The 129688-nt window shown below is 34.0% G+C and overlaps 7 protein-coding genes, 2 long non-coding RNA genes and 1 other non-coding gene across 20 annotated transcripts; 5 read left to right on the top strand and 5 right to left on the bottom strand.

The window, feature by feature from the left end:
* Positions 1–5480: 5480 nt before the first annotated feature.
* On the bottom strand, positions 5481–9471 carry LOC114177459 (zinc finger CCCH domain-containing protein 17). 2 transcript variants are annotated; one of them, XM_028062804.1, is made up of 3 exons: positions 9102–9471; positions 7780–7890; positions 5481–7651 (listed from the first exon to the last, which is right to left on the bottom strand). In XM_028062804.1, the coding sequence occupies exons 1-3, from the start codon at positions 9225–9227 to the stop codon at positions 5759–5761; spliced, it is 2130 nt and encodes a 709-aa protein (XP_027918605.1). In that variant the 5' UTR covers positions 9228–9471; the 3' UTR covers positions 5481–5758. The 2 variants fall into 2 exon arrangements, with proteins under 2 accessions (XP_027918605.1, XP_027918606.1); XM_028062805.1 differs by lacking the exon at positions 9102–9471 and adding an exon at positions 7976–9057.
* A 17569-nt stretch (positions 9472–27040) lies between these two features.
* Positions 27041–42374, bottom strand: LOC114176850. Its single transcript, XR_003603067.1, has 8 exons — positions 41660–42374; positions 35840–35948; positions 35649–35749; positions 28961–29044; positions 28740–28839; positions 28100–28263; positions 27506–28016; positions 27041–27307 (listed from the first exon to the last, which is right to left on the bottom strand). It is a non-coding gene; the product is annotated as an uncharacterized LOC114176850 (long non-coding RNA).
* Positions 31247–31884, top strand: LOC114176849. Its single transcript, XR_003603066.1, has 3 exons — positions 31247–31357; positions 31494–31589; positions 31862–31884. It is a non-coding gene; the product is annotated as an uncharacterized LOC114176849 (long non-coding RNA).
* Positions 36422–36513, top strand: LOC114180005. The gene has a single exon (XR_003603583.1). It is a non-coding gene; the product is annotated as a small nucleolar RNA snoR113 (small nucleolar RNA).
* A 9290-nt stretch (positions 42375–51664) lies between the features above and the next one.
* Positions 51665–52114, bottom strand: LOC114175089. The gene is made up of 2 exons (XM_028059848.1): positions 51793–52114; positions 51665–51750 (listed from the first exon to the last, which is right to left on the bottom strand). Exons 1-2 carry the CDS (start codon positions 52112–52114, stop codon positions 51665–51667), a joined length of 408 nt encoding a protein of 135 aa, XP_027915649.1.
* A 6140-nt stretch (positions 52115–58254) lies between these two features.
* Positions 58255–63664, top strand: LOC114175257 (pentatricopeptide repeat-containing protein At2g01390). 7 transcript variants are annotated; one of them, XM_028060029.1, is made up of 6 exons: positions 58255–58581; positions 58969–59093; positions 60135–60177; positions 60333–60477; positions 60978–61750; positions 62270–63664. In XM_028060029.1, exons 4-6 carry the CDS (start codon positions 60461–60463, stop codon positions 63274–63276), a joined length of 1797 nt encoding a protein of 598 aa, XP_027915830.1. In that variant the 5' UTR covers positions 58255–58581; positions 58969–59093; positions 60135–60177; positions 60333–60460; the 3' UTR covers positions 63277–63664. The 7 variants fall into 7 exon arrangements, with proteins under 7 accessions (XP_027915830.1, XP_027915832.1, XP_027915834.1 ...); XM_028060033.1 differs by having other exon boundaries at positions 58256–58581; positions 60333–60419; XM_028060034.1 differs by having other exon boundaries at positions 58256–58581; positions 60333–60419; positions 60973–61750.
* A 360-nt stretch (positions 63665–64024) lies between these two features.
* Positions 64025–66680, top strand: LOC114175259 (tubulin beta chain-like). Its single transcript, XM_028060038.1, has 3 exons — positions 64025–65439; positions 65529–65798; positions 65883–66680. Exons 1-3 carry the CDS (start codon positions 65046–65048, stop codon positions 66575–66577), a joined length of 1359 nt encoding a protein of 452 aa, XP_027915839.1. The 5' UTR covers positions 64025–65045; the 3' UTR covers positions 66578–66680.
* Positions 66681–69129: 2449 nt separating this feature from the next.
* On the bottom strand, positions 69130–77837 carry LOC114175258. The gene is made up of 6 exons (XM_028060037.1): positions 77539–77837; positions 77195–77324; positions 73483–74064; positions 72345–72834; positions 71220–71301; positions 69130–69647 (listed from the first exon to the last, which is right to left on the bottom strand). The coding sequence occupies exons 1-6, from the start codon at positions 77566–77568 to the stop codon at positions 69435–69437; spliced, it is 1527 nt and encodes a 508-aa protein (XP_027915838.1). The 5' UTR covers positions 77569–77837; the 3' UTR covers positions 69130–69434.
* A 27363-nt stretch (positions 77838–105200) lies between these two features.
* Positions 105201–108771, top strand: LOC114175256 (putative pentatricopeptide repeat-containing protein At2g02150). 3 transcript variants are annotated; one of them, XM_028060028.1, is made up of 3 exons: positions 105201–105389; positions 105591–107861; positions 107996–108771. In XM_028060028.1, exons 1-2 carry the CDS (start codon positions 105345–105347, stop codon positions 107598–107600), a joined length of 2055 nt encoding a protein of 684 aa, XP_027915829.1. In that variant the 5' UTR covers positions 105201–105344; the 3' UTR covers positions 107601–107861; positions 107996–108771. The 3 variants fall into 3 exon arrangements, with proteins under 3 accessions (XP_027915829.1, XP_027915828.1, XP_027915827.1); XM_028060027.1 differs by having other exon boundaries at positions 105201–107861; positions 107996–108129; positions 108514–108771; XM_028060026.1 differs by having other exon boundaries at positions 105201–107861.
* Positions 108772–117812: 9041 nt separating this feature from the next.
* On the bottom strand, positions 117813–125953 carry LOC114176295 (uncharacterized protein At2g02148). Of its 2 annotated transcripts, none has more exons than XM_028061281.1 (9): positions 125880–125953; positions 125485–125754; positions 125296–125389; positions 124754–125086; positions 124364–124526; positions 121962–122085; positions 121621–121677; positions 118489–118749; positions 117813–118077 (listed from the first exon to the last, which is right to left on the bottom strand). In XM_028061281.1, the coding sequence occupies exons 2-9, from the start codon at positions 125647–125649 to the stop codon at positions 117976–117978; spliced, it is 1299 nt and encodes a 432-aa protein (XP_027917082.1). In that variant the 5' UTR covers positions 125650–125754; positions 125880–125953; the 3' UTR covers positions 117813–117975. The 2 variants fall into 2 exon arrangements, with proteins under 2 accessions (XP_027917082.1, XP_027917083.1); XM_028061282.1 differs by having other exon boundaries at positions 125898–125947.
* Positions 125954–129688: the final 3735 nt, after the last annotated feature.

Below are 129688 nucleotides of genomic sequence, written 5' to 3'. Positions count from 1 at the left end.
CAAACAAGCACTTTAAACTAACTAACTAAACATGTTCAAAAGTTGCTATTCATTTAGCCTCCAAATATTTCTTAGCCTGCATATGCAACACCATAACAGAGTGAATCCAATGCTACAATGACCTGCATAGATAATGAAAGGGTTGATTCAGATCACCTTGAATCAGATCACATGAAAAAATACACGTATACTCCAACTCAAAAGCATACAATTTTGCATATACTTAAAACAACAACAACATAATGCTCAATATTCTGTTTAAATTACAATAGCAGAATAATACTATAAACTATGACAACAGAAAAATAATTCAGCAATTGAATTCAGTAGTAGAAAAAGGTGATGCTATACTGTGTTGAATATTCTAGAGCTCCACCATGATCAAAAGTCAGCATTGTCAACTATTTATTAAGGTTTTCATAAAAAAAATAAAATTATATCCAATAACTATATATACTTTTTAATCACGTGCATGAAACTGTACAGTAGTGACGCTTTGTTTAATTTTTCCAAAAGCCACTCACGTAGATACATGATAGGGTCGTTTAATTGGTTTGGATTTTTCTTCCTTATGAAATATTCTAACAGGGAAAGTTATGCGACAAAGATTTAACCAATTACTAACACAATTTATGAAAAATAAACAGAAGCAACCAGTAGATTTTCGTGCTGCAAATTGAATCAACTGTCGTTGGCATGATTTGAAATGTTTGAATTTTGGAGATTGATGTTAAATCTGCCATTGAGATTGATGTGCAATTAATACTTCCCAATAGGCAAATGATTAATTGGTATGCATGAAATGGACTAATTCAGTATATCCAACATGTGGTAAGGCAGAAACTAATGCAGAATGCTTCAACAATGGCCCCTGGACATATGCAGAATTCAGTATTCGTACAGAAACAATGACGGAGTCATGTTAACCTCAAATCAAATTACTCCTCAAATTCAGTATTTGTACGAACCAGAAAGATATGCTAACCTCAAATTACTCCATTGGAGTCATGGATTGAAAAGTCTAGAACAATTTCCTCCTCTTTTTGACAATCTTCATTATCATCATCTTGAAAATTAAAAACAGAATATTAACAAATGATATAAGCTATTAGAATAAGAAGTATGATGTAAAAGGATTGAAAAGTAATATAAATTAAATTACCAAGATTTTCAAATCCATGTAACCAATTTTGAGTTAAAATTAGAGCTTGAACATTGTCAGGAAGAAGATTAGATCGATATTTGCTAAGCACTTTACCACCAATGCTAAATGCAGATTCACTAGCAACAGTTGTTATTGGAATACTTAACACCTCACATGCTAGTCTACATAGATTTGGATAGCGTTCTTGTCGATCCTTCCAATAGCTCAGAACATCTAACTTTGGAAAATACTTTGGCTCAAGTGGTGTTTCAGTTAGATATAGATCCAACTCAGACTTGCTAGTTACATTCACATTTTGGCTTACGTAATTGATATATTCCTATAACAATATAATGCAAACATAAAAGTTGTTTAAAATAAAGATAAGACAATAATAAATAACAAAATTAGTTAGGAATAATGACTAACTTACATTATATGGATCAATCTCTTGGTCTTCTTCCATATTCAAATGTTCTTCTGTTGAACATGTGACTTGAGAACTTGATGCATTGGATGAATTTGACCTCACACTCACATATTCTTCAAAAAGTTTGTACATCTTTCCTTTTATATGATTAAGCTTTTCATCACAAGTGGAAGGATCAAGCTTTGAATAATAGAATCGGAGTGCTTCAAGTTTCATCCGTGGGTCAAGAATCATGGCAATTGAAAGAATGATACTATATTCACTCCAATACTTGTCAAATTTATCCATCATCCTTTTTGCCATGTCTTTCATTAAAGGATCATCACTTGTTAGAGTATCCCTTAACAACCACTCAATTTTCCATACTTGCATAAAATATTCATTAGAGGTTGGATAAGATGTCCCTGAAATCAAATTGGTTATCTTATAAAATGGCCTTAAAAATTCACACATCCTTTCAGCTCTTTTCCACTCATCATTTGTTGGACAATGTTTAAAGTTTCTATCACGTATAGTGAAACTTCCAAAAGCTCGACGATACTTAAGACCACTTTCAAGCATCAGAAAAGTAGAATTCCATCTAGTAGGTACATCTAACCTTAAGCCCACTTTAGTATCAATACCCCTCACTTGAACAACACATTCAGTAAATGCTATTTTTCTTGCCTCTGACCCTTTCACATATTTAATGCTTTCTCTAATTTTGTGCAAAGCAACTTCAGCCACTTTTAAACCCTCTTGAACTATCAGATTTAAGATATGAGCACAACACCTCACATGAAAAAATTCACCCTCACACAATAAGCTATTTTGTAAGCTTAATTGTTCACCCAAAATTTGTTGCATACGATCATTGGCAGTAGCATTGTCTAAAGTTATAGAAAAAATTTTCCTATCAATTCCCCAATCAGTCAAACATTCAAACACTTTATTTGCTAAATCATGACCCGTATGCGGAGGTTCCATTTTACAGAAGGCAAGAATTTTACTATTCAATTTCCAGTTGTCATCAACAAAATGGGCTGTCAAACAAATGTATCCCTCTTGAGTACAAGCAGTCCAACAATCTGAAGTCAAACAAATTCGATTATGACAATGATGCATTTCATGTTTCAATTTCGCTTTCATCTCAAGATGGAATTTCCATAGATCAGAAACAGTTGTATTCCTACTTACATGCTTCACATCAGGATTCAAATATGAAAGCAATTCTCTAATCCATTTGTACTCAACAAACTTAAATGGCAAACCATGTTTTACAATTGCCATTGTCATAATCTCTCTAACATGTTTGTGATCAAGTTCCCTACCCCTTAACTTTCCCATATGATCAATTATCATCCCCCCTACATCTTTATATTTTGGGGTAACATTGCACTTTTTCAAATGACGCAATAGTGTTGAAGTACCTATTTTAGTGCCACCAATTACATATTCTTGCCCACATGCATTACATTTGGCCTTCTCTTTACCATCTTTCACTCCAACTTTAGTAAAATATTTCCAAACTTCAGAGGTAGATGTCTTAGCCTTCTTACTTTCTTTTTGAACCTCATTATCTTCATTATTAACAGAAGGTGGCTCTTGCTCATTAGGTTTTTCATTATTTATATAACCATCAACGTTAAGATTCACATTAACACTCCGATGAATAGTTTCAGATTCCATGCTGCACATTAATTTGTGTAAAAAATAAAAGTGAAAAACTTACTAAAAAGAATAATCAACACATAAACAAATATGCCCAAAGCATGTGCGCACATACAAGAGAGAGTTTATAGAGCATACCTTAACAGAACAGTTATATCTTTATACAGAGCAAGGACGAACTCCACATTGATGGGTGTTCAATCGCAACTTCACCTAAGTCAAGAAAACAAATGCACAGATGAAAAGTTTCATTTGAAATGTAAACAGAGAAAGAAAGAAACATGAAAATGACGTCGCAGTACCGAGTGAGAGTGGCTAAGCAGAGGAGCAGTGGGAGCAGAAGAAGCGTCGGCTCGACCACCACCGAACGACCGGCACCAACGTCGACCACCACCGCCAAAGAACAACCGATGACCACCACCTTCATGCACCACCGTGACGGACAGGAGTTAGAGGGAAGGGAACTGCGAGTGGGTCGAAATTGAAAATAAGAAGAGGATTAGGTTAGGGATTGCGTTTTTTCTCGACTCGACCACCACCGAACGGCCGGCGCCAACGTCGACCACCGCCGCCAAAGAACGACCGACGACCACCACCTCTATGCACCACCGCGACGGACACCAGTGAGAGGGAAGGGAATTGAGTCTGTATGGGTCAAATATTAAAATGAGAAGAGAACTAGGTTGGGGATTGCGGCTCAACCACCACGGAACGGCCGACACCAACGTCGACCACCGCCGCCAAAGAACGATCGACGACCACCACCTATGGCACCACCGTGACGGACACCAGTGAGAGGGAAGGGAACTGCGTCTGCGTGGGTCAAAAATGAAAATGAGAAAGAAGTTAGGGATTGTGTTGCATTTTTCTGATTCTGAATGAAATATTAATTTTATTAAATTACATTTTTTAAATAAAGGTGGGTTGGTGGGTCAGCTCACCATAACCCGGCTCGAACCCACATAGCCCACGGGTTAAGTGAGCTCAACCCGTTTTGACCCATTATCGCAAAAAAAAAAAAAATTTCCAACCCGTCCCGGCTCGAACCCGTGGTGAGCCGGGTTGGCTCACGGGTTCTGGCTCACATTGACATCTCTAGTGAATTTGGATTCTCTACTAGGTGTTTTTGTGTTGTCCCTCTATTGTGTCTTCAAAATATCTTGATGGCCACTGATTTTAAAAATTTAAAATATATTAAAATGGTATTTAAAGTACCAACATAGTATATTTTTAGTACTCAACAGAAGACGATACAAAAGAAAAAACTCAATAAAGAATCTGAACTCGATGTTGATAATGTGACAATAGCAATTACGATCAAGATTATTTATGAAGATTATGTTATGTTATGGAAGCGTTAAGAATAATGTAACAATAATAATAAAACCGGATAATAAAAAAAATATTATAAGAAAATGATAGAAACATTTAAACACAAAGAAAAACAACATAATAAAAATCACATCATTTCAAATAATTGATTATCACTTTCCTATAATGATCTGATTTATCTATAATAAGTAATTAAATATGATTATACCTTAATTATGTTATAATGTTAATTTGAAAAAAAATCAACAAAGAATTTACTTTTTAATAGAAATAATCTTCTTAATCTTGAGAATATTTTCGCGGTTGAAAATGAAATCAAAGAACAAATCTAACAATTAATATATATTTTTTACATGTTTGTAGAAACAATACTAATATGCAGGATGTTTACCAAACGCTAAATTGTTCACTTCAATGAAAACAACATTATACCCAGTTGTCTAGTTAATCGGTTATTTATTTTGCCCATCAAATTTAATAAAAATGATCTTAAACTTTGGTTTTGTGAACTTAACAATAAAGCCACCAAGCACCCATTGGATCCACCTTAACTCAAAAAAGTTGTTTCAAGATAGCCTATATCCGAGGTTTATAAAAAAAGTCTTATTGAAACATAATATTATGACAATTTAAAACATTGTATCTCAAGATTCTGGATCATAATATATATATATATATATATATATATATATATATATATATATATATACATATATATATATATATATATATATAGATATATATGAAACAAAGTTTAAAAAAGAAAACAAATAATATAATTTACGAAAATCTACAATTAAGACATTGTGATATACTACTCTTACATTGGAGATGGGCTAAGAAATTTAATTGAAGAGTATAAAGAAGTAAGCAATGATTTCTACCGCGCTAATGGAGCAGATGAATTAAAGTATAAGATAAAAGTAGCACGTGAATGCAAATGTTATTAACTTTCTAAGGTTAAAGGCCTGCACCACTCTGCATGAGATTTATATGCGGAGAGCACAGCAAAATGCCCCACTGATCACATAAAAATATCCATTAAATTTGATGAAAATACAGTAAAAGAAAAAAGGACTAATTAATACAAGAAAACAAACTGATAGTGATAGCTGTTCTGAGTTCTACAACCAAATTTTAAGCAGAAATGCTGCCCAGTCAGAGAGTAGGACACGTTCCCTTGTTTCACAGATTTTCCATAATTATGAATGAATGACACCAATCTTCTTAGCAAAATCATCTCCATCTTCTTCTTCAATGTACTCTTCCTCCTGATTTTCACCCTCTTCACCTTGTTCATACTCGTAGTAACCCTCATCACCTTGTTCATACTCATAATCTCCTTCTCTCTGATCATCACCTTCGTAATACTGATCTTCACCAGCTTCATCGTACATTCCCTCCTCGTATTGACCATCAGTTGCATCAGTCTCTCCTCCAACTGCATCAGTGATCTCAACCTTGGACTCTTCGTTATTTTGATTGTTGACGTATTCCTTGGTCTCAGACAGCACACCGTTTTGTGTGTTAGTGACTGGGGTAGGATCTGAGCCATTGATAACTTTTTCATTTTTAATACCAGATGACTTGCCATTGCCCGAGTCTGCATCACCTCTGCCTCCAGCTCCTCCTCTTTTCTTCTCCTTCAAAATTTCACTGAGAGGCTTTGGACCATCAAACTGAAGATCATCTTCAGATTGTGGGTGATCATCTCTTAAAGTTCCTCTCCTTCGCAGGGGTTGTGGCTCCCTATTTTCAGGGTTCCTCCCATTTTTAAGCTCTGCCAGACTTTTTGGCCCAGCAAAATCACTCCTACCACCACCTATCACTTCTCTCCCCATTATTCGTTCCTTCGAGTTTCTCCTCTCATCATCTTGCAACCTTCCTCGCATTCTATCATGGACCCTTCCCTGCTGAGTGGCTTGCAACCTTCCAGACAACAACCTGCCTCTAACTCTCCCTCTGTCATCCCTCTCTAGCTGATCAGCACCACCATTTGTTGGAAGTTTTATTCTGCCACGGAAGCGATTACCGAGGGAGCTCTCATTCAGAGGTAACTGGAGTGAGTCCTTCCTAGAGAAAGATCGATGACTTTGTTCTTCACCATGACCCTCAAGGGCATAATCATGACTGACAACAGATTTCAAACCATTGCCCTTTCTGCGCTTGGATAATTGATGTCGGAGATCTGAGACCTCAGCATTTTCAGGACTGCCAGATCTGCGGCGAGTCCTTCTGTCTAAATGGGCTGAAGCCTTCCTGTGCTGCTCCCAAACATATGGTTCCTGCATGTGATCATATGACTCATAACCTTGGGACACACGAAATCTTTCCCGATCAATATCAGCTGCTAAACCATATTCACCAGAATGCCCTAAATCATATTCATTCAAAGAGTCTAAGTTCCTTTCATCTGGACCTCTTGCTTTACCAAATTCGTCTTCCCCATGGTAGTAATCAGAATTCCTAAGTTCATCAGCTACGAGGACATCAAACCCAGGAGACGATTCTCTGAGAAATTCGTCACTGTCCTTACCACTGTGGAAATTGTGATCATCTGGCACGCGAGCTTGATGCAGACGGTTTGACCGGACTACAGTAGGGCCATTGGTTACTGGTGGAGAACTGGTCTTAAATCTAGAAGCCTCACTATCAAATCCTACAGAGGGTGGTACCATTTCCTTCTCCAATTCAAACATATTTCTTTTAGGAGCAGATTCAATTTTTGGGGCAGGTTTAGGTTCAGGTCCACCACCTGACTTTGCAACATTTCCTTGGGAAGTTTTCCTTTCCTGAGTATACTTTTCATTGGTTCCAAAAGGCTTCTTAAAACCTGGATTCTCGGCTCCTTGGCTGGTAACTGGAACCTGAGCAGCTACTTTATTACCAGTGCTAGGAGCAGGAGGTCCATGCATAAAGGCACACCTGTCACCTTTTAAGCAAAGCCCCTTTTGGAAGAAAAAGCAAGGGACAGCTTGTTTAGTGGAATTATAAGGTGAATGTGTTGCAGATGCTGTTGGAATCTGTGATGGGGGTGCAGATACCGATGGTCCACCAGCTGTTGCTGCCTGAGTTCCTAACAAGCCATCAAGAGGCTGAATGCAAAAACAAAATGCAGTTAGCAAAGTCCACACTATAAGACAATAACAGAGGAAAATAGATAAGTAGGCCAAAAATTGACATGAAAATACAAAATTTGGTTTTCATAAATAGAGACTCTCACCGGATGACGAAATGAACATTTGGGATTCAAACAATTGCCACTCAACCAATAACGACAATCCCTAGGATTAACGCGTGCATACTCACTATGGCGGTACTCGCATTCATTTCCCTGTTCCAACAAAAGGAAAACAAATCAAAATGATGCCAGCAACAAAATCCAGAGTTCAAATGTTTAGATGAGAAGACAGCCTCACGTTCTTCATAACCAATACTTGCTCTTTCGGATTTGCAAAAAGCATAAATCGGACAGTTGCAATGCTACATACAGTAGTATACTCACGACCAAAAAAAAAAAACAAGCAGCATCACATTACAATACTTTATATGCACTGAGCTAAAAACTAAAAGCTGCGAGGTAGCAAAATACTTGAATAGTACGGCACAAAAGAACAGGATCACAGTAAAATACTTGATTTGTTTACCAAGAAGAGATGGCATGACACATTTAGAAGAACTAAGCAAACACGTACTCGCATTTGACAGAAAAACTATGGAAACAAATATCAAATTTCAAGTAAAATGTTGAAGTTTGTTTGATGATAACAGTAACATCTTCAAGGATTATGCAAAAACAGTGCCAGCAACAGTAGTAGACATCCCAGATCTTGCTAACAGAACACTATTGAGCCTAATCGACCAACATGACTCGTATACGCTCTTGCCACCACGTAGTAGCAGTTTGTTAAACATTTGATTTTAATGGAAGTTCATTCATTATGCAAATTTCTTGCTTTTCTTTCAGAAACAACCAGAAGACATTGAATAACACTTTAAACCATCCAAAAAAAGCCTAAACTTGATTGATCCAACCTTGTGTTTTTTCAGCGGGATCCACACGATTGACCTAATTAAATAAAATTAAAAAAAAATAATATCATATCCAATCGTAATAGGGTTCAAGAACCCTGTTCTCCCTCATTTCCCTCACCTTAACAAATAACAGAGAAAGGGGTAAAAAAACACAATAAAATAAAGCCAAAAAAGATCAAATTAGTAAACAACGATCAATAATAACAGTTTCACAAAAATATACATCAAAAAACGCAATCCGAAAAAAAAAGTAAAACAAAACCCTCCCTATCCATCAAATTCCCTATCGCTATCCCCAATTTTGAAAATTCGGTAATTCATACACAGACTTCCACAACCCCTTCTCCACAAAATTCGATTTTCCCATTGAAAATAAACAAGCACCAAAAGTATTTGCAGAAACAGACGAATCTGAAAACCCTAAAGCACAGAATTCCGAAAGCGGAAAAAAGGGGATTTTCCTCCCTCTTTCCTATAAAAAAAAATCAAAAAGAAAGTGGTAGAAAGAACCTTTTTGCATGTCAAAGGAGATGCAAGGAAGTAGACACAATCGGTGTTCCTCTTCAAGGCCTCATCTTGCGAAGAGGGTGCGGGCTGTTGAGGCTGAACCTGAAGCTGTGGCTGTGGGGTAACCATAGCTGTCGTTGAAGTTGAAGTTAAAGACCCCAACCCAACCGGATGAAAAAAAAGACGAAGAGGAAGGAAAAGATCAAATCAGAGACAGAAAGGAGAAGAAGATGGATCCAAATCTCAATCTGAGAAGAGAATAAGTAGAGAGAGAGCCGCCACAGAAATTGGGGTCAGAGCTTAGAGAGAGAAAGAGAGAGAGAGTGGGTTGGAGTATGTGAATGTGATGGGCTTATATGGAGCATAGAGGAGAGGGTAAGGGTGAGCCTAGCCTGGTTTCGGCTTCTGTTTACATTTTTATTTATTATTTTTGTAGAAATTCGTATTAATGTGTCTGTTGTGTGTTTGTGTGTTAATGATTCTTTTTCGATGTTTCATACCAAAAATGTAATGGGACACTTGCCTTCTTTCTGTTGGTTCATCTCTATACTATAATAAATTTGATTTTGAGTTTACATTTTCATGTCATCACCATAAATAGTATTAATAGTACAAAAAAATTCGATTCAAAATTAAAAGAAATTATTTTTCATATACACCAAAAATAACATAACATTATATTAGTCGAACACTTGGATTTTATAAACACCCTTTTAGATTTTATAATTAGTCCCATCAAATTTTAATGAATTATAAAGGAGTTATTACTTTATCATCATTAATAAGTGAATTCTCTCGATTGATTTTTTTTTTATGTTAATTTGTTTGATGCGGTCTGTATTATTTCTTTTGAAGTTTGGAATTCAAGAAGCAATATTTAAAATGTTTTTTATCTGAAAAGGGTTTAAGTTTATTGAGATAAGTCAATTACTAAGTATTCTATCTTTCAGAATTTGGAATTCCTTCATGATTTACGATTTTGTTTTTAGAACATATTTAAAAAAAATAGAGAAAAAATTATATATTTCAACCGTTATAAACTTAACTCTTATATGACATGAGACTAATTAAAATTAATTTATTTTGAAATTATGTCAAAAACATAATATTGTAAAAAACTAATAACTTGAAGTAAATGATGTTGATCCTCAATATATATACAACATTGTTTTGCTGATAGATAGATATACGTATTTTTATGTAATATTGTTTTCATGAATCAGTGTGAATCATACTTTAACTTAAATGGATTTTTTTAGTTATTGAGGTAAGCTTATTATTGTTGAAATCTTATTTCACAACTCTGTTTATTTTTAAAATTTTAAGCTGATAAAAAACACACAATAGTTTATTATTAACTTGAAATGATCAATTATGATAATTAATATGATTTTATTGATAAATGATGTCATTTATAATAATTATTAGCTATTTATTAATGAATTTTCTGTCATGATGATAGATATATTTAATAAATTGATTATCTTGATTCATAATGATACAATATTATCACTTATTGTCCCAACCATATCACAAACCAAGTATAATAATACATTGTAAACGCCCATATAAACTCACTAGTTGCTTATTCTATATTAAGGAATCCTTCATTACATAGTAGTAAGCGGCTACCAACAACTAGGGATGTCAATAAAATCCGTACTCGCAGGTATTCGTGGATAAAACCCGTAATGGATAGGAAATGGATATTGAAAATAGATACTCGCGGGTAACGAGTACGGGTATTTTTTATACCCGCATGTTAATGGGACGAGTACGAGTATCGTAGTATTTGTAATCGTGGATATTCGTACCTATTATACTCTAATTTAAATTAAAAAAATTAAAAAATGATTAAAATATTAACACATTGATTTTGAATGAGTTATTTTTTATCAATTGGTTTTAAACAATCTTCATTTATTTGTAAACTATCATTCAAAACTATTTAAATGAGTTATTTGCACTTTGTTTGAAATTTATAAATGTTATGCATTGTATTTTTATTTGAATTTATAGTTAAAATTTGCTATTAAATATTAAATATTTCTTTATGTAAATACCCATGGGTACCCGTGGATATTAAAAAAATATGCGGGTACCCGCATAACGGATATCTGCACGGATATAGGTATGGGTACGAGACAGATATTTATCCAACGGGTAGGGTACAAGAGAGCTACTACACGTACCCTACTCGCCCGTTGACATCCCTACCAACAACTAGCAAGCTGCTTACTCTGTACGAAGGAAACCCCTTGTACACCGTAAACGACAAGATGCTATGAAACAATCGATTAAAAAGACAAATCAGTCGGCTAAAATACTGGAGAATTATGCAGAATGCAGAATTCGCGAATTCAACTCAAATAACAATCTTTTACATACAAGACATGTTCCGATCAGTATTTATAACAAGTACAAAGCCTCAGATTACACAAGAACACATTGAATCACACCAAAGATCAAATTGCTTGGTTTTCTTGAGTTTTTTAAGAGTTTTAAAGAGAGGGAGATGAGGGAAAGAAGAATGCACAATTGTTTTTATACTGGTTCACTCAATCGCAAAGCTATATCCAGTTTTCCAGTTCAAAAGTTTTACAAATCAAACACCAAGATTAAACTTTTGAACACAAAGCACACAAGACTTTTGACTCCCACACAAATCTAGAACCTCGACCTACAAGAATCACACTTACAGACTTGAAATCACATCAGGCAAACCATCCAGAGGCACAAGAACATCCAAACCTGATGGTGGTTGTCCCTAGCACACCATACATGTGTTCTTCAAGCTACTCACAAGCCAAAATGCCTACAAGATCAACCAAGATCTTCAAACACGAGTTGCAGCTGTGTATTACAGAGAGAGAACGCTTCCCAGAGATGAATGACACGATTTCATTCAGAAAAACTCAGATTTGCACCTCTGCTCGCGAAAACACAGCTTATATAGTCTGGTTTAAGTGAAAACAGTTGATTGACTTAAGTGAAATCAATCGATTGAAAAATAATTTAACCGACTGAATGCATTCATACCAGAAACTATATACAACAAGCCTTTTAACCTGTTAAAACCCATTTTAACAGATTAAAAGAGACACATTAAGGCACACAAGACATCTAACATATGCCATATAGCCTATCAACAATGTATAACACTAACACATTACATTTAACATGTTATATACAGATTTAACACACTAAAACTTAATCTTCAAAAGGATCTTCATCAATCTTCATCAAGCACTTAAGATCTTCATGCACATGGCTTTATCAATTCTTTGCTTCAAGCTTGCTTGTGCCAACAATCTCCCCCTAAATTGATGAAGCCAACACCCTCAAGTTGAATTGATGAGCTAAGATCCATAGAGAAACTTGAAAAAGCTTTTGCAAACAAAATACAAAGATTCCAAATATACAATCAAGCAAAAGCACACAAGCACACATACATATCACATGTGCATATGCTCCCCCTATCACTAATAATATGATTTAACTTCAATATTTAGATTAAGTTTGCAGTATTATATGATTCCAATAGATTTATTTCAAGTTTTCCAAATCTAACACACTTTTACTCATTTTAACTCATTTTTCTCCCCCTTTGGATTCATCAAATGAAAGTAAATGCATAGATCAATTTGGAAAGATGAAAATTTTCATTAAAGCATTAACATAGAGGTGTACCAGGGCACCTGGCACGAATACAAACACACCAAACCAGAAACAGAAATGCAGATACATCATGAAGCTAAAAACTAATATGATCAGTCGACTGAAATGAGAAAATAACCAACTAAAATACTGGAACAGACAACAGACACACAAAATGCAGCCGAAAATGAAATGCATGACCTATGAGCCACACCCTTCACTCATTCCTAGGGTTGTCTCTGTTGTAGACATTGGAGAAGAGGTCATGAACGTTATGAAGTTGGTCACCCAAGTCTTGGAACCTTGTTGTGCAATATGCATGATGTGCATTTTGAGCCATGTTGAGGTCTTGAAGCTGGTTGAGAACCATTCTCTCGAATTGGGAGTATGCAAGTCCAGTATTCTCAGGAGGGTTATAAAACTCAATTATCATTGGCTGAGGTTCATCTTCCTCTTGGTTTCCTCCACTAGTTTCCGTTTCATGATCATTTGCTCCAACTTCAATGTTTGCACCTTGATCTCCTTCAACTAGCCAAGTGTTGCCTACCTTGGTGAATCCCATCTTGTGCATATTCAATGTTGAAACATGATTGAGAAGGCCAGTAGACTCCTCAAGCTCTCCTTCCACATCCACACCAAAATGCTCAATGAACTTGGAGATAAGCACCACATATGGAAGCTTGAAATCTTTGAGCCTTTTTGCTTTCATCATATGGTCACGGATTGTGTATGTCCAGTCCACCATCACCCCATTTTGAATGCAGTACATCACCACTAAATCATCTTCATTCAAGGTAGCATGGTTGCTCCTCCTAGGCATGATGATTTTGGTCACCACCATGGCTAGCAACCTTTCCTCCACACGAAGCCTTCCTACATGGAAATTTATAGCTTGCTCACCTTGGTTTCTTACACATTGATTGAAGTATTGTGTAACATCCCTGGCGTACCACGCCCAGAGCATGTCAGGTTACTACAGCCCGATGCACCCCAACCCCTCACCCTTCTCCGTCCATTCATACTGGGTGGGTTGTTGTCAGTGGGAATCGAACCCCCAACCTGACCTTTAACACCTCTGGCTCACCAGCAGATGCTACCAGTTGTGCTGCAGCACAACTGGTAGCATCTGCTGGTGAGCCAGAGGTGTTAAAGGTCAGGTTGGGGGTTCGATTCCCACTGACAACAACCCACCCAGTATGAATGGACGGAGAAGGGTGATGGGTTGGGGTGTATTGGGCTGCAGACCTAACACAACCGGTTTGAGGGTGGCAGGTGGGATGCCTGGTAAGCCCAAGAGGATCCGGGGGTGTTACAAAAAAGTGCACTTTTTTGTAACATCCCTGGCGTACCACGCCCAGAGCATGTCAGGTTACTACAGCCCGATGCACCCCAACCCCTCACCCTTCTCCGTCCATTCATACTGGGTGGGTTGTTGCCAGTGGGAATCGAACCCCCAACCTGACCTTTAACACCTCTGGCACACCAGCAGATGCTACCAGTTGTGCTGCATATTGCACCTTGTTGAACTCATCCACTACACTAGTTTCACCTTTGCGGACTTGCACACCTCTTTGCCTTAGGCCAGCCACATCCTTTCATGTTTGCCTAGTGATTTCCATCTCCACACCTTTGACACTTGATTTGAGAACACCATTGCTGAACTTGAGGTTGGCATAGAACACCTTCACCAAATCCGGATACACCTTACCTGAAAGCTCAAGGAAAGTCTTCAATTTTTTAGCTTTGAGATGTTGCTCAAGGTTGCCAAAGTTTTCTGCCCTTAGCCATGACATACGAATCACCTTAGGAAGAATGATTTACTTCCTATTGATCTCAATCAAGAAGGTTTGAATTCTGTCTTCATGGCCTTCAAACCATATCTCAAACCTTCCTTGATTCATGGCATTTGGAAAAGATGAAGTAGGGGGAGTGGAGCTTTCATCATCTAAGGGGGCAGCTCGTGATCTTCTAGGCATGGTGAAAAGTAGGTTTGGCTCTTACTAGCAGATGAGAATGCCAATGCATGATTCTTATGCAAGTATTTATAGAATCAGCAGGTTGATTTTCAAAATCAATCAATTAAATCGTGCAGATTTTCTAGTTTCAATGCAGTACAGGAAATCACAACAATTAAATGTGAGGGAAATTTGAATCAGAGATGCAATGATGTGTTTCCCATGCGTTTTATGATCAATCCACTTACAAACAGTTCAGATCTAATGCATGCACATTGGAAATCATGTAATTAAACCACTTTATGGTCAATGCAATCTGAAAAGTTGATTTTAGCTTATATAATAACTGTTACACCTGCTGCTACAGTCCAAAAACAGTCATGTGATGCATACTTTGACTGGGTCAATCAATTAAAATCAATTCAAGCAATTCCACATCAGCATAAGTGATTTTAACACATAAAAATACAGAATTAGTAGACTAAAACTGTACCAGAAAACTGATTTTTGGTGCATTGATAGTTTTAAGTGAAATCTGTGTTAAATTTGCAGTTTTAGCTGACTAAAAATTTTAGATTTCACGAAATTCATACCAGACCAATTGGAATCAAATATATGTACTATTTTGTGAGATTTAACATATTGAAACAGTTCCAGAACACAAATTATGCAGATTTTGACATTTTAAATGAAATCTATGTGTTGAAATTGCAAATTTAGCTGACTGAAATACTGGCAGTTTTTAAATTATGCAGATTTTGGTCATTTTAAGTGCAGCACACACATGATCTAATAAGATTAACAAGCCAAACAGATATCAAAATATATTTTTCATGTCAAGAACACCTAATTCAATTCTAAGCTTATTGAATCTATCACGTGCAAGTGGTTTAGTGAATAAATCCGCCAATTGATTTTCAGTTTTCACAAACATGATTTCAATATCACCTTTTTGAATATGATCTCTTATGAAATGATGCATGATTTCAATGTGTTTAGTTTTGGAATGCTGGATTGGATTCTTAGTTAGGTTGATTGCACTTGTATTATCACAATAAAGAGGTACCTTTTATAGCTTTACACCATAATCCATAAGTTGATGCTTCAACCATATGCTTTGAGCACATGCATGTCCAGCTGCTATGTACTCAACCTCAGTTGTAAAGAGTGCTACACATGCTTGCTTCTTGCTATTCCATGAGATTAGGCTTGATCCAAGTAGATGGCATGTGCCACTTGTGCTTTTCCTATCAAATTTGCACCCTGCATAGTCAGAATCTGAAAAACCAATAAGAGCAATGTTAGATTCATTAGGATACCATAATCCAACATTAGTTGTCCCTTTCAGATACTTGAGAATCTATTTTGCAGCTTTGAAGTGTGATTCCTTTGGATTGGATTGAAACCTAGCACACAAGCAAACACCACATTGTATATCCGGCCTACTAGCAGTTAGATATAGCAAGGAACCAATTAACCCTCTATATTTGGTTGAATCAACTTGGTTTCCAGCCTCATCTGCATCCATAAGGCAGTTTGTAGCAATTGAAGTGGCAGTCTCTTTGCAATCTTCCATTTTAAACTTTTTCAGTAGATCAAAACAGTATTTTGACTGGCTTAAAAATGTTCCATGCTTGAGTTGCTTCACTTGCAGCCATAGGAAGTAGGTTAGCTCATCCATCATAGACATCTCAAATTTTCCCTGCATAGCTGCAACAAACTCTTCACACATGGAGTTATTATTTGATCCAAAGATTATATCATTCACATATACTTGAACAAGTATTACATCACTTGCATGCTTTCTAATGAAAAGTGTTTTATCAACAACACCTCTAGCATATCCTTTAGATAAAAGAAAGTTGCTTAACCTCTCATACCATTGTCGTGGTGCTTGCTTCAAACCATATAAAGCCTTTTTCAATTTGAAAACATGATTAGGATAGAGGTTATCTTCAAAACCAGAAGGTTGTGATACATACACTTCTTCATTTAAAAAACCATTCAAGAATGCACTTTTCACATCCATTTGAGAAAGTTTGAAATTACATATGCATGCATATGCTAACAATAACCTCACAGCTTCTAGTCTAGCCACAGGTGCATATGTTTCATCAAAATCAATGTCTTCCTCTTGATTATAACCTTTAGCAACTAGCCTAGCCTTATTCCTAACTATATTACCATTTTCATCCATTTTATTCCTAAACACCCATTTTCTACCAATCACATTCATTGCATCAATTTTAGGAACAAGAAACCATACATCATTTCTAGTGAATTGATTGAGTTCATCTTGCATAGCAACAACCCAATTACTATCACATAATGCATCATTCACATTCTTAGGTTCAATTTGAGAAACAAATACAACATGTTGAAAGAATGCAAACTTGCGTCTAGTGGATACTCCCTATTCTATGTCACTGATTATGTTGTCCTTTGATAATCCTTTGGGTTCAATCCACTCCTTGGGTAAATTGCTGTATGCAGCTTTTTTAGTCGACTAAATTTCCTTTTCAGTTGACTGATTTCCTGCAGCAGATTCCACTTCTACAGCAGATTTCTTCTTTAGTGTTGTTTCTTCTTCATCTGCAATCTTAGGCACATGATTTATCAAATTATGTTTGAGCCCTTCTACCAGCAGCACATTCTTGATGTTGAAAGAGAATCCATTGCCTATGACTCCATTTCAAAGGATTCTTCCTTTGTTGTTGTCTCCATAGGTTGCAAATCCTTCTTCTTTCAATTCCAACTTTGCAAATTTGGTCTTGTCTCTTGTCATATGCCTTGAGCAGCCACTATCTAGGTACCATAGATCCTTCTTTTCTTGTTTTATGACTTGCAAAACAATATAGTATTACATGGTACCCTTTGATAGTTTGGGTCCAACATGGTTATGCCTTTCTAGATCCTTTTGGGATCCATTTCATACTTTCCTTAGGTACATCATACTTTCTAACATGACAACTCTTAAGAATATGACCTTTCTTCATACAATAGTTGCAGGAAATGAATAGCATAGCATTTGGCTCACTTTTGGAAAAGAAACTAGAGAACTTCTTGGCTTTCTTTTCATGGATAGGTGTATAACCAACTCCGGCCTTTCCAAAAACACAATTTTGAGAGCCAAGAACAGCTTCCAAGTTTTCTTTTCCTCTTGTGAACTTTGCACATGTTTTCAAAAGATATTTCACTTGATTTTTCAAAGTAGTGCAATTTTCACAAGGTTTTATAGCCAGCTGTTTTTCAGAACAATAGACTGAATTACTGTAAATCTTTTCTAAATGTTCGAAATCAGTTTTTAAGTCGACTGTTTCTGATTCTAGTTAGCTAACTCTGTTTTCTAGCCAACTATTTAATCCTTTTAGCCGATTGTTCATGACAACAATTTTGTTTGCCTCACTATGCAACTCTTCAAAGTCATGCAACAATTGATAATAGACATTCTTATCTTTGGATGACAAGGAACTTACTTGGCTTGATGAGGATGATTCATATCCGGCCATGAGGCATAGGTTTGCTTCCTCACTTCCTTCTTGAGATGAAGTACTTGTTGAATCATCATTGTCCTCCCAAGCTATGTAAGCACGTCTTTCCTTGCCCTTTTTCTCCTTTTTCCTATCATCAACCTTCTCCTTCTCTTTGTTAACATTAGGACATTCAATCTTGATATGTCCTTGCTTTCCACAATTATAACATGAGAATTTAGAAGAATTACTTGAATTATTTTTTTTAGAATTGTACCTCCTTTGATTACCTTTGTTGCCTTTCCTCTTGAGATACTTTCCAAACTTCTTGACTAGTAGATTCAAGTTCTCATTGTCATTAGATTCAGCAACCTTTTCCTCAGTTTCATCACTCTTCTTAGAGCTAGCCTTCAAGGCTATGGATTTTACCTTTTTCTCACTTGTTTCAAGCCCACTTAGCCTTTGCATTTCAATCTCATGCTCTCTAAGCTTACCAAACAGTGCATATGTTGTGATGATGGATAAATCCTTGGATTCAGATATGGCAGTCACCTTTGGTTGCCAATTTCTATCAAGACACTTAAGCACTTTAATGTTTAGCTCCTCTTTGTCAAATTCTTTGCCTAAACCGACCCATGAGATGGTTGACTATGTGAGTGAACTTCTTTTGCACTTTAGCTATGGACTCTCCTTTTTGCATCTTGAAAAGCTCATACTCTTGAATCAAGGCATTCTTCCTTGCTCTCTTCACTTCACGTATTCCTTCATGTGTAACCTCTAGGGCATCCCACATTTCCTTTGCATTCTTACATTCGGAGACCCTAAAAAATTCATTCATACTCAAAGATGAAGTGATGATGTTTTTGGCATTGCAATCATATTGAGCTATTCTCCTTTCTTCATCATTCCATTCACTCCAATGCTTGTCCACCTGCTTATTTTCAACAACACATTTAAGAGTATATGGTCCATTAACTATTGTATCCCAAATTCCTTTGTCTATAGATTCAATGAAAATTTGCATCCTTATTTTCCAAAACTAAGAGTTTAGGCCAAAAAACATAGATGGTCTATGAATAGAGGCACCTTCAGCAAAAGGGAGTTTACTTTCAGCCATTTCAAAAAGATTTTTGATCAACTTGAATACCTTTCAAGAACCTTGCTCTAGATACCAATTGTTAGTTTTGAAATGGTGAGTTTAGCCAAGAAGGGGGGGTTGAATTGGCTTTATAAAACTTTTTCGAAAGCTTAAAATCTTTTTCAATTGAATCTAATAGACTAGAATATTTGGATGTAAATGCAGCAGACCAGTACACTTTCAGTCGATTAAAATATAAAACAACAGACTAAATTGTTCTTGATGCTATGAAACAGTCGATTAAAAAGACAAATCAGTCGACTAAAATACTGGAGAATTATGCAAAATGCAGAATTCACGAATTCAACTCAAGCAACAATCTTTTACATACAAGACATGTTCCAATCAGTATTTATAACAAGTACAAAGCCTCAAATTACACAAGAACGCATTGAATCACACCAAAGATCAAATTGCTTGGTTTTCTTGAGTTTTTTAAGAGTTTTAAAGAGAGGGAGATGAGGGAAAGAAGAATGCACAACTCTTTTTATACTGGTTCACTCAATCACAAAGCTACATCCAGTTTTCCAAGACAACCTGAGCCTGGTTTCCACTATATTCAAATGTTGTACAAATCAAACACCAAGATTAAGCTTTTGAACACAAAGCACACAAGACTTTTGACTCACACAAAAATCTAGAATCTCAACCTACAAGAATCACACTTGCAGACCTGAAATCACATCAGGCAAACCATCCAGAGGAACAAGAACATCCAAACCTGATGGTGGTTGTCCCTAGCACACCATACATGTGTTCTTCAAGCTACTCACAAGCCAAAATGCCTCCAGGATCAACCAAGATCAACCAAGATCAACCAAGATCTTCAAACACGAGTTGCAGCTGTGTATTGCAGAGAGAGAATGCTTCCCAGAGATGAATGACACTATTTCGTTCAGAAAAACTTAGATTCGCACATTTGCTTGCGAAAACACAACTTATATAGTCTGGTTTAAGTGAAAACATTCGATTGAATTTTTCGTACAGTCAACTGATTTCACTTAACTTAAGTGAAATCAGTCGATTGTAAAATAATTCAACTAACTGAATGCATTCATACCATAAACTATATACAACAAGCCTTTTAACCTGTTAAAACCCATTTTAACAGATTAAAAGAGACACACTAAGGCACACAAGACATCTAACATTTAACATGTTATATACAGATTTAACACACTAAAACTTAATCTTTAAGAGGATCTTCATCAATCTTCATCAAGCACTTAAGATCTTCATGTACATTGCTTTATTAATTCTTTGCTTCAAGCTTGTTTGTGCCAACAGTAAGTAGCCACCAGCATCCCACAAGCCGCTTAATCTGTACTAAGGAGTCCCTTAGTACACAGTAAGCAGTCATCAACAACCCACAGGCCGCTTATTTTGTACTAAGGAACCCTTTAGTATGCAATAAGCGGTCATAAGCGTCCAACTGGCATACAATGAAGAAACCATAGTTGCACATAATCATCAGCGTTCTACGAACCACTATGAATAAGCAGTAACCATCCCCTTAGCTAATTATGCGGCTCAAGAGTACCCAGCCTCGAGATTCCACATGTTCGCTTACCAGGTACTAGATACTTTAAATTTGCCATAAAGTATGCGGTATTTGGCCATGTTGGCTCGTAGACTGTCTACTAGCAACTATTAAGGGTTCTTCTTGTAATTTCACCCACTTCTACCAGATCCATAAACAATTTAAAGAGGTATTTTAGGCCCAATGGCCCATTCTGTAAGATCCGGGAAAATTAAATAGTTATTTAATTAATTATTTAATTAGGATGAATAATGAGAATATTTAAAGCAATAAACGCGAGGAGCTATGACGTAGAAAAGTACTAGCTCAAGTGGTTGTGAGTACTTTAATTGTGTGTGAGGACTTGGGTTCGAGTCCTATGTGTGCCACTTGGATGTTATTTAATTGTGTGTTTTTGTGTGTTTTATATTGGATGCGTGTTGTCATGATAAATCCTTAAAATTGTAGGAATTATCATGAAATATGAAGTGGTTGAATGGTTTGGCCTTGGTTTGGTATGTGCATGGGTGTGGGTTCAAACCTTGTTGAGAACTAAATTACTTTTCTTTTGCCAAATTTTCTGGTGCATGAATGTGGAAGGATTGGAAACCTAGCAGCCAAGAGGGAGGCAACTTAAGGGCTGGAAAACAGAGGGTTGATTAAACAAACTAGTTAACCTTATATCATTTTAATCAAAAATTCGTATAAGCCACTAAATAAGTAATTAAGGGAGAGAAATAGTGAGGGCAAGGGTTAAAAGAGAGGGAAATAACACTTAGGGTTCGTGGTACACATAAGCAGAGGTCTTTCTGAGAAGTGAGGCTGATACAGTAAGGAATTGGGGCTGAAAAACGCAACAAAGGGAGTGGAAAGCAAAGCTAGAGGGGTTTTGGTGAAAGGATAAGCGCACTTGTTCGAATTTGGGCAAGAATCCAGGTAAGGGGAGTTGTTTTTGCATGCTATTTATCGTGTACACCATTTTGTGCCTTGTACGATCATATGCGCATGAATTCTCTGCTTGTTATGCGTTGTTTTCGCGTTTTCTGGGTTCTGCCCAGAAACCGCCTGGCGGGCATGCATGTGCCGCCAGGCGGTTCATCTGTCTATGCATAATTTTGGGTTCTGGTTGCTTAAACCGCCTGGCAGGGATGAATATCCGCCAGGCGGCGCAACAGTGTTGCGTTTTTCTGTTGGTTTGCATTTTGTGCAGGGGGATGGGGACTTCTGATTGCGATTTTATTCATTTTGATAGTATGAACTGGTTAAAATTGGGGGTCTGATGGTGCTTGAGAATACCCTTTATAATTTTACATGGATAAACTTGGATTATTGGAATGGGTAGAATCCGAATTGGGTTATTAGGGTTCATGGTGTGTATGACTTTGAGGATATTATGTCAAAGGAAATTGGGTCAGTAAATTAGGTGATCCATTGTGTGATATTGTTTGTGAAGTATAGATCGAATTATGGACAACTTGGCTTATCACGTGTACTGGAGATTTTCTGGGTTCTGATACACCGCCCGGCGGTGACTAGCTTGCCGCCAGGCGATGACGGGAACAGTGGCGTTTTTAATGTTGTTTTTGGGTACTTGTGAGGGAGGAGGCTAAGAGTGATATTGGAACTTAAAGAAGGGCACTGTAAGAAATAATGCACGTAGGTAAGTGTGTGTAGTAATGGAGAGTGGTTGATGGGGTGATTATGTGACGAGTTCTTGATAGTTGTGTTGAGTAAAGGAAGAGAGTTGGATAGCATTAGTTGGTGAATTAGGAATGGAAAGCTTGAAATTCTGCCTAAATGTTGTTAAATATCTTTAATTATCGGTTATAAGTTTTCAGTGTTTGGGGATTTGTGAGTTTAAACATAAGTTATGTGATTAAGTGAGATTGTGTGGAATGAGATGTATGGTAGGGTAGTGTGAAATAAGTATAATGAGAGGTAATTTGATAATGTCCCTAAACTGTGGTACGCGATAGTGAATGACGTGCCTTGTTATTGTAGTGATTATCAACTGTGATAGAGGAGTAAAATAGAGTGTCAAATGCCTTTGATTAGGTACATGGGCTATACCTGGGAAGGTGTAGGATTGGAGAATCTATAAATTCTGATAAAGACAGTTGTGCTGTACACTCTAGGACATTCTGGAATTTCGGAGTTAAACATTTCGGGTGCCAAATCAGTAGCAGGAAGTTACTGGTATGGCGCTTGGCGGTCTGTTGATACCGCCAGGCGATAGCCCTAGCGTGGGAAGGGTCTGCACTGAGAGGCGCCTGGCGGCACGGTATGCTCCGCCAGGCGGTGACGAGAAAACAGTGGGGGCTGGAAGCGAGCTGGCGCCTGGCGGTGGGCAGGTACCGCCAGGCGGTCTGGGCCTGTTTTGCCAGGCGACTGTGCACCAGGTCACGAGTTGTGTGTGTTGTTTTAATTGATAATGATGCTTTGCTCGGATCGGGAGATGCTGTGCCATGAGCGGGTAGGTTCATGGATGGTGTGACATGTGATGATATGAGCGGGGAGGTTCATATCAAGTGACTCTCACGTGGGGATACGAGCGGGGAGGTTCGTATGTTCTGTGCTCACGTTGAGAGATGCCACGTGCGGGGAGGTACGGGGGCTGGTGGATCACATGTGTTGGACTACGGGCGGGTAGGTCCGTAGAGCAGGACTACAAGCGGGGAGGTTCGTAGAGGCAGGACCACGAGCGGGCAGGTTCGTGTGAGCATCAGATTCCCGAGTCCAAGGCTAACCAATTGTATGACTTGAAGACTGTTAAGTCTTGGGGTTAGGGTCTTGGCCAAGATTTGTAGATAATGATTAAGATGGGTAAATGAACTGTCTCGTGTTTATATTCTTGTTATTTTATTTTCTCAGCTCACCCTTTCTGTTTGTGTGTGGCGATGATCGTGTAATTCGTTACACGGGAGCAGATGTTGATGCAGGTGGTGCTGAGGATGTTCAGATGGCGGAGTGAGGGGCTAGCATGGGAGTAGCTCTAGGGTTTTAATGAATTGTAATTTATGTTTAAATGGAAAATTTGGGAACTTGTAATGAATTATGAGCCGTTATGAGTTTTGACGCGATAACTTAATGAGATAAATTTTTCCCACGTTGGGAATTTTATCGAGATGATTATTTAATGAAAATGTTTATTTAAAATATTTATTTTTAAGTAATATTCCCTAGGGATGTTACACATTCCAGGTAGAACCCACAGGTAAAAAAGTATAAATAACACATTATCTTATGCATTGATTATGTATTAAAATATTCTCTAAATCCCTGACATCATCCGTGCTAACTTAAGCATCAGGGTGTCTTTTACAGGCACACATGCGCCGTCATTGGAGCTTCACCGAAGTAAGGAGACATCAAGCCAACAATCGAGTACTAATGTAACCCAACAGACTTGTGGAGTACAAGATTTTATAAAAACACTTATGATATTAGATTAAGTACTTTATTGAAGCTTATTAATGAATTCACTCAGTTTTTTTATCTTGTTTTATAATATATTATTTTTAATGATTTTATTGATTTTTTAAATGAATTGATGCATGAAGTATTTTCTATTTTATCAATTTATTTTGAAAACTTTGATTAAATTTAACGCAAATTTTAATATGGGATTTAGTCTATTTTAAACTTGTATTTTAATTTGAAACAGTCGTTTTCATAATCATATTTTCTTTTATAATGCAAGAAAATATTAAACTTTATTTAAATGAATGAAAATTAAAATTAAATTTTAAACTTTTGGTCCTAGTCGCATATAACTTTAACTTTTGATATAATGGACTTAAATATTAATTTGTTTCTTATTTTTTATTATTTTATTTAATTTAATTAATTTTTTTAATTTAGTTTAATTTTCATTTTTTTTTAACTTTTATTTTTATTGACGTCGTTCAAATAATTAAGTTACAGTAATTAGTATTTGTCACTTGTAAAGTTGTGATTTTCTAGTTTGTTAGTTTTTATTTATTTTTTTTAATTTTTTAATGTAAAAGAAATGTTTATGTGTCAAGTTAATTTTGTGTTAGACTAATATTTTATATTCAATTTGATCTTTATATTCATTATCTTGTTCAATTTAATTCCTATTTTTTAAAAATGTTATTTTATTCAATTTAGTTTCAATGTTTTTTTAAATGGACCAATTTTGTGTCTATTAAAATTGAGACTAAATATAAATTTTATATAAATTTTATACTAATATTTTTATTAAAATTCATATTTTTATTAAATATTTTTTTTTAAGTTAGAGTTAGTGTAAAATTAGAATCAAAATTTTAAGGATGAGGACTTACACCGTTGGTTGGTTTAAAATTTTAATATCCTTTTGGTCCTTTTTGTTAATAGTGTTTAAATGGTTAATATATGTGAACAATGTATGTCACATGTCACTTCTTGATTTTTTTTTAATTTAAAAAAAATGTTCATGTATCAAGTTAGAATCATGGTACATGTCAATTTCAGTTCATGATTGTGTCAATTTTTTTTGTTCAATTTAGTCTTTTTATTCGTTAACAAAAGGAAATAACATAAACAGGAACTTACATGTGACACTAACATTGACGTATGGCATGAGACTGACTTGACACGTGAACAATTTTTTTTTAAATTAAAAAAATGAAAAAAAAAAACAAGAACTAACATAATTTGTAGTTTTTTTTTTTTTAAATCGTGGTTGCTTGGAACAATGGTATAAAAGTTGAAAATAAGAATGGAATTCATTGTGCGTAAATTCTTTGATGAAAAAAAACAGAAGACAAAACGTGCACTATTTTTTCTATACCACCTTTGGCTTGTCCGGTCAATTTATTCAAATATATTATACAATAACATAACCAGTTATATTATTTACAATATAATTTAAGATTTATTTCTTAGAAAGAAATTGGAATATTTTGTATTAATTAATTATATATTCTGAATTGCCATATAATCAATTATATATCTTTTGTTCATTATAAAACGTGTATATTTATGTGATCATGGATTATTTTAATTTATTAGTTAATAAATATTAGTTTAAAAGAATGAGGCAAATGTTATTTATCTAATATATTATACTAGGATAATAGGATTATTATCGTTTTTTTGCAATTCAATTATTTTTTATTTGTTTTTATTATATTTGGATTTGGTATATGAAAGTTGTGTGATAAGGTATCGGATTTATACATTGACTTTAAAAGAGGAAGATTTACTTATAAAAGATATTCTAATCTTTGAGATTTAAAAGATCTTTTAGAAGTAAGTAATAAGATAGTAAAATGATTCATGGTCTAATACTCATTGGTCAAGCTTCTTTTATAAAATCTATGTACAGCGTCTCTTATATCAAGTATTACTAAAAAAAAATAAAAAGTATTATTAAAAAAAAACAATTTTTATCAGGGTTTTCTTTTGGCATTTTCAAAGGTTTTAACCCTGCTAAAGGAGTTATCTACGGTTTATTTTTTTCCTAAAAAAGTTAGTGTCATTAATGGATTACTGACGATTTTGACTAACCATTGGTAAAGCAGTACTTACTAGCTATTTTGAAACTCTTGATATTTACCAGCAGTTTGAAACCCTTGGTATTTACCAACAGTTTTAAAACCCCTGATATTTACCTGTGATTTTGGAATCCCGGTTACTTATTGCAGTTTTGGAACCCCTATTATTTGCAGGGGAAACCCCTGCTAGTTGTAAACAATTTTAAATCCTTTATATTGTATAACAGTCCTGAAAGCCTCTTTTCAATGTCTTTTACTCCTACAATGCAATTCATTATTTATTGATATTTTTACTTATGTTTCAATTTCTAACATTTTGACATTTGTTTATAACTACTAAAATATCCAAGAGTAGTGAAGAAAGTTCAAGAAGAAACTAGGACTTTGGGAGGTAAAAGAGACTTTCTAAATGGAGATGAAGTTGTAAAGTTTCCCTATCTGAAGGTCGTAATGAAAGAGACATAGGCACGAAAGAAGAGGAAGAATTATAGCTAAAATAAAAGGCCTCTTTCATGGCCACCCGCATCCTTCTAGTTCCTTACTCTTACACATAAATATTTGAAGAAAATTACTTTTAACCTTATCAAGTAATATGTTGTTCGACTTACAATGAATGATTTGAGGTTTGCAGTCATAATGAAGATAGCTTAAGCCTTCTGCTAATTATATTTTATTAAGAATTTTAGCAACATCTGTTCTACAAACAATCCCATAAAAATAATATTTGACTTGTGTAGTGTTTATATATGTTAAACAAGTTGATAGTACTAATTGAACTTCATCGGATGTCTATTAGAGTGAATTGCAAAAATAGAATCCTCAAATATTTTTCTTGTTATCATCCTCTGACATGTTATTACTAGAGCTTTATCCATCTGATCCTGCATTTGTATCTTCTGCATCTTCCCTGTTGCTGTCATGTTTCTCATTCTTCATGCACCATGTGTTGTTCTTCATACATCCTTACACCTGATATTGAAACACAAAAAGATTGTTATCAATGTGTTTAAATTCGTACTTGAATTCTTAACAACACTAAGAATAAGAAAATAATACATCATTAATCAATCGAATATTGTTGTTAGTATGACTTTTAAGTAGTTAATGTAAGCATCATTTGTAATTTTGGAAACTAATTTAGCTGGAGAAATCAGAGACAAAACTTACATCTTTCAAAACATGAGCTTTTTTCTTGTGATTCTCTGATTTGTTTTGATTTTATCTTTAACAGGGACATCATCAAGCTTCCTCTTGGCGGGAAAAACAACAGGTTCCATTTGATTGCATTCAAAAATCTCCAATTTGTCACTTGCCAAATCTTGATATAGCTTCACACTATCCTCGGTTGCAATGTTAACAAGCAATGGAGCAAAAGGGGAAAATGTTTCTCATCTAAGGAATATACACATACATTATTTGTCAACATATGAAGACAAATGAAGACAGTGTCATCACCACTACAATCGCTATTGTTACTATAGCTACTTTCCTGAGAAATATACTGTGAAGAATTTGAGTTGTTATGAGCATCTAAAGAATAAAACATGAGCTCATTTTCACCACCTTTAGGAGCAACACATAAATTGGCTTGCTGTGTCACAATGTTCAATTCATCGCCCTTACCAAGCAGAAGAGGAAATTCTTGTGTGAAGTCATGCTCATGATCAAACTTAATGACCTATACACAAAGAGAATATAAATACTAGATAACAACATACTAAAAAAGTTATAACTATATACTAAGTTGTTTTCACCAAGTACCTTGTGGATGGCATCAAGCTCGTATAGTAAAACTTCGTTGATTGCTTTCGTGAACCAACCCATTTAAAGCCTTCCTTCTCTTGAAGTGTAGCACCAATCACACTTTCGCCAAGATTAGCAATCTGAGCAGCTAGTACACATATAATTGCTTCATGTGAACCAACCTGTTTAACAATAAAAACACAGAAGCAAATCAGTAAAAGAATTTCAATTCATAAAGTCATCACCAACTGGTCATAAAAGAATAAATACATACGTAAAGATTCTTCTATACTAACTTTTTAGTAGAGGTGATTTAAATGGGAGTCAATATGTTCCCTAAACTTGTAGAGCCATGATGTTTAGTCGCATGATAAACACGTAAACAATAACATATTAAAAAACAACTGTATTAATTTGAGTCAAGCACTATATGAAACCCTTGATAAAAGGGCACACAATTTGAGTATATTTGACTAGAGGTAGTCATATTAAAAAACAGAGTAAAAGTATTTCATAGCAAGAAGTACTATATCAATTTTAACTATGAATCTAGAAAGAAAAAATCTAACTAGGTTTAGTAATTGTTGGAATTGCAAGATTGAGACTCTACTCTCAGTCTACATGCCCAAATCAAAGTTCAAGTGTTAAAGTTGTTTACCAACATAGTTTTATATACTATCTGAAGTGAAGTCCTCCACAATATTTAGGTTCTGAAGTGAAGTCCTTAGTTGACCAGAGATTGATGCTCGTAATGCCTCCTATAAATCGAGATGCATTAGGCTAAAGAAAATAAAACATAAGTAGTCTAAACGCATATAACCCTAAAAGAATTAGCTAACATATAAGCAACATAATAGATATCATATTTAAGGGAATTACCTTGCAAGTAACATGAGCCAAAACCATTAAGTGTGCTGCATTTAATAAGCGTGTTTGATCAAATTCCATGACATAATCCTGCAACTGATATAGATATTTAATCAACAGTTAAAAAGATATTAACACAATTAAAAAAGGTGACGTTTTAAACCATAACATCTTTTATATATATATATATATATATATCCAAATGGAATTAAATTCTGAATTACAAAATATGAGATTTCAAAAATCAAGCAGTTAGAAGCTACGCATCACACCTTTAAAACAAGCTCTTTTCTAGTTTGTATTGCTATGGAAACACTACTACACTGCACAATACTAGTCAATATGTCTTTGATAGCTCTATCCATGGCAATGGGTAGGGCTGAGCAAAAATAACTGAATTGTAATGTACTTAAATTAACTGTACTATTTTAAACCAAAAATAATTGAATTATTAACAGTAAAATTAAACTGTATTGTTTTGTGGTTAAAGTTAGAAAAATTGTACTGCAAACAGTTAACTGTTCACATCCAGTGCACTGAACTGTGATTTTTTCTTTCTCTTCGATCCCGATCAGTCCACATACACTTCTTTTTTTCTCCACCGAGATTCAACCACGACCAAAACAAATCCTGTCTCCGTCGCCTCGCCGCCGTCGAAGGTTGTGCCGCCGTCGAAGGTTTCGCCGTCGTCGAAGATTGTTGCCGTCGAAGGTGATCTCTTTATATCTTTAGGTTTTCATTTCGCTTCTTCTTTTTTCTCCAATTTGATCATTCTAATCTTTTGGGATGAACCTGCTGTTAGGGATTTCTTCGTCAACAACATGAAACCCAGTTGAGAAAGAAATCAGGGCATAAAAGGTAATCTTCACACTCTCAACTTCTCATCTTTTCCCAATCTGCTAACTCTGGATGTTAGTAACAACAGTTTCAGTGATACCATTCCTCACCAAATTGCTAACTTGTCCAGAGTTTCTGAGTTGATAATGAATACAAATAATTTTAGTGGTCCAATCCCCATTTCCATGACCAAGTTAGCTACCTTGAAGATTCTAAACTTGAAATACAATAGCATTTCTGGCCCTCTTCCCGAAGAGATTGCAGAATTGAAAAACTTAGAGTGTCTGTTATTTCAATCAAATCACCTTTCTAGTACCATTCCTCCAACAATTGGAAGGATGGCCAACCTGGTTGAACTTAATCTGCAACTCAACTCTATCAATGGTACAAATCCACCCTTCAATTAGAAACTTGACAAATTTAAAATTCCTCAGGCTCCAACAAAATAGTCTCTCTGGCCCCATTCCACACTGCATAGGAGAAATGACCAATTTGCATGTTCTTAAACTCGATCAAAATAGTCTTACAGGACAAATTCCTTCCAATTGGAAACTTGACAAAGATGGTTAATCTGTCCCTGGCCCGTAACATGCTTTATGGACCAATTCCTCCCTCCTTTGGAAACTTGACACATGCCTTTCCAAAAATTTCACCTGATATTTTTTTTAAGCATAAGTCTTTTAGCTTTGAAAGCCTTATACGTTCAGGTTGAGCTCATGAAATTCAAAAATGTGCAGAAAAGGTAAATCAAAAGACATGAAAGCATGGTGTAGTTTAGACCACTTTTAATGTTAGGAATGTTCTGTTTTCTTTTTTCTGAAGTGAATAAGCGAGCACAAGATATTGAATTGAAGTCTTTTATTTACAATAATTTGTTCTCTTTTTCTGTTGAGTGAATATAACCTTTTTTTACTCCATTTATCTGAATAACATTTTATTGGACATAGCACAATATTTCTTAAAAGTCATTTTCAATTACAGACGGTTAGGTATCACCATTAAGAAATTTAGGAACGTTTATTTCATATTGATCTACACCAATATACCAAATTTTCTCCGCTATATCTCAGGATGCATGTACCATAGTGACCTGAAAAATGTGTTAGTTGGGAAAATCTTTGTGATGTCTTAGAAATTGGTGAGAGTGAAAAGGGAAAGGCCAATATGTCTTTCCATTTTACCTATTTAATGAAGAAGCGAATGAAGATATTGATGTTTGAATAATATTGATGAAAATACTACTATACTTCCCGTGCTCCCTTTTATCATCTTGGTTGATGATCAAATTGATTGAAAACTTCTCCCGTTAATGTTTGTACCATGTACTTTATATTTTCCAAGTGTACCTAGTTTAGCTATAATCATGAAAGCAGATAGCTAATAAATCTCTCTTCTGTCAGGTCCTATCAAGACCGTTGCTAGCCCTTTCAATTGCAATATTGTTTTCTGATCAGTCAATTGCAATGTTGTTATCTGATAAATCAAATGTAGTGATAGAAAGTCAGATTGTAGTTCAGAAGACGCAGCAGTATACTCTGAATTATCTCCTTTACAGGTTGATTTGAATATAAGGTATATGAAAACTATCTACTGAATATAGTACTACTAGATTTTCCTTCAGGAGAAACTTGAGATTAATTGTGGGTTTTTTACGATCTTGATAACTTTTCTCTACGTTTAAGCTTCCTCAATTTCTTGCATTTTGCAGCCAGCGTTTGATAAATCCTAATAATTTAGAATCTGAGAAGTGGTTGACTCAACTCAATCAAGAGCTTGAAAATCAAGGACTTAGTTTACCTGAAAGGTATTTTATGGTTCCTGTGCATTAATAATTTATTCAGAATTGCCTTTGTCTCTTCATGGAGTTGGATTGCTGAGATTTTGAGTAAAATTTGAATTTATCACATCACCTACTGAATTTTGAACTCATTTTTATATTAAAATATTTTTCAAATCCTAAGCTGGTACAAAAATCAGAGTCAGGTACTTCCGATTCAGATAGCAATAGCATATCCACTGCCATATTTATTTGTTCTCCTGTTACAACAGACCGTGATTTAGTGGGTGTTTATGCAGAATCAATGATGACGAGCTTAGGAAATTTTATGCAGCTTCTAATAATAATTTTTCTAGCTTTCTTACTTCAACAGTCCTATTTATTTAGGTCTCCCATTTAAACTAACCAACTACTATTTCTAACTGCCATAACTAATCCCCAAATACTCTATACTTAACAACACCACCCCTCCTAAAATCAACCTTGTCCTCATCATGGTTGAGACTGTGCAAGATGGATCCCCCCAATAGTTTTTCTAAATGTCATCTTCAACTAGATATTGTGGTAACATGATGCATGTTGGTTGAAATTGAACACTGTTAAGACCACGACGGTCTAAAATGTAACGATTATACTCCAACCTATTCTAGCTTGCTTTTACGTGAATTTAGACCATACAAAAGTTAAATGGTTAAAGAAAAAATACTATAAATATTATGGCTGCTAACTCACATGCTATCTGTTCTTGATGTTATTCTTTTATATTGAATTTGCAGAGTCTTTTACTTGTCAATAGCAGAGGTAACATAACTAGGAAATTCTGCAGAAGTCAAAATAGTACTATTTTTGTATTTTTCCATTACCTGATATAAACTTTGAAGGCCTTGTGTACGTGATTGAACAGTGATGTTTTTAGTTGAATAAAATCATTTTATCAATGTAATTAGTGCAAGTACGTTTTTTTTCTAATGAATAATTCATTATAAACAATTCAAACATATATCAATTTATTGTTCTTTTTTTTTTACTGATATAAATATGTAATCAGGTTGGAGAAGATGAATCAGATGGATTTTACATTGCCAGAAATTGTCGAAACTCTCACACCAGCTACTTATGGGATTGATCCTTTACCTCCTTGTATGGCTACATCATCAACTGAGCATAGTAAAGGTCGATCAGATGTGTGGGGGCATTTTACCAAACAAGATCCTTATTCTGAGAAGAAGGCTAAGTGCAATTATTGTGGTGATTTGATTAAATATTTGGCTGGAACAAGTGGGATGAGGAATCATTTGATAAGATGCAAGGAAAATCCTAATAGAGAAGCATTCAAAAGGAAAAAATTGTCATCATCAACTACAGAAGGGGCTAGTGTTGGCCCTTCACCAACAATTTCTAAGTTTGACCAAAATGCATCTCGAATGAAGTTGGTGAAGATGTTTGTGAAGTTCGAGCTTCCTTTTTGATTTGTGGAAGATGAAGACTTCCGTGACTTTGTACGATCCTTGCAGCCACGGTTTGAGGTCCCATCCCGCACTACATTGAGGCGTGAAATGTGGGAACTCTATGAAGAGGAAAAAGCAAAGTTAAAAATTGTTCTATCAAAGCAGTGTGGGAGGGTTTGCTTAACTACAAACACATGGACTTCAATCCAAAACCTAAACTACATGAGTTTAACAGCTCACTTTATTGATGAAGATTGGAAGCTTCATAAGAAAATTTTGAATTTTTCTCAAACAACAGGTCATTCAGGGGAGCTCATTGCTAAACATGTTGAGGCTTGTTTGAATAATTGGGAGTTGAAGCGAGTCCTTAGTGTCACTGTGGATAATGCTACAGCAAATGATGTTAGGGTCCAATACCTCAAAAGAAGGATGTTATCATGGAATTGTCTTGTCTTAAAGGGAGAATAAGTTCATATGCGTTGTTGCGCACATATATTAAGTTTGATTGTGAAGGATGGGTTAAAAGAGATAAAAGATTCAATTTCAAAAATTCGAAGCGCAGTTAAATATGTCAAATCTTCTCCAACTCGATTTGCTAGATTCAAGGCCTCTGTTGAACAATAGGGAATTTCTTATAGAGGTCTTGTTTGCCTTGATGTTGAAACCAGATGGAATTCAACTTATCTAATGTTAAAGGCAAGCTTGAAGTACAAAGATGCCTTTGTCTTGTTAGATATGCAAGATAAGAAATTTGGTGCTGAAATGGCCAAAAGTAGTGATGTGCCACTAGAAAAGGATTGAGAATATGTGAGGTATGTTCTACCATTCTTAAAGATGTTTTATGACTCTACCATGCGGATTTCTGGTTCTTCTTATGTCACTAGTCATATGTATATGAAGGAAGTGTTTGGAATTGGTAAAAAGATTCGACAATATTCTGAGAGTAGTGATGTGGGCATAAGATTGATGGCAATGAGGATGAAAGGTAAGTATTACAAATATTGGGGAAATCCCAATGGAATTAATATCTTATTATTGATTGCTGGTGTGCTTGACCCAAGGAGTAAGTTGGATTTTGTTAATTACTTCATTGATTATATATTTGAACCTAGCATAGCCAGTGAATTGAAATCAACATTATTGTCATCTTTAAAAACACCTTATGATCAATATCAAGGGGTTGAGGAGGGTTCTCAAAATAGCCAACAAGAATCCCAACTAGATGATGAAGATGAAGATAATGATCCTCAAGGCATGAGTTTCTACCTAAGAGCTACAGGACGTAGATTTGATTATATATCAGAGCTTGATAAATATTTGAGAGAGGATCCTGAACCTTATACAAAGTCAGTTGAGCTTGATGTTTTACATTGGTGGAAGGTCAACTCAACTAGATTTCCTATCCTTGCAAACATGGCTCAAGAGGTGTTAATTATTCTCATCTCTACCGTAGCATCAGAGTGTGCATTCAGTACAGAGGAAGGGTGGTTAATCCTTATCGTAGTTGCCTAACGCCTAAAATAGTGGAAGTACTTGTTTGCACACAAAATTGGTTAAGAGGAACACCTTTCTCTATACTTTTCAATGAGGATCCTAAAGAGCTTGATGAATTTGAACAAGGTGAGTTTATATGAAAACTTTATATACTTTTTAGTTGATACTTTATATCAAAGCCTAAAATATATACTTTTTTTTGTAGATATAACTTCTGAAGACGAAGTGGGACCTTCAAGTGCAATTAATTTAGATGACTGAAGATGTATTAAGATGTATTAACATTTTGATGTTATTTATGAGAGAACCTACTGGAGAACCTATGTATTAAGATGTATAAATATTTTGATTTTGGTGTATTGAAGTATGAGACATATTTCAAGTATTATTTCCTAAGCACTTTCAAATTATAAACTTTATATTATTATTGTGTATTACAATCATATGTAATTAGTGCAATTCGGTTCAAAATAATGTAATTCAGTTCAAAATCAATGCAATTCAGTTCAAAAATAGTACAATTCGGTTCAAAAATAGTGAAATTTATTCAAAATCAGTGTCATTCGATTCAAAAACGGTTCAAAATTAGTGTAGTTAAGTTAAAAATTAGTGCAATTCAATTCAAGAATAGTGCAGTTCAGTAAAAAATTGTGCAGTTCAGTTAAAATATAGTGCAGTTCAGTTCTGATATAGTGTAGTTCAGTTTATAACAGTTCAGTACAGTTCATATTATAGTGCAGTGCAGTTCAATACAGTGCAGTTCAGTCCAGTTTATTTTTCAGAAAAACAGTTCAGTTCAGTTCGTCTGAACTGTTTTTTAGTTCAGTGTAGTTTTTGGTAGTTCAGTACAATTATTTTTGCCCAGCCCTAGCAATGGGTACCACTTTGTAATAAAAAATAGTATTCAAGTCGTGCATAAATTCAAACAAGAAGAAAATAGCAATATCACCATACCTCCTCTGAAAACGCATTTGCAAACCAAAACCACTATGCTTTAGATTAATAATAACATGTATCCCAATATTAGGTATTTGTGGTTGCATCTGTAACCACAAGAAGCAACAACTGGCGATGCTTAAAAATAACCTGATATTAATCTATAAATAGTCCATCAAAGAAGGGAAACAAAATTTTGGTTCCAAACCTGGCTAAGAGAAAACGGTGTTGGGGCAAAAGTTGCTTGAGCATAGGGAAGTTGATCAAACAATCCCAAAGGTGTTACTTTTTCATCTTCCATTAATGCACCTGAGGACATATGAAGAGGACTAGCATAAAATCCACCCAAAAATATTTAAAGAAATAGTTAGAAATCAATTGACCATAAGACTGACGCACCTAAAGAAATCACAAATAGACCATGTACACACAACTATTCACTTGTTGTAATAGCTTTAGGTTAGGTCAAGTAGCAAACCTTCGGAGCAACTACGAACACGTGAATCAACTGTGAAGCAACACAAACCATCAAACCCACAATGCAGAACAAATTTGGATGAAAGAGGAAAAGTTAGGAATTAACATGAAACTGAAAATAAAAAATCGAAAGTCATTACCAATTTGAAGTTGCAATTCACCGACGAAGATTCGAAAAAAGAAATCCACAAAAATTGGAAGGTTTGATTTAGACAGGGCAAACGAAAGATCTTTCATTGAGGTTGAAAGAGGGCGAACGAAAGTTTTTTGAAGTGAGATTAGATAAAGAGGAAGTATTGTGAACTGCTAGATTATGCAAGCAGAAAATAGGTCACACGAGCAAAAGTTTGCTTTAGGGATATGGGACTCAAACCTTTTAGTGAATCAGAAGATCAAATATATTGACATTTTTATCAAAATCGGCTTTGCAGAGTTAAAACGGAACAGGTAAACCCTAAATTTCTTCATCTTACCCTACAAAGTTTTGATCTTACCGAGTTTAACTGGCAATGATGATTAAAAGGCCGGACTTACGGCTGCCATTTACTTCCTTGATAGTAGATTGATGAACTTATGGTTTAGATTTTCTGAGCCAGTACTCCATTTTTTGTTTTCATTTTCATTTCATTTTTAAAACAATGTTGAAGGGGAATGAGGGAAAGATATAAGAGGAGAGGAGAGTTTGAAGCTTGATAGAAAATAAAATTTTCAATTTTTGTTTTTTTTTTAAGTTAACTTTTCCATTCTTACCACTTGTGCTTTTCCGTATTTTGGATGAATAATCTTACTCTCTTACTCTCAAGCGTGTTCTTTACTTTAGGTTTCATGTCTCTTTCCAGTTATTATTAATATGTAATATTTGCTACTGTATATTTATCCTATTTAAAAAAACTTGAACTTGTGCAACTCTCAAGCGTGTTCTTTACTTTAGGTTTCATGTCTCTTTCCAGTTATTATTAATATGTAATATTTGCTACTGTATATTTATCCTATTTAAAAAAACTTGAACTTGTACATATTATTGTTGTGTCGACAAAAACATATCATTGTGAACGTACATTTTTGCTGAAACACATCCCTTGTTCTCCGATAATTTCTAATTGTATTAACTTTTTGCGTTTTCTCTATGTTTGGTTTTGTTTTCTAGTCTTGTCTTTGGTTTTATATATGTTTCTAATGATAATCACTAGAAATTAGAAAAAGTGAAAGAAAAATCTTTTTGAGTATATATGACTACAAATCAGAGTAATAAAAGCAATAACCAGTGTAGTGTTGTGCTTAAATTCTTGTGTAATACTCAAGCAAATTCGATTGGAAAAACAGCGTAGCTCTCCGATCAATATATACAATACATCAAATCGTATATTTATTGGAGAGCTACATATATGTATGTTCACAGCTATGCTGAAATCGTGATGTGTTTTTGTCGACACAGCAATAAAAGCACAAGCGGTAAGAATGAAAAAATTAACTTTAACAAAAAATTGAAAATTTTATTTTTCTAGTTTCAAACTCCTCTTCTCTTATGTCTTTTTTTATTTCCCCGTTCCAACATTGTTTTAATAATGAAATGAAAATAAAAACAAAAAATGGAGTGTTGGTTCTGAAAACCCTAAACCATAAGTTCATCTATACCAAAGAAGTAAATGACAGCCATAAATCCGACATTTCAATCATCATTGACAATTAATAAATCAGTAAGATTCAAACTTTGTAAAATAAAAGGAAGAAATTTAGAATTTAAGATTTACCTGTTCCATTATAACTTTTGCAAATTCGATTAAATTCTTGTGTAATACTCAAGCAAATTCGATTGGAAAAACAGCGTAGCTCTCCGATCAATATATACAATACATCAAATCGTATATTTATTGGAGAGCTACATATATGTATGTTCACAGCTATGCTGAAATCGTGATGTGTTTTTGTCGACACAGCAATAAAAGCACAAGCGGTAAGAATGAAAAAATTAACTTTAACAAAAAATTGAAAATTTTATTTTTCTAGTTTCAAACTCCTCTTCTCTTATGTCTTTTTTTATTTCCCCGTTCCAACATTGTTTTAATAATGAAATGAAAATAAAAACAAAAAATGGAGTGTTGGTTCTGAAAATCCTAAACCATAAGTTCATCTATACCAAAGAAGTAAATGACAGCCATAAATCCGACATTTTAATCATCATTGACAATTACTAAATCAGTAAGATTCAAACTTTGTAAAATAAAAGGAAGAAATTTAGAATTTAAGATTTACCTGTTCCATTATAACTTCTGCAAATTCCATTAAATTCTTGTGTAATACTCAAGCAAATTCGATTGGAAAAATAGCGTAGCTCTCCGATCAATATATACAATACATCAAATCGTATATTTATTGGAGAGCTACATATATGTATGTTCACAGCTATGCTGAAATCGTGATGTGTTTTTGTCGACACAGCAATAAAAGCACAAGCGGTAAGAATGAAAAAATTAACTTTAACAAAAAATTGAAAATTTTATTTTTCTAGTTTCAAACTCCTCTTCTCTTATGTCTTTTTTTATTTCCCCGTTCCAACATTGTTTTAATAATGAAATGAAAATAAAAACAAAAAATGGAGTGTTGGTTCTGAAAACCCTAAACCATAAGTTCATCTATACCAAAGAAGTAAATGACAGCCATAAATCCGACATTTCAATCATCATTGACAATTAATAAATCAGTAAGATTCAAACTTTGTAAAATAAAAGGAAGAAATTTAGAATTTAAGATTTACCTGTTCCATTATAACTTTTGCAAATTCGATTAAATTCTTGTGTAATACTCAAGCAAATTCGATTGGAAAAACAGCGTAGCTCTCCGATCAATATATACAATACATCAAATCGTATATTTATTGGAGAGCTACATATATGTATGTTCACAGCTATGCTGAAATCGTGATGTGTTTTTGTCGACACAGCAATAAAAGCACAAGCGGTAAGAATGAAAAAATTAACTTTAACAAAAAATTGAAAATTTTATTTTTCTAGTTTCAAACTCCTCTTCTCTTATGTCTTTTTTTATTTCCCCGTTCCAACATTGTTTTAATAATGAAATGAAAATAAAAACAAAAAATGGAGTGTTGGTTCTGAAAACCCTAAACCATAAGTTCATCTATACCAAAGAAGTAAATGACAGCCATAAATCCGACATTTCAATCATCATTGACAATTAATAAATCAGTAAGATTCAAACTTTGTAAAATAAAAGGAAGAAATTTAGAATTTAAGATTTACCTGTTCCATTATAACTTTTGCAAATTCGATTAAATTCTTGTGTAATACTCAAGCAAATTCGATTGGAAAAACAGCGTAGCTCTCCGATCAATATATACAATACATCAAATCGTATATTTATTGGAGAGCTACATATATGTATGTTCACAGCTATGCTGAAATCGTGATGTGTTTTTGTCGACACAGCAATAAAAGCACAAGCGGTAAGAATGAAAAAATTAACTTTAACAAAAAATTGAAAATTTTATTTTTCTAGTTTCAAACTCCTCTTCTCTTATGTCTTTTTTTATTTCCCCGTTCCAACATTGTTTTAATAATGAAATGAAAATAAAAACAAAAAATGGAGTGTTGGTTCTGAAAATCCTAAACCATAAGTTCATCTATACCAAAGAAGTAAATGACAGCCATAAATCCGACATTTTAATCATCATTGACAATTACTAAATCAGTAAGATTCAAACTTTGTAAAATAAAAGGAAGAAATTTAGAATTTAAGATTTACCTGTTCCATTATAACTTCTGCAAATTCCATTAAATTCTTGTGTAATACTCAAGCAAATTCGATTGGAAAAATAGCGTAGCTCTCCGATCAATATATACAATACATCAAATCGTATATTTATTGGAGAGCTACATATATGTATGTTCACAGCTATGCTGAAATCGTGATGTGTTTTTATCGACACAGCAATAAAAGCACAAGCGGTAAGAATGAAAAAATTAACTTTAACAAAAAATTGAAAATTTTATTTTTCTAGTTTCAAACTCCTCTTCTCTTATGTCTTTTTTTATTTCCCCGTTCCAACATTGTTTTAATAATGAAATGAAAATAAAAACAAAAAATGGAGTGTTGGTTCTGAAAACCCTAAACCATAAGTTCATCTATACCAAAGAAGTAAATGACAGCCATAAATCCGACATTTCAATCATCATTGACAATTAATAAATCAGTAAGATTCAAACTTTGTAAAATAAAAGGAAGAAATTTAGAATTTAAGATTTACCTGTTCCATTATAACTTTTGCAAATTCGATTAAATTCTTGTGTAATACTCAAGCAAATTCGATTGGAAAAACAGCGTAGCTCTCCGATCAATATATACAATACATCAAATCGTATATTTATTGGAGAGCTACATATATGTATGTTCACAGCTATGCTGAAATCGTGATGTGTTTTTGTCGACACAGCAATAAAAGCACAAGCGGTAAGAATGAAAAAATTAACTTTAACAAAAAATTGAAAATTTTATTTTTCTAGTTTCAAACTCCTCTTCTCTTATGTCTTTTTTTATTTTCCCGTTCCAACATTGTTTTAATAATGAAATGAAAATAAAAACAAAAAATGGAGTGTTGGTTCTGAAAACCCTAAACCATAAGTTCATCTATACCAAAGAAGTAAATGACAGCCATAAATCCGACATTTTAATCATCATTGACAATTAATAAATAAGTAAGATTCAAACTTTGTAAAATAAAAGGAAGAAATTTAGAATTTAAGATTTACCAGTTCCATTATAACTTTTGCAAATTCGATTAAATTCTTGTGTAATACTCAAGCAAATTCGATTGGAAAAACAGCGTAGCTCTCCGATCAATATATACAATACATCAAATCGTATATTTATTGGAGAGCTACATATATGTATGTTCACAGCTATGCTGAAATCGTGATATGTTTTTGTCGACACAGCAATAAAAGCACAAGCGGTAAGAATGAAAAAATTAACTTTAACAAAAAATTGAAAATTTTATTTTTCTAGTTTCAAACTCCTCTTCTCTTATGTCTTTTTTTATTTCCCCGTTCCAACATTGTTTTAATAATGAAATGAAAATAAAAACAAAAAATGCCATAAGTTCATCTATACCAAAGAAGTAAATGACAGCCATAAATCCGACATTTTAATCATCATTGACAATTAATAAATCAGTAAGATTCAAACTTTGTAAAATAAAAGGAAGAAATTTAGAATTTAAGATTTACCTGTTCCATTATAACTTTTGCAAATTCGATTAAATTCTTGTGTAATACTCAAGCAAATTCGATTGGAAAAACAGCGTAGCTCTCCGATCAATATATACAATACATCAAATCGTATATTTATTGGAGAGCTACATATATGTATGTTCACAGCTATGCTGAAATCGTGATGTGTTTTTGTCGACACAGCAATAAAAGCACAAGCGGTAAGAATGAAAAAATTAACTTTAACAAAAAATTGAAAATTTTATTTTTCTAGTTTCAAACTCCTCTTCTCTTATGTCTTTTTTTATTTTCCCGTTCCAACATTGTTTTAATAATGAAATGAAAATAAAAACAAAAAATGGAGTGTTGGTTCTGAAAACCCTAAACCATAAGTTCATCTATACCAAAGAAGTAAATGACAGCCATAAATCCGACATTTTAATCATCATTGACAATTAATAAATAAGTAAGATTCAAACTTTATAAAATAAAAGGAAGAAATTTAGAATTTAAGATTTACCTGTTCCATTATAACTTTTGCAAAGCTGATTTTGGTAAAAAATGTCAATCTCTGATCTTCTGCTTCACAGATCTAAAAGATCGATCTCGTAACGACAAGAACGTGAAATTATCCCCATCTCACTCTCTGTTAGGGTTTGAGTTCCAAATCCCTAAAGCAAACTCATTTATATAATTTCCATCCAAGCTTATTTTATTATATTACTAGATCTCACTCTCACAATACAACCGAGTACTAGGTTTCAGAAAATAGCCAGTCGGACAACAAAAGCGACGTCGTCACACGGTTGCAATGGATCGGATCAGCCGAATCTTCCTAGAAACACATTGAAAGAAAAAAGTTTTTCAGATTCTGTAAGCGGGAAATAAACGCATGAAATTGAAAATGGAAATAGAAAATTATAAAAAAAATAAAACAAAAAACGAAAAGCTAAGGAGGATCGATCTGAAGAGATAAATGAACATGCAAAAGTTGGTTATTAATATTAATTTTTTTTTGTTTATGAACAAGTTGAAGGAGGTGACCCTAAACCGATTAATGGAAGAGAAAGATGGTTGTTGGCGTTGTTTTGTTGGAATATCTGACACTGGTTTGAGAAAAATAAAAATAAAATGATTAGAAAGAAAAAGACGAAGAAGGTGAAGAAGGGATCTGAGAGAGGAAGAGTGTGAGAGTGGTATATATTGTACAGTGATGATGGGTAACCGTGCCTGCTTTCAACGTATTTAAATATGACCATTACTTTTCATTTTCTCATTCTGTAACAGACTAATAATGTTGTGTTACCATTTTTCCCTTGTGTGGAATTGGTTTGGTCAGGAACGTTTGAGTAAGAATATAACTTATTTGAGTATATTATTTATTGCTTATTTATTATATTAGTATTAGTAACGTTGGCATTTTCTTCGCAGTACGAAACTCACATTTGTTCTTTCATTTAAGGGATGTTTTATCCGACGTTTTAATTGCGACAAAAATTATAATTAAGTATCAACTATATATTAAAAATTATTCATTCATGGCTGGTGTAGAATAAAGTTATTCATTTTTGCAATGTGTATTTTTAAGCATCATTAATCATTTTTATAAGTTTCTTTGATTTAAATTAAGGCACTTCTTCCATTAAATCTCTACATTTGTTAATTTTTTGTTGTTTTCTCTTATTTATCTATTAATTTTTATTAAATGTTTTTTTCTGTTTTCACTAATGCTATGAAAGATGATGTAAGTTACAAGAATTAATTAAATTCTTGAAGACTTTTGTGACAAAATTTTCTTTTAAGTTATAAATATTTCTATTAAGTTTAATAGTTTTTTGGTGTTAATTTTTTTTTTATAAATGATTTAATGTAGACTCTAAACTTTTTATCATCTTAACTTAATTTTCATTTATAAAAAATCAATTTTATCTATTCAGCTAAATCAATGCTAACATTTATTAAGAAGATTATATAATCCAAAATGTAATATTAAGTCCAAAAATATGTTTTAAATTGTATGCTTTAAAATATATACAAATTTTGAGTTATGTAATCTAAAAATTTCTTAAAAATAACCCATCTGGAATGATAGGAGAAGAATATGAAATGGAGTAGACGGGAGAATTTATGTTACAAAGAAGAAGAATATGTTCCTATTTTTTTATTTTATTTTTATAAAGATATGAGCAAAGATCAAAGCTTTAAAAACAAAATAAATTTGTAGTATAACGTTCAAAGATAAACTTTTTATAAGATGATGAAAAAAATATTTTTTTTTATATATTGTTATAAATATTAATAATTGTCAAATAAAAAATATATATTTTATTATATTATTAATTTATTATATTATTATATTAATAACGGTGTGAAATATAATTTATTTTAATATGTTATTTATTGTTTATTTATTATATTAGTATTAGTAACAGTAATATCATGTCACACAGTATTAGTAACGGCAATCTAGTGGAAGGTGCATTCATGCAATGCCTTAACAGACGCAACACGAGAAGGCTCCAGGAACAAACAGATAATAATTTGCAAAAATAATTAGACGTTAACTTATTTATTTAATAAATAAATGAAATGAAGAGTCTGATTAAATTTGAAATAAGTTATATTAATATTTCCTAAATCTTGTTAAATTACACACAATGATGTCACTATTGGATTAAGTTATATAAAATTATTTTAGGGTGTGTTTGGATTTTAGTTAAAAAAGATAAATTTATTTGAATGAAACTGAAAATTTTATTCAAATCAAAATTAAACACACACTTAACGGTTTAACTAGGATATCGATCAACATATATTTTACAATATTTTTAAAAAAATATATTGATAACAAAGTGAGTATTAATAGAATCAGGTAGTTTTGAAACAAAATGTATAAAATTTTGTCGATTTGTTAATAAAGAAGTAAAAGTAGATGGAGTAGTTAGAAGGAAAAGGAGAAAAAACTATGCGAGGGGAAAAAATACAAAGTTATTTAGTTTAATAAAAAATTGTACCTACTTGACCACAGACTTTAATGAATCATTAAAATCCGACAATGTCATTTAGAACAAAAATTTAAATCATATAGTTATTGTGTTATTCGACATTACTTGTTGTTATTGCCTAGATACTTAATATAACTGTACACGAACTTTATAAAAGAAGCTTGACCAATGTGTATTAGACCATGAATCATTTTATTATTTTATTACTTACTTCTAAAAGATCTTTTAATTCTCAAACATTATAATATCTTTTATAAGTAAATCTTTTTCTTTTAAAGTCGACCTATAAATCCAATACCTTATCAGGCAACTTTCATATACCAAATCCAAACATAATAAAAACAAATAAAAATAATTGAATTGCAAAAAAACGATAATAATCCTCTTATCCTAGTATAATATATTAGATAAATAACATTTACCTCCTTCTTTTAAACTAATATTTATTAACTAATAAATTAAAATAATCCATGATCACATAAATATACACGCTTTATAATGAACAAAAGATATATAATTGATTATATGGCAATTCAGAATATATAATTAATTAATACAAAATATTCCAATTTCTTTCTAAGAAATAAATCTTAAATTATATTGTAAATAATATAATTGGTTATGTTATTGTATAATATATTTGAATAAATTGACCGGACAAGGCAAAGGTGGTGTAGAAAAATAGTGCACGTTTTGTCTTCTTCTTTTTCTTCATCAAAGAATTTATGCACAATGAATTCCATTCTTATTTTCAACTTTTATACCATTGTTCCAAGCAACCACGATTTAAAAAAAAAAAAACTAAAAATTATCAATTCTCTTTTCTTTCATTTTTCAAACATTTCGTGCCCACCAAACATAATTCAACTAGATAATTAAGTTTGATTAATAGGAATCCAAGAAATATTACGTAAGAATATTTAAAATATATTTATTGATATTACTCCTTAATTTTTAGACACGGGATGATTTTAGATGATAGTATATATAAGACCAATAATATATTAAAAAGTTATATAAAGATATGTTTTTTCCTCTTTTCCAAATTACTTTAAGCACCCTTTACCTAACCCCACCAAATCCAAATAACATAGTTTAATAGACATTAAATACCACAAATTAGACATTAAAAAAGTGGTTAAAATTATCACAAGGGTATGCTTTTTTCACTTTTAATAGTACTATTATTAGTGTGATAAAAATATGATTAGAATTTTTTGTTCTTGTATTCTCATCGCAAAACACAATGGAATAAGTTTTGAGGCCAAAAAATATTAGTTATGTATTGTTTAAGTGACTCAAAACAACAACTTAGTCAATTAAAAAAGAGTCAAAATTAACACAACAATACAAATTTTGAATTTTAATATTGGTATGATCGAAATTAACACAACAATACAACTTTTTGAATTTTAATATTGGTATGATCGATGTGATAAAAATATGATTTACATTTTCTCCTCTAGTATTCCCACAGTACACACAATGGGGTAAGTTTCGAGGCAAAAAAAAGTTTAGTTAGTTATGTTTAAGTGACTCAAAAACATCAACTTAGTCATTGAAAAATGGTTAAAATTAAGTCAACGGTATGGCTTTTTGAATTTTAATAGTGGTATTATTTATTTTATAAAAATATGATTAATATTATTTCCTCTAGTATTCCCACCGCTAAACATAATGGACTAATTTTCGAGACAGACAGAAATTAGTTAGGTTTTGTTTAAGTGACTCAAATAGAGTAATTTAGTCATTCAAAAAGGATCAAAATTAACTCAAGTGTACGACTTTTTGAATTTTAATAGTAATATTATTGGTATGATAAAAAACGATTATAATTTTTTAATCTAGTATTCCCATTGTTAAACGCAATAGGATAAGTTTCAAGGCTAAAAGCAATAGTTAAACAATGTTTAAATGACCCAAAAACAACAATTTAGTCATTAAAAAAATTTAGTCCCATATTTTTTAGTGGTTGAAATACTAGAGGAAAAAAATGTTAATCATATTTGTATCACCCTAATAATAGCACAATTAAAATTCAAAAAGTTGGAATGTTGTGTTCACTTTGACCTACTAAGTTGTTATATTTGGGTCACTTAACCTAACTAATTTTTTCGGCCTCGAAACTTGTTTCATTGTGTTTAGCGATGGTAATCTAAGAGGAAAGAATACTAACAATATTTTTCTCACAACAATAATAGCACAATTAAAATTCAAAAATCAGAATGTTGTGTAGAATGTTGTGTTAATTTTTACCAACTATTTATCACGAGACAGAGTTATTATTAAAATTAGTAATTCTCCAAAATGAATTGGTAGCACTTTCAAAAATTTGAGACAAATTTAACAATCATTCCAACAAAATGTTGAGTTAGTAAATCCTTCTTTAAGTCTCTATAAAATAAAATTTAACAACTGTTTCCATTTATTTTAATTATATATATATATATATATATATATATATATAAAAGTTATCATTACTCTTAACATATAAAAATAATAGATAAATCTCATGACTAAACATAATGATAATCCAAAAAGAAGAAGTCAAATTGAACTTGCCCGCTAACTCTAGAATCTAGATACCGAGGGGCACAATGATGCAAAAGCATAGGTGAGTTGGCTGGATGGAGTAAACATGCCTTACAAAACTCTGCAAGATAAAAAGAAGGCTTAAATACCTTTTTCGTCCTCATTTTTGTAGTGTTTGTTGCGGATGGTCCTCATTTTTACCAAATGTTTAAAATGGTCATCATTTTCGCAATTCGTGTTTAATTTAGTCCTTTTCTGTGACGCTGTTTAAATCAGTAACAGACCACTGTACAGGTGGCACTGTTTGTATTACATTGTACTAGGGTGTATTATGTGTACTATACAAATGTAGTAATTAGATATTTGAGGATAAATAGGTGAGTTAGGGTTTTGAAAATGAATTGTTAGACAGTTGGTCAGTTGCTGCAATCTTCTTCCTCCATTCCCAATTCGTGTTGCTGCAATCTTCTTCTTCCTGCAATCCCATGTCACGGTCCCAATCTTCTTCATTTACCTCTGGTTGTAATCGTTGGAGACAATAGTATTGTAGCAATTCGTGCAATGTTGGTGGTTCAACGAGAGATGGGGGATTAACCCCGATTTGTAACTTTGGAGAGAACATCACAAACAAACAAACAAACCCTAACCCCAAAACAAACCCCAAAACAGAATTACGAAAACCCTAACCCCAAGTGATTCAAATGTGCAAAATTTATCACAACCCCGAAAACCCTAAACCCACGAGCAAAGCACTTACCTCATCGATGATGATTAACTGGAAAATTGAAATCAAACGAACAAATTGCCACGTCCAATTGTTGCTTCCTCTGCAAATCAAAGATGAATAAATCGCCTGTACTCGTCAATCCCTAATTGCAGCGCGACCTAGTTGGAAAATTTTTGCCCCAAATTGAAAAGTTAACGTTAATAATCCACCTGTACAATACACGTAATACACTACATTACAATGTAATACAAATAGTGTCACCTGTATAGTGCTCTGTTACTGATTTAAACGGCGTCATAGAAAAGGACTAAATTAAACACGAATTGTGAAAACGAGGACCATTTTAAACATTTGGTAAAAATGAGAACCATCCGTAACAAACACTTCGAAAATGAGGACGAAAAAGGTATTTAAGCCTAAAAAGGAAAACAAAACATGTCAGAAGTGCTATATTAAAAATTTGTGTTGCAACATTAATTAAGATATGCCATTTATTTCATATATTATAAGCAATTATTTGGTTTTGGGGCACAAATCACAAATCCTTAGATCACAAATCCTTAGAGAGACATTGAAATATTCCAATTCTCAAAGGATCACATTCTAAGCATACTCCTACTCCTAATTAACTAGAAGAAATAACATTTCAATACCAAATATATTTTAAAATCAAAGGTATCGAATATCACACTCACAAGTGTCAATTATGTTACACAAAAGGTTTATATATAAATATTGCATGTTCCCACACTTACATTTTTGTAGTTGTAAATGAATTTTTCAAAGAATCACAACTCACAAACTAATTTAACCTTAAAAATTTGAGATTACTTTGATATTATTAATGAAAATGCATTAAGGGAAGGTGACATACAAATGATGAAAATGAGTAACCGTGCTAGAGATTTATACGTGAATGAGACAAACACCTATGAAATTTTTTTCCTTTTAAAACAAAGGTGATAAGATGTATGTAAAGAAGAACAATTACTTTTTATGGTATGGCAAATTATAGTTGGGAGATAGAGAAGTTTGTGTCAAGCAAAATGTTTTTCTTTTCTATTTAAAATACTAATGAACATTCAAATGCTAGTAAAATTAATCAAACTTGGTGAGAGTTAAAGGACACAGTGCTATTTCCAACAGATCCCAATCTCATCGTTCCTTCTCCCGGTAAGTTCAAGAGCCCCAACCTGTGACCTTCCACTCATATGGCCAAAGCATAGCCACTATGCCAATTCACATTTAGTGATCACTATTATAATTCTATAATTATAATATCACTCGCTATTCACAAATATACTATCAAAAATAAACAAGAATAATTCAAGCAACACACAACAGGCATTCATAGGACTTGAACCCAAGTCCTCTCACACATATAAAGTACTTTCAACCATTTGTGCTAGTACTTTTCCACGTCATATCCATTAACATTTAATGACTTCAAAGTTTCCCACCACTCGCATTTATTACTTAATTAATTATTTAATTAATTAATTTCCACGGGTCTTACATTCCCCTCAACTCAAAAGAATATTCATCCTCGAAAATGAGACTTACCAGAAAACAGGTGAGGGTATGACCTCCTCATGACGTCCTCCATCTCCCACGTCATCTCCTGTGTCGTCTCATCCCAGAGTACCTTCATCGTCTTTAACTCTTTACCCCTCAACTGCTTGACCTGGGTATCCAGTATACGAACCGGTCCAACTGGCACGGTCAGGTCCTCACGCACTTGCACCTCATCTGACTCCAACACATGATTTGGACTTGCAATGTATTTCCTCAAATGTGAGACGTGGAACACATTATGCAAGTTGGCTAGGTGAGGTGGTAGAGCAATCTCATAAGCCACAGTTCCTATCCTCCGTGTAATCTGATAAGGCCCTATAAATCTCAGAGTCAACTTCCTCGATTTAAGAACCCTTCTGATACCTGTGGTTGGAGTAACCCGGAGGAATACATGGTCTCCTTCCTCAAACTCAAGTGGTTGTCTCCTCTTATCAGCATAAGACTTTTGCCTACTCTGAGCAGCTCGCATCCGATCCTGAATCAATTTCACCTTACTAGTCGTTTGTTGTGGAAACTCAGGACCAAGCACAAAGGCTTCACCATCCTGATACCAGCACAATGAAGTTCTACACCTTCTTTTATACAATGCTTCATAGGGCACCATGCCAATATTAGAGTGGTAACTATTATTGTATGTGAACTCCACCAAAGGTAGCACATCATTCCAGTTCTCCATGTGATCCAGCACATAAGACCTCAATAAGTCCTCTAGAGATTGGATGGTCCGCTCAGACTGTCCATTCGTCTGAGGATGATAAGCTGAGCTCATCCTCAACTTTGTACCCAAGGCCTCCTGCAATGATTGCCAAACCGTGATGTGAATTTAGGATCCCGGTCTGACACTATGCTTTCGGGTACTCCATGCAATCTCACCACTTCTCGCACGTACAACTCTGTTAACCTGTCCATAGACCACTTCTGATTCATAGGCAAGAAATGTGCACATTTTGTCAGTCTGTCTATTATCACCCAGACTGAATCATGACCCTTTGTTGACCTCGGAAGATGCGTCACAAAATCCATAGAGATATTGTCCCACTTCCACTGAGGTACGTCCAGTGGTTGCAATGTACCTCCCGACCTTTGGTGTTCAATTTGGCCTTTTGACAAACCAAGCATTGAGCCACGAAGTCTGCAACATCCGCCTTCATTCCGTTCCACCAGAAAGACTCCTTTAAATCCTTATACATCTTAGTCATACCTGGATGTATGCTAAGACGACTCTGATGGCCTACCTTCAGAATCTGCCTCCTAAATAAAGGTCCTCTAAGCACGCACACTCTACCTTTAAAGCGTAGAATGTCGTCTGCTCCCATCTGATAGTCTTTCCCTTTCTCCGTACCCAACCACCCTACAAACTGCTGTAATTCCAAATTGTGCCCCTGAGCCACACGAATTTCATTCAAAAATTCATTGGTGACTTTTAGCAAGCTGTACTGTATGGAGTCTTGCCCAAACTACATCCCCAGATTCATATCTCCGAGTTTCTCAATCAATTCTAATTCCTTTATCATCATGCAAGACATGTGCATCTTCTTTCGATTCAAAGCATCAGCTACAACATTTGCTTTGCCCAGATGATAGAGCAATTCAAAGTCATAGTTCTTCAGATACTTCATCCACCTACGCTGCCTCATATTCAGTTCCTTCTAATCAAACAAGTATTTTAGACTCTTATGATCGCTAAATACTTGGAATTGAGAGTCGTACAAATAGTGCCTCCAAGACTTAAGAGCGAACACAATGGCTGCTAGCTCCAAGTCGTGAGTCGGGTAATTTTTCTCGTGTACCTTAAATTGTCGTGATGCATACGCCACTGGCCTCCCTTCTTGCATCAACACACACCCCAAACCCAGGTAAGAGGTGTCACAGTACACTTCAAACTTCTTCTCAGTATTAGGAATTACTAACACTGGAGCGGTAGTCAAACATCTTTTCATCTCCTCAAAACATTCTTCACACTACTCCGTCCAGGAGAATGGCTGATCCTTCCTCGTGAGTTGTGTCAAAGGATTTACCTTCTTTGAGAACCCCTCCACAAACCTTCTGTAATAACCTACCAGGCCCAAGAAACTCCTCACCTCTGTCACTGTCTTAGGCCTTTCCCACTTTAACATCGTTTCTATTTTGGTTGGATCCATTGCGATACATTTAGCTGATATTACATGCCCAAGGAATTGCACTTCCTCAAGCCAAAACTCGCACTTGGATAACTTGTCGTACAACTGGTGTTCTTTGAGCACATCCAAAACCACCCTCAAATGATCAGCATGATCTTCCCGATTCCTCGAGTAGATAAGAATGTCATCAATGAAGACGACAACAAACTTATCCAACTAGGGTCAGAAAATCTTATTCATGTAATCCATGAATATCGTCTGTGTATTCGTCACTCCAATGGCATCACTACATATTCATAGTGACCATATTTGGACCTGAACGCCGTTTTTTGCACATCTTCCGGTTTGACCAGAATCTGGTGATACCCCAACCTCAAATCTATTTTGAAGAACACCCATGCCCCCTTCAACTGATCCAGTATGTTGTCGGTCCTTGGTAATGGATACTTGTTCTTAACTGTAAGCTTATTTAGCTGTCTCTAATCCACGCAAAGTTGCGAACTCCCATCCTTCTTTTTCACCAATAAGACTGGAGCTCCCCACGGTGACACGCTCAGTCGGATGAACTACTTCTCCATTAGCTCCTCAATTTGCTTCTTAAGTTCTGCGAGCTCTGCTGGTGCCATTTTGTATGGAGCCATAGACACTGGACCTGCACCAGGAATAAGATCAATGGTGAAGTCAATGTCTCAACTCGGCGGCAATCCTGACACTTCATCTAGGAATACATTCGCATACTCGCTAGCTACAGGTATGGATTGGATCATCTCTGCAACACTCTTCTTCTCTGGCTTGGCCACCATCATATAACACATGGCTCCTCCTTGCAGTTCCTTCAACACCTGCTGAGTCGAGATCAACTCCAACCCCGCATTTTCTGGGAATACCAAATTGCGCCGTCCACAATCAATCATGATGTGGTTGTTAGACAGCCAGTCCATCCCCAGTATCACGTTCAGTCCCTCCAAAGGCAAGCACACCAAGTTCACCTTGAATCTGCGACCTGCCACTTCCATTAAACACCTGACGCAGACTGAACTGGTAGCCACCTGACCCGAGGAAGGAGTTGAAAAAGCAACTGACACCCCAAGTCACGTTTCTCCAAGCTCAATCTCCCCACACATGCATTAGCGATGAATGAGTGTGTTGCTCCAAAATCGAACAACACCAACACTGAATGACCCAATAACAAGCAATGCTCAAGTATAAGTTTACCTGACTGAGTAGCCTTAGTGGATGTCATGACAAAAACCCTCACAGCCGCTCTAGCTCATTTTGCTGGCGATGCTGTTGGCTTCTTCACCCCCAAATTCTTCTTTTCTGGACAATTATTGGCAAAGTGTCCCAGTTTGTCGCAAATAAAACACTTGCGACGGTCGCCTGACCCTCCTACCCCACCTGTCAGTTGAGGACAATTTCTCTTCAGATGGGGCCTGCCACTAGTAACAAGTGGGACCCTGATATGCCTGTGGTCGGCTGTAAGGCTTTTTCATCTGCCTAGCCTCTATAACATTCTTCTAATGTCGACTCGCGGGATTTGGCCCTCTTTCCAGAAACTCTGCACTCTTGGCTTGTTCCACCAAGACTGGAAATCTTCTTTCTCTTAGAGGAGTAACCACCTTTTTCAGTTTGTGTTTGAGTCCCCGCTCAAACTTAAGGCACCTCCATTCTTCAGTAATTTCCTAGGAATAGAACCTTGCCAGGTGCTCGAATTTATTAACATATTCTTGCACCCGACATATTTCCCTGTTGCAAGGCCAAAAACTCAGCTTCTTTGTCCTGCTTAGTTGTGTCGGGAAAGTACTTCTCCACGAAGCGAGTCCTGAAGTTGGCCCAATTCACTAGTTCTTCCCTCGTCTACATTTGTTGTCGCATACCTGCCCACAAGCATTCAACATCATTATTCAGCAGATACATAGCAAATGCCAGCTTCTGTTCGTCAATACAATTCATCACTCCAAATATCTTCTCACACTTGCGAAGCCAGGCATCAGCTTCGTCTGGAGTGGCCCCACTTGTGAATTTTGCGGGCTTATGGTGCAGAAAATCCTCCACTGTTGACACCCTCACTAGTGCAATTGCCACCCTTGGCTGTGCTGGAATAGGATTTTGCATTGCATCCACCATCCGATGAATGACTTCTGCAATCTTGTCAGCACCATTAACATTTCTCCTTCTCCTGTGAGCTGCCATTGCTTGGATACGCCACATATTCAACTGTTAAACATCACTCCATTAGTCTAACAAACCACTACCTCCTTAAATTTAAACACACACAATAACATGCATAAACATAACAAGTTCACTCCCCAAAAGTCGCAAAACATTTTTTCAAAAACATTTTCAAAAATTTTGCTCTGATACCAACTGTAACATCCCGGTAGGATATTACTTAAAATAAAATAATAAATAATAAAATAAACCGGCAGGGTGAAATACCTCATTTATTAAATATTCCATTTCCCGAAACGTGGGAAATTTCAAAACTTTAAAACATTAAAAAACCAAATAGTCTCAAACTGTACAAACTGAAATCAAATTATACTTAAATTAAACCAAAGACAGTTATAAAATTCCCCTCGTGCATTGAGCCCACTCTCCGCCCCTAAGCGTCTCCTGGCTCACCTGTAACATCATCTGCTCTCGGATAATAAATTACCCGATCATCACCACACACAAACAGATAGGGTGAGCTATGCACATATATACATATAAACATAAAATAAATATGCCCTCCATCCCAATGAAAATAACACCACTAAAATATTTCATTGTTTTAAAATTATCCATCCCTGATTTCATAGTCCTTCATGAGTCATATGCATGAACTAGGTCTTGGGACTTCACTGTGCTCCCACGAAACTAACCCATTCGTGGTCCAACCCAATTAGCCTATCCTGCTCATAGTCCTACCCTATAGACTCCTTGTCTGTAGTAAATCATCCAAGCCTCCCTCGCTCGGACCATGACACGCACGCAATCACCATACTATGGACTCCTCGCCCAATAGCAGCCGACGGGAACATAACAGTTCCTTGCCCATCGTGTGCCCGACGCATGTAATCACCATGCTAAGGACTCCTCGCCACTTAGCAGCCGACGGGAACTACACAGTTCCATGCCCATCATGCGTCCAACCATCAAACATATCCCAGACCCCTATTGGACTTAGTTCTTCAAGCCCAAAAACCACAAACACAATCATATAATTCCTATACTTTAGGAAATAATAAGCAACCCAACTCAAACAACACACAAAAGACATAGAACCCGCAGTAATCATGCTTAAGCCAGGGACCCTCGCCCAAGCTAATCCATCAGCCTCGCTTAGGTTAGTCCACCTCGCCTGAGCGAGCATGAAATAGTGACTGCACCACGTTGTCTCGCTTAGGCGAGCCCCTCTCGCCTAAGCGAGACCCCATTTGCTCAAACACCCGAATCTCCTCGCCTGGACGAAGATTCAATGTAATCAACACCAATGTCTCCTCGCGACCTCGCTTATGTGAGCCATTCCCGCCTAAGCGAGAGTATCAGTCGCTCAACACCTCAAAACCCCTCGCTTGGACGAGAAGTCACGCTCAACACGCACAGGCTTCATCGTGACCTCGCTTGTGCGAGCCTCTATCGCCCAAGCGAGAGTATTGGTCGCTCAACCCTGACACAAGTCGCCTAGGTGAGAAATGCGAACCAAAACCCAAAACGAGACTCTGAAACTCTCGCTTAGGCGAGATGGACTCGCTTGGGCGAAAATTGCAGAGGTTCTCCTCTGATCGTACACTAAAACAATCACAATTCATGCCAATATTCAATTCAACCAATACCATTCAATATACATCATCAATCACACCTTATAAACGAGTTTTCATCACATTTTGACTACCATAACCCAGAACTTAACCCATAATAACAATCCTATACCAAAACCCTCACCCCCAAATCATATAAGTCATGAAAAGGCTTTGCACCACATCAAACCAAACACATTTTCAATCATATCATGCATACTACGGGATTCACATCATGTAGAACTAATTTGAGAATAACAATGCCCAAAATTCATAGCACACATCAATCAATTCACATGCACAAAGGACAACTCCCCTAACCTAGAAACTTGATTAAAATTGAGAAGAATGACAGTTCCTTGGTTCACCCAAGCTTTGCTTCACCTCTCTCCCAATTCAGCCCTTGCACACGTAAAACTCTCACCTCTCACTTGTGCTCCTTTCAAAGTTCAACTATTAGCACTGCCAAACCCCCCCTTCTGCTAGGTTTACCCCCACCTTTTCACATTCACTCCAAGCTAAAGTTGGCAAAAATAAAGGTAAATTCCTGTCTACCAAGGTTTGAACTCATGACCTTTCACTCATAAGGCCAAAGCATAACCACTATGCCAATTCACATTTAGTGATAACTATTATAATTCTATAATTATAATATCACTCGCTATTCACAAATATACTATCAAATATAAACAAGAATAATTCAAGCAACACACAACAGGCATTCATAAGACTTGAACCCAAGTCCTCTCACACATATAAAGTACTCTCAACCATTTGTGCTAGTACTTTTCCACGTCATACCCATTAACATTTAATGACTTCAAAGTTTCCCACCACCCGCATTTATTACTTAATTAATTATTTAATTAATTAATTTCCACGGGTCTTACACAAGACCACAAGCACCTGGGCTCAAGAATAATATCTCAACATGTAAGACAAACGGTGGAGTCAAACACATCCACACCAATTGCAACAATAATTTTTTCCATCCATACCTCTATGGGATATAACACAACCTACAGAAAGGCATGGTTGGTGAAATAGCAAGCAATTGAAGATGTGTACGGAAACTGGAATAGTCTTACAACCGATTGTCGTGCCTACTACAAGCCATGCACACTTATTTGTCTGGGTTTGTATACAAGTTTTACAAATGGGGAGGAGGTCCTAGAAAACCAACAACACTTTCGAAAAGTGTTATGCACATTTAAACCATGCATTGATGGCTTCCCATTTTGCAAACCAATAGTGCAAGTGGACGGAACCTTCCTATACATAATGTATAGGGGCACCCTTATAGTAGCTATTGCACAAGACGAGAGAAATAAAATTTTTCCTATTGCATTTGCTATAGTAGAGGGTGAAATCGCCGAAGCTTGGTTTTTCTTCCTTAAAAACCTAAGGACACACGTCACGCCTCAACAAAATTTATGCTTAATGTCAGACTGTCACAATTCAATTTGTGCAGTATTCAATAGACCTAATAGTAGCTGGACTGAAGGGAATTGCGTGCAGGTGTTTTGTATTCGATACATTGCACAAAATTTTACAAAAAGATTCAAGAATACAATTCTGAAAAAGGACCTCGTAAACATGGGTAAGTTATTACATGTAAATTTGTCTTTTTCATTTTTTTGGCTGTTAATTATTCACACCCATTATTAGAAAATAAATTGTTCTTATAATTATATTTGTAGCGTACGCATTGACGGAGCCACACTGTAACTACTACTACTACAACATCATTAGAGAAGACAACCCAGAAGCAGCAGCTTGGGTAGACCAAATTCCAAAGGAGCAGTGGTGTCTTACATATGATCAAGGAAGAAGGTGGGGTCACGTAACAACAAATCTGGCAAAAGCAATAAATTTTGTCCTGAAGAAGACAAGGAATTTGCCAATTTCATCCATAGTATTGGCCACGTACACCAGGTGCAACACATACTTCACGAAAAAGGTAGGCAAATAACTGCAATGGTCAGCGCTGGTCATGTGTACTCTGAATATGCGATCAACTTCCTACAAGATGCGAACTCTAAGTCAAACACGCACCATGTCGTTGAATTTGATAGAAATACCACAAGATTCAGAGTGGAGGAGATGGTAAATCCCAAGAAGTACGTCCTGTAGGAAAATTTGTAGTCATATTAGATGAAAGGTGGTGCGATTGTGGAAAGTTTCAAAAAATACATCTACCATGTTCACATGTTATTGCAGCTTGCAAGCATGCACATCACGACTTCAACATGTACATAAGTCCCCATTATAGGCTGGATGTCGTCATGAAAGTATATGACAATTTATTTGGCGAGTTAAGACATGAAGAATATTGGCTACCATACCAAGGCCACAAGTTTGGCCTCATCCTGCCACAAAAAGGAGCGAGAGTGGTCGTCCTAAATCAAGTAGAATTAGGACTGATATCGACATTAAGGAAGGAAGACAATAAAAAAAGTGTTCATATTGTAGAACTGAAGGACACACAAGAAATCATTGTCCTAATAATCCTGCACTTAGATGATCCACATCAAACCACTTAGTTTATGTTGTACTTTTAATTGTGTTCAATAAATTTGTACTTGATTCAATTCAATGGTACATCTTTTCTTATTATCTTTTATTACTACTTATTTTACATAAACCAAAAACAAATAACAAAATTATTTAAAATACAATAATGAAATGCTTTTAAATTATTTTACTTATTTCCATATTTTTAAATTATTTTTTACAAATTTTTAAAGTTTATAATATATAATTTTTAAAATTATCCAAAATTAAAAGATAACTATAATTTCAATATTTATAAACATCTATTAAAAATAATTAATACTACACAAATTATAAAAAAAAAATTAAATTGACTTTTATATTTTCAAATTGTTCATAAAATAACTTATTACACAATATATAAAATCTATTTTTAAAAAAAAAATTAAATTGACTTTTATATTTTCAAATTGTTCATAAAATAACTTATTACACAATATATAAAATCTATTTTTAAATCGATAAATTCAAGAAGACAAAAAAGTAATTTTTATTTTTTTATTTTTTCAAATGATACCTAAAATAACTAAAAACACAATACTAAAAATAATTTTAATATAAAAAAAATTAACTCTTATATTTATTTTATTAAAAAATTTCAAAAACCTAAATTTTAATTTATTTATATAAAAATAAAAAAAAAACTAAGATCAGAATTTGGGTTGAAATTCGAAACTGAATTCTGATTTGAGATTAAAAAAAAAAACAGAAAATCAAACGTTGGAATTGGACTGCTCAAAGACCTAATTCTCACCTAAAATAAAAACTATGCTATGTAATATTTAACTACAGTATGCTATTCTGGTAAAAGAAATAGCAAACAGTGCTTTTTTTGGGGGGGTTATCCACATTCACGTACTCCAGCTCACTCTCTCTCTTTCTCTCTCTAAGCTCTGACCCCAATTTCTGTGGCGGCTCTCACTACTTTTTCTCTGCTCAGATTTGATCTTTTCCTCTCTCTTCGTCTTTTTTTTCATCCGGTTGGGTTGGGGTCTTTAGCTTCAACTTCAACGACAGCTATGGTTACCCCACAGCCACAGCTTCAGGTTCAGCCTCAACAGCCCCCACCCTCTTCGCAAGATGAGGCCTTGAAGAGGAACACCGATTGTGTCTACTTCCTTGCATCTCCTTTGACATGCAAAAAGGTTCTTTCTACCACTTTCTTTTTGATTTTTTATAGGAAAGAGGGAGGAAAATCCCCTCTTTTCCGCTTTCGGAATTCTGTGCTTTAGGGTTTTCAGATTCGTCTGTTTCTGCAAATAGTTTTGGTGGTTGTTTATTTTCAATGGGAAAATCGAACTTTGTGGAGAAGGGGTTGTGGAAGTCTGTGTATGAATTACCGAATTTTCAAAATTGGGGATACCGATAGGGAATTAGGGTTTAGGGTTTATTGTTGTTGATGGCGTGCTCGAAAACGAGACCCATGACGTTCAACGTAGTGGTGTAAACGATGTGCTCTGGTTTTGCATTTAGGGGTTTAAGTTTTGTATTGCTATTTGATGAGTTTTTTGACCTTTTAATTTAATTTTCAGTATTGGTGGCGAAAATAGGCATTATGGAATACCGGCTAATCCTGCCGCGCCTGCTCAAGTACTGGGTGTATCCTCTAGTGGTGCTGCTGTGACCGTTGTTGCCAATTTCGTTGACTTTGCATTGGGTGAGTTTCATTTCATATCTTATTTATTGCCAATTATCCATTTTTGATGTGCAAATCGCGACTTCATTCATAGTCATTGATGACAGTTAAAATGTTAATGAATTGTACACCTTTGTTTTTTTTTTCTTGTTATCAATTTGCATGTCTGCTTTCACTGGCTGTGGAATGTCCAGAGTGGAAATCAAGTAACGGTTAAGAAGTTGAGTCCTGTTTGGATAAACTTTTCCATGAGCACTTGTGATGTGAGAAAAAAAATGACATAATCTTTATCTTACCGATTTTAGATTAATGCTCATTTTTACTCTTACTGATTTTAGCTAGCGTATGGGATAAACTTTTATCTTATTTTCTTCTCCCACAAGTGGTTATGGTATTTGTTCATCCAAACGTTTAGTTAAGAGAATTCTTCTAGTTATATTGTGATCAATACATTACATACCATCTTTCTCTTGTATTTTTTAATCTGTTCGTAAGAATAACTAAATATTTGAAGAATTTGGCTGTTTAATTGTCTTCCTGGTGATATCTCTGAAGGTGACACATTTAAACAATATAATGATTTCGACCCTCACATGGTGCTGTTTCACATTTGGGAATCATATCTATTTCTACAAGTCTTAATTGATTTATATTGAATGATTATTATTTTTATGTGATATAAGGATAAATTGCTTGGTTGCCTTTGTTTATTATTTTGGGCCTTTTTGTTTTTTAAACATTTCTCAGTGAGATAAGATCTTTTGAAATTTAAATACTAATTAAGGCAATGCAAAAATACACCAGGAAGAGGAAGTACAGATGTATGTACTCTTATAATTGTTTTTACATCGAGACATTTTTTGTATAGTTGGTGGTACTTAATTTTTTTTATATGGAGTACTTGACCATTTTTTAACTCTGAAATGCTATTTTCAAGTTGGTTTGGAAAGGATCCCTCTATATTGTGTCGTGTTGGCCGTACCATTTGTAGTTCAAAGCAGTCCTAGGCAAATAATTATAGGTAATGATTGTTTTCAGCATATAAATGTTCCTTTTTGACAGGAGTTCTCAAGTGTTGGTCAAAGCACTGAGAAGCTTTTTGGAAGTACGTCATTATTTCCCTTTAATATGGTCCCACCTTTTAGTTCAATCATTATTAAAAGCTCTTACCTCAATTGTTACTCTGTGTCTTTATTTGTACAACGTTATTCATGAAATTGCAGTCAATAATTTTTGTTCATTGTCAACTGTCGTCTTCAGGGCAAGTATTAAAGCACATAAATTTTGGCGACTATATAAGTTCTAGAGTTCCAAGCTTGAAGGGTTTCTCTGGTCGGAAAACAAACAGTTAAGTGAAAGCTTCTTCATTGAAGTTACTTGCTAACATTATGCAATTCCTACAAAGGTTAGTCGGATTATTTGTAATATGGAGATACTATCAGAATTTGCAAATTGTTGTTAACACTGGTTTTGAAATAGTGGCATGCTTTTCAATGTCATTAGTTTAGGTTGAGTCGGGTTTGACCAATCATAAATAAAATTCTATCAAATCTAATTGAATTAGTATAAGTCAAGTTGGGTCATCCAATAATTCGTCCAAATAAACATCCATAGAAAAACCTCTATTATTTCGCGTTTCCATAATTTCAACATGCACCTTGATAAACTTGATCATTTTAAATTGGTTTAAGATTTTCAATTTCAGTTTCGGATTGAGAAATCCAAAATGTTTTAGAATGGACGGTCCAAATTATAAATTTGTATTTTAAATTGTATATTCATTCTAAAATGCAATACAAATAAAAAATTGTATTTTAAATTATGTAGTTTATAATATATTAGAAATACTTTTGACATTTCTCAAACCTTATGGTATCAATGTATTGCAATGTTACTGAAGTGTAGAACCAGAATCTCCAAGTTTCATGGATTTCTCAGAAACCTTGTTCCTTCTCCTTCTTCCAAACCCAAAGCCAAAGCCGTGCATTTCCTCAATCAACATCAAGGCAAACCAAAAAGCAAACCCATTACTCCATTTCGCAGTGACAGCAACACCAACATGAAGAAACTCAAGAAATTGAATATGAAATTGAAAGAAAAGAAGAAGGATGAGCCCAGAGATTATATGAGGAACGTAATTGGAAAAATTTACAACACGCTAAAGTACTCAACATGGGAAACAGCTGAATCAGAGCTCAACAATATCCCTTTGAAGTGGGACTCATACACGGTGAACAAGGTTCTGAAGTCACACCCGCCAATGGAGAAAGCATGGCTGTTCTTCAACTGGGCCTCTGGGCTCAGAGGGTTCAAGCACGACCAATACACTTACACCACCATGCTTGATATTTTCGGGGAAGCTGGGAGAGTATCTTCCATGAAGCACGTTTTCCAGAAGATGCAGGAGAAGGGGATCAAGGTTGATTCTGTTACCTACACTTCCATGATGCATTGGCTTTCCAGTTCTGGGAACGTGGATGAGGCTATGCAAATGTGGGAAGAAATGAAATTCAAGGGGTGTCACCCCACTGTTGTTTCTTACACGGCTTATATGAAGATTTTGTTTGATAATAAAAAAGTAAAGGAGGCCACTCGTGTTTACAAGGAGATGATTAGCTCTGGTGTCGCACCAAATTGCCACACCTACACTGTTCTAATGGACCATCTTATTGGGTCTGGTTAGTGTACCTTTTACATGTTTGTCGTATGGTCTAGCTGAGCATGCAGTCCTTGTCTGTTCTACTTATTTAATGATGATTGTTAGAAATGATACAAATGTATAATTTGATTTATGCAACTAGTTAATGAGCGTAATTTTTTTTCATTGCCTACAAAATATAAATCATTTAGGTATTACCTCTAAAGTAACATTATAGAAGTCAACAGTCCTAACATTGGCCATATTCATGATTGGATGACAGTACAAGTCTCAATGCATAGCTCAAGCATATGATCTCCTTCCTGATGAAAAAATTTAAGTGATGTATTTGCTTTGGTTGCATCATCTATACAGTTAAAGACATATTACTTGAGTTTACAAAATTCTGCAGGTCAGAATGATAGCTTTATGCCATGCACTTTCACCGCAATTTCATTTTGAAGCTTCTAAGTTACTTGCCACCTTTCCTCACTGTGACTGTCTTTTGTTTATTATTATGGAGTTAAATGTGGTAATTTCATTTATTTTTGTATTGTAGGAAAATGCAAAGAGGCCCTAGAGATTTTTGAAAAGATGCAAGAGGCTGGGGCACAACCTGACAAAGCTGCATGCAATATTTTGATTGAGAGGTGTTCTAAAGTTGGTGGGACTGAGTTCATGACACATATCCTTCAGTACATGAAGGAAAACCGTCTTGTTCTCCGATACCCTGTATTTTCTGAAGCATTGGAAGCTTTAAAAGTTGCTGGTGAGAGTGATACCCTTCTAAGGCAAGTCAATCCTCAGTTTTATATTGAGTGTAGCGTAAGCAAGAACAAAATTGATAGTATCACGGTTGCTGCAGATTCTCCTACTAATATGGATAAAGAGCTTTTATTTGTTTTGTTGAAAAATAGAAATGTTGTTGCTATAGACCATTTGGTTAGAGGGATGATGGAAAAGAAACTATCTTTAGATCATAAGGTAGTCTCAACCATTATTGAGGTAAATTGTAGTCATTGCCGACCTGAAGGTGCTTTGTTGGCTTTCAAGTACAGTGTTACAATGGGAATAAGTATAGAGAGAACAGGATATCTCTCCTTAATGGGCTTGTTGACCAGATCAAATATGTTTTCAAAGCTGGTGGACGTTGTTGAGGAAATGACTAGAGCTGGGCATTCTCTTGGAATCTATCTGGCTTCACTTGTGATCTTTAGGCTTGGTTGTGCTAGGAAGCACACGTTTGCGATAAAGATTTTCAATTTGTTACCTGATAACCATAAGTGCACTGCCACCTATACTGCTTTGATTAGTGTTTACTTCTCTGCTAAAAGAGTTGATAAGGCACTTGAGATTTACAAAACCATGTGCAGCAAAGGATTTTGTGTTGTCTTAGGTACATATAATGTACTAATAGACGGCTTGGAAAGAAATGGGAGATACACTGAAGCAGAACATTATAGGAAAGAAAAGAAAACCCTGCATGCCAATAGTGGTTCTCAGGAAAGTGTTTCCATAGAGGGAAAGATATGCAATCTTATATTTTCTGTGGATGTCATACTTTAGTCTTGGTACTCTGGGAGTTTTCACTTTTGTGTTCATTGGAGATGCCAACAAGGTCTAACTGCCATGTTCTACCTTCCACTTAAAGCAACCATATGATGCATAACACAGCAACTTTGTGAAGTGTTTTCACATGCATACTGTCATAGCTTTGTGAAGTCAAAGGCAGACAGAAAGTGTGATTGAAGGAATGTGGGATGATAGCTATTTACTGAAATGTCCCTTTGTTAACCGCAATTGTTTTGCATCTGTTTGTTTTCCTTCTTACGTATATTCGGTGATTTGTAGACAAAGTCATATCTGTAGTGTATATATGAAAGGAATTGTCAACAATTTTTTCAGGTAAATTTTAACATTTTTTGCTGTATTAATTTTGACTGCCATTTAAAAAGTCCTCAGACTATTTAATCTTATAATTAACACTTTTCAAATTCTATAAAATCATTACTTTTTTAGTTTTTCTTATTATTAGTTCAACTTTATTAAAATATATGAAATTATAGGAGTTTCTTTTGTTCTTTAGTAAGTCTCACTAATGTTTTTTGAGTTATTTTAATAAATCTTTAGAAGTAGTAAATATTTTATTGATTGGTTAACGATAAATGTATATGAACTTTTTATTCAATAAGATATTAATAATAAAGGTTAACGATAACCTTCTAACACCTACCATCTTGATTGGTTCGTTAACATTTAATATAAGGACAAAATGCAAAATTAAAATTTTCGAAAGACCAAATTTACATATTTGATCTAGAGAACAAAAAAAGAGTGAATTTTAAGTTTTATATATCCTTTCACTTAAAATGTTTTGTAGATAAACAACAATACTCAGCATATAAAAACCGTGCAATGTTGAAACAAACACTGTGATTTGTCTACGTGATTCTTATACTTTAAAAAATAAACAATTCTTATGAAACCATCAAAAAGAACCATAGAATGGACAAATATCAGTTTCTTTCATCAGTTCGCCATTGCAGGAGTGTTACCACTTATTTAAAAATAGCTAGGCTGATTTGCTTTAGGGGAATAGAAAGTAGCATAATTCAAGCTTTTCTGCATCTTAGCATCAACAAATACGATTTTTTTTTATCGGCATATATATTAGTCAGAGATTTTGAAATATTTGAACAAATTCAAGCTTTTGTGCCCATAATCAACAATCAAAGAAAATTGTGCAACCAAATAATATTTTATTGGTTTTACTTCTATATAAGGTGGAGCAACATTTATTGCAAGAAAACTGGAATAGTTACTACATGCTCATCATTGATGAGAACTTGCCGGCCTCGGCATACCCATCAGATTCTATTTTTCAATTTTCTATTCTATGAAGGTCTATGAAACTCTCTCATCCCGGCTTTCTTTTAGTTGCAGTCACTTTCCACTGTAAATAAAAGACAATAAATAAGTCATTTAGGTCTCCCAAAATGGCCCAGTCCTTTACATTGTAAAGATAGATGCTGATGTTATATTAAGAAAACCAAAAACTGAAAAGAGTGAGTATGCCAGTGGTAGTTGAGAAGGAAACATAGAAACCCTCTTGTGAAGCCGGCGAGGTTGCAAGTAACATCTTACAAATGGCAGTCAATTATTCATCCAAGTCCAACTTAACCTTCACTTCACGGTTATATATATATATTTTCAAAGGGCAATCATGTAACTAGGTCCATTTTCATTTCGCTATAAATGTAATGTAACCTCTTTGCTTATTCAATCCAAGTCCAAAGAGTTAATTTTGTCTTCTAAGTTCTAACCCAAGCTAGAAAATGCGTGAGATTCTTCACATTCAGGGAGGCCAATGCGGGAACCAAATAGGAACAAAGTTCTGGGAGGTGGTGTGTGATGAGCATGGGATTGATCCTACGGGGCAATACGTAGGGAACACCGAACTTCAGCTTGAAAGAGTGAACGTTTATTACAATGAGGGCAGCAACGGTCGTTACGTGCCACGGGCAGTGCTTATGGACCTTGAGCCTGGTACCATGGATGCTGCCCGCACAGGCGTTTACGGTCAGATTTTCCGGCCGGACAACTTTGTTTTCGGCCAGTCTGGTGCCGGAAACAACTTCGCAAAGGGCCACTACACTGAGGGTGCTGAGCTTATTGACTCTGTCCTTGATGTTGTGAGGAAGGAGGTTGAGAATTGTGACTGCTTGCAAGGTAAAAAAAAGTAACCAAACATCATGGTGGACTGTTTCGTTAAAATATGAGACATTTATGTATTTTTCGGTTCTGGTTTTTGAATCTAGGATTTCAGGTGTGTCACTCCTTGGGAGGGGGAACAGGTTCTGGAATGGGAACTCTGCTGATTTCGAAGATAAGAGAGGAATACCCTGATCGAATGATGCTTACATTTTCTGTGTTTCCATCTCCAAAGGTGTCAGACACGGTTGTTGAGCCTTATAATGCTACACTCTCTGTTCACCAGTTGGTGGAGAATGCTGATGAGTGTATGGTCCTTGACAATGAAGCACTATATGACATCTGCTTCAGGACCCTCAAGCTCACTACACCAAGCTGTAAGCATAATTGCCGTAGAATAGAACTAATGAAGTTCTTCATTTTACTTAATAAAAGTAATTTTACTTGATAACTTTTTGCAGTTGGAGACTTGAATCATTTAATATCAGCAACAATGAGTGGAGTTACTTGTTGCTTAAGATTTCCGGGTCAGCTCAATTCAGACCTGAGAAAGTTAGCAGTAAATTTGATCCCATTTCCACGACTCCACTTCTTCATGGTGGGTTTTGCTCCTCTGACATCTCGAGGATCGCAGAACTACCGTGCATTGACTGTCCCAGAACTGACACAGCAAATGTGGGATGCCAAGAACATGATGTGTGCAGCTGATCCACGCCACGGTCGTTATTTGACTGCCTCAGCGGTTTTCAGAGGCAAGATGAGCACAAAAGAGGTAGATGAACAGATGTTGAGCGTACAAAATAAGAATTCTTCCTACTTTGTTGAGTGGATTCCCAACAATGTGAAGTCTAGTGTTTGTGACATTCCTCCCAAAGGCCTTTCTATGGCTTCGACTTTTGTTGGTAACTCGACATCCATACAGGAGATGTTCAGGAGAGTGGGTGAGCAGTTCACAGCCATGTTCAGAAGGAAAGCCTTCTTGCACTGGTACACTGGAGAAGGAATGGATGAGATGGAGTTTACTGAAGCAGAGAGTAACATGAATGATCTTGTTGCAGAGTATCAGCAGTACCAGGATGCATCTGCTGGTGAAGATGATGATTCTGGAGAAGAAGAAAATGAGGTGATGAGAGTTGAGGATGTTCGACAAACTTGATGCTTCGAATGTTACAAGCGATATTTAATCTATAATGTTCAGTTCTTTGGCTTTTAGAAGGTTGTGGTTGCTCCGTAAGTGTTTTCTTTCTTATATTTTTATCGAAATACTAGACTTAAAATCTCATAACATTTCAATACAGCCATCTCATCATGATATTGGAAACCACATAGAACATATAGTGCAAGCGTGCAGGCAAGGGTTTGTGCCGAGGAATATTCATACATCAATCTAATTGGAATGAATATTATTACGTAAATCCTGAAAATATCATTTTATAACAAGTAATAACAGTTAAATAAACATCAACAGTTACATTTACATTGAGGCAGTAAAATCTATCAAATCTAAACTTCACCACTAAAAGGGAAGAATTTATTTAAAGGACCTAAAAATCATAGAACAAATGCTTTGGCCACCATGTCCAAAAGTTTCTCCATTCATGGTACTTGAGACCAGATTTTTAGAATCAATACCCAGTATTCATTCTATAAGATAAATATGACTTTTAAGGTCCCAAAATGCAATACTCCCTTCAAGAAACCACATAACTTTTGGACATGATAAATGTGATTACTTATGGAACTATACATCAGTTTAAACTTTACAGAACAAATACCTCCGTTATGATCCTTCAGATCAAACCTTGGAAACAGACAAGATAAAGAGATGTGTTCTTTATCTTTTGTATTTTCAAGAAAGGTATCTACCATTCCTTATGGTTTATTAAGGAAGATGTTTTTCATCTCTTGTGATTTAAAAAAGGTGTTTTCTCATCATTTTAAGGTTTTGCAAAGGAGATGTCTTTTTATTATTTTAATTGTGATTTTGTTTGTTTCACTTAGTTTAAGATAATAATTTGTGATCATTGTCTTTGAGATGAATAACCATTGGACACCAGATCCTTGTTGACTAAACCAGTATAAAAAATTTGTGTGACTTTCTCTATTCCTTATTCTCTTACTTTGTTATTACTTTGCAAGATTTAATTTTTATAAACTTTCCCAAGGTCTAATACTCTGAAATTTGCAATTAAAGCTTAAAATAAACTTAGGATTTAGGGTTTAATGGGGGGTTTGAATTGGTTGGAAGTTAAGGTTTTTATTTTTTAAAACTAGTTAGCTATTTAAAGCTTTTTCTAACAATAAAATCTAAACTAATTAAGGAATGAGAGTTTTTCAAACTAGGTTTTTTAAAAAGGTCTTGACATTTGGTCTGTCAGTTCAATATTATGTCTAACCATACTCTATCACATATAACATTGCGAAGCCAAAGTTTTTCATTACACAATTCAATCCTCTCTTCTTGTGCATTTCACATGTTTTCACAATAATGTTGGAAATGAATTGGTTAAAAAATCTTGGTATGAATGATTTGAATATGAAAACAAAAATGATTAATATGAGAATATTTATATACTTTTAATTGTTTAATGAAACCATTTATCATTCACATTGAAGAACTAGACATAACCAACATAAAAACAAAGTGTTCTTTGTTTCTCTCGGTTTCATGCATTATTACTATCTTGGGCATCATAAAAATTTTTTAGAAAGTGTTTGTGAACTCTTTAATAAAACCATTACATGACTCCCTCTAAGCATCTAATAGTCTTATTTGTGAAAAGCTTCCAAGAAAGTTTTGAGAGCTCTATTCAAACATCGCCTTTTTCTAGAGTTAACAATATTTTCATACCTTTGCATTATGGCACATGTGATTGTGTTCACGGAAAGGTATGAATAAGTGAGGTGAACCTTTCTACTAAGATTGTGGAAGATAGATGAACTTGGAGACTAGACTCTTTCCATTGCTTTAATATATATTTTGTCTAGTGTTCTTTGTTGATGATATTTCTTTGTAAGAGATGAATCACTCTAATGTTATTTTTATTGATTGTGAGCTATATTTCAATAAGGCGTGATTTGATTATACAGCCATGAAGGCTTAAGTTTGAAATTATTAACTTTAGAACAACAATGTTTTATGTGAAAAAGTTCATTCATATTTCCATATACAAATTACTTAGAGGAGTTTTTATTAAATTAAAGTTGGTATTTTTCAATTAACTGATTTAATTAGCATATCATTACATTAATGGCACCGAAGTTAATTGTCTTTATTGGAATAAATCTATGAAAAATAAGTTTATTGTGTCTTTTATGTTATCACATTAAGACTCAAATGATCCGATTGAATTTAGTGACACTAAATTATCCCATAGTTGAAGTTTTGATGATATTAAACGTAACTAATTAGTTATACTTTTGTATCTTCCAACGATATGATAATGTTTCCTAAGAAAACTCAACTTGCACTTGCATTTTTATTAGAACACTTTACAAGAAAAAAAAACACCAAATGGTCCATGAGGTAATATGTCAAAAGATAACATGAATCGTAGCCATATTATACATATTCTCTACATAGTTTCTGCATTTATACAACTCCAACTCAAAAGGAAAATGTGAGTTCCCATAAGGAGATGCAAAGAAAAAAAGAGTAAGATAAATCACATAATTTTGCAAGGTGGATCTCAAGGATTACTTTATCAATTACTATCAAAATCATGATGATCATTTTGAATTAGAAGATGCTTCACACAATGTTAATATCATAACATGTATATAAACAAATAGAATAGCACTTCCAAATTATGAAACCCAAAAGAAATTCAGAAAATATAACTGGACAAATAGCATAGCACTTCCAAATTGCAATTATTCTGCAGAAGAAGGTAACGTTTTACACCAGGGAGAAAATGCAATAGGCATATTTAACATGATTGGGTGTAAGCAGCAAAAGGCATTGCAAGCCTATAGAACAAAAAATTAAATATTGAAAAGGATTGACTTTTTTTTCAAGAGCACCAATTGCAGCAAGAAAATGACAAATACGAGGAAGGGACATGACCAGTTCTTCGTATATAATCTGCTTGCTCTTCAGTTTTTGCAGCTTGATGATTTCTATTGGCTTCTGCTGCTGCTCGTTTTTCCTCAGCTTTATGCCTTGCAGCAGCTAATTTATTCATTAGCTTATCATGTGCCTTACTACGTATTCTCTCAACTTCTACCTGCAACCAATTATTATAATTATGGTAATAATTATAAATATATTATATTCTTGGGCTACTAACCAAAGTTTGTATTTTTCAATACCATGTACCATTATGATATATGACTACTTCACTTGTTGAGAAATTTTGCTAAAATGTTAGAAATCTAATAAAAAGTCACCACTGCTTACTATTTTCTGCTTCAACATCTGGTTTCCTATTCAAATGTATCAATCAAGCAAACAAACTCTCAATTCAGCAACCCATCACATAATAGTTGTTCAAACTTTGAAGTGCATGCAACTCTAACGCCTCCCCAATATGTGCTGAAATTCAACTTCATTTAGAAGGATAAGGATTGAACTCCCTATAATATGGAATTTACTACAAGTTTGATTTGGTGTTATCACAATGCCCAATTTAAAGTGAAAATGTACAGTCTAAAGAAACAAGCATAGACATCTTCTCTTAGCATACCAGAAGGGATATCTTTACAGAGATTGGGACAAATACAGGTCTATTTGACATTTATCTACAATGGTATGGACATTAGTGAAGCTCAATCTTTTAGGATGAAAAGGACAATTAAGAGGAATTCTGATTGTCAGTATACTTATTGCTTATAGGAGAATAACTAGATTCTAGAATGTTAGGATTTCTCAGTGAATGTAAACATATTCTGTTAGGAACCCTCCCATTTACCTCCTTTTCATCCAATTTACTATCTTGTTTAGTTGGTAAATTACATCGGTCTCTCTATGGCTTGAAGTAATCTACTCGAACTTGGTTTGGTAAATTTAGTATATTGTACTGATATTTGGATTGAAATGAAGCGAGACAGGTAACTTAGTGTTTTATTGTCACCTTTCTTATGGGGAGTGTGTTCAGCTTATGGTCTATGTTCAAGATATTGTTATTACAAGAAATGATATCACTAGAATTGCTCAATTAAAAAAACATTATTCAGCCACTTACATACCAAAGATTTGGGTTGTCTAAAATATTTTCTTGGTATTGAAGTGGTACAATTAAGAGGTGTCATCATTTCACAAAGAAAACATGTTTTTGATATTTTGGAGATAGGCTTCGCAAACTGCAAGCTCATAAATAATCCTATGGACTCGAATCAAAAGTTAATGAAACCAAAGTGAACATTTCTCAGACCCAGAGATATATAGAAGGTAGGAGGGAAAACTCATTTATCTCACTATAACAAGACCTAATCTTTCCTATTCAATGGGAGTTGTGCAGTTCACATTCTCCGATATGTAAAAAAAGGGAAACCAGGACAGGAATTGTTGGATGAGATACATTTCTGTTAGACCTGTTATCTTTAAACCCTATGAAGCCGATTACAACTTGCAAGTTTATAAATTATGGTAAATATGGATTCTCCTGTTTGCCATTCACAAATTTTACATTATTTAGGTTTTCCTATTCATCTCCTTACACATATGTTGCCATTGTTACGCTGACTAACATGTTTTTCTGTAGTAGGATTACAAGTTAACGTCCCAAGGATCGTCCCAAAAGAAACTAAATTAAAGAATCATATTGGAAACAACAAAATCAGTAATTATAGGTGTATACCTCAATTTTTTTCATCTTGGCTTCTGTTTTTGCTTTCTGATGATTTTCCCATGCTTGAATTTTCATCTCCTCACGCCTAAACCTGTGTCATTAACACCATATTCCTGCTTCAGAGAATTTTAGTATGTAACAACAAAAAATAATCTTAACGTATTTCTGGAACTGTTTAAATGCCCATAAAATATTTGTCTCATGTTTTAAAAATGTGGTTAATTATATTCAGAAATTTTATTCATCTTTCTTCATCTTGTTGCAAACATATCCATGACTAAGGGAGGGAAGACAAGTTTTAAGCTATTATTTCAGAAGAAACTGACATGAAAATTAAATGGATACCTATAGGCTACAAACTGCACACATTGTCAAAGAATTCAGATAGTCTGGCTTTAAATACTTCCTTTGTTTCTAAATTTTTCTGTTGGTTTTTATTATTTGTCTCCTGGTTTTCATTCCATGTGGGATAGAGCGCCTTTCAAGCAAATGTCAGGAAACTGAATTAATGGAAACATGGTCAAAAGAAGTAAGGCAACAATGATTATCTTCTAGAGGTGTGCAAGTACACTATCAAGAATGATAATCTTTTCTTTTTATCTTTGATCACTATACAAGTGACATGATTGGAATCTACACAAATCAAGTTCTGCACTGTAGTTTACAGTGTTCAAGTCAATTTTGCAACCATATTTCTTTCCTCTTCTATATCTCTTTCTTTCTTTCACATTTCTTGCCTAGATTTGTCATCACTGAGTCATTTATGATGATTTCTTCAAACCCAACATAGGAATCCATTACCTAATTATATAGAAACCAGGGGAACCACAAAAATGAAAAAGTTTTACAAAAGGCTACTTACGAAAGAAATGTTGTAGAAATATTAAATACCTCGGTCCAGATTCTATGTCAAATATTCATTGACAAAAATTAAATTAAATAGACATATGAAGCAACTTCAATTCTTCTACTTTTATATCATAGATGTCACATGGTCTTCATGCAAGAGGTTTTGGAAAATCATCAGAAAGCACTCTTTACTCTATGAAATTTAATATAAAAATGAAAAACTCGGGTATGTTAATGGATTTACATCCATAAAGCAACGTAAGTTACATGATAGTATAAACTGACCTGGCCATATACTTGGCCTTCTCAGCTTCCTCCCATGCTGCTGCACGTGCTTCAACAACACTCTTAGGCTGTTCTGCTTTAGTTTTGAGGGAAGTAGATGCATCCTTATCTTCCTCTTCTTTGCTAGCCCAAGCAGCAATATTCATTTTACCAAGTTGTGTCCCAAGGACCATTATTTCACGCCTGGTCTTCATTTGTAGCTCCTTTTCGGACAATTCATTCTTGCTGAGATTCAGATTGTCACTATGAAGATCAGTTAAAGTGGATACAGGGGAGGATCTTGGGGGAGTAGAAGGCCGAGAAGAGTTAGGACTGCGCATTGGTGTTGTTGCCCTCACAGGGGTACCTGTTCTTGAAGGCTCCTGGCTAGCAATAGGGGTCATTTCGGTTCCCATATCTCTCATCGATACAGACCGAGCTGTTGAAGGGGGAGGAACAAATGTTGTTGCATTCTGGATGGCAAGAGACGAATTGTGCTGGCTAAGGCTTACTGTCAACATAAAATAGCAGAAAAGGAACACAGAACAAAGAGTAAGTAGTCCCATAAATGAACTATAATTACTAAAACTAAGCATAATTTATTTAACTCCTTCAAATGAAATTGTCTATAGTATTCTCAACTTCTTAGTTGTAGGACATGTCTTTAAGATAGAAAGGCTGTTCAAGCAATTAATGACAAGGGATTCGATAGCATGAAGGTCTACTTTTTACCAAAAAAAATATGACGCAAGTTGTTGAAAAATAGAACTGCAAAACCACAAATTTTCCCAAGAGAAAGAGATGCATGAACACCTAGGAGTTGGGAGTTTCTCAGGATATATCATCTTACTTTTTTCATTTTAGATAGCTAGGTATGTCATTCATACAGGACTCAACACACTTGGGAACCAAGTAAACCATAAGTCAAGGCTCAACTTGATCAACAAGCCCCAACCAAAGGAATACAACAACCACTGATAATAAAAATAGTTTAAGAACACTGTGACGATAGAAATGATTAACACACGCAACAAGTGATTTGAAACATAATGTTTGACAAAAATAGCAGAAAAATCAGTGTATACATTTTTCATTTGAATAAACTAAAAGCATGTTTATATCTCTGGTAATGAATTCCAGAACACAATCAAACATTTACCACAAGAACTTGCAATTGCATAGGGATCAGCCTCCCAACTCACAAATTTCTGTCCTCCACTTTCCATCTTAGTTTGATTTGTATCAATTTGCTTGGTATCCGGTTCATCTAAAGCAATTTCTCTTTGATCTGGAACTTCAACAACAACCTTCATTGAAGGTTGCCGGCTTCCATAACCAAGACTACCGACCTTACGTGGACCTACATGCCCACCTTGTCCTTGAGCCTGCACTGTCTTCGGCCGGTTTGATGTTGGACTAGCTATCCACTTCTGAGCATCATCCCATTTAGATGGTGCTGGTTTTGAGAATGGTCTCACTGGCACTCTCTGTGTAGACCGCTCGGCCTTTTGAAATTCAAACACTGACGATGAGATGCTCATATTTTCATGCCCACTATCATAATCTGAAGAAGGGTCTTCTAAGATTCTATTCCTTGAACTCACTGCTGCATTAGCCTTCACAAAACGATCATCACCACCAACTGCCTCTATGCTACTGGTGCGAACTAAAGCAGAAGTTGAATACTCAGGAAGGACACTCACAACATCTACATCTTTACAATGATCAGAACTGCTACCACCTGTAACAGATATGTTACATAGAAGTAAACTTAAACACCATTCATTCTATAACAATAACAAACACTTACATATTTGACACTGCCTATAAATATCATTGTATAAACCAATAAACCAAATCTGAAGTTGAAACAAAAAGAAAGATAGGCACTACAAGCTTTAACTTGTAGGTTACCATATTTGAGATAACAAGTAGGCAAGTACATTGTACGTGAAAAACTGTCCGGTCCCTTTTCTTCATTTTCTTCCCCCTTTTTTTATATAATTTCAATCATAGTATACTTCTAAATTTTCTCACAAAAACTAAGGGCGATAAGTTAAAACATCAAGCAACAATGATAATGAAGAAATAATCATAGTCAAAATCTTACATTTTGAGAAAGTACATATCTTTTAGATTTACAAAATCGCAACCTTGAGTGAGGCATTGTTGAGAATATTACTTAATATCTTTTTTATTTAAATTAGTTTTTAGAAAATATTTCAGTTTTAGAGATATGTGTCAGTTTTAGAAATTTGTTATTATTTTAGATTAGGAGTGAGATATTATAAATATTTTATACTTGATATTTGTTATATTTTGCTCTATATATAGAGTATATCAATAAAATACAAAAACATGTTCCTCCGTATAACATATCACATATATCTCTTATATCTCTCATATTATCAAAAGCCCTAAAATTCCCAACAACTGGTATCAAGAGCCATTGTTCTTACTGCCGATAGAATGGAAGGAAATATGTCGCACGTCGCTATTCCACTCTTTGATGGTGAAAGCTATGATCTATGGGCGGTAAGGATGCAAACATATCTAGAGGGGCTAGATCTATGGGAAGTTGTGGAGGAAGATGATGTTCCCTTGTCTGAAAATCCCACCATGGCTCAAATGAAAGCGCATAAAGAAAAGAAAACGAGAAAGGCAAAGGCAAAATCATGCTTGTTCGCAGGTGTTTCACAAATGATTATGACCAGGATCATGACTTTAAAGTCTCCCAAAGAAATATGGGAATACTTGAAAGCAGAATATGAAGGGAACGAGAAGATTCGAGGCATGAAAGTTTTGAACTTGATAAGGGAGTTTGAGATGCAAAGAATGAAAGAGTCAGAGACGATTAAAGAATACTCAAACAAATTGTTGGGTATTGCCAACAAGATAAAATTGTTGGGAAAGGAGTTTTCAGATTCCAGACTCGTTGAGAAAATTCTGGTGACGGTGCCGGAAAGATATGAGGCATCTATTGCTTCCTTAGAAAACACAAAAGATTTGTCTACAATCACCTTTACAGAGGTGATACATGCCTTGCAAGCACAAGAACAACGAAGATTGATGAGAGAAGATCATGAGGCGGTTGAAGGTGATTTAAATTACACGGAAGATAATGCTCTCATAGTCAAGAAAAACATAAGGAGCAAATACAACAACACACAGGTTTTTCCATCTTGTCCCCATTGCAAGAGAAAAGGTCATCAACCCAATTGGTGTTGGTGGAGGCCAGATGTCAAATGTCACAAATGCGGTCAATTGGGACATGTGGAAAAGGTATGCAAATCTAAAGATTCTGAAGAAGATGTTCAAATTGTGGAGAATAAATCAGATGAGGATAAATCAGAGGAAGATCTACTTTTTACAACATCATGTGTCACAACCAACCAATCTTCAAAAGATTGGATTATAGATAGTGGTTGCACAAACCATATGACTCATGATAGAGAAATTTTCAAGGAGCTGAATAAATCAAATATTTCCAAGGTAAGAATTGGGAATGGAGAACAACTTGCTGTGAAAGGTACAGGAACAGTTTCAATTAAAACTCATTCAGGTATCAAATTAATTTTTGATGTCTTATATGTTCCTGAGATTACCCAGAATTTGTTAAGTGTTGCTCAATTGTTAGAGAAAGGTTATAAGGTCTCCTTTGAAAATAAAGTATGTGTGATCAAAAATGCAAACAACATAGAGGTATTTAAAGTCCACATGAAAGACAAAAGATTTGCGCTGGATTTTATGAAGGAGGAATTTGATACAAAGAAAGTGAACATGAAAGAAGGATCAAAATTAGAAGATAAATATCTTTGGAAGAAAGTAGATGTCCAAGTGAAGAAAGTAGATGGAGGTTCACATTTTAATATTCACAAAAGGTCCAATGCCACTCCAATGAAATCCACACCGAACAAAGAAAAAGAAGATGATGCTGATATAAGAAGAAATATGAAGGATGATGCCAAATTGAAGAAAGATGTGATGCCATGGAAGAAGGAGAAAAACAAATATTGCAAACACAAAAAGAGGAGAAAATCAAGCATCAAAAGATGGAGAATCAAATCTGAAGATATAAAATAAACAGATATTAAGCAAGGAGGAATGTTGAGAATATTACTTAATATCTTTTTTATTTAAATTAGTTTTTAGAAAATATTTCAGTTTTAGAGATATGTGTCAGTTTTAGAAATTTGTTATTATTTTAGATTAGGAGTGAGATATTATAAATATTTTATACTTGATATTTGTTATATTTTGCTCTATATATAGAGTATATCAATAAAATACAAAAACATGTTCCTCCGTATAACATATCACATATATCTCTTATATCTCTCATATTATCAAAAGCCCTAAAATTCCCAACAACTGGTATCAAGAGCCATTGTTCTCAATGACCATGATTATAACCATGACCATAACCATAACATATGAAACATAACCCATCAGTGGTATCAGAGCCGATGGTTCAGAGTGACTGACCGCATAACCATAACCAAAGGGGTCACTCATACACACCTGAAGGGAAATATACCATATGAAAAAAAAAAACAAGGGACTCACCCTTGAGGGGAGATGTTGGGAATAGTCCAAGTGTGAGTCAAAAAGTCCCACATTGGATAGAAAAGACAAAGTTAAACACTATATAAGAATAAAGACCCATAACAACATTGCCTTAAGGTTTTGGTGTAAAAGTGGTGTCTAAGGTCTTATATGTGTAAGACTAATGTTATATAACCATATAGAACCACAATCTCTCAATGACCATAACTATGCCCATGCCATAACCATAACCCATATCATATATGAAAAAATATAACATATCAGGCATTACATCAATCAAGATAAAGAGCCAAGAGCATACGTACCAGATTCATCCATTTCCGAATTCTGAGATCTCGTGGTGAAAGTAGAATCGAGCTCTTCTTCTTCTTTCCTCTTCTTCTCCACGCCCAGTAGCATGTTCCTCAATTTTCCCGGTGAAAATCCCCCGCCACCCTGTAAACCCAAGTTTCCATAAGGCTAAAGGCAAATCAAAGAACCCCAAAAACGAACAGATCAAAACAAGAGTTCACACAGTGCAGAACACTAAAAACATGACGATACTCACTTTCCAAATACAACACAACACGGGTAGGAGAGAAATAGTGAAAAATGCAAATCAAGCAAAAAACAAAAAAGGTGAAATGGATGAAAGAGGTGGAAGAGAGACCTGAGGCTTTTGGATCCTTTCGTAAACCATAGTGGATAAATGGGGTGTCCTGGTGAGAGCAAAAGGTGTCCTGGTGAGAGCAAAAATGCAATCTTTACACAATGTAGTGAAAGTTCATCAGTGCCGTAAGCTTGCAGGTACTTCTTTGGGTTTGAAGCTTTTGAGTTGCAAAAGTGACAGTGTTCCCTAACGTTTTCAACTTTCAATGAGCAGAGAGAGAGAGAGAAAAAGAGTTGGAAGACAAGAAGATGCAGTGAGAGCCGGACCTGTCTCTGCCCAGTTGTCGTACTACATTGGCTTTTGGGGCCCACTTTCCACTCTATATATAATGTAATCCCTTGTGTTGTTACTTCTTTTTAAGTTCAATCTGCTATGTTCAATTATTACCTGTCTTGTAATGCAAAATCTATCAAATTTAATAAGTTTAGTAACGGCAATTCATCATAAGAGAGGTGTTTAGCTTCCAATCACCAGGTCATAATACTTCCTCAAAGTTAAATTTAAAAATACAATTAATAGTTAAAGTGGGGTTTCATATTCTTCTAAGACTGCATATACTTTCTTTCATGGGATACAAGTCAAATCACCTAATCTAAGTGATAGATTGCTTAGTATTTGGTATATTTATATACTTTAATATTTAGTATATTTATATACTTACATCTTAAGTTTGAAATTTCGGAATTACAATGAAATAACGTTTTGACAAATAATTTATTGTCCATTCATTTATAAGATTATATGATTTTGAGGTATTAAATGTGGTTTTGTATAGCTAAGCATACTAATTTTTCCGAGCAGTTTATGAGCTCAATTGATGTGTGATTGAGCTATAAATCATGGCAAAGTCCACCTATAAAGATTTTGATGTTCAAATCAATAAGTATATATGAGTGTATATTTATGAGTAAAAGAGGTTATCAAATGGTTGAACTACTATGATAACATGTATTTATAGGTGTTTTAGACTTGTGGATATATTAGAGTATAATAGCAAATATGATAAATGAATTATGTTAATCATAAATTTGTTTTGTTTGTATTACATAAACACTATCATATATCTCAAAATATATTAAAAGATAAGTAAAATATCACATGTATCTAAGTATTAGACCCTTGCATATTAGACCTATTTTGGGCCTGAATAAATTATACCATTATGTTATAATAATGGGTCAAGTAGGTACATAAGGCCTCCAAGCTAGAAAGTTAATAATTTTTGTTTATAAGTTGATTTTAGCACATAGTCAAGTTATACTCGGTTTTCAAGACATAAGATTGGCCCAAATTTTGACACATTACCAACCATTTTTCAAGCACAAGATCGGCTCGATATCATATTTCGAATTTTCAGACTCATGATTGACCATATTGCAATTTTAGGCACAGGATCGACACAATAATTAGTATATGATTGGCCATTGTTTGAGCACTAGCTCAGAGTACTTGATTGGACGCATGATCTACATAATCGATCCATAACATTATATTTAATTTAATCACGTAACTTTAGCTTTTCAACATATTTACCTCTCTCCTCATTAATGAGTGATTTTTCTAAGTCATGATTACTCTTTAGGGTTTCTCCAAAACACCTTTTTACCTACTTATAGTGACATTTCGCAACCTCATATTGATGAGTTTCAAATTTGGAGAAGACAGAACGCTTAAGAGGAGAAGGCAAAAGGCATGAAATAATTAGTTTTTGTTTGTTGCCATTAGTGAAGCGTCTTTATCTCTTCCTAAGCATTTCTATTTTTCTACAACTTCTATTTCATTTCTCTCTTCACTTATCTTCATCCTCTATCTTTGAGTTTTCTTTCATGTTCTCCTTGCCTCAGGTCTTTCTTTTTCATGCGCTTCCTCACTTCTAGGTACATCTTCATGTCTTTTTCTTTCATTTCTGATTCCTCCCATGAGCGACAACCTTTGGTTTAACCATAAATTAACGTCATTAAAGATGATAAGTGAATGTTCTTCATAGGTTCTTCAAACTCTGACCTTAGAGAAGGTTCTTTAGGAGAACCTTATTCTCTTCTTCCTCCCTTCTCTCTCTCCTTTCCAAAGGAAAACACAAGGTTATGGAAACCTCAAAAGTCTTTGATGAAATTTCTAAGAAGGGGAGAAAGGCCAAATTTCCTCCTATTAACAACCTTGAGTATTCATGGGGAAGTTGTTGGTTATGCTTTTGACTTCCTCTCCACCTCATTAGTATTGGATTTAATTTTCCTGTTTTAGTATATACAAAAGAATTTGTTGAATACGTAGAGGTTGAGTGTTGTTCTACTTTAGATTCGAATTAAACATAGATACTCATACAAATTTGCGTTCTTCTAGATTCTAATACATAACATATTTCTTTTATCTATTATAGATATACTTTTCTTAGATGATTAAAGAATATAAGCAATTTTTGAGGTATATTCACTTATCTATATTATATACACACACGCACGCGCACACACACACACACACACACACACATATATATATATATATATATATATATATATGTATGTATGTATGTATGTATATAATATATCTAACAATAGGATTGAGTATACACGGTAAACAAAGACCCATATTGGACACCATTCAGAGAAATTCAACTGACCTCTTGACTGTATTTTAACTAGTAGAAATACATACATTTATTGGCTATAGGTGGCATGCCTAAGTGCTCACATAGAATTTGAAAAGCAATTAAGAATGTCTAGGTATTTGGATGAAGTTGGTTGGGTTCCACCCTCATCATAAAAAGAATATGACACTCAAACTCAAATAGGGGAAAATGATATTAAGATATTTAAACCTATATTCATAGACAAAAGTGAAGTCAACACAATCAAGTAAAGGTTTTTGGAAAATCCTATATAAAGTGCACATCATCATCAATTATATGGCCACACAAAAAAACACAAAGAAAAGGGCTCGATTCTATTTTGGTAATCCTTCTAAGATGAATTCTTAATATTCTCACTCCACCTTGGAACTTTGACTTTTAGGTTTTTTAACCAACTAATTAAACTACTTGAATATTATGGAAATAGAAATATATTTTTTTGTATTGTAGAAAAAAGGAAAGAAATAGATAAAAAAATTCATTATCTATATCTATCTATCTATCTATCTATCTATATATATATATATATATATATATATATATATATATATATATATATAAGTTTGTTTGATGAGAATAATATTCTATAACTAGTAATTCATTTATTTTCAAACCAACTCATTTATTATCTATTATTTGATTAATTAAACCTTTATATTGGAAAGGATGAACAGTCAAATGATTTGGCAATTTTTCATGGGGGTTGAATCAAAATAATTTTGAATAAGAGTTTTTTATTTTTGTTCATCCTTTGTTGTAATAATATCTTGAGGTTTACAACGATAACTTGGTATATCCACTGTACGACCATTAACTAAAACATGTCTATGGTTTATAAATTGGTGGGCTTGAGGAATAGTCACAGCCATACCCAATCGAAAAAGTATGTTATCCAAGCGAATATTACACACACACACACACACACACACATATATATATATATATATATACATCTACATATATATATATATATATATATATATATATATATATATATACATGCATACATGTATACACATATATACACACACACACACACACACATATATATATATATATATATATATATATATATTTATATATATATATATATATATATACATATATATACATCGAGTCGGTTAGGCTTGTCGAGTCAACGAGTCGGTTGGGTCACTAGGCTGCCCGACACATCTGGGTTGTCAGACCCGCTCGACACTTCTGGGTCGTCTAGCTCGCCAAACCAGTGTAGGTCGTTGGGCTCACCTGTCCTGCTTGGGCCATTGAACCCGCTAACCTGTTTGAGTTATCAAGCCCGCCTGACCCGTGTGTGTCATCAAGTCACCCCGGTCTGTCTGGGTCATCGGGCCCATTCTGGGTTGTATATATATATATATATATATATATATATATATATATATATATATATATATATATATATAGCAATGGGTTCCACTACTAAATATAGCACAAGGACTAGTGGCGGATCATGATAAAAAATAATATATTCAAATTTTATATATTTAATTATTACTAATATAACAAAAGTATATAATTTATTATTGAAATTCTTGTATGTTTTCCTTAAGAAAATTATAGTTTTGAAATTGTATTTGATATGAAAGTCATCTTAAATAAGTTTTTATAATTTTATCTCTTTCCCTGTATATTATCATATTTGAAAATGTTTTTCTTATAATAAGTTTCAAAGAATTAATATAAAACATTATGCCTATAATTCAAAAGAATTAATATCAAACTTCTCAGTCATAATTCTTTGAATCTTAAGAAATGGTTCTCTAATTCAACAGTTGAATTCCTAGTATCTTACTTGAAAATAGGTGAATAAGTAAATTTGTATTGTTTTTATCTTAAATGGAATCTTCCCTTTTATCACTTTAAAAAAATGAATCTATTATTTTATTTTTCATCAATATACATATTCAAAAAAAATTAAGACTAAAAAATAATTTATCAAAATCTAATCAAAAATTGAGAGCATAATTACTAAAAAAAATATGATAATCAAGTCACATTTAAAAAATGATTATGCAAAAACATATAGTATAAAACTTTTTTTTATATTCATACAAAAATAAATATGCAAAAAACTCATAAGATGAAAAAAAACACTAAATATCAAACTAATGTTTTCGTATCAAGAGTAAGGAGAGAGTTGCTTTTTTTTTTTTATCTTGAAAGAGAACGGATGAGAACAAAGAGCGAAAGAATGAATTTATGTCTAACTTTCTATTTCTTTTTTAAAACAAAAACAAAAGAAGATATGCAAGAGTAATAAATGAATTAAAATGAGAGAGAACAGAAAAATACCTCAATAAATTTTATTATTCTTTATTATGTTTAATTTTTTTATTTATTAATTATATATTATATTTTATATTTCATAAAAAATAAAAATTAATCTAAAAATTTAAAAAAATAAATAAAAAATCTTAGGGGGGCCATGGCCCCCTTGCGGACCTTCTAAGGTCCGCCATTGACGATGACTATATATTTGCACAATGACTAGCTAGTATTGGTAAGGAAGCAATACTATTCTTGATGTTATGAAACATAGTTTCACATTCCTGGTTCCAATGAAATGTTGAGCTCGCATCAATAACTTAAAGAAAAGTTTGTTTAGACTATGATATTATAGCTCCAGAAGTAGTGCCTAAAACGTCGTGCTAAGAATACCAAAGATAAAACCAACTATTCAAAAGTTTGATATCTCTCCTCTAGTGGCAGCAAGGTCCAACTTGTAAAATACATGAGTTGTTGCTTTCGGCCTTGCTCTTGAACTAGAACCGAGCTTATAGCAATGGGTGCCACCACTAAAAATACCATGAGGACTACATCTACACAAGGACTAGCTAGTATTAGTTAGGAAGTAATGCTATTCTTGATGTTTCGAATCATAACTTCACATTCTTGGGTCCAACGAAATTGTTCAACTCGCATTAATAGCTTGAAGAAAAGTTGAGCTTTTTCTGCTAAGTACAAACAGGAGAGTCCTTCCAGCTTTCCATTTTAAACCACCCTAAGGCTCCAAGGACTCCTTATAGATAGGATACCTTCACGCTTGTCAAGGTTTCACTCGATGTCGCTTTGCGTGACATGAAGCGAAGAAACTTCTCACCTTTAATCCCAAAAGAGTGTTTTTTTCTCAATTGAGACACATGTTGTGTAACCGAATTGTATTGAGAATCGTCTCTATATAAGTAGGATGATTCTTTACGTTGGTCGATTTAATGACCATGTCATCTATGTATACCTTCACCTTTTTGTCGATCAAATTTACAAATATTTTGTTCATCAACCTCTGATATGTCGCCCCTGCATTCTTAAGGCTAAAAGTCATGACCTTATAACAATAGGTAGCTTTGTTTGTCATGATTGTAGTCATTTCTCCATCTAGAGGGTACATCCTGATCTGAATATATCTAGAATAAGTATCTAAAAAACTCAACATCTTAAACCTAATTGTGTTATCAACCAACTAGTTTATACTTGTCAATGGATAACTATCATTTGTGCATGCCTTGTTTAAATTGGTATAATCGGTACACATCCGCCATTTTTCATTAGCTTTCTACACCATAACCACACAGGAAAGCCATGTTATGTAGACCACTTCACAAATGAAGTCTGCCTTGAAAGCTTTTGTACTTCTTGCTTGACTACTACACATCTGTCTTCACTGAGCTTTCACTTTTGTTGTGTGATAGGTTTGGCCTCTGGTTGAAGGGCGAGTTTATGACATGTAAACTCAAGATTTATATTGGGCATGTCAGTTGGAGACCATGCAAACAAATCGACATTTCTTTGCAAAACCTCTTTTATCCCTGATTTTAGGGATAAAGTCACCATGCTACCTACTTTAGTGCATTGATTGCTTTGAGTACCCAACTGAAGAAAAGTCATGGGCTCTTCGAAAGTTAGGATCTTCCTAAAACTTGACATGGGGATCCAAATCTATTCCACTTGAATCCTTAGCCAAAGTAGAAGATATTTCAATGTTGTGACATTGTTCTTCCTCTTGCACCATGGTTGACAACTCCAACGTATCTTCTATGATTGCGTCAGATGGAGATTTAATAGAATATGAAGCTACTTTCAAGATGAGGGCATAACATTCTCGAGCTTCTTTAGGATCAACTTTGATAGTAATGATATCACCATTATCTACAGGAAACTTCATTGCAATATGGGGTGTCGAAACAATAGCCCCAAGCCTATTAAGATTTTTTCTTCCTATAAGGACATTATAAGAGGTTTCAGCTTCCACCAGGATATATTGAACCTCTAGGGTTTGGTAAGCCTTTGGAGTTCCAAAGGTTGTAAAAAAAGATTGATAAACCCTTTGTATAGACCATTACCCTTACAAAACATATCAAATGATCTAGATAGGACTTTACATTTGAAAGGGGAACATTGACCTTTCGAAAATACATGAGATTTTGTGAACTTCCTTGTTATAACACACTAGTATAACATACCAATTGAGCTTCCTTGGTCAATAAGGATTTTGTGAACCCTCAAATTTGCAATGGTGGTTGTTACAACCACTTGATCATCTTGATTGGGGTCATTGATGTTGATTATTGGCATTGATCGAGGAAGAAATTGAATCACCAAGTTTATGCTTCCACGATACCTTTTACATGCAAGTTGGTATTTCTTCATCCTACAAATCCTTCAACTATTGTTTGATACTCCCTCGAGCATCTACCTTGTAGCTCATTTTGAGGTGGGGGTTTTCTTTATGTAATCACCCTATTAGCCTCCATGGTGTCCACGTCCTCGACCTACTCTTCCACTGCATCCTATCTCTCGTCCATTTTCTAGTGGGAAGGCAACAAGGAGATTGATCAAGGATCACCCAAATTCTCATATCCTCGCCATTTATTATACCCCCTGACCAATCATGGTACCTAACAGGATCTCGAGTTCAGTAAAATGAAAATTTTGACATCTCGTCGACATATAAATAATGGCACCTAACCAAATTCACTATGATTATAAAAAACCCCATTTTGAAGTTTTTAAAGGACGATAAGTAGGGGGTGAACAAACAGGACCTATCATGGCAAACTAAATATAACCAACTAATTAGGTTGCTAGGTCGTGGATTGTAATAACCCGTTTCTCATACTTATATCCCTTCTCGTCATTACTTGATGACATACTAGGAATGTTGTGTAAGACCCGCCAAATTTAATTAATAATTAATTAATAAATATGGGTAGTGGGAGCTTTTATGGTATTAAATTTTAATTATTATGATGTGAAAAAGTACTAACTCAAATGGTTGAGAGTACTTGATTGTGTGAGAGGACTTGGATTCAAGTCTTATGTATGCCAAATTGTGTGTTATTTTAATTGTGCATTTTAATAATATAATTGATTGGGTAGAGTGATAATAAAATCCTAGATTTGTAGGAGTTATCACGAAACATGAATGGGTTGGATGATTGTGCATTGATTTAAAATTGGCATGGTGATAGGTTCAAACCTTGGTAGAACCAAATTAAACTTTCTTTTTGCCAAAGAGTTGTAACAAAGGAAACCATAATTGATCAAGAGGAGACTTCAAATTCGAAATTCTGGGTTCCTACGAGGAACCGCCTTGTGGCAAGCAACGTGCCGCCAAGCAACACATTCCTGATCACCCAGTTTCTGGGTTTTTCTATGAACAGCCTGGTGGTGATTAACATCCGCCAGGCGACGCGAGCAAATATGACTCGATTTTGAGGATTTTCTGGGTTTTGGGCCATTATTGATCAGTGGAAAGGGTGTTTTAATCATAGTTTGATTAAAAAGAGAGGTCTAATTGTGAAATTACAGTGTGATGCGAGGGAATTAAGAAAAAATGGTTATCTATGGATATTAGGGTTGGCAAATTGGGAGTTTTGATGAATTGAGTATAATTATTGTTGATTTGCACTGTAATTGTTGCTAGATATAGTTAAAGTTGAATATTTGTGTCACTGTTATCATGTTCACGTGCAAAACAACTAAGATAGACAAAGAAAAGCATTGGGGAAATGTTAGGAGGGTCTTTTCAGGTGCTGGAATTCTGGGAATTTTCCTAAAATACTACGCACCGCCTGACGGTACCGATGGAGCCGCCAAGCGCCAGTGCGAAATAAGAAACCTGCGTGGTTGCGAGGTGCTTTGGAGGGTCTGGGATCTTTTGGTGAATCAGATTGATGTTGAGTGTAGGATTGAGAAATTATCTGGACAAAGGTTTGGGGTGAATATACATTAAAATGAGTAGTGAGAACCGATGCGAGTGTTAATGGGGGTTGGATTAAAGCATGACAGTAATAACAATGTAGTAAAGAATCTTATTAAATTAAAGTATTGCAGGATTGAGAGGTATAGGACAATTAAGAGTTAGAGTTCCTAAATGAAGATGCAATATTTGGATATGAAGTATAAGTCTCTTCTGTGGTAAGGTTGAATTAGTGTTGTGGTTATGTTGGAAAGGGGGGGGGGGGGGCAATTGCATTAGTTAATAAAGAAATGATAAGTGTGAATTGTAACATCTCGTCCGGATATTATGAATTTTAATAATAAAATAAAGGAAATAATAATTACGCGTCATTTATTAAAACATCATTTTCCAAAAACATGGAAAATTTAAAAATTAGTTCATTGTAGAATAACTTTTAAACCATGATTTTAAACTCCATTACATTTATCAATGTCTGGTAATATAAAACATTACAATTTATTTAATAACATAAACATAAAACTCTGAAAATTCTTTTCCCAGTCTAGCCCAAGCTCCGGCTCTATGCCTCACTAGATCCACCTGTAACATCATATACTTCCGTGTACCGTGTACACGATCATCGCCAAATACAAACAGATAAGGTGACCTTATAATAACATAACATATATATATATATACCAGGCAAAACATACAAGTACACCAAAAAAGTTCTTATCCTTTGGTTTCACATCACATGGCCACCACCATATTACCCGTGTTCTACGTCTTCTGATGAATACCTCAAGATGTCTTGCTGCCACACCTACCAGCCACAACTGGTAAAGCATGTGCAGGAAACCATGCTACGGACCACATTCCGTAACGCTATGTGGAGTTCCCAATACGAATAAGCATTTGTAACGTCCCAAGACTACTAAACTCGTCAGCTTAATACTGAGGAGGGCAATCTAACTGGACCATTCGTACACGTCACAACGTGCACACTCACACCAGCAACATTCGCCAACCCGAGTCACAACTCAAGAGTTCCTCGTGTTCATCCGCCATCCCGAGCCACAACTCAAGAGATATCATTCCGAGCCACAACTAAAGGAATGTCACGTGCTTAACCCCTATCCCAAGCCATAACTCAAGGGATATGTTCCGAGCCACAACTTAAGGAACACCAAAAAGCCGACCTTTGAAGTATCACCAAAACCTTGTAGACCACGCACCTCCAAACAATCAAAGCGTATTTGCAACAACCGTATCGCCTGACGCAACTCACGAGTCACCGGGCGCACCACGCTTCCAGATCGCTTGGTGGGAGACACGTACCACCAAGCGCCAAGCGCCTTGTAGCCCACTGTCCTGCAGACATCGCTTGGCGGGACGACCTTCATCGCCAGGCGCCACTCGTTCTTGTAACTCTCTATAATTATAGTTATCGCGTAACGATACCCATACCTCCGTCAAACGACACACCAGTACTTGCGCAATACCAGTTTTGGTTCAGGTTCAGGTGCAACTGCTTATATCCTCAACTCACAAAGCTCCCCCACCAACGCATCACAAGTCCTAGTTATTGACCTTCATCCTAATTGTAGCCATCATACCTTATCTTCACATACCCCATTCATTAAAGGGGTCACCCATGAAATTTCTATGTATTCAGACTCCATTTTGATTCAATACTGAAGCACAATGCCATATTTCTCCTAAACAGAACTAAAGCTCTATTTTTCACCCTACTACATTCTCCCTTAGTCTCTTACCACATAGTACCACATTTTCTACTTGAATTGAACCATGACTAAGTCATCCATCCACAAGATACCTCAACTCCTAAGTCTCATGCCACTTCCAATCCATTTCATGCTATTGGATTAATTTCTATTCCAGACTAAGATAAATATCACCATTTAACCCAATTCTCATGCACTAAAAGATTGATTCACAATAGCTGCCAAGTATGTTATTCTCCATCTTTCCCTTACTCCAAACTTCCTAATTCCATTAGCGTAAATGACATATCAACACAGAGTTCCCAAAGCCCTCGTTGCATCCCACAGCCACGCAGTTCATAATTCACTGCGCTGGCGCCTGGCGGAACCTAACCTACCGCCAGGCGGTACATCAATTCTGGGCAGCCCAGAACTCTACCCTGCACCTACGAAAACCCAAAATCCCATTCCATGCTAGTTTTCTCTATTTTCCTTCTTCACACTTCGTGCAATTGAACTTAATTACCCTTATCATGTTAGAATTTCTAAAAACCCCAAATTATCTTACTCTTGATTACACAATATATTTCATAACATAAATCCCCAAACTTTCAACCTTAAAAGCTTTTCACACTATTCCATCCAATTTATCCCTTAATTACACGAAATTCAATGAAGTACGACGTCAAATCATCTCCTAACAATTAAAACTTGCTTTCTATCCGATCAGAATCATCTGAGAATGCACAGAACATCAAAATCGAGTCAATTCGACTCGCATCGCCTGGCGGGTGCTCATCACCGCCAGACAGTTCATTAAGAAAACCTAGAAACTGGGTTTCAGGATTGTGTCGCCTGGCGGCGCCAGGCGACATAAGCCTGAAACCCCGCTTTCAGGCGATTCCTTTTCAAGAACGCATAATTAGCATAGCAGTGATGAGTCGCCTGGCGAGAGTTCATCACCCGCCAGGCAGTTTCTGGAAAAATTCCAGAAACCCAAAAATTTAATCGTGAACAACAAAGTAATCATGCATAAATAGGTTATTCATCATGCAATTAATCTAAGCACACAAATTAACGAGTAAAACTCCCCTAACCTGGATTCCTTGCTTAAAATTTGATAATTGTGAGCTCCCCTTTTTGATCACCAAAGGTCTCCCCAATGCTACCTCAATTCAACTTTTCCTTTCTCTCTGAATTTTCAATCCTCACAATGCTCTACAATGGCAAACTCAGAAACCCTCTTTCTCTTTTCAGCCCCTTTGTCAGTTGGGTTTCTCTGCCCTTTCACATTCATGCCAAAACTAAGTTTAGCAAAAAGAAAGCTTAATTTGGGTCTACCAAGATTCGAACCCATCTTGTATGAAATCAAAGGATGAAATTCCTTTGGTGTGCTGGTAATGATATATATGTTTTTTATATATGTTTATCTAACTGTTAGCTCACCCTATCTGCTTGTGTTTGGCGATGATTGTGTATGCGGTACACGGGAGCAAATGATGTTGCAGGTGGATCTGGTGAGGTGTAAAGCCAGAGCGTGGGCTAGCTTGAGGAATATTCTTATAGCGCTTTATTGTTTTTACAGATTTTAAGGAATTGAGATAACTGATGTTATCATAATTTAATTTGTAATCAACTTTTTTATATTTTAGTGAATTTTGAATAATTGTCGATGTAATAAAGTTTTAATTTTCTCTCATTTTGGGAAATGATATTTAAATAAATAACGTTTATTTATTATCTCTATTTTATTTTATTTTAAAAACTCGTAATATCCGGTCAAGATGTTACATGTTGGACAAGACATACCTAAAAGAGAAAAACATTATTATGCTTTTGATCGCAATATCTCACCCCTCAATAGTGTTGATACACACAAATGTTCAAATGAGACCCTATTTATAAACACTAGAGGCACCCCTTCAATTGACCCTGCTTCATCATCAATCGTTAGATCTCATCAAATCCAACGATAACAATATGTTGTTGCTCTTCTCAAGAAATAACCCATTCTGACACACCCATAATTGTCAATCATGTCTCTTTGCCATTACGCTTCTCAAGATTAGGGGGCTACTATACTTGTGGATGAAGGTCAAGATAACCAAAAGAATACAAATTTTCTTTGCAAAAAAAGACTCTCATATCCGGAGCATATCGAGTCCGAAGGGTTAATGTATCATATGTGATTGAGATAATCTCAGCCATAATAATAGCATTGCAATCCAAGTTGAAGGCATAAATAAGGATCAAGCATGATTGACAAGGAGATTAAGACATAATATGAATTAGCAAAATCCTAAACAACTTAAAAGAGGTAATTGCCTAGGTAATCTAGGCCCAATTAGGTAAAAGTCCATGAAATCACTATAAGTTCACGAGATAATTACTACGCATTCATTCTAGCATTGATGATTGTTTTACGCATGTATCTGACTTGAGCGTCGAAATGTCTTTGAATGCACCACTCCCACCCTGACGTTGGAGACATCTTTATGTAACACATCTCAAATTGCCTTGGTGCTTGAAGAAGAGCATCTCAGATTAAAGGAAGAACGCTTAGGAGTGCTTCTCCCGGAATCTTTCTAGAGTATATCTTGATCATGTAGGAGCACGTACATTTTCCTTGTTTTACACTCCTTCAATAATCTCTCAATCCAAATAAAGTATATATTATTTGATAATGAACTTTGTAATTTTCCATACGCATACTACTTTTTAGCAATGCCACGCTTGACATTTAAAAAAACAACGTTCGTTATATGTGAGTTACGTAAACTTAACTTTCTCCAACTACAAACAAAATTAGATTCAAGTTTGCGAGTGTGTGTGTGCGAGAGAGATTGAGTTCAATTATTATATTTAAGGAAAAGATAGGATCGTGGACACGTTTAAGTATTTTCATTTACGTGAAAGTGTGTACCAGTGCTTTTTTGTTGAATAAATGTGCAAACTGCATTAAAAGTGGTAAGTACGAAGTACTTACAAGCTAAAATAAGGAAACATTACACAATTATATTTTGGTGCATAAATGTAGTTATCATGAGTGGTTGACCTACTTGAACGATTATTCATGTATAGAAAACATATTATCTTACTCCTCACTAACCAAAATTTAAAATTCTGGCTCATATCATGTGGCATTAATGGACGTTATGAGAAACAAAACTGGGTAGTAACGAGAAATCAATTTAATGATTTCATGTTTAGTATATAGAAAAGAAACCTACAGAACAAAGAAAAAAAAAAGAGATGGCAAAATGAATAAAAATAAATTTTTGTTGAAGTGTGTAATGAATTGAAAATGAAGAAAAGTTGTAGAAGTATAAGAGAAAAAAAGGGTCATGTTATTTGGGTAAAATTGAAAGCATTTAATCAATTATTTATTTATCTTAATCGATTATATATGTGTATAACACACAATAAACATTCGCATAAGTCTGTAGTTTGATTTTGAAAGTTTGATACAGACTTAATTGGATGCAGACTTATAAAATTTTAGGAGTCATATTACATTATGAAATATTACGGGTCATATAATTATAGTATGAAATATTATGAGTGCTGAGAATTTTTAGGAATTGTGAAAATATGAGAGATATGAGAGATATGATAGATATTATGAGTGTTATTTTATTTTATTCATATAATTTCTCTATATATAATAAAGTGTAAAAGAATATAAAATATAAATAATTGGTCTCGACGAAGTTGAAGTTGAACAACACAATGTTATCTTCAACAAGTGTTATCAACCTTGATGTCGATGTGAGTGAGTTGAAAGATTTCCCTTATCTATCATCGGTTAAATAAATCAAGCTAAGGGTGTGTTCTTTATCCTTAGAATCATTTTACAAAATGGTCAACTGATAACCACACATGAATGAATAGAAAATAATCAAATGGTCAATTGATAATCACACATGAATGAATAAAAAATAATCGTCAAATCACTTTATGAATTTTTTTTTTCTGAAATAAAGTCACAAAATTATTGATCCGAGAATTTTACCTTTCAAAATGCGGATTTGTGCGGGATGTGGATTTAAATGAAAACGAACTTAAGTGAATTTCTAATATACTTATACATATATTGATACAAAAAATACATATTTTATATTAATTACCATTTTAAAAGTTAGTAATATGATAGAAAAATTCTGATATAAATGGAACCTAGCTAAAAAAGTATATAATTATAAACAATTTAATAAAAACTATACATTTTATATCGGTTATGATATCAATTCTGATAACCACCTGTTTAACCCTATATTAATCATTATAAAAAATTATATTTATAGCATGTTGTTAAAATCTTTAAATTAAAAATTTAAAGTTTTCAAATGGATTAAACATTTATAAATATAATAAAATTTTATTCACATTTAAAATGCATCCCATAAACATTTTATAAAGATGAAAGTAAGTTATATAACTAAATTGCTAAAATAATTATAAATAACTTAGTCTAAGATGTCTCTTAATGTCTAAAGTCTTTTTTTTTATTGTTTTATCCTTTCCATTTCCTGATAAAATTAAGTTAAAATACATTCTGTTTGAGTTTTATTATCTTGATCTTGAGTGTTTCTTGCTATTAAATAAGGTATTCACTAAATTTGCAATTACTCATTGTAAATGTGCATAGTGCTGCACAACTATTTCATAAAATAACTCCAATTTTACGAGAATTCAAATTGCACGATGTGCTATGAGAAATTCAGCATATATACTATGTAATTACTATGTTGACTATCCAACTATATCTTTTGAAAGATGAATAAATGCAGATGACTCTTTATAAATTAATTTGAAAGAACCAAATAGAAAAAAACTTAAAGATTAAAGAAAAAAGAGTAAATGCATTTGTGTATCAAATACCCGTTGGAATCTTTAAACTATTTTATAATAATTCATATTAGAAAAAACTAAAGAAATTAGTGATTTATTACCATTTGTTAATATAATGAGTTCCACCTTATATTATAAGTTCATCACACTTTCCTTTACTCTCAATCTATTTTTCATAATTATAAATTTATTACTTATTAATTTGTTAATTTCTGCACATAGTAGAAGATATTTTATACAGTTTTATTTTATTGTCATTAAATGTAAAGGTCAAATCTTATGTTACTTTTAATATTTGAGTAAACAACAATTACAAAAAAACAATCCTTGATAGCAACTAATTTTAAAGATAAAAAATAATTAGTTATTATAATAATTAATTTAGATACTAATTTATAAATTAAAATTATTGGTATCTAAACTAGTCTCTATTATGAATGAAAAAATTATAATTAATTTATGAATTAGATTCTAAATTGACCACTAACTACCATTGCAGTCGAAGAAATTAGTGTCTAAATTGGTTTTTAATTAGTGACCAATTTAGACACTAATTCTTTTGGTAGCCAAAAACTTTGTAGTTAATGTTAATGACCAATTTAGAATCTAATTCACGAATCAATTATAATTTTTTATTTATAATAGAAAATATTTTAGGTGTTAATAATTTTAAATTTATAAATTGGTATCTAAATTAGTCATTACAATGACTAATTATTTTTTATCACTAAAATTGATTGCTATTTAAGAATTTTTTTGTAGTGAATATTTACTAAAATAGTAAAATTAAGATTGAATCATATCTTAGTAATTATTTTAGTGGAGAGGTAGAGACTTAAGTCTCACACACTTCAGTATTGAATTATCAATCATACCATAACATTATAGGACATTGGACTTCAATTTGAACTTAGAGTTAATGGATTATGAAATATAGACCCCACAATGTTTGACTAGATAGAAATGTGTGACACATCTATGTATGTCACCAATCAAATGAGAGTCACTCATAGACTCTCTAGTTAAACAAAAGTGACTTAGAAAATATATTGCCACTTAATGATGAACCAACAATAAAAGAACTACATACTTATTGTAGAGCATACATACTAGATTTGATCGGAGAAATATTGATGTCTAATAAAACAAATAATAATGTCCATCTTATATATTTATCCTTTTGAGTAATCTTTGCAAAATCTAACATTTTAATTAGGACTACTGATTTAGCTATATTATACAGGGATATGTGCAAAGAAACAAATGTCAAAACAAAAACAATGGGTGGTTTGCTTCATTGTTGAAATCATGAACATGACATCAAATTTCATACGTCGTACCAATTTCCACTCACCAAACTTCATACCCCCTAGTTTGCAGATGGAGTGAAAAAAATGTTTTAAACTCCATAAACTTATGTTCAATCTCTTTAGTTTCCTTAGAAAAAAAAGGAGATATAACATTGAACAAAACAATATTTTCAATTCCTTACTCTTTATTGTAAGTTTTGAAATGATTGAAATGCTAAGAAATGGGGTTGAATTGGCTAGTTAAAAAATATGATGTCTTTTGAAAGTTTAAAATTGTTTTAAATTGAATCAATTTGATCACCAAGTTTGGATGCAAACACCTTTGGACAATACACTTTCAACCAATCAAAACTAGAGTTAGTCGATTGATTTTACTAAACAGATTTTGTACTGGTATAATCAATCGATTAAATTAGAAAAATAGTCGACAGAAATATTGAAAAAAATACATAATGCATATTTGTGACTTAAATCAAGAACAATGTAAATCAAGACAGTTTCAATGAGTTATACAAACATGCTCAATGCTGCAGATCCACCAAAACACTCAAGAATATCAAAATGATGGTTTAAATCCAAATTCTTTAAACTTTAATTGACAATGCAAGAGAGAAGGGTTAGAGAAAAAATTGATGCACATGTTTTTATATTGGTTCACTCAAACCTGAGCTACATCCAGTTTGTCAAGGCAACCCGAGCCTGACTTTGCACTATTTCAAAAGATTTACAAAGTTTACACCCTTACACTTTCAAAATATGCAAAAACACACACAAAAGACTCTTGAATCACACAAGAATCACACCAGCACAATAAGACAACTCTTGCAGACCTGGAAAACCACCACACACACACAAAACTTGAGAAAGACCAAACCTCAGTGGTAACACAACCTTGCCTACCACAAACACCTTCTCCAAAGTTCAAAACAAAGCAAAATGCTCCAAGAATGGATCTAAGATCAACCTTCACCAGCTGCAATCTGTATGATCACGAAAGAGAGAGAATTCCCAGGTTTCCATAATAGTTTCGCGCTAAAAAATGGTCTTCTTACATCTCTTTCAAAAAATACTGTAAACCCGTAGAATTTAATTACTTAAATAAATAATTAATTAATAAATACGGGTAATGGAAGTCTTTATGGAATTAAATTCTAATTTGTATGATGTGGAAAAGTACTAGATCAAGTGTTTGATAGTATTTTATTGTGTGAAAGGACTTGGGTTCAAGTCTTGTGTATGCCAATTGTGTATTATTTAATTGTTATTATTTTAAATTACATTGATCATGATTGAGGATAATATAATTATTGAATTGTATTAGTTATCATGAAATATGAATTGGTTGAGCAAAGATTTGGCTTTGGCATGGTTGGGGGTTCAAGCCTTGGAGAACCCAAATTAAACTTTATTTTTGCTATTTTGGTTTTGGCTTGAATTTGAAGGGTTAAAGAAAACCCTAGCTGAAGTAGCAACCAAGAGTGGCTGTAAAAAAGACCCTAATTTCGTTTTGGGTGAGTGGGGAGAGAAAGACAAAGGAGGCCATTGGTGATCAAGAGAGAGCTTTCAAGAGTCAAAGGTAAGCTAAGGAAACCAAGTTAGGGGAGTTTTACACGTTAGAATTTTATGCTTGGATTTGAATTGCATGATATATGTCGAATTGTATGATTATCTTTCGCTTTTGGTTGAAATTTCGTGTTTCTGAAAATTTTCTAGAAATCGCCTGGCGGGTGATGAATTTCCGCCAAGCGGCTCATGCAGTTTTGGCTTGTTACTGGGTTCCTTAAGAGGAACCGTCTGGCGGCACATCCTTGGCCGCTAGGCGACGCAGGACATTTTACCTAATTCTAGGTTTAGCATATAAACTGCTGGCGGTGATGAATTTCCGCCAAGCGACGCGGGTCTGTTGACTCAATTTTGATGTTCTGTGGGGTCTGGGGTGATTTTGATCGGATGTGAAGTTAGTTTCAATGATTAAGTGATGGTTTAATATTAAACTTGCATTGAGTTAGGGTGATTGGGGACTAGATTCGATGGAACAGTGCGAATATGGTTTAGGGTTGGAAAAATGTAGGGTTTGGATGTTGTGAGTCCAATTGGCGGTTAATTCTAGTGAAAAATGGTAATAATCGAGTGGAGGTTGAAGGTTAGTCCTAAATGAAGAGAAATTCACGTGAGGAATGGAAGAACTGAGCAGGAAGAAGACCAACTCGAGGGGTTGGGAGGTTCGTAGGGTGGAGTAATTTTGGAAAATCTAGAAATTGAGAGCACCGCCTAGCGACACGGGGCCTGCCGCCAAGCGCCATTGCAGAAACAACTTTTTTGTGATTGCGGGAAGTCCTAGTGGATTTTTTTGGGATTTTGGAACGAGTTAGATGGTTGTAAATTGTGGAGTCAGAGATAATAATTGAATAAAAGCCTTGGTGGAGTCTTGTGCAAGCTGAGAGTAGGTATTCAGCTAATCTTCTGTGAAGGGTGAGAGTTATTAAATAATAATGGATGTATTGAGAGATGGGAGTGATGTGTAGTGCAATGTGGGTTGTAGGAATGAATTATTGTTTAGCTAGTACAGAACAACCATGACAACTTATTAGTTATATGAGAAGTAGGAGTTATATGAAGATATAAACAGATTGAATGAAACCACTTAAGTTCTGAGAATGGGATCACAATTTAAGACAAAGCTGAACCATGATGAGGGAGACAATAATTGTGTTGTACCAATTTATTGGTAAGTTGAGTTATACCAGTCAGAGAGCAGAGGAGGCAGATAAGCTTAAGGGATGAGGAGGTTCACTCCTTACATGGTTTAATTGAGAGATAGCATAAGGTGCACTGTTATTAACTTATGAGATGATAATTAAATATCATTGTTTACAGTAACCAACTCAGTTAGAAGATTCTGGAGTAGGGACGAGTGGGAGTGGCATGTGTGAATTATGCATGAACCTGGACATAACCAGTACTGTGCAAGTACTGGTGTGGCACCTGGCGGTGGTGATTGACCAGTCAGGCGACAACAAAAAATTAGAGGATCTAGATGGTCATGTGCGCCTAGCGGTAAGGGCAGTCCCGCCAGGCGGTGTCTGCAACGTTGGGAATTTCTAAGGCGCTTGGCACCTGGCGGTACGCGTCCCCCGCTAGGCAGTTTGGAGATGGCAGAGCCTGGCGGTACGTGTCCCCCGCCAGACAATTTTGATGTTGTAGCCTTGAGTTATTGGATTCTACATGCGTGATGTACAAGGCTTTTGGTGATGCTTCAAAGCTGGGATTGCTGGTGTTCCTTGAGTTGAGCTCGGAACATATCCCTTGAGTTGAGCTTGAGATAGGGGTTAAGCATGTGGCATTCCTTGAATTGAGCTCAGAATGGCATCCCTCGAGTTGAGCTCGGGATGGCGGATGAACACGAGAAACCCTTGAGTTGAGCTCGGGTTGGCGAGTGTTGCCGGTGTGAGTGTGCTGGTTGTAGCCAGTACGGATGGGTCTAGATAGATTGCCCTCCTCAATAGTTGACTGACGAGTTTGGTAGTCTTGGGACGTTGCGAACTATGTTCGTATTTGAGAACTCCACCTGGCGTTACGATGTGTGATCTGTAGCAATAGTTTCCCGCACGTGTTCTATCGGTTGTGGCTGATAGGTATGGCAGCAAGTCACCTTGGGGTAATCACTAAGATGTAGAACACGATTAACATGGTGGTGACCATGTGGTATGGAATTAACGAAAGTAACTTTCCCTGATGAGAATAATGTGTTATATATATATATATATATATATATATATGAGTGTCTTATATATATGTGAGAATATAATTATATGTTTTATCTGTTAAGCTCACCCTATCTGCTTGTGTTTGGCGATGATCGTGTACGCGGTACACGTGAGCAGATGATGTTGTTGCAGGTGGTGCTGGTGAGGCTTAGCGCCAAAGCGAGGATAGCTTGAGAGTTATTTATTTTTATGATTTTGAAATCAGATGTAAACTCTTATGAGATGTTTTAGACTATTTTTCATTCCTTTTATAAACTATGGATATTGGCTTCTATGAACAAAAGTATTTAAATTTCCCAGGTTTTTGGGAAATGAGGTTTTACTAAATGTAGCGTATTTATTATTTTCTTATTCTTTTAGTTAAATCCGTAATATTTGGTAGGGATGTTACAAATACAACTCTTATAGTCAAACTGTTACGAAATTCAATAAGTTGATTTTCAAATCAATCGGTTGATTTCACTTAACATAAGTGAAATCAGTCGATTAAAAAATAAATCAACCGATTGAATAAGTCACAGTTTAATACTATTGCAGCTAACCTTTTAATATGTTAAAAATCTATTCAACAAATTAAAAGACACATTTTAACTTGTTGAAAAATATTTCAACAGATTAAAAGACACACTAAAGACCTTATACATATAATAAATGCTAAATGGTGTACAAAGTGAATTACAAACATCAAGCTTGTTTTCCTAATGATTGATCCATATGGAGGGCACGCATTCAAGGCTTTTTCAACATGAGCAACATCAAATCTTCATAACTTCATCAATATAGGCATGTTTCCAAAGCAATGACTTCAAGTTACTTCAACAAAGCTTCATCAAATCTTCAAGAAACACACCATCCAAACTTCGTATGTCAATATATTTTTTCTTAACTTTCATACAAAGTTTTGTAACAAACATCAATTTTATTCTAGTTTTCATAGAATTTATACAGAGACTTTGACACATACACTCTATATGATGCTCAACTTTGGACAACATGCATCACTATAATTTGTTTCACAATTTATTGTTAAATGACACTAATTTAATAGAGTTAGGTTATATCTTCGTTTGTTTGAAGAAGTAATTAACCGCCTAACAACTCGGACAAGTTCCACAAAATTGATATGTGAAGGCAAACGGACAAAAAATGGCTAACAAAGTATGCCAATTGCATTGATAGACAAGAATTCATATTAAGTAATGGTTAATGTAGGAATTGTTGTTCCATGTACATAACTACATTGAATGCTACATGACAATTTCTTATATTTATTATCAATGTTATAGCTACTACATGATCCAAGGATGCAACAAAATTCACCACTCAAACCACATTTTGAATTAGTAACATCTCATATTCGCACTACGAGGAGCCTTACCTAATTCTCTACACAATTGAACATTTGCATTTTATAATATAGATTAATTTGGAAAATATTTAAAAAAAAGCTTATTTTATCATTATTTAATTTCATAAACTAAAATAATATCGTTTGCCCCAAATCAAAAATATGTGTGTTCATTCTTACTATTAATGTAAATAAAGTTAATTAATTATCGGTATATTTTATTTTTTGAGAATTTGTCAAAATAATATCTCTAGAATTTAAAAACATGAAATAAATATTTAAAATTGAAATTCATTATTATATTAACTATTTTCTAAATTCCATTAACTTTTTGATTTATACTCCATTATTAATAGCACCAATGTAGTAATTTATAATGACTGTAGTTATATATAATATATCAAAAATGAAATCTCAATCATTTGATTTTTGTTATGAAATAATGATTGTCTACTGATTTGATACATTTACTCATATATTCATTGATTTGATATAGTTACTCATATGATTAATACTCATATGATTCATTACTCTATATGTAAATATTTGTATTAACTAGTTGATTTGTTTCCTTTATGGATCATATGTTGTATCTATAAATAGGACTCTTCTTACTAGCAATGACACAGAAAATTTTTTCCTTATTCTCTCATTGTTTATTCTTCCTTCTATTCTCTTTTCTTCTCTCTTTTATTATTAGCTTTATTTTATAACACGTTATCAGCACGACGTTCCAACCAACCGAGGTCTTTGGGGACTAGTGGAAGCTTTTTCTCTCTAACGATAGTGTTATGCATGTCTTAATCCAAGTTTTCCTAATCATTTTTCCATTTACAATTTTACCTTATATTCTTTTTCTTGTGATAAGAATTGTTTGATTTTATCAATCTCATCTCCGTCTTATTATTTTTATTTATTAACGGTGATTATTATTATTTTTTATGGTGATTATTACTATTATTATTACTAATTTTAAACATGTCAAATCTTACAAATTTTGAATTTGTCATCTTGATATTACAAGGAAGAATTCTTTATATTGGATTTTAAATGTTGAAATACATTTAAATGCAATGGATCTTGGGATACCATTAAAGAAAGAAATAAAGTATCTAAGCAACTAATTTGCTCATGCGATAAAAAATATTGTGAAAAGAGATTTCACAAATATTATGAATTTATTTCATGTCTATGTATAGCTGAACAAAGCAATAAAGTTTTTGATGAAAAATCATGAGATCTGCCTAATCTGCTCCATTCCTAGAAGTGAATGCAATAATAAATATTATGAATTTATTTCATTCCTTTGTATGGCTGAACAAAGCAATGAGCTTTTGATATAAAATCATGAAACATATCTAATTGGTTCTGCTTCATTCCTATAAGTGAATGCAGCAACATTTGATTTATATTTTCATGATCGTGATATTGATTATGGACATGGTTATAAAGGAAATTTCAAAGACACATTTTGTCACCCGAAGTGGCACAACAATGTGAAAAAGGGAAAAGAAAAATGTGAAAATATTGACAAAAACATGAAAGTATATATTATCATTAAGGTGGTAAAGGTCATTTGAGTTGTACTTATTGTACACCAAAGCATCTTACAAATAATGAGAAAAACATAGAAATACATTTTGCTTATGAAGATGGTGATTCTGATTATGGCCATATGAATGCTACTCATGTTGATATTATTATTTTTTTTGCTAAACCAAATGGAAGCATTGATCACCTCATTGGTTATAAGAGTGTCAAAAAAAAAATCTCATATTGATATTTACGTTTATATGAAGAGCAAATGTTTGCACTAGTACCAAAGGATATTGTCTTGTTTGTTGATAGTGCGACAACTTATACAATTCTCAAGAGTAATAAATTTTTCTCTTGTTTGATAATGGAGACATCAATGTTAGTATTATTTATAGTACTACAAATATATTTGAAGGCTCTGGAAGAGCTATTATACTTCTACCAAGAAGTTGAATAGAAACTTATTAAGTTTCAAGGATATTTGTCTAAATGGATATCATATTGAGACAAACAATAAAAAAGATATGAAATATCTTTATGTCTCTACGATTGAGTTGAAAAAAATGTGTATTGGAGAAATTATCAACATTCTCTTATAGTTTGTACTACACGTTTATTAGTACAATTGAAATGCATGTCATGGTAAACCAGAAGTTTACGAATCAAAATGAATGCCTTGTTTGACATGATCAGTTGGATGATTTGTACTACGCATATATTAGTACAATTCAAATGCATGCCCTGGTAAACTAGAAGTTTACGAATCAAAATAAATTCCTTGTTTGGTATGATCAATTGGGTCACCTGGATCTATTATGATGCGAAAGAAAAAAAAGGTTGAAAAAAAACTCATGTGGACACCCACTTAAGAGTCAAGAAAATTCTTCAGACCAATAAGTTCTCATGTACTATATGTTCATAGAAGTTGATAATAAGACCATCACCAGAAAAATTAGAAATGAGTCAATCTCATTTTCAACAAATATAGGGTGATATTTGTGGTCCAATACACCCACCATGTGGATCATTTCTATATTTCATGGTTTTATTTGATGCATTAACTAGATGGTCACATATTTGTTTATTATCAACTCATAATCAAGTATTTGCAAAGTTATTAGTACAGTTAAGAGCTCACTTCCTAGATTATCTGATTAAGAAAAACTATTTTGATAATACTGGTGAAATTAAATCTCATGTCTTTCATGAATATTGTATATCAATTGGAATTGAAGTTGAGCATCCAGTAACACATGTTCATACTCAAAATAGGCTCGCGAAATCATTACTAAAACTTCTAAAAGTTGGTTGCAAGACCATTACTTATGAGAGCTAATATTCTAATGGCTACTTGGGGATATGCAATTTTGCATGTTGCATTATTGATTTGCATCAAACCAATAAGTTATAAAAAATACTTTATTATGCAGTTGGTTTTTTGTCAATGATCTAATATTCTCATGTAAGAATTTTTGGGGTGTGGTGTATATGTTTTCCCCACCAAAAAGGACTATGATGGGTCCTCAAAGACAATTGAGAATATATGTTTGATATGATTCTTCCTCAATAATAAAATATCTTGAACTACCAATATTTCGACCTATTTATAGTTCGATTTTTCGACTGTCACTTTGATGAATAAGTTTTTCTAACACTAGGAGGAGAAAGAAAACAATTGGAAAAGAATATTGGTTGGAATGAATTATCATTATCTTATCTTGATCCTCGTACAAAAGAATGTGAACTAGAAGTTCAAAGGATAATTCATTTACAAAATTAGTCAATCAATTACCAAATGTTCTTATTGAAAAAAAGGGTAATCAAATAATATATATCAACTGCTAATGCTTTGAGTATATTTGATATTAATTCATAACACGTCTGAAACGTGGTAGGCTTGTTAGTTCCAAAGACATGTTTGAAGTATGGTAGGCCTATTGGTTCCAAAGATAAAAACTCTTGAATGAGAAAGAGATCTAAAATGCAAGATGACCATATCTAAAAGGTTGAAATCCCAAAAGATTCATTTGACATAATTAATGATTTAGTTCTAGAAGAACCTTAGGTACCTGAAATTGTTCAAAATATGATGAGATCTCAATAAATTAGGTCATGAATCATATAATATGGAACCAAAATGAAGTCAACATTGACGAAAATTTTACATATAATATAGCAATGCATGTTAGGAATGACAATGAGGATCAATAATCAATTATCATTGAAGATTGTCGACAAAGAAATGATTGGCCAAAATGAAAATATGCAAATAAGCATAATTAGATTTGCTTGCTAAACGAAAGGTTTTTTGGACCTATGGTTCACACACCTGAAGGTGTGAAACCCATTAGGTACATATGGATTTTTGCACAAAAATCAAATTAAGAATGATGAAATTATTATATACAAAGCACAATTGGTTGCTCAAGCTTTTTCACAAAACCTTATATTGATTTGTGAAAAGACATTTTATGGTATTGGATGCAACAACATTGCAATATTTGATTATCCTAGTTGTACAATAAAGTTTGCATTTACATCTAATGGATGATGTTACAGCTTATTTGTACGATTCTCTTGAGAATCATATTTATAAGAAAAATCCTTAAAGGGTTTTATTTGCCCAACAATGCAAATTTTAAATAGGGTTATTCAATAAAATTGAGCAAACCCTTTTATTGATTAAAGTAATCAAGACATGTGTGACATAACCGTCTTATTGAGTACTTATTAAAAGAAGGATATAGAAATGATCCTATGTATTCTTGTATTTATATGAAAAGATCCAAAAATGAATTTGTCATAATTATTGTTTATGTAAATCACATAAACATCGTTAGAACTCCTAATGAACTCACAAAGACAATTGATTGCTTAAAAAAAGAATTTGAGATGAAGGATCTTGAAAAGGCAAATTTTTTGTTTGAGATTACAAATTGAGTATTTAAACAAAGGTGTTTTTTATACATCAGGAGGCATATATAATTAAGGTGCGTAAAATATTCTAAATGGACAAATAACATTCATTATGCACTATAATAGTTATGAGGTCGTTACATGTTGATAAATGCTCTTCTTAGACCTTAAGAAAATAATGAAGATCTTCTTGGTCCAGAAGCACCATATCTTAGTGCCATAGAAACACTAATGTATCTAGCTAATTATACTCAACCTAATATTACATTTGCTGTAAATTTTTTAAGCAAGACATAGTTCTTCAACTACAAGAAGAAAATGGATTGGAGTAAAACATATACTTCGTTACTTTAAGGGAACTACGAATATGAGCTTATTTTATCCAAATGATTCAGAATCATACCTAATGGGTTATGTATATACATGTTATTTTACATATTCTCATATTGTCACAATGGTTGATCACAAACAAGATGTTTGTTCACATGTGGTAGCACAATGGTTTCATGATGGTATATGAAACATACCATAGTAGTAACATCGTCTAATCATACAAAATTACAAGAAAAGTTGTGAATATGTTTAGTTAAAGTCTATAATTGAACATGTGCAAGAAACTTGTGACTATCTCTGACAAAGATAGAATCAACAACCATATATGAAGACAATAGTGTATTGTTCAATTGAAAGGATAATATAGATATCCAAAAATTCATTCAATGTGAAAATATGACAGGTCTATTTATAAAGTCTTTGCCAAGAAGAACTTTTGAGCAAATGATTCATAAGTTTGGACTTCGTCACCTTAATGATGTAAGTTTACATGAGAGGAGGAAGAAATAAAATATTTGATAAACAATATTGTATTAAAGAATACAAAATGTAGTACTTTTATTCCTTAGGTTTTCTTATCCCAAAGGTTTCTTCTAGTCAGGTTTTAATGAGGTACATACTCTTGTCAATGGACATCATTCAGGGGGATGTTATGAATTAATGTTGCCCATTGATTTGATATAGTTATTCTTATGATTATGATTGATATGATTGATACTCATATGATTTATTACTCTTTATGTAAATATTTATATTAACTAATTAATTTGTTTCTTCGTAAATTACATATTGTATATGTTGTATCAGTAGTTACAGACAAAAAATGGTTCTTTATTCTCTTATTATCTATTATTCTTTCTATTCTTTTTATTATTAGCTTTATTTTATAACAATTTTATCATGACATTTTTTAATTCCAAAAACTACTAACATAGTCTCACAATTTAAAGTATTAGCACGGAGATTTACTCAAAGTTAATTTCACACGTTTATTTTATAGAAAAAAATAAAGTAAAATAAAATTGACTATGAAACTAAACAGAACAGAACGAATGACCGTATCTCCCATAAACCCTAATATCGTTATTTCATTCATTCTTGTTCCATCAATACTAGCAATGAAACCCTTCGTATTTTTTCAACATCAATCCCCAATATGAAGGATCAAAATCCAGTTGAAGTTGTTTTCACTAAACATGTTGCTTTTTGTGCGCAACATTGGTGGCAAGGCCTCACTGCGAGTAAGCTCTTTCTATTCCTCGTCCCTTCAAAACCCTTTTCCTCTTTTCTCCAGTCCTTCATTCCCCTCCTCTGAAAATTCAATTTTTTCTCGCCCTATGATTTGGTTCACCAGCTTTCTGTGTGTTATGAGATGCCCATTTGTCTCTAAATCTTCATTTGATGACATTGCTTCCGAATCAATGCGTAGTTTCTTGCAACAGGACGGTCCCCACATGTTTGATTCGGCACTGGCACCCATTTGGGTGTCTATGGTTTTGGTGAAGCTGAAAGGGGACCCAAAATCGGCCCTTAAGTTCTTCAAGGAGGCAGGGTCTCGAGCCGGGTTTCGCCATGCCGCTGAGTCTTATTGCGTTTTGGGTCACATTTTGTTTTGTGGGAGGTTTTATCTTGATGCCAGAAATGTAATTAGGGAATGGATTTTGTTGGGGAGGGAGTTTCCTGGGGTTGACTTCTTTGATATGTTGTGGTCTACAAGGAATGTTTGTAGGCCTGGGTTTGGAGTGTTTGATACTTTGTTCAGTGTTTTAGTGGATTTAAGGATGCTTGACGAGGCTAGGCAATGCTTTTGGAAGATGAACAAGTTTAAGGTTCTACCAAAAGTGAGGTCTTGTAATGAGCTTCTTCACAGGCTTTCAAAATCAGACAAAGGGAATCTGGCATTAAGTTTTTTCAAGGACATGGTTGCGGCTGGCCTCGAGCCTTCGGTTTTTACGTATAATACAGTGATAGGCTGTTTGGCCAGAGAAGGGGACTTGGAAATTGCAGGTAGTTTGTTTGAAGAAATGAAATGTTTAGGTCTTGTGCCGGACATTGTCACTTATAATTCTCTCATTGATGGTTATGGAAAGGTAGGGTTATTAACCAAAGCAGTTATTGTATTAGAGGAAATGAAAGATGCAGGATGTGAACCAGATGTGATAACATACAATTCTCTTATTAATTGTTTTTGTAGATTTGAAAGAATTCCTCAAGCTTTTAACTATCTGCATGAGATGAAGCAAAGACAATTGCAGCCAAATGTTGTGACTTATAGTACACTAATTGATGCATTTTGCAAAGCAGGCATGATACTGGAAGCAAATAAATTTTTTGTTGACATGATACGGGTGGGTCTTCGACCCAATGAGTTTACATATACCTCTCTGATTGATGCAAATTGTAAAATAGGCAATCTCAATGAAGCGTTTAAATTGGCAAGTGAGATGCAGCAGGCTGGGGTTAACTTAAATATTGTCACCTACACTGCATTACTTGATGGTCTTTGTGAAGATGGAAGAATGAGAGAAGCAGAAGAATTATTTGGGGCATTGTTGAAAGCTGGATGGACTCTTAATCAGCAGATTTATACTTCCCTTTTTCATGGATATATCAAGGCCGCTATGATGGATAATGCCATGTATATCTTAGAGGAAATGAACAAGAAAAACCTCAAACCAGATGTGTTGTTGTATGGAACTAAAATATGGGGCCTTTGCAAACAAAATAATATACAAGATTCTGAGGCTGTAATTCTCGAAATGATGGATTATGGTCTGACAGCAAATAGTTATATATATACAACCCTTATGGATGCATATTTTAAGGTTGGGAAAACCACAGAGGCTGTTAATCTATTCAAGAAGATGCTAGAATTAGGTATTAAGACTACAGTGGTAACATATGGTGTACTAATTGATGGTTTATGCAAAAAAGGTTTAGTTCAACAGGCTCTTAATTACTTTGAGCAAATGACTTTAACGGGTTTGCAACCTAACATTATGATTTATACATCACTGATTGATGGTCTCTGTAAAAGTGATTGTGTTGAAGAAGCCAAGGATTTGTTCAATGAGATGCTCGATAAGGGAATCAGTCCAGATAAATTAGTTTACACTTGTTTGATTGATGCGAATATGAAGCATGGAAATCCCGAAGAAGCTTTGAATTTGCGAAATAAAATGGTTGAAATAGGTATGGTGCTAGACCTGCATGCTTATACTTCACTTATTTGGGGGTTTTCTCGTTATGGTCAAGTACAACAGGCAAAGTCCTTCCTAGATGAGATGCTCAGCAAAGGTATTATTCCTGATCAAGTTCTCTGCATTTATCTATTGAGAAAGTATCATGAACTAGGCGACATCAATGAAGCTCTGACACTTCATGATGATATGATGAGGAGGGGCCTAATTTCCGGGACTATTGACATAACAGTTCCTTCTGTACAGAGTTGAGTGGGAAAGCATGTTTTTCGCATGTGGTTTACTGTCTAGATTCCTTCATTTTATACGAGTGTTCAATGGCATCATTGAAAGGAATTTGATGTGTTATTATATAATTGATGCAATCTTAGTCTCAAGACAGTGGATTTTCTATGATGTAAATCCTGAGCTTTTGGGACTTGCACATCAATAATCATGTTCTCGTGTGATAATCAAGACAACCATAACGTGATGTTTTCCTGGTATGAAACCAATTGGCTGATATAATAACTAGTAAGTTCATAATTACAGCTACTGGACACTATTCTTCTATATACTTCATTTATTTCCATATCAAGTTACATAGTTGATTGATGCAAGTTGTCTTAGAGTCTTATTCCTTTTGATACTGTGCATTCTTTCTACAGCTGTGTTACAACATTGCACAAGCTTAGTGCTTCCCAATCAGGCACCGATTTTCGGAGAGCAGCAAATCTTTAGTGGCGGATGTAGAAAAGTTCAGCCATAGGGGGATGCCCTTTTCACCACTTAGACATGCAAGGTGTATGATACTTTCTTTGCATTTAATTTAACATGCAACCATAGTCGTGATCTTAAATCTCTTTTTTAGATATTGGCCCCTGTACGGAAGCTTCTCTGTTTTACGAGAAAATGTATTTTCTCTTAAAATCTTCCATTACACAGTTCATACAGTTCCAAAGTAATCTTTATGTTGATAATAACTGTCGGCATTACCATTAGTGTTAGGTACTACTTCTTAGTTTAATCTAACAAATCAGTTTATTTGCTCGGAGATTGTAATTGAGGAGAGTTTTTCGTTGCTAATAAATAGGTAAGTCTAAGATAGTTTTCTCCCATATATATATTTCTACATATTTAAAGCTAACAGAAAACAGGCTGATTATCAGCAGTATATTATTATCAGGTTGTTCACTTGTTTCGAAGCTGAGGCGTGATATGCACCTGATACGGTCTTCTTTCTTAAGCTTTGTGCAAGCTGCTAGTAGATGACATGGATCCAAAATATCTAGAGCTAGAAACTTGTGAATCTTCAATGGTTGGACATATATGTGTATTCAGGTTTCTCTTCTCTCCCCAACCTTGTACCTAACGAAGACAGATACAGTCTAAATATCAGGTGTATATTTGTATTTATTTATTTATTTATTATTTGTTTTTGTCACTCTAGTTCTTGATGCTAAGAAAATTCCAAATAAGTTCTTCAAATTTTCAATCCTTTGACGACTTACATATCATATCTTAAATTTAACTATTTATTGTTGTTTTGATCCAAAACATGTAAAATTATGATTTAAGTCCATGGTTATCAAACTCGCGAGTTGACTCTTTAACTTGGATGAATTTATGGTCATGCCTTGCGAGTTAACTTGCAAGTAAACTCAGTTTTCAAGTAGAATCGGTGGACTTAGACCTGGAATCGCAAAGATGGTCCGAACTCACGAGTTTCTAGATTAGGGCTCCCTTCTTTCAATATCAGACTCTTTCTTTTTCGTTCTTCATAGCTGCTTTGAATCCACTACATCACCCTCTTGCGTATCCTTCACGTTGTTCGTTTTTGTTGGTTGCGTCTTCGTCGACCACCATCCTACGGTCGTCCTTGGTCGTGTGGCCCTCGCGTCTTACTCTATGGCGCTCACGCTTGTTGTCGACTATCATCCTGTTGTCGAGTTTACGAGCGTCGCAACCCTCTGTTTTGCACACTCTCACTAGTTCAAGAGTTGATGATCCTCTATTTGCATTGTGTGTAAGTGAACTTTATTTTACTTACTCCCCATCGCATTGTTCAGTATTTTATTTTTTACAAATTTTATTTGAACACAATACACTACACTAGTGAATAATGTTTTTATTTGTTAATTTGTAGTGAAAAACTTAGACCATTATATCTGGAAATGCATCAAATTCAATGGATACTAATCTAAGTGCATTCTCATCTGTTAAGAGTAGAAATAAAAATGCTATGGGAAACTGGTCTGATATTGGATGGAAACACAGGTTGGATATTAGTGACAATGGTAGAAAGGTTAAATGTAACTATTGCTCAAAGATTGTGAGTGGAGGAATATTTAGATTCAAACATCATCTTGCTTGAACTATGGAGGATTCTAAACCTTGTGCCTCTGTTTCAGAAGAAATTAAAAATTTGATAATAAAGATAGTTGCAGAAGTTAAGCACACTTCATTAAAGAGAAGAAATATCATTGATGAAGACGATGAAGAAAGTGGGAGTGTTGAAGGAGGACATACGTTGTTTGGTTTTAAAGGAAAACAAACAGTTGCCACTATCAGTAGGGGGAACCCAAGCAACTATAAATCAAATGATAAAAAAAGGATTCAAAGAAGTTGATGCTCATGTTGCTGAAGTCTTTTATACCAGTGTCATTCCTTTTAATGTAATTAGAAATCCAGCATTTGCAAAGATGTGTGAAATGATTGGTAAATGTGGAGTTGGCTACAAACCACCATCTTATCATGATATTAGATAGAAGCTTTTAAAACAAGCTGTGAACAAAACATATGTAATCCTTGAAGAATATTAGGTGTGAAAAAGAATTGGTTGTACTGTTATGTCTGATTGTTGGACGAAAAAAAAGGCATTCTATTTGCAACTTCCTCGTGAAGTCCTAAAGGGATGATTTTTCTTTATTCATTTGACACCTTAGACATTTCAAAAACAACTGATAAAGTATTCAAGATGTTAGATGGCGATGTTGAGTTTGTTGGAGAAGAAAATGTAGTTCAAGGTATCACTAATAATGCTACAAATTTCAAGGTAGTAGGAAATATGTTGATGCAAAAAAGGAAAAAAATTGTATTGGACTCCATGTGTTTCACACTACATATATTTGAAGATTTTGAAAAGAATTTGAAGGTCCATAAATTGACGATCAAGAAGGGAAGAAAGATTACCGTTTACATTTATGGAAGAACAATATTGATTTTCTTGTTGAAAAAGTTCATTAAAGGTAGAGACTTGATAAGACCAAGTGTAACTAGATTTGCCACAACTTATTTGACTCTTGCTCTTGTCTTCATGAATTGAAGACATCATTGTTGACCATGTTTAGTTTTGAGGAGTGGAAGACAAGCAAGTTTGGAACTTCACAAGAAGGGAGAAGAGTAGAACGTGTGGTATTAAACAACTAGTTTTGGAAGAATGTCTCCACATGCTTGAAAGCTACTGCCCCTCTTATATTGGTCTTAAGATTGGTGGACTCAAATGTCAAACCTGCCATGGGTTTCATTTATGAAGAGATGGACTATGCAAGAGAAGATTTGGTTTAATTTTAAAAATATTAAGAGTTAAAATTTCAAACTTTTACTCATTCAAAGTTTAATTACTTATGTGTGAAATTAATTGGGTTGGTATTGAATGTAGTCATGAAGAGGTTTGGAGAATAATTGATGCTCGATGAGATAATCAACTTCATAGTTCTTTGCATGCAGCTGCTTATTTTCTCAACCTCAACTTCCATTATGAACCTAACATTAAATGTGATGATGGAGAGGTGAAAGAAGGATTGTATATATGCATGAGAAGATTAGTCCCATATTTTGCAAATTGTTGAATTTCATTTTGCTAGAGGACTTTTTGGAATGGAAGATGAAAAGGAATGCCAGAAAGCATTAAATCTTGGGAAATGGTGGGAGATGTTTGTGGATGGAATTTCAGAGTTGAAAAGATTTGCTATTTGAATTCTAACTTTGACTTGTAGTTCTTTGGGATGTGAGCGTAATTGGAGCTCATTTGAAATGGTAATTTAAATTATTGATAATTTATAATTTTCTTTATTAGGTTTATATCTTTGATTGACGCATGGGAGTGCATCTAGACTCCGATCGTGACGATCTCGACGACAATGTGGTCGCCTGTCCAAGACGAGTTGAACCGTATAGTTGTCAGTCGAAACTGATGCTTCGACGATAATGACAATAGGCAATGGCAGTGATGGTTTGAATGAGCAGGGGCGACAACATTATTTCAAAAAACCTTATGCTCTAGATATCATGTTAAATATATAATCAAAAACTATATGAGATTAATCACCCTGGTGTAGAAAATACACATAGGGTACTATATTTATAATAAAGAAAATTATGAACTAAGCCTAAATTACAAATAATGGTAGAAAATAAATAATAATAGAAAAACAAAAGATTATATCTAATATATCTAACATAATAGCATTATAGACTTTCAAAGATTGAAATTGTCATTTATTTAATAAGTGGCACAAAGAATGAACAACTAAATGGGACAATGTGCCAAAACAATACAACTACATTATTGGTAGAGCTATCAAAATGTGTCACTCGGCCTAGTCCGACCTGGTCCATCACAGGTTGACCACTTAGTAGGCCAATCCAACCCGAGTCATTTATTAGTGGGCCAAAAAAATTGAACCTGACCTTGTCCATCATGGGTTGGTGGGTTAAATAAGTCTAATCATTGGCTCACTTAATTAAAAAAAACAATTCTTTTCTTTGGTCATTAAAATACTAAACTATAATTCTGATTAAAATTTAAATTAACTTGAATACAATCCAAAATGATGTCAAACTCCAAATACAAACCAAAATCACAAAAATACGAATTATTATCTAATAACAAATTATAAACAACTCAACTCAACCCGAATGCAAAGTCCAACATAATATAAAACACTTGTGCGATCCTTTATTTGTGGATTGGTGAGCCAACTTGACTCATCACTAGTTCAATTCGGGTGAGCCGAGTTCTTGGTGAGCCGAGTTCTTGAAATTTTTTTTAACCCGATTTGAACTCATGATGGGTCAAATTGGTCCACAGATTCTAATCCATTTTGACAGTTCTAATTATTGGGTATGTCGCAGTATCTTTCATGAATATACTAGCATGAATCTCACTCCCATTTTCGGTGTATGTGGATACATAATCCTATAATGAACAGGGAATAGTGGTACACAAGTAGCATACATTTTGGTTAAATATGATTTTTTTCGTTTGTAAGTTTTGTTCTTAAATTAATTATATATCTACTTTTGTTTTTGCACTTTACAAAAATAATGTAAAACAACTTCTCTAGCAGATGACACAAAGATTATATCATAGTCTATCGTAAAACTCCATTTATCACAAGCATTTGCTATAAAGAATGTTGCATACTTTTAAAAAACATGTTTTAAAAATAATTTGAGAACAAAAGATACACTTAATTCTTAGTTTTTGTGAGCATGAAGAAACTGTGCAAACCCAACAATTTCTGTGTACAGAGCTCTCATATGATATGAGAGATGAAATCCAAAGAAGGAATGGACCATAGGACATTAATGTAAGATGTGGAATCCAAAGAAAATGGACGAGACCAAAATAAAAGATCGAGATGCACAACATATTTAGATTTTCTTTTTCTTTGTCTGCTAAATAATAACTGATAACAAAAGAAAACTATGCAGCAATAATTTCCCTCTCATTTCACCTAAACCTGTCGGCGTTGTATTTATTTGTTTGGCTCCACTTTTCCACTGAAAAGGAAATGTAAGAAATGTAGAAGGTAGAAACAAAAAACATGATAGGGTCCTTGAGAGAGGAATCAAGGTTCAAATTTGGTTTGTTACAATGACTTCCTCACGAATCATAATGCAAATGAGATGAAATTATTCGTTTTGTCCTGCTTTTGTACAATCAGGAATGACGACAATGTTACATTCTTTTTTATTTTTGTCAAAGTTGTTACCATGCTTTTATGTGCAGTGGCCGCGAGTTTATTTGATGCACTATTTACTATTTGATGAAAATCTATTGAAAATCTTAAGTTTATGTTGGACTTTCATTTAATGAGTTTTGTAATTTTTAATAAATCGTAATCAATAACGAGGATTGCGTTAGTGCTTGGCGGTTATTACGATAAGACAATGATGATGAAGTCGATAATAATCTAACCATTAAGAGATAATAGAATAATAATAATAGAAAATACTACTGCAACTAATAACAATGTATTTATTATTATTAATAAGTTTAATTAAATTTTAAGTTTTGATAAATTTATAAATTTTTAATTAAGTTTTTAGTAAATTTTTATGATCTATTAAGTTATACATTTTAATTAAGTCTGTATTTTTTTTAACTTATGTGTCTACTCAATTGTTCTCACGTTTACTTTTGTAATTTATAAATTTTACAATTTTATAATTTTAATCCGTTATTCTAAACGATTTCTTGTTTTAATATGCACTTAATCAAATATGCTTCCATTCTTCCTTTGCACCTAAGAACACACTACAAGTTAGACTCAAAATTTTAATCGGTAGATTTTGTAACTCTTTACTCTCTCAAGTATAACTTTCTCACCAAAGAGATGCAATTTCAAATAAAAGGCTAAGATAAATGTGATCTTAATTGTTATGATTTTTATGAGTGTGAAGACTAATTAAATGCTTTACTAGCTTGATTCTTATCCCTGTATCTATTGCTATATTTTTATTTTTTTCGAAAAATCTTCGGACTTTCTATCAATTTATCAATTTGTTGATTAAGTTGAAATCTAATACTTTTATATGTAATTAATTTTTCAATGATCTCATATAAACCATATAAAATTATACTATCTACATTAAAAAAATCATAATGAAATTTGATAAAAAGAAAAGAAGTATTAAAATAAAAATCATCATTAATTTGCAAAAATGATTAAGGTACATAGCTAATAATAATTACTTACTTTCGACTAAGGCAGAAGTAGGAGCATAAAGAGCATAAAGAGGTTTGTGTGTATTTGCAAATTCCAATGAATATCAATTATTCATTATATCGTTTTGTTTCGAGAGTCTTATTTTTTGGTTTCTGAGAGTCTTGATTCTTGAAATTTGCATTTTGTTCCTTAACTTTACCCAAGGTAGTTAACGATCAAAATTATAGTTAAGAATGTAAGAGTTTTATAAAATCGTAAATTATAGAATCGTACCGCAACTTGTAGATTTTATTTTTTTTATAATAAAAATGACAAATTATTAAAATAAAATCAATTCATGGATCAACATAGGTCCTTATGGTGTCAAGAATACTAATGATTGTTAGTGGATAATAAACTTAAGATGTTTATTTCATTTGACACCTAATCTTGTTTGATTCCAAAAGCTTATAGAACTTGTAACAATAAGTCTTGTAAGATAACTAGAGTTAGAATCATCATATCTAATTAGTGTTTGAGGAAGTTAAGTTTGTAAATAGCTTGAAGTGCAATCTGATATACCTTTGTGAGCTAGAGAATAGGGACGTGTGTTTAAAGTTGATAGGGGAGTGTTAAAAGTGCCGAGGGGGTCCGTGGTAGTTGTGAAAATTGTGAAGAAGAATGACTTGTATGCTTTGAAGGTGTTGTAATGTTTGGCTTATTGTCTATTAGGGAGCAGATTGTCTTTTCCAAGACTTAAATATGACATAAAAAGTTAAGTCATGTAAGTGAAAAAGGTTTAGTGGAGTTGAACAAGCAATGCTTGTTTGGCAGTGACAAGTTAAGTAATTGAGATTTTGCGAACACAGTATCCAAGGGAAAACTTGTAGAATTTTTTTTAATATAGGACAAAAGAGGATGACATTAACTCTTGCTTACGTTTATGTTGACCTATGTGAGTCGACTACAACTTCATCACACTCTGGTGCTAGATACTCACTCTCAACAATAGATGATTTACTCGAGGATGTTATGAATGTATCATAAACAGACAAAGGATGAAGCCTTCGACAATTTCAATAGTTAGAAGCGCCTAATGGAGAACCAAACCAACAAGACTATTTAGTGATTCAAAATTGATAATGGTCTTGAATTTTATTAAGAATTGTTCAACGCCTTCTACAAGGAGAATGCCATTGCAAGGCATTAGACAGTAGTAGGCACACTTCAATGGGACCATTGTAGAAAGAAAGAGATGCATGTTGTTAAGTGCTAGAGTTTCAAAGGTGTTTTGGATTGAAGATGTTTCTATTATTGCCTACCTAATCAATATATGTCCCTTAACAATGTTGGAGATGAAAACTCCTGAGAAAATCTGTACAGGACATTTCCCCATCCTTTATCACTTGAGAATATTTGGTTATGTTGCTTATTCTCACATAAGTCAGGGAAAACTAGATGCACAAGTTGTAAAGTGCATCTTTCTAGGCTATCCAGAAGCTGTGAAAGGATGTCATCTATGGTGTCTTGAGCTAGGATTCAAGAAATGCATCATGAGTGGGGATGTTGTCTTCAATGAAACTAAAAAGGCTTATAAGCTAGAAGTTTCAAAATGTAAGCCTAAAGGTAGTTGTGTAATGAGAAGGATAACATTGAGGTGGATTCTTGCAAAGAAAAAAGATATAATTTCCTTTTGAATGATGCATGAAACAATCTAGTGAATGACAAACACAAAGCTTTTTGATTAAGACAAATAATTTGATGATTACATGCTTGCCAAAGATAGAACAAGGAGAACAATAAGAGCTATAGAGAGAGAGGTATGGATATATAAAGCTAATTACATACTCCTTGGTGGTTGTTAGTAAGGTGTTAAACATTGAACCCTTTAAAGTGTTTCCTCTACACTAGCAAGTAATGCTCAATGGTTAAATGTCATGATAGAGGAGATGAAATCACTTCGTCTAAACAATACCTGCGTTCTTGTTCGTAGACCCATGGGTTTTAGGTTGGTCAGTTGCAAATGAATTATCAAACTAAAGATAGTAATCCAAAAATTGGTCAATGAAAACTAAAAGTGAAATTGGTGCTAAAGGCTTCACTAAAAAAAAGTAGTTAATTATAATAATGTGTTTTCTATTGGAGTCAAACATAGATCAATTTGGATGTTGTTAACCATGGTTGTTGAGCTTAACTTTCACTAAAACAAAAAGGACAACAAGATTGTGTTCTTATATGGAGACTTAGAAAAGACGATATACATGAAGCAACCAAAAAGATTTGAGGTAGGAGACAAGAAAGAGTGTGTTTGTAAGTTAAAAAAATCCTTGCATGGTCAGAAACAATCGCCAAGGCAATGGAACAAGCATTTTAATTAGTTGATTAGAAATATTGGCTCTAAACATAGCAAGTATGACACTTGTGTCTACCTCAAGTTTCTAACAAAAGGTTAGTTTAATTTATTGCTCCTATATATAAATGACATTCTAATAGCAAGCAATAGTAAACCTATTATACGTAATGTAACATCTTAGCCGGATATTACTAATTTAAATAAAATAGAAAGAATATAAGCAATAAAGTCGCATTAAATAAACTTTTTCCTAAAACGCGAAAAAATTTAAACTTTATTAAAATGCGCTATAATTCAAAATATAGTCGAACTCCATGTTTACATAACCAAAAATTGAGTATAAAATATATTTACAAAAGATAGATGTAAAATAACAATAAAACTCTATAAAAGTTTTCCCAAACTAGCCCTTCTCCGACACTGCACCTCACCAACACCAACTTCAGATAGAGTGGACTAACCGTATAAATACATACATAATCACAAAACCAAGCGTACACACACTCATCCGAGAAACTCTATTCTTCAATCTAGAAACATGGGCCACCACCATGCTCATGCACATCCACCTCTTTATGCTCATCCACGTTCCTTTTGTTTCTGAAATTAACTTATTCATGGATTTTATTTTTTTAAATTAACACAAAGAACTTCTAAAATCGATTTGATAGCATTAACTTCTATAAGTTAATGTACGAATAAATTATTTTTAACTTATCAAGACATCAATTTTATTATTTCTTCTCATTTTTATTTCTATAAGTGATTATGAAAATATCCTCTAAATTGTGATTTTGCTCAAGGTTAAAAAAATTTATTCAATCTATAAAGTACATTTGATAAGCCGAAGTCAAGGGTCTATGGTTTTCAATTCATACTGCCATGCTTAAGAGGGCACCAGCTTTTATGTACTACCTATTTTATCGTATTTCAAACCAAGTTAGCATTGATCATCACCACTGGGAGTGAAACCAAAAGAGTGTAATCCATAATAAAGTTTCACTTATTTTACCACACCCACGTGGTTAATTGTTAGAAAATATTTAGTTAGACCGTCCTACTACTGAAACAGCAAAAAGCCAAAAAAAAAAAAAAAACAAACTTGTCAGTTTCACGGCTTCTGGTTCGCAAAGCTAATACAAGTGCAAACCCTAATAGATAGAGCTATATATCTACAACTATTTACCAGAGCACACCTTTCGAGTAAAAACTATATTCTTTTATTTTTATTTGGCTAAATACATTTTCTCCAAAAAAAAAAAGTAAGAATACTAATAAATATAAAAAACCTGAGTACACTGTGATAAAAAAAATGATGAGGACAAAAGCTATATGGACTAGTAAAACTAGTCCAATCCTACTATGTTCCTAACCTCTTTGAACCACACTCGGAGCAGAACTTGGATGTTTCCCTCAGATATGGAGCCCCACATTCATCACAAAACTTTGCCGGAGTTGTTGGCTGTATAATAAGCAACATGATACAACTCAGCAAAAGAAAAAGTAGTTTAAAGAAATGTCAAACACCTAACATCACTAAAATAAACCATTTGTTCAAGTGTCTCATATCATCATAAAGATATTTAAACTGTTGACCAGGTCATGTGCACATATTGATTCCTAGTATGCATAACAAGGCAGACAAAGCGAAACCTTAGTAATGTGAAGTCCTAAAGAGAAATCATAAACTGTTATTTACTTTCATAGTTATGTCTAAATGTTAAAAAGTTTAAAGCATATTAAATTAGACCAGCAATTAGAGATGAGGCAAAACGGCATTAATAGGTTGTCTTACCACACTTTTAGGCAAGCATATTGAATTTCAAAATCTCTCTCCTTGCTTAATAAAACAAAATCTATCAAATAAACTCACCATCATGTGCAAGCGTCCTCCAACATGGCCACCAGAAAGTGGTTGTAAGCAAGTCATGTGTTGAGATATTGATATTGGTTGGTGAGCATGAGAAATTTCTGATAGGTGTGAGGGAGGACCACTTTGAGGGTTCTGAGTATACGGCCCAGCATGCTGACTTTGGTGCATAGTTGAATTGTTCTGGAGAACTGGGTGAAACTGAGGTTGATGTGGAAATGATTGCAAGTGATGTTTGCACGGGGTTTGCTGCTGGTTTTGTGGCTGGTAAGAAAAAAAATAATTCATCACTAAAAGTAACAGGAAGAAAATGTCCCAAGATTCACACCAAGAAGCCAAAGTAACTGCGTAGGTATGAAAATAGGGTAAACAAACCCAATTCCCAGAAGTACACAAAAGGCAAAGGAAGCTCGCGCTCAGCGCTTAAATGTAATTATTGTAAAGTTATAACACGGGAGACACCAATCACCCTTGGCAACAAATTGATATTTGATCCAACTTAAACTAATATAGTCACTGATGTCATCTGTGGGTCTTACCTAAACAAGTTCACTGAGGTCATGACAGACAAACTGTCATATATGTTGGTGTTAGTTTGACAGCGATAAACTCAGTTACGTAGCTTAGGAGGGCTCAAAATAAATTCAAGAAATAATGCATGCTTGCATAGAAAGAAAAAGAGGGGACCTGGGACAGGTGTCATAAGTGAGAGAATTGGGGGATTTGGGCTTTGAGAGGTGAAGACAGACAGTTGACGTTTTGCAAACTTGTGGCTGTGTTCAGAGTAGACCTTCCCTACTTCCTATTAGTAAAAAGATATCAATCTTCTATCAACTGGAATGTCCAGGATTTCATCATATTGCAAATGAGAAGTATAAATGGTGATGCCAACATTGTAATCTTCACTTGAGATTGTGAGAGGGGTGCCAAGCATGATAAAAATGTAAAAGTTTTTCAGGGATTATACAGCCTTGCGCTATCTAATTACAACGATTAGTTTTTCCAGTGGGGTTGTCTTGAGGTTCTTATCTATTGCCACCAAAACTTATATCTTAAGAGTTGTGGATAGTGCATATGAAGGATTCAAGGACTGTTGGCGGGGGAGCAATGACAAATTTGCACTACTTAGTAATTAGTTACGTTAGTGAGCTCGTTACTTGGGTCAGTGAGCTGGGAGGTAGAAAATACAATGCATGTTGTCTATAAATAGGAAGCAGGTTGAGTGAGAGATCTATCTTTCCATTTGAGAAAGAATTAGACACATGAGAGTGGGGGTAGAACATGGTCTCTCAAATATCTTGAATATTCAATCAATTCATTTTTGTTCTTCGTTTCTGGTCCAGATTCAATCAATTGGTATTACAGCTCCATTCTGAGAACAATACTTTGACCTGAAAGGAAAAGAGGGAAAGCTGGAGCTGGCTGTGGAAGAAGAGGAAGGATATGTCTATCGTTGAAACCAAGAATGGAAGGTTACTCACGTTAGCAAACCTGCAGCAAATGGGGAAGGAGGGGTGTCCCAGAGGGCTCCGCTTAAGCAATTCCAACCTGAGTACAATCCAGATCTTCAAGTTGAAAACCAAGAAGGAGAACGAAAACTATAGAGAAAGGAAACAAAAAGGGGGATGAAGGTGAAGAACTGAAATCCTGGGTAACAAAATAGAAGAAGGTTCTTGTGTTCAACAAACAAGAAGATAAAATGAAAGTCTAGAGGTAAAAGAAACCAGATCCATGGCAATGGATTGAGCAAAAATAGTGCAACAAACCATATATGGTGGAGAACTTGATCTGCCTTTGGAGTGGAAAGGGAGCAGAAAAATTAGAGTGCAAATTATTTTGTTTAAATTGTTTAATTTACTTTTAATAAATTTATGCATCCATTGTTTTAAAAATAAAAAAGTGAAAAAAGAAGAAAAGCTTCCATAATTGATTATGACATTTCAAAAATCACATACGTTGACTCACTGCTGATAAACAGACTACACATGTTGACCAAGATTTCACCACTGGCATTGCAAGAACGACTGAACGTTGCCCCTCGCACAATTTCTGAGACAAATAGAAGTGCATTGTGCGGCAACTTCTGAGCAGAAGCACAGGTTGTGATTGTGATAGGATGGGAGGACATGGAATAATGAAAGCAGGTCAAATTTTTTACACAATGGGGCAGGCAGGTACAACTCACCAAGTTCTATGCCAAATGTTCGAATTTGTTAGAAATCCCACAATGATTAGAAATATAGTCAAATTATAGCATACAAGTGAGTGCAAAACTCATGTTATAAATCATTTGTGAGGTAGAGTTAGGCTTACATTCATTTTATAAGATGGTATTGAAGTTTATCCTAACAATAATAGCAAGGTTTGTTAAACATATTGTATCATCTACGATTTGGCCACTATTGGATTACTCGCAAATGTCCAATCTCACATTTAATGTGTCTAGTCTTTAGCATGAGAAGATGTGTTAAAAATCTCACATCGACTAGATATATAGTTAAATAATAGTATATAAGTCGGTGCATACCTAACCGTACAAGCTGATTTTATAAGGTTGAGTAAAACTTAAAATTCAATTTGTAATAATGGCTGAGGAGGAAAGTTTGGATTTCCAAAAAAATAGAGTTCCATGAGTTTTTTTGGCTCTTCAAAGGGCAACTCGTGTTGTTTATTAACTTGCTATTGCATCTCTTACTAAGAAAAAGATACAAACAATTGCTAACAACAAGACCTTGGTGGAATTTTGTCAACAAATGTTAAGGGCCTTTACACAACCCTTCTTCACCTTGAGTACCAGGTGAACATTAGGGGCGCATGAGTATTTTAGATGTTTGTTGGTATTAGTTCCTCAAGGAGAATTGATAAAGCTAGTTACTTTAGGTTAGCTTACGTTATAGTGTTTGAACTTTGAAGAAAAAAGGTCTGTTTGCATATAAATAAGCGGGGCTGGGAATAAGGGACACTTTTTCAGTGGTGAGATAATTAGGGCCTATGGGCATCAGGAAGTGCAGACCCTCAGTTCTGCAAATTTGTAGCTGTATTCAGGGGAATTCTCTTTATTCACTGCATAGGGCACTAGGTATCTATCACAAAACAACAATGACAATAATATATATCAACTTAGATATCACTTACTGAGCGAAATCCTTGAGTAGTAGCCAATGTACTAGAATTTTCCGCTCCAGTATAACTCTAAAAAAAGCCAAAAGTCAATCAGCATAAGCACTAGATAATATTAGGAAATAAAGAATTGCAGAAACTACAATGTATACATCCTGGAAATAGTCTTTTTATTTCATTTAGTATAATATACATCATGGCATATCAATAATACATGCAAGCAACAGATTACAAAAGTGCATCATCTTCATCATGCTAGTAAAACTCATCCCAAAGGCATTGAGCACAAAACTGCAGTAGTATTATGCATCTTAAAGGAAGAAATTCAAATGCCAAAAGTGAAGCACATCACATACAGGGATATCTGGAATGCTTGAAAGTGAAATTGAAGAACCACGCCTGTACTTGTGTCTTGGAGAGTAAAATTTGTAATCGCTAGCTGTGATAGCAACTTCACTCCTACCCGTCAATCTCCTAAACCTAAAACCAAGTGAGACCAAGCGTTACACACTTTGCAAAGTTCAAATAAATGTTCAATCTCTATCTCATTGTATTGTTTAGGCTCACCAGTAGTTTCCGAATCGAGAAATAGAAAGACCTAGGCTAAAAATAAAGTAAACCAAAAGCAGGTCAAATATCCTAAACCTAAAACCAAGTGAGACCAAGTATTACATACTTTGCAAAGTTCAAATAAATGTTCAATCTCAATCTCATTGTATTATTTGGGCTTATAGGCAAGTCAAATATCTTCAAACATGTGCTTTCTTAAAATGCCATGGGCAAGTTTGACATCAGAGAGTATTGTTAACCGTTCCAATAATGCAGTAAAAGGCCTATGCAAGCAATACACAAACCATCAACAGATAAAAAGTCTTTACCAACGTATTTTTTTAAAGTGGCACAAGCCAAATTAACATAAGAGAGAACTATTTCTAACTCGAATGCAATTAGCATGACAAAATTTTGACATAGCAACAAACTACAAACAAAATATTAGTACTATTTCTCATGACACAATAGGATTCTGATATAAATAAAATAGTTCAATTTATATTTCTATAATACAGGTCAGCAACTCAGAAAAAGTAACTCAAGAAATTCAAAAAATAGAATAAAATAAGGGGAGATGCCTAACACCCACATGAAAGACATATAGAAATCATTTAGCCGAAGCTATAGTAAAGTATATAGGTCTAATTAGCTTTGAAAAAATAATCCAAGTATTGCAGCATTTTCACTTATGCTGCAAAATCAATCACACTGTATGTTGTATGTCATTTGAGATCTATTCATTTCATGAAACTCTGACTTCTGAGGTTCCCAACGTTTCCCACTAACATGAAAACAAATCCACTACAGAAGTGCTTATAATTCATCATTGAATCTAAAAGGAATTCAAGTACTTTAGGAGTTAGCTTTATAATTCTTTTTGCATAGAACAGAGGGGACTTGTAAATTCAGATAGATAAGTCTATTCTTCCCAAATCACTTTTAATAAATGTATCTTCTCTTGGTAGAATTCAAGTACATGCATCAGATATGGTACTTATCAGTGTAGATATACTAAACCCTATTCAATGACATAGGAGAATACATAAATACACCAATTACATGAACTTTAGAATCAGTAGTTTTCATAAGATATAGATGAGCAAATTATGACCCATACTAAATGTTATTATCTGCTTTGCAAGCTGAACAGCTACAGCAATTTCCACAAGAAACTACTTTAGTAAAGTACCATGTAATATAGAATTCAAAGCATGTATGTTTTACATCAAATATGTAGGATTGGGATACCTCCATAAATCATTTTAAATCACCCAGCTCGCACTAAAGTCAAGTCATTCATTTAGGCATTGATAATTAATCAGACAACTACAAAGAGTCAAAGACTTTTTCTGTAGATTTGTGGATCTCACACTTCTGTTTTCTTGATTATTCAGATCTAGGTCAAAAACAATATCTTTCTTATTTTGGAATTGTTTGGGAGCTAACTGAATGTTATCTTGTGGAATAATCTGTTTGAACTTCTTGGTGAAGAATAAGGGTATGCTTTTACCTCGAAACAAAAGATATAATTTCAAGATGTTTTCAATTCAATAAAAGACCGAAAATTTTCATAGCAATATCTGGTTTATGCAATTCTCTGGTGTACTTTAGAAGAGAAATGCTCATACTTTAAGGATGTATCATTACCCAAATATTGAGATATGTTTGAATATTGGCTTTTCTCAAACCTGTTGATTCTAACCTTATGTGAAAACCTGTCAGGCGTGCAATGCAGGATTAGTCTTCAGCCCAATGGGCTGTAGGATACCCATGACAATAAAAAAATTATCGGCTTCTGTAAAGGGAAATTTCTTTCTTAATATGCAGAGAGACTGGATTTCTTTGTAGCATATAAGAGTCAGTTCAGCCCACTGTTTTCTCTTGTATAGAAAGCTCCTATCCCCCCTAAGGATATCTGAATTTTCTTACTTCTTATTTATAGAAGTTACAAATAGAAATAACTTATTACATGAAAGGCATACGCCACACTACACTGGTGACAAGATGAATGACACCATTTGCAATTTCAACCTTGGACCATCTCAATTGTTCTGTGCATCTGTTTTTCTAATTAAGAATTTAGGTTAGAGAAAATCATATCAATGATTTACGGTAAAAGAAAAAGGACTCTTACCTAAATAAATCTTAATCAAAAAGCCAACAACAAATTAAAAGAGTATAAAAGAGAAAACAACAATAGACTTACCACTCAGCATCATCAATTGGAACATTATTTGGTTTTTCAACAATTCTTAATCCATTAACCACCACAAATCGAACACGCTTCTCTTCTTGTATAACTAGCTCTGGGAATCTTGTCCTTGTTTCCATAGATGTAGCTAATTCTCTTCTCTTAAATGTATATGGTCCTGATGAGGGAGAACTCAGATTAAAGACAACGAATGTTGCAATCAAACCAAAATGTTGTTAAAAAGGAAAAACCAAACTCCCTAGTTGCACATAAGCTCAATTTCTTTTTTTGAGTTATTATATATTGAATAGAAAAATCATCTTCAAACAAGTAAATTGCTAAAGAAATAAATAAACTGAAGCAAGTTAAATCTGTCAAACAAGGGTACAAATACGAACTCATTACCTTTTTTAGGAAATTTCTTAGCCAGTCTTCTGTACAAACCACCGGCAGCTTCAAGGGCTACCCCAATTGTTTTCTCCCGAATACCATTCAAGGATGCAAGCCTATTATTCACATCGCTAACTAAACTTTCATACATATTCGCCACATACATCAAAGGCAGAGCAAAATTTGGGTCTCCTTCATATTGGATCTCTCGGGTCCTCCTCTTACTCATTTTGTCTTGGCCAGCGTAATCAGTATCAGAATCAGGCACCTCAATCACACGGTCATTGATAAATTGGTCCACAACAATTTGCAAAAACCTCGCCCTCGCCGATTCAATAGGCGAAACATCTAGTTCCAAGTGGAATCAAAATCAGTTCGCCTTAACTAGTAACTCAACCCCCACTAAAAAAACCACAACCTAGTTCGATAAAAGCTAAAAGAGCTTGCGAGAGCTTCTCTACTAAAAAAGAACTCTAAGAAAATCGTCTAGCTTGTATCCAAAACAGTTCGCAACTGGAACAACATCAGAATTCAAAAGTTTAAGCTAGTTTTTTTACCCTCAACTGTCAAGATATCATAAGAAGTTGTTCTAGAAGACTCGTTGGTATCGAGACTGGCGCGGTCCTCGTCTACCTGCACGTTCATGCAATCCTAAACAAAAATTGAAGAAATGTCACACAGTGGTAAAATTGAAATTAGAGGAAATAAAAGAAAAAGATAAAGAATTAGGTGAAGACGGCACTGACGACGGCGGAGGCGGAATCGTCATTGGGGTTGTCGCCGGCAGTGATGTGATCGATGGCGGAGGCAGCGGTTCGGGCGTCGACGGCGTTGAGGACGTGCAGAGGGCTCTCGATGAAGGAAGAGGGAGAGTTGAGATTGTAGTGCTGAACGGGAACCCTAGCACCCATCTTAGGAAAATGAAGTTGAACAAGAGGCTGTTAACGGAATTCGCGATTCAGCCAAAGTCGATGGGTTGCGCGTGGTGGTGGTGGTGGTGGTTCTTGAATGTGTCACTGCAGAAGAAGGGTTTGGAAGAGAGAGAAAGCATGGTGGAAGGGAGAGAGAGAGAGAGTGAGAGAGAATGTTAACGGCTATCCAGAGATAGTAGAAGAAGAGGAAAAAGAGGAAGAGTCCAAACCTGAGGGTGACACCGTACCTGAGGTTTCCGGTGCTCGAAGCAGTTCCCAAACCTCACTTCCATTTCGGCTCTAGTTAATACTTCATTGACTCTTCATCCTTTTTTTATTTTATTTATTTAAAAAATAAATAAAAGAAAATGTACAGGTAGTGATGTAACATGAAATGTAACCATTTGATAGTAAACTGTAACTTCTTAAAATAAATTTATCCATTACTTTAAAAATTAGGAGTCACTTAAGTACGAGTCTTGTCCGAAGATTATTTTCACCAAAACTTTTGGGAGTCAAAATAATATATTCAAAATTTATATATTTTATATTTTTGTAACTAATTCAATAAAAATGAATACATAATCTAGTACATATATAATTATCAAAGAAATTACATAATCTAAAGGAATGTCTATCGTTTTTGTCATATTTTTGAACTCATGGAAATTGATTATAATTAGATTTTTCAGTTAACTTTTTTGAATGTAAATAATCATATTATCTGCAAAATATTCATCTTCCGTTTTATTAACATACATTTGATTCAAAAAATATTCACAAACTTTCATTTCATTATTATGCGATAAATAACCATATTATCATGTTTTCATCTTCACCAATAGTTTCTCTATCAATTTTAAAAAATAAATTTATTCTTTTATTTTTCATTAATATACCTATTTAGAAAATAAGTTTAAGACTAAAAAATAATTTATCATAATCTAATCAAAAGTTAAGAGACATAATTACTACAAAAAACTATAATAATCAAGTTACAATTAAAAATTGACTATGAAAAATCACATAGTACATTGTTTCTTCTTCTATATTAATAAAAAATTAATATACAAAAAGGTCATGAGATAAAAAAATAATACTAAATATTAAAGAAATAGTTTACTATCAAGTGAGACAAGAGAAAATTACCTTATTTATTTATTTAATAATGGAAGAGAAAATATAAAAAGATGAGAATAAAAATACTGAGTTTATGCCTAACTTTTTTTTAGTAACAAAAGAAAATAAATAAACATAAAAGAAGAATACAACATATAAAAAACTCAAAAGATAATTAAGAGAGAAAATAAAAAATATCTTAATAATTTTGTTTTCTTATATATTTAATTGTATATTTTATTATTTATTATTGTACTTTATAAAATAAATAAAAAATAATTAATTTAATTTTTATTAATTTTGAATATAATATTATTTAATTTAAAAATATAAATATTTTAAAATATTTTAAAAAATTAAATGTAAAATAATAAATAAATAAAAAAATTGGGGAGGGGGCCGTGGCACCCGCCTGCCCCTTTATGTTCCGCCACTTGGCACAATGCACTTTAGTACATACACACTACATAACTCTTTCTATAAAATGACAAAATAAATAACATAAAATAAAAATTGTAAACGTTTTAGAGAATAACATTAATAATCCGGTTCAAATTTAGTAGGAATGGTTTAAAAAGATTGAGATGTCAAAACCATTTCATAACTTCACCACATGTTTGAATTGGATTGAGTTAAGAAAAAATTTACTTTTTAAATATGAATTGAATTAAATTTTACTCACTTAACCTATATGTTAAATGGGTTTGAGCAGGTTGAAAGTGACTTGACTTGTAATTTATCAACAAAACTTTATTAATTTGTTTACTATTTTTTATTATAATAATTTGCTACTTCTAATTATTTAGGTTTACAACTTAATTTTTTTAAATAATAGAATGTTATTCAATAATGTTTGAATAGTTTATATGTTTAATTTATTTGTTTTCAAGTTATATATGTTGATACTTTAATTTTTAACTATTATCTTTATACTAATACTTGGAAAATTAGGTGAACATTTTGATTCTACTATTATAAAAAGGAAAATTGAGTCAATTTACTTTCATTATAATCTAATAAACATATAAAATAAATTGTAAAAGTAAAACATTCATAAGTGACCTAACCTGCTAATCCACTAATTTATAGTGGGACGAGTCGGGTTACAAACTTTTTGACTCACCAAAGAGTGAATCGAGTTAAACCAACCTTTTTTAGCTCAACTATTGGTGAGTCAATCTGTGTGAGCCGAGTTGTCTCACTTTGACACCCCTAAAAAAATAACACTTCAAACTTTAAAAGGTTTAAGTAGATGTGACAAATCAGTCGATCCAAGCCATTTTGAGCATCATGCTACTAGCTCGCCAAATTCGATTCAAGTTAGGTCAACCTAACATCAAAAAACAAGTTGAAAGGTTGAACACATCTGCCATTAGGTGAGACTCTTTTTATGCTAAATGGGCTTGGTAATTTGGGGGAGGGGAAGGGGGAGGGGGGTCTTCCTGCACCCCCAAAATTTCTTCTACACCTCCAAGCACTTTCTAAATTTTGAAATTATCCTTTGAATATTTGACTAGCTGTAGTAATTATTTTGAAAATTGAACCTCACCCTCTTTGTCCTATTTAATGTAAACTAACATTAACCCCAAATTTTCCTAACCCTAAACCCCACCAAACCTCATACTCATTCTTCTCTTTCTCTTCGTGATAATGTAGTCTCTCCTCTTTTCTCCTCTTTATGTCCCTCTTTCACACCATTGAGAGATTCACAATTGACACAGGTAATATTTATTTTGTATTTGTGCTTTTGTTATGCCTCTAGCATGCATTTGTCATGTTTATGCATGATTTGAAATCGAGATCTATTGTGTTTGGTTTTGTATCAAATTGATGTAGAATTGATTATAATTAATTTTTTAATGTAGAATCAGTACGTGTTTAGTTTCCAAAATCAATTAAAGGGTAAAAAAATCACGTTGAATGAGTAGCAACTAATTGTTGCTTTTGCGTTGGAGAATTGATTAAGTTAGAATCAATTCTCCAATGTTGAACCAAACACACCAGAGTGTGGTGATTTTGTGAGATCTGGAAGTGTCCACTTTCGGGAACATATACAACTGAAACTTGACATCCGGAATGCACTCATCGAAAGTGTCCACTTCTTGGAAAACCTCTTCCGGATCTTGACTTCCGAAAATGTCCATTTCTAGGAAAACCTCTTTCGGATCTCAACTTCTGGAAGGCATTTATAAAACATCTATCAGGTCTTGACTTTCGGAAGTATCCACTTCTGAGAAAAACTTCTTCTGGATCTCAACTTCTGGAAGGCCTTAAAAAACCTCTACCGCATCTCAACTTCTGGAAGATTTTTAAAAAAATAAAAAATAAAAAAAAATTGAGGAACTGACACGTAACACATGTTTAACGTTGTTAGTACTATATTAACAGAATCGGCCTAATTGTTCCACATTTTTAAAAATATGAAACTAATTGAGACTAAAAAAAATTGGGAACTTATTTGAGATTTTAATAAAAAATAAAGATTAAGAAAGTATTTTAACCTAATTTTTTAATTGTATTATAGAGAATTGGGTAAAAGTAATTCATTAGTACATCTTGATAAATTTAAAACAAAAAGTGATTAATCTGATAAAATTCATTCGATATATCCATTAATAAATTTCCATAGATATTATTTACTAAATCAAGACTAAGATATCCATAAAACATATTTCAAGTGGTAATTATATTTAAAACAGTACTCATAATTCAATAATTTTTTTCCAATAAAAAGAATTTATATTGTTAGTTGTCCAATAAATATATCAATTTTCATGATACAGTGTTAATGTCTCATTAATATACTTACCCAAAAATTAACAATGCACTAGCAGAAAAAATGGTACAAAAAGAAATTACAAAAAAATATTATATAAAAATGACATTACAAGAAAAAAGGGTTTCGATTTATGTGATTCGA

The sequence above is a fragment of the Vigna unguiculata genome, chromosome 3 (assembly GCF_004118075.2).
Source record: "Vigna unguiculata cultivar IT97K-499-35 chromosome 3, ASM411807v1, whole genome shotgun sequence".
Taxonomy (NCBI): Eukaryota; Viridiplantae; Streptophyta; class Magnoliopsida; order Fabales; family Fabaceae; genus Vigna; species Vigna unguiculata.
This window is presented reverse-complemented; position numbering and strand designations above follow the sequence as displayed.

Coding starts and splice junctions, on each gene's coding strand:
- LOC114177459 (XM_028062804.1), bottom strand. CDS start 9,227: ATGGTTACCCCACAGCCACAGCTTCAGGTTCAGCCTCAACAGCCCGCA. Junction 7,891..9,101: donor CTCCTTTGACATGCAAAAAG/GTTCTTTCTACC, acceptor TTGTTGGAACAG/GGAAATGAATGCGAGTACCG. Junction 7,652..7,779: donor AATGTTCATTTCGTCATCCG/GTGAGAGTCTCT, acceptor TTTTGCATTCAG/CCTCTTGATGGCTTGTTAGG.
- LOC114175089 (XM_028059848.1), bottom strand. CDS start 52,114: ATGGAAGTGGCAGGTCGCAGATTCAAGGTGAACTTGGTGTGCTTGCCT. Junction 51,751..51,792: donor AGTGTCAGGATTGCCGCCGA/GTTGAGACATTG, acceptor TTCCTGGTGCAG/GTCCAGTGTCTATGGCTCCA.
- LOC114175257 (XM_028060031.1), top strand. Junction 61,751..62,269: donor GGACCATCTTATTGGGTCTG/GTTAGTGTACCT, acceptor TTTGTATTGTAG/GAAAATGCAAAGAGGCCCTA.
- LOC114175259 (XM_028060038.1), top strand. CDS start 65,046: ATGCGTGAGATTCTTCACATTCAGGGAGGCCAATGCGGGAACCAAATA. Junction 65,440..65,528: donor GAATTGTGACTGCTTGCAAG/GTAAAAAAAAGT, acceptor TTTTGAATCTAG/GATTTCAGGTGTGTCACTCC. Junction 65,799..65,882: donor CAAGCTCACTACACCAAGCT/GTAAGCATAATT, acceptor AACTTTTTGCAG/TTGGAGACTTGAATCATTTA.
- LOC114175258 (XM_028060037.1), bottom strand. CDS start 77,568: ATGGTTTACGAAAGGATCCAAAAGCCTCAG. Junction 72,835..73,482: donor TGCAATTGCAAGTTCTTGTG/GTAAATGTTTGA, acceptor TTATGTTGACAG/TAAGCCTTAGCCAGCACAAT. Junction 71,302..72,344: donor AAGGCCAAGTATATGGCCAG/GTCAGTTTATAC, acceptor TTAATGACACAG/GTTTAGGCGTGAGGAGATGA.
- LOC114175256 (XM_028060027.1), top strand. CDS start 105,345: ATGTTGCTTTTTGTGCGCAACATTGGTGGCAAGGCCTCACTGCGAGTA.
- LOC114176295 (XM_028061281.1), bottom strand. CDS start 125,649: ATGGGTGCTAGGGTTCCCGTTCAGCACTACAATCTCAACTCTCCCTCT. Junction 125,390..125,484: donor ACGATTCCGCCTCCGCCGTC/GTCAGTGCCGTC, acceptor ATTTTTGTTTAG/GATTGCATGAACGTGCAGGT. Junction 122,086..124,363: donor CCAATTGATGATGCTGAGTG/GTAAGTCTATTG, acceptor ACTTGGTTTTAG/GTTTAGGAGATTGACGGGTA.